The sequence below is a fragment of the Pleurodeles waltl genome, chromosome 9 (assembly GCF_031143425.1).
Source record: "Pleurodeles waltl isolate 20211129_DDA chromosome 9, aPleWal1.hap1.20221129, whole genome shotgun sequence".
NCBI lineage: Eukaryota > Metazoa > Chordata > Amphibia > Caudata > Salamandridae > Pleurodeles > Pleurodeles waltl.
This window is the reverse complement of record NC_090448.1, coordinates 931,480,132-931,624,310: the sequence shown is the minus strand read 5'-3', so window position 1 is coordinate 931,624,310 and position 144,179 is coordinate 931,480,132.

Below are 144,179 nucleotides of genomic sequence, written 5' to 3'. Positions count from 1 at the left end.
GAAGATTTTCAATCACTGCTCATGTCACTTTCCACATGTAATGAAAGAGATAGCTTGTTGGAGTTAAGACTTTCTTTATACTCTACAATGAAGATGTAATTTATGCTTTAGAACTTTAACTTATTGTTACAATCACTCAATGCTTATCTTTTTCCTATTTTACAGGATTTAGGATAGCAAGAGAGTAGTCTTTCTCTTTAGAGATCTCCTTGAAGAAAAAGGGCATACTTCATTTTTACGGATGCTATTGGTTAGGTATTCATAAACCTCAAGGATTCCCAAATTCTTGTTTTTGTTTTCTTAATATTTGACCTCAATTAATCTTAATTCTGTTGGTGCCAGTGTGTTCTGTTACTAGTTATTCAGTGCACTTAAGCTGTGATTTATACTTTTTCACGCAAAACTGTAGTAATGCAGTTTTGCGTGAAAAAGTGTACCGCTGGCTAGCGCCATCCCAAGACGCTGGCCGGGCATCATATCTATGGTATGACAGTAGCCAGCGGTAAGGCCTGGTTTGCGCCATAAAAAAGGATGCTAGCCCGGTGGGGGAGGCATAGGGGGAACAGGAGGTTGTGCGTCAAAGGATGACCCTAGTATGGGCAGAGGCATAAGTAATGCCTTTAACCAGACTAGCATCATACTTTGATGCACAACCCACATGGACATGACTCATGTCTTGGAAAAGACAGGAATAATGCCCACCACCCCAGTGGCCATGCCCAGGGGACATAAGTGTCCCAGTGGCATATAGGGGGGCCCAAGTTAGGCCCCCCTATGTCACTTCTTAAAAAATATATATACTTACCAGTACTCACCTTACACTGGTGTCGCTCTGGTGTGGGTGGGGGTGTCCCTGGGGCTAGGGAAGGGCACCTGTTTGCCCATTCCATGGTCTCTGACCATAGAAATCGGCCCACAGGTCCCCTAACGCCTGCCCGGACCCATGAGTTAAATAATGGAGCTAAGCAAGCTTAGCGCCTTTATTGAAGGTCCCCCTGCCCCGTGCTTGATTTTAGCACGGGAGGATAGATATGGCGCTAAGGCCATTTCGTCATTTTTTGCCCGGGAATGCCTACCTTGCATCTCATTGATGCAAGGTAGTTGCCTGCAGGCAAAAAATTACTTTAACTCCAAAACTTTGGCGCTAGACGGGTCTAGTGCCAAAGTTTAAATGTGGAGTGAGGTTTGCGCCGAATTTGCGTAAAGAAAAATGATGCAAATGGGGTATAAATATGCCCCTTAAAGTGTTTTAAGTAGTTAATACAAGTCTCAGCATCTTGAAATATTGAGTAAGTCATTCAGTAGTGTTCATCAATGCTGGTGGCTCATCTGGAAATATGATTAACTCAAATTAATCTGCATAAAATCAGTACTTAGTTTTAAAAAGAAAGAGAGCCAGTGCCCAAAGCTATGCTCGGAAGTTGGCGTTGGTGCAATTAAATGTTGGAGTGCTGAGTACCAAGGCTGGTAGTCTTAATTCCACATCATACCTTTTTAATCCACTACCAGGCAGTCCTTGCCCACTTATGTTACTCTTGCAGGTTCCTGCTTCTCCCTTTAATATGGATTACGTTTTCCTCTTCCTCCTTCTTCTCTATCTGTGTGCCTCATTACGTGCAGTCTGTTTATATTTAATTTGAACAAATAAGCGCTGGTCCTCCAAAATAAGTGCTGGTGAACCCCACCAGAAACAACCAGCTCAAATTAAGCACTCCATCTTACATTCCCCCAGTGTTTTTCGCTTCTTATCTGCCTGGAACCTAGACCAACTCAGAAAGAATCCTGAAATAAAGCTATATTGTTCATTTCCCTTGTAGGGATGCGCCAGGCCTGGTGACTTCTCTTAATATTTAGAAGGTGTATGCATCAAAAAATGTTTTGTACAGATCATACTGAGTATATTTGGTTCATATGTTCCTACTAAATCCTATGACAACGCGGTAAAGAAAGAAACACTCTTAGTGGCTTTATGTGGTCCTTTAAAGATGTCTTCCGCAAACGGTAGCCATTGCCCTTGGCACATTAACAGAGGCCGTTGCCTTTTAGGAGAGGCAATGGAGTACATCACAATAATGCCGCTTGCAATGAAAAACATTTTAAACATTGAATAATTCACTTTTGTCTTCAGCTCTTTTATCAGTATAGAAAAACTGTTTATGGCTTAGGATGAAGAATCTCAAATAAATACAACTGCAGGTTTTTTTCTTAGCCTGGAGCATAGTTAATGAACCAAATTGTTTCCTTTCAAGTGTTGAAGCCTTTCAGAAAAACACGATCATTAGATGTCATGTAGCCTCAAAGATTTCAGTGAAGGAAAATCTGTTATAATTGAAAAAGTGAATAATAACAAAACATTTCCATTTGTCCTTCTCATGATAAATTAGAAGAGGCTGGATAGCGGCTGAAACATCTTTTTTCTCCCTGTGTAACGAATGACCAAGCCTGGAGCAGGTATGTGGCGTTTGAAGCACAATAACATTTTGACTAGTGTGAGAGAAATTTAAATGATTAAAATTTCCATTAGAATATGTGAAAGTGTGATAAGACAATGCATACATTCTTATCTACATTTCTCTGAGCAAGGTGCGTGAAACTCACAGAAAATTCAAAATTAAAGAAATGGCTATTGACTAGTGTTATATATAGCATACACTGTAAACATCCATACCAATGAATGGTTGCCATTTCATTGTCCAATGTTCAGCGCTCAGCATATCCTGGACCGATGCGTGATACTTTATTATACTTGATCAAGACTTATTCTGAACTGGTGCATTTTTTTGCTACTTCATGTCATGCATTGTGTGTTCATATTGTATTCTATGCCCACAAAAAATTGTTTCATCAAAATATCATTTTGCTGTAAAAAGATATAAATCCTCATGTTTCCGAATGTTTAAATATCGAAACCCACAAATCGAAAAATAGGGTTTACTCTAAAAACCGACTCAAACATCATTTAGTTTTCTTTTTTTGCAATATTAATCTCATACATCAAAAAATATGAATACCAATGAAAACCATGGAATAAAATGGTAGGAGAGCCTCTGAAAATGTCTGCAAAAATGATCCTTGTTTCTTGATCCCAATCATGACATTGCATAATTCTCGCATATTGAAACGATGACTAAGAAATGACACCACACAGGCAAAATATCATGTTAGATGCTGTATTTTTTTTAAGTCTTAGCTACAGACAGCTTTAGCTGTCTGTTGGTAAAATCTCTTGTTCATAATATATATAGGATGGCTTTAGGTCAGCCCCTGCTAATGCTGGGATGACTTTGTGGCCTTTATCAAGTTCCTGTTCCAAATTCATGATTTCTTTGCTTATTCCTGTGGTTGTCCTATCGAGGAGCATTTCGGTCTAACACTGTTTTGATTGTGTGAGTTGTATCCTTCCACTGCTCAATTGAGGGGGCTTGTTTTTTAGGTCGCGCGCACAAGCGCTCTGGCCTGTTGTAATGTTTCTGTGGGCTTTTAACCACGCCCACTGCATGCCTATCACTATCGCTTGCCTTTCAAACATCCTTTGTTATCATTGGTAAATGTTTTATGTTTGTCCCTCCTTGGGGAAGTTTTGTTACTGCCTTGGCCATTGACCCTCTTACATGGATAATAGCACGTTGCAAATACGTTTGATTGCGGTCAAACTTCTTTTTCCTTTTTGTTTCTCATCCTTCACGTTCATGGCAGCCGTGGCGCTTTGAATCGCTTGCTTACATCAACTGTTTCACTTTTCATTTTCAATTTGTATGGCAAGAAAAGTTCAGTTAGGAATTTACAACAATACTCTAACTCGAGCACAAGTGTGACCTGTTGCATTGCAAATGCTTGTTATATTTTACTTTTAGAATTCCTGAGAGGTCATGCATTTTCTTCCCCTTTTCCTAGATGTTGCATTCTTAAAACGCACATTCATTCACAAAGATGGGTGTCTGCCATCTTGGAATGCTAATTTGAAAAATGCATATGCTTTCGTCATGATTATGTTAACACATGCCTCACGATACACCCTTGCACACATGTGCAGTATGACACTTAACAGGCAACTGTTCAGCTCTTTCACACTTGGACACTTCATAAGCTTTTAGCTTATGAAATGTCCATCAGGGGCAGAAGTTGGAAGTGTGCTATTCTCACATCATTTTTAATTCCCAATTTTGAAGGAAACATATTTTTGACCAAATTGAGAAATACACTGTTCTTATATAGCTAAAAGGGTGTTTGGTGTTTTGAAAAATTGTAAAACGCTAGGCTCAAGTCTGAAGCTCTTTGTATGGTATTAAAAAGATTAACAAACAGAGAAGATCAGTAGGGGATTAACCGAAATTTTTCACTTCCTAAAGTACAGAATGTAAAGTGTTTCCTTGCTTGAAGAATGCACCTCCGTTCTGTGTAAATACCAACCAAATATGTTATGATGAGTCGTCGATCAAGGCTCTTTTCTCAAACATCAACCAATGAAAACCAAAGAATGCAGGAGAAAGAAGTTTCTTGCCACGATTTTCACTGCTGCTCTTTGAGTTCTTAGTCGTCTGGTTATTACTTTCTTTGTGCATGCCAAATATATGAAAATGCAATAATGTATGCAGGGGCAAAAGGTAGCTTGAGCTGTCATCATTCCCTTTTCCCCGTCCAAAAAATACTGCATCTTACACAGGAGGCAAACGTAGTAATAGCTTGTTTTGTAATCTGACAAAGATCAATCTTATACTCTTGAGGAAGCAAGTGATGGTATATTTTGTGCTCGCTGTCATAATTTCATCCTTACTTATAGTTATAGTCAACCAATTCATGTCGATCTGTTTTTAATAGCTGCAAAGTGACCATTTTGGGTTAGTCAGTCTGCTTTAGGATCTACTGTTGTTTGGAAAACATTTCTTAGTCATCTGTAAAGTTCTGCAATACTACTCCTCTATCCACCAACATATTTTAAGCCTTCTTAGATATAGTTTAATTAAGTGCAGAGAAAGAAGCGAGCCTTCTGGGGAACCACATTCAGAAGTGCAGAAAGCTAATGCTAGGAAAGATAAAAACTTTATATATCCTTTTAGCTAAGAATGGTAGAGATTTCTTTGTTGTGTCATTGGGTGCAATTAATATTTTAGAGTGAGATAATATGTGCTGTCGTTTTATATAGATGGCAGAAAGGTCAAACATCACCAAAAGCGGAGATGTAGTTCTGTCTACCTCTTTTACTAGGCTGACCGGTGTTATCTTGCGTCTACTAGGGAAGATTCTGTTCCCCACCCTCCCCTTCCAATGTTGACTTCAGCTGTTATGGCTTTCTTCAAACGCTTAGCTAAAATGTTGCTTTAGAAAACACTTTAAAAAAGTTGACCTCGGCTTTTGGGGCTATATCAGATGTCTTTGGAGTGAGATAGCCATGAAAACGTAAGGACTTGTTTAACAGTTCATTGGCAGAAAAGGGCAGTCAAATACGTAATAGCTGTGGCTAAGATGTCAACATGAACTAAAGTGCTGTACTTTTCTGGTGAGGGATCAGCTTAATACTTTGTCATTGTGTTAATCAAGTGCTTACACTGCTTAGACTGGATTCTTTGCTGGCAGCTATCTTGTGTATAATGATATTAATGTATGTACTGAAAAAAGTATTGACTACTTTGAAGCATGCGAGGAGGACGGTGAGCGGAAATCACCTTTATTTTACTTGGGTAAAATACAATCAACTCGACAGTCTCCAAACGCCCCCAATACCGCTGCTCCGTCCAACCATCATCTCCTTCCGACTTCTCCCAGCGTTTCCCTCGCGCCGCCGTCAAAACGCCTAGCAACCCCTTCACCATCGGGGTTCTAGTCGCGAGGCCGTGCGCGAGGGTACGCACGCAAATACAACATTGATTATTTTTTTTTTTTTAACAAATATTAACAAACCTCCCGTTAAAACAAAAACAAAAGAACTAAGACATTAAAAAAAAACATTAACATTGATGCAGTTTGCAGAAAAGTCATGCAGTTTGCAGAGTAATAACTCATTCCTTCAATGACACAGTTTCCAAGGTAACTTTCGTACTCTATCACTCCTGCGTAACACAAGACCCTCATCTCCACTCTTATTCATGTCCGATCTTAACACTAACTCTCGCCTGGTGACACCCTGAGGATCCCAGTTCCCCTTCAGTTTAACCACCTTGGATTTGTTCCACCACTTGTTGCCTTGCACCCTCACTGCATTGCCCAAAACACGTTCAACACAAACAGGTTCGGAAAATTTTGCTTTACCTTTCTTAACAAATGTTGGCCGTTTTATCACTACCCAATCACCTTCCACCAAAAATGACTCTTTACCCCCTTTCTTATTGTCAAAGTATCTCTTTTGTGTAAACTGCTTGTTTTCCACATTGGCCTTGATAACATCAGCACGCTCTCCAACGAGCATTTGTTCAACAAACTTAGACATCCACCCAGGTTTGATTTGGGTATTGGGCTTTCTCCCTTTCAGAGCTTCAAAAGGAGATACCCCCGTGGTAGAATGAGGAGTTGTTCTATAAAACTAAAGCATAGCCTGTACAGATGCCAACACATCACACCCATTCTTCAGAGCCCACCTGATACAGTCCCCCACCACACGGTTGAATCTCTCCACCGAACCGTTTGTTTGAGGTTGATAGAGGGAACATCTCAGGTGTTTTACTGAACCTTGGTTCAGAAATGCTTTAAACTCATCAGACACGAACTGAACACCATTGTCCGAAATAATTTCTTCTGGAAAGCCCTCATTCATAAACACTTCTCTTAAGAAGGTCATTAAAGATCTAGCATTAGGCTCCTGTACAAATTTGACATAAGGCCACTTCGAGAAATAATCCACTACTACATATGCATACCGTAGTCTGGAATTAAGTAAGTGAAAGGGTCCCACCATATCCACCCCCAACTTCCGCCACGGACCTCCCGGACACGCAATAGGCATAAGGGGTGGTGTCACAGTTTTCAGACTCTTGTCAGAATTAGAACATATAGCACAATTTTTTACCAAATGCTCTATATCACTGTTCAGACGTGGCCACCAAAAGTTGTCACGTATTCGTCTTTTGGTCATAGTGGTGCCCAAATGACCTTCATGCGCCTTCTTCACTATTAAACTCCTCAATTCCTCCGGAGGAATGAGATTATCATTTCTCAAGAGAATGCCCTCCTCAATTGTAAGTTCATCTGAAATTTTCCAGAATGGCTGGCTCGCCAACGTCAAGTCTTTCTCATAAGGCCATCCTTCAGCAATGAACCTCATTACAGCACACAACTCATTGTCTCCAGCCAACTTTTCCTTCCACTCTGTCTCAGAGCAAACACAGACATGGTCAACCACAACCGTTGCAATCATACAACATTCATCGTCCACCATCTCATCAGTCGTCGAGCTCAACTGACTGGGAAATCTCGACAAATAGTCTGCTCTTACATTCCTTCCGCCAGGAATATGCATGACCTCAAAATCGTATTGCATGAGCCTAGCTACTAATCTAGCAATTCTAGGTGTGCCTGTCTTATCATTTGTTCCTTTTAAGATTGAAACCAAAGGCTTGTGATCTGTCTTTAATACAAAATGCCTCCCCCACACATAGCTTCTGAATTTTTCAATGGCCCAGACACAGGCCAGCAACTCCTTTTCGGGGACGGAGTAATGCACCTCTGGCGCCCTTAAAACTCTGGACGCGAAGCCAATGGTGTTTTCATCACTCCCAACAATTTGAGTCAACACAGCCCCCAATCCAATATTGCTGGCATCAACTGTTAGGCAACATTGGAACCTTTGGTCATATGGTTTTAACACTTTGGCTTGAGTTAAGTGGACTTTGATATTGTTCACACTCAGCACTCCAATCAAAACAAGTCTTATCCTTCAATAAATTTGACAAGACTCTAACCCGACTAGCATACTCCGGTATGAACCGGGAGTAAAACTCACACATGCCTAAAAACGCTTTCACCCCAGCTTTGTCAGAAGGCGGAGGTGCTGCCTTAATAGCATCAATCAAACCAGGTTTCGGGCTAACACCCTCCTGACTAATCACATGACCCAAATATTCCACAGAGGATTTCATGAAATGGCACTTTTCCCTTCTAAGAACAATGCCATGGTCCTTGAATTTCTGCAACACCTGTCTGAGGATCTTGTTATGCGCCTGTAGATGAGGGGCGTGAATTAAAACATCGTCCTGAAACACCAGTACATTGGAAATACCTTTCAACAATGTGCACATAATCCTTTGAAACACTGAGGCTGCAGACGCCCACCTGAAAGGCATGCGGCAAAACTGGAAAACACCAAAAGGCGATACAAATGCTGTCAAATACCTGGAATCGGGATCCAGCTCCACCTGATGATATGCACTGGCCAAATCTAACTTCGTAAACACCTTTGCGCCTTTAATGGTAGACAACATTTCAGTTATATTAGGTAAGGGATGTGAATCCACCCATATCTCTCTGTTGAGCGCTCTCAAGTCCACACAAATTCTCAACTCTCCATTCTTTTTCTTCGCTACCACCAGTGGAGAAAGCCACAAAGAGGACTCAATGGGTTCTATAATCCCCTTGTTCTGTAAACTTTCTAATTCTCTTTCCAGATCTTCTCTCACACTGAAAGGCACAGACCTAATCTTATGCTTGACAGGGGCAGCATGCAATTTTACTTTTATCTTATGTTTAAAACCTTTCAGCTTTCCCAGCTCACCTGAAAAACCTTTGGGAAACTCGTTGAGTAGACCTTCAATCACATCCGTTTCTCTAATCACTGCAACCTGTTCTAATGTACCTGGTCGCAACACCATACCAAACAAACCCTGATGGAACCAACCTAAAATGTTCAAACCTTTAGCCGCTACATAAACTTTCCCATGTATACGTCTCCCCCTAAACTCAAGTATATCCTCAAAAAAACCTTGAAGCTCAATTTTCCTGCCTTCATAAGACACTGGAGCCCTGTCTGGTGGCTCAAGAGCACGCTCTTTCCAATTCTGCTTGAACAAGTCGAGAGTAATCATGGTGATCCTAGCCCCTGAGTCCACCAGCAAACGCAAGGACTTGTTTTCAACTCTAACACACACATACGGATCCACACAGTTATCGGGATCACCAGACTTAACCACTCCACTATCAACAACTAAAACCATATCCTGAACCTCTCCCATGAGGTGCTCAACTGCTTCTTCATTCTCATCCATCACTGTCACGACAGATTCACGTTTGCCACCTTGTCACACTTTAGCAAAATGCCCAACCTTGCCACAATTCCTGCATTGGATATTCCATGCAGGACAACTCTTAAACCCTTTTAGATGAGGCATATTTCCACATCTAAAGCAAACATTTTTGTGTTTAAAAAAAACATTAGAATTAGCAAACTTAATGTTCTTCTGTCCGCTTGTTTTAATTACTGTTCTTTTATCTGGTAGCTGCTGTCTGTTCAATTTCTCTGGACGACTTGATCGAAGATTCGATGCTCTTTGCAATTTTTATGGTTTCAGTCAATGTTGGATTGTCCAACGATAACAATTTCTGTCTGATAGACTTGTCTGTCCGTTGGCAAATAAATTGGTCTCTAATGAGTTGATCACCCAGCGCTTCAAACTGACATTCCGCAGCCAGAAGACGCAACGCCGAAATGTAAGTGTCAACATCTTCGCCAGAACGTTGTTCTCTCTTAAAAAACTTATGCCTGGCCACCACTAAGCTGGGAGGAGCATCAAACCTGACGCTCATTTTCTTCACAGCTATTTGGTACTGATCCATTTCACCATCTTCCAATTGTGAGTCCGGTAGGCACTTGAAAATAGCCCTCCCTTCGAAACCAATGGAATGCAGGAAAAGACACTTTTTGCGTTCAGGTCTGTACCGTGATGCCCCTATCGCCCCTAAGTACGTCTCGAAGGCATCGTACCACTGCTTCCATACTATAAGTGGTTCGCCAGGGCTCTCTAGAAATGGTGGTGGAGGGAGAACAGATTGCATGGTGGACCCAAAAATAAAATAAAAACAAATATTCCTAGAAACAGGAACAGAAATTGTAACGCCCTTTCTTGTAAAAGTTTTTGTATGTTGAATATAAATAAATAATCCAACCAGCCCTTATTGCTTCCTAGCTAGTTGTATCAAGAATAAATAACTCCTCAAATGCATTGTAAATGACCATTCTGCGTTTACAGAGGGTATAGGTGTTCCTTTCCTTTTTTAAATTTTTAGCAAACTTGTTTCTGAATGTACAGTGGAGGCGCTGGAGAACCAATCCCTTCTTCATCAATGGTTCATCTTCACTTATGTAACCTCTCCACAACAAGACACAAAAAGGCAATTTCTATAGCTGGTTGGCGTAATACAGGAGGAAGAAACTCCTCCCATCGGGGTGGAGTAAGCCAGTACAAAAAAATAAGCCTGCTGTCTTCGTGTAGATCCTCACTGATCGTGCTGGCACACAAATAAGGCGCTGGGGGCAAAGTTGTGAATAGCTGTTAAACAGCTGATGCGTGGGCCCGCTGTGCTTGGAGACGGGACCACCTCGTCGCCAAAATTAAGCATGCGAGGAGGACGGTGAGCGGAAATCACCTTTATTTTACTTGGGTAAAATACAATCAACTCGACAGTCTCCAAGCGCCCCCAATACCGCTGCTCCGTCCAACAGTCATCTCCTTCCGACTTCTCCCGGCGTTTCCCTCGCGCCGCCGTCAAAACGCCTAGCAACCCCTTCACCATCGGGGTTCTAGTCGTGAGGCCGTGCGCGAGGGTACGCACGCAAATACAACATTCTTTTACAATGCTCAGCTGACAGTGGGTTAGGCTTGATATGGTTTACAGGCCTTCAGAGAAATAATCTGCTTTCTGACTTATTTTTCTTGCTTTTATTATCTCCACCTGACATTTGCATTTTAATTCTCTTATTTAAAAGTTAACACTTATATTATGTTTTTTATTAGCAATTTTCAATTTTTTAAGATAAGATGTGAACTCCTGCTTCTCTGGTATATAGCAGTTTTGAAGCAACTGACTATTGTCTTTTAGTCTGATGTAACCAGTGCAACATAGTCCAGAAGTTGTTTGTCCACAGGCTTATACAAAGATCAATGATTTAAAGAAGATATGTAGAAGGGAGAATGTCCTCCTAAAGATTGAGGGCCAGATGTCCGATTCGGTTTACCGGTCGCAAATGGCCTAATGGGCAGTTTGTGACCGGTAAAATGCTTTTTGGCATGTCCCAACCCTATTTTGTGAGTTGATAACCTATTACTGATTCACAAAATAAGGTTTGTGAGTCGCTATTAGGAAGGGTGGTTTTAAGGGCATCCCTTCCTAATAGTGAGTTGCACTGGTATGTAGAAATGTTTTGCGACTGGGAATGTGATCGCAAAATGTTGGCAGATTACCACCAACTTCAAATTGGTGGTAAGCCACTGGCACACAGGAAGGGGTCCCCATGGGACCCTTCCCCTTCGTTAAAGTGGGTGAAAACATTTTTTAAGAGCAGGCAGTGGTTCCACAGGCCACTGCCTACTTTTGAAAATATGAAAAGAAAACTTCTCAGTTTTCTTACTGTAATGCATCCTGTTTTCCTTTAAATAAAACGGGTTGCATTACAAAAAAAAAGATTGCTTATTTAAAAAGCAATGACATACATGGTAGTCTGCTGACCGCAGCAGGCCACCATCTCGGTCATTGTGGTCATTCCCTAATGGGTCGCAAATTGCACCCTGCCTCATGATTATTAATGAGGCAGGTCTCTTGTGACCCATTTTGAATTAGCAAACAGTGTTAAATAAGCTGCTGTACATAGCTGTTTGCAAGTTCCTAATTGCGAATCGCAAAACGTTGCTATTAGGAAATCACAAACGTCAAGCTACATACATGTGGCCCTGAGTTATCCAGACAAGCTTCGACAGAAGCACCAAAATGGTGCTAGTGAGTGAGTAATGTTAGACAGGTGCATGTCCCACAGATGATTCTAACTGTTCTACACAACTTTCCTGACCTTAGATCTGCAGTACTATATAAACCACTCAAATAAATTAATATTGCCTGCTATTAGTTTTTTAAGTTTCTAAAAATAACTCTGTTATTTCCTTGCTTTAATTTTGCCAAAGTCTTGCTTAAAGATATGTCACATTGGCTCGCAGCATCATCTGGTCAGTCCAATTTTGTTGTCCCAATCATTTTATCTCCTCCCTGGTGGCAGACAGTCCAATACACGTTCACCGCTAGTGGTAACCATTGTCACCACTTGGGGAAAATAAATGTATCTATGTGTAGCGATGGAAACTTTAATCTGTCCCACCAATCGGTCGTTATCCCAGCAGTAAAACTGTTGTCACTGGATTATTGTACTAGACTAACAAGAATCTAACAGTTCATTCTTGTCCTTCGGGATTAAAGTTGACTTAATAATATATACTGGTGGTATCTGACATTATCGTCTTGCATATTATAACAACCATATACATAAGAAATTGGTGATTAGTTTTTTATCCTCTTCCTGTTTGCTTAAATTAAGCAACTATAACTCGTCTAGTAACATTAGAGTAATGCTAAAGCCTGAAAAAGCTTGAAATCAGAAATTTGTGTTAGCTCATCTGCCTAATAACACACTGATTGTCTGCTTCTGGCACAGCCATTGGGGCAATACTCCATCGCCATAAGAAGGAGCCACCCCTGGCTCTAACTTGAGAAAACGCGAGACCCATTGCATTGCAAATACTTGTTTTACTTTAAGAGGTAGAACTAGTGAATTGATGTCTACATAAAGACTGTCAGCATTGTTTACATAGAGGCTAAAATGTCGACTATTTCTAAAATATGTGAAATACTACGTAACTAGTCTGCTCTGCATTTTGAAAGTTTGTTTAATCATTTTTTGGTCTCTTGATTTATATTGTTGTATTTAACTCATTCAGCATTTTGATTAAGAATGTGGATGTGATCTACCTTCTACCCACTTTCTTTTTAAATTTTCTTCTGACCTTTTGGGCATCTTTATAGATTTCATTTTAAGTACAAATGTGGGTTGGTTTACATGCCAAAGAGTCCAATTTGCATTTTCTGTATTTCAAACACAAACAAGGTTTATCTGACATATTAAAAAGCAATAGCTAATAATCTTTGCTATATGGGTCTACCATACCCCCTGTTCTAAACTGGGCGGGCTGTCCAAAAGGTGCAAGCAACAACCCTATGCTGGATTAGCCACTGTCTACAAGTTTCGGACACGGGGCCCTGTGACACCGACCAATCGAAATTAGATGTTCACCCAATTCAAAATGAAGTGGGACAACTGCCGTTTTGGCGACTGGGGTATCTTTCCATATTTGAGGTATGCCCTGCCTGATGATTACTTTCTTCATTTTACAGAAGCTGAATAATGACATAAACATCTAATGGAACCCTGCTGTTTTTTCATGTAGGAAGGACCATACCATTGTCATTATATTTGTTTGAAATGAGGTTATGAAAAGTTTCAAACCTGTGACTGGGTAAAACTCTGCAGATGCATTAGGGACTTTTCTCTCCTTTCGCAAGAGATAAATGTGGTAAATGATGATTGCAAAGAAAAAAGTGCTATTGGGTTTTGGAGGCAATACTAAGTTTTTGATTTTCGATTCACGTATTTTTTTTATTTTGAAGTTGAATGTCTCCAGAAGAACTGCTGTGCTGTAGTGTCAAGCAGTGATCTTTTTCAGTCTTACAGGTGGGCCAGAATCTTGCATATGTTTATGATCTATCATCGGTTTTGGGGCATCACTTATATATTTTGGAAGTTATTCCTTTTCTTAACTCCTAAGGAATTTGTTGTAATCTCTCCGTTGTTTGTCATAGCGTATTTTGTCTTCTTCAGTTATTGAATGAAGCCACTGGTATTCCAAGTTGCAACTAGTATGGTTCAGCTTGGCTATATCTGTGTTGTATTAGCTGTTGGTGGATTTGAGGCCAAGCTCTGGTTTTCTTGTTTTTGATAGTGCTACCTTGTCTAGTGTAATGTCTGTGTTGAAAGACGGTTTACCAGCCAAGACTTGTTGAAATTGTTGTTTAGGTTGCTTCAAGCTCGCTAACCCTAATAAAGGGACTCACATGGATCATTTATAGAGACTTTTTAATGTTAGGGTGATTGGCATTGCAGGATTGAGAGGATGGCAGAGTTAAAGTTCTGGTCAAATATGGCGTTGCACCAATTCAACTGAGTTGAATAGGAGAAAATATTAGCACTAGTTTAGTTGTTAGCTGATCTGTATTTGTTGAATTCTTATTGAATTCCAAACCAGGGGTTGGTTAAAAAGAATATTGTATCTGTTTTTGAGTTTTGAGGTACCCATAATTTAAAATTCCTCAGGATCATCTTGTCGCGGATTGCAAATAATTGGCCATTTAAAGGAATTTGTCAAAGAATATAGGATTGTATCCTCCTTAGGATGTAGCCCTTCACAGTGACAACAGCGATGTCAGGATTGATTGTGCAATGAACAGCAACACACTCAAATGATGGTTACTTTGTGGTAGGTAGTTCTGTGCAGATTAGGCCTGCCATATGACGTAGTGCCACCTCCCTTAATGTTTGTGTTTTTGTAACCAGGAGAAAGAGAGTAGTTGGCGAATGAGTTGTTTCTATACCATGTATCTGTTAGAACAACCTGTGAGTTATCAAAGTGCTTTCGAGTGAGTGAAGGTTGATGACTCATATTTTATGTCTAGACTGCTATTTGAAGTAGGGTTGAGCCTGAGTAGAACCTTACTGGGGACATTCCTGCATTTTAGCAAAGCTGTATCAGTGACACAAATCAAGAAATAGGTTCAGATAGACTGAGGGTTTTGGGATGTTGGAAATTAGCTTACTGATTGAGGGAGGTGAAAGCCTACTGAGCAGCAATCACAATCTCTCTTGGGGTGAAACCCAGGTAAACCACAAATTAACTGATGCATAAGTGATAGCTTAACTTAGAGGCAATGTGTAAACTATTTCTGCATCATTTCAAACAGTAATAAAGTGAAAACATAACACAATAAAAATCCAACAGCAATTTAACAAAATGTTAAAAAAAGAAATAAATTATTTGAGACCAAAACAACAAAAATCCAATCAATATAACCGGAGATGTACAATTTTAAAGATTTAAGTCAAAATAGCACCAAACAGCCCAAAGTGCCTACTGTGGGTATGTGGTTGCCCTAGACCTGGATAAAGTTGCAAGTTCAGGCTAATCATGAAGGAGCATGGGCTCACTACAGGGATCCAGTTAGGCCAGCTGAACTAGAGCACTTTAAATGCTTGTTATACATTGTTGCCAGATACTGTGTTGAAGTTGCGTTATGCAGCTGAGGCGAAGCGAGGTCCTGGTGTGGAGATGCGTTGAGCAACATCGGTTCCAGGGATGCTGCGAGGCTGCAGTGCAAGGTCCTGCATCATCATTGAGGAAGCTGTTAACTAGGGATTTGTGATGAGAAGTTCTGTGTCAAAGATGTGTCGCACACTGACTGGTTCTCAAGACGTTGTGGGGCTTATGATGTAGACTCCTATTTCATCATAGAGGATGCTGTAGATGAAGGACTAGCAATGCGAAGACCTGCATCGAGGATGTGTACAGGATGGTTTCAAAGAGGCTGCAGGCCGTAATATGAAGTGTGGTCTCTAGGATGCGTTGTGCAGCGGTTCAGATGCAGAGTATTATGAGGTGATATGTTGCACTGCTGTACCGATGTATCATGCTGCATTGGTTCTGCTGGGACCACAGCTTGGCTGACAGAATACCATCAGACCCACTCCAGACCCACTTCCAAGGGTCCAGGACTGAGTCAGCACCACTTGGGAGGACAGGACTCACAGCTGGCAGAGTCCTGGTGCTGGGTACAAGTTTGTGGAACCTTTTCTGTCCATTAGACTTTGATCATGAGGCCATCCAACTAATCCTTGGAGTCACTCTGGTGGCCCTTGGTTTAAACTTTAGGCCCAGTCCTTCTCACTCATGGAGGGGTGCAGGGCAGCAGGGCAGCACAGCAGAGCAGCAGAGTAGCACTCCTTCTTGCAGCAAAGCAGCTCAGCAGTCCTCATCCTAAGACTTCCACAGGTTCAGAGGTGAACTGAAAATTTGGGTATGAGGTTCCATTATTTATATCTGGTGTCCACTTTGAAGTAGGAGAAGGTTCTGGAGATTTCCGCCACTTCTCTCCCGAGGTGTCAGGCATTCCCTTCCTCCTTGCCCTGGCCATGCTTCTCTGGGGATACAAAAGAGTGGTGACAAACCCTTTGTGAGTATGTTCAGTCAGAGCCTTTGTGATGTGCAACTATGATAGGTGACAGATCCTTCCCCTTGTTAAGTCAGAGTGGCTCATCCTGACAGCAACTAGCCTTCCTTTGCCTCACTATCTGGGAGCATTACACAAAGACCAACCGTCAGCCTCACCTAGCCATGTGACCCAGGGACAGGCTGCAAGCACCATATGGGTAGGACAAGAAAATTCCAAACTTCCTAAAAGTAGCATTTTCAGAATTGTGACTTAAAATCTGACTTTACCATTAAATATGACTTTTATTTACAGTTCTTTAGACACCAAACTCGACTCATAGAATTGCTCCCAATGGAAAATTACCACTTATTAAATGTAATAAGGATACCCAATGTTAACCTATGGGAGTCGTAGGTCTTGCACTTCAAAATCATTAAAAAGATCTTCTATTGACTTGGTTTTCTATATAATCTGAAACAGTAATCATCCTGACCCATCAAGAACTGATGACATGCACACAGTTTGCAAAGGATTTCCTCTGTAGTAAACTAAAAAAATTCTCCAAAGTCTGCATGAGGCAGCAGTCTGTAGGCTGACTTTATGCCAAGTGTCAGAAGCATGCTTCCAGTTTTGGCAAGTGTGCTTTGGCTTCCAGTAGTTCCCGGAGCACATTTGAATGTGAAGTATGTAGTCCATAAGACTTTCCATAAAACAGACTGGCCTATCCAGCCAGCAATCTGTGCAGATTTTCAATTATGTAAACAATATAATATGGCAACACATTAATCCTTCATACTCTAGGTCAGTGGTTCTTAACCTTTTGACTTTTGAAGGACAACATTTAATCATTACTTGAACCCAAAGACCCCACTGAATCATTATTAGACTCCTGGGTACCTCCAATGAAGCATTACTGGAACCCAGGGCCTATGCTTTTTCGATGATTTGAACTGCAAAACAATATACAAAAATACACAGAAACAAGTATTCATCAAATAAATACACAAATTATTAAATATTTTAGTTAATTTACAAACAAATATTTTAAAAAAAACAATTTTAATTTTAATAGGAATGCTGGAGCATTTCTAAATTCAACTGAGGGCACCTATCATGCATACTGTATTCTGTTTGATGCACAATTTGAGGATGCTAAGTTAATTGCTTGGATCCATGTTCAAATTCCTTAGCATTTATTGAATGTTTTTAAATTTTCAACTGTACCTTTTGAGACTTCAATAGTCTGTTAATACTATTTAATTTTCTAAGAAGTCATGGGTTCCCTGAGCTGGCTACAAGGACCCCCAGGGTCCCCTGGACCACAGGTTAAGAACCACTGTCAACGTGACAAAGGTCAAGAACCAACAACTGCATATTCTTTGTCCAAGTCTCCATTCCACGCAACTAGCCTTCCATAAAGACCATGATGACACAGGATGGCATAAAATGTACATATTAACACAAAACATGCTTATTCAATCAATAAATGAAACCTGGGCAAATCTACACTTTGAGTGCCCTTTGATATGTGTCACAGAACCACTTTATGGTGTAGGTGTGGTCTATAAAAATTAGTTTGTCACACAATGCAGCACAGCACAACAAGTCACCTTGCTGCGCTGCACTTTGTGACAGGAAAAGGTCATGCATGCCCCATATTTAAGGTAATACGGTGAATTCCCGTCTTTTCCTCTGTGCTGACACCCTTTTGGCAGACAAGCACCAATGCAGGCACACTTGCACCATGGTGCAAGGGTGCCAGTGTTGCATGCAGGATGTTTTTGTGTAGGAAGGGGAACCAATCCTGAGGGGCATATTCCTCTTTCTGTGTGTGTTGCAGAAGGCAGCACACATAGAAAGAGGAAGTAATGAGTAGAAATAAAGATATGCCCTTGTTACGCCTCACCTCAGAAGGTGTATCTTTTTAGTGCGTCTCCAGGTCTAACAGTTCTGGTAAATCTGGGAATGTGTCAAAGACCATGGGAGTTCCATGGGAACACCCAAGCAATGCCTGTATAACACCTTCTTAAGGCAGAGTTAAGCATAACGGTGATCTGTGTTGTATTGGCTTACTCCAGATTTATGGAGCCACTCTGAGCCACGGAAAATGGCCTTGTGAGGCTTCATAAATCAAATGTAAGGTTTGCATTGCTCTTGCACCACGTAGCCTGGGACAAGAGCAGTGCAAAATGGCTCATAAATAGGCCCGCTATTTTATAACATAACAACAGAAAACAGCTTTTTCTAACGTACAAAAGTCAAAACGCGATTCAGTAACTTGTTACCAAATCGCATTTTCCATTTGCTATTCATTATTTGGAAGGGGCATGTTTAAAGTGTCCCTTCCAAATACCGAATCAGTATGGTACGCATTACTATTTTGCGAGTAAATTCAGGTAGCAAAACAGTAATAATGTGCTACCAATTAAAAACAGGTAACCCATGGACCACTACCTACTACTAAAAATCTGAAACACTTTTATTTAAAAAAAAACAAGATTGTTTTATCAAAAGGCAATCAGACATGGTGGCCTGCTGACCCAAGCAGGCCACCATCCCTGTGATAACTCTGACTCCTAATGGGTCGCAAATAGCAAACTACATCATTAATATGCATGAGGTAAGTCTATTTGTGGCCCACTAGGAAGGGCTAATGGAACTCAAAAGAGAAGAGTGCCAATTTCCTAATTGCGATTCGGGCAGAATCGCAATTAGGAGAGCAGTATTCCTAATGTTAGAACATCTTTCCTATTGTTACTTTGCCATTCTTATTCAAAAGTAAGTTAAGAGTTGTAATGCACACCTTTGCATAAACTGCATAGACCTTTTGAATGCAAGTACAAACCTCCAGTACATCTCATTTACTAGAACAAACAACATAACCCTTAATGAATCATAAGGGTCGATTTACTGCCAAGTCATTTTTTTTTCAATTAGCCAAAGTTTAAGAGCCCCATAAGAAATGGTTTGTGCAATCACTTGCTAAACATAGAGTGGGGTGGCTTCGGGCGTCAAGATGGCAGTCACACTCCAAGAGCTGCAGAAGCTTCCACCATCCTGGCTGTGAGCTCACCCGAGACGGTCAACGAGTGATGGGGGAGTCGGCGGGAGTGAAAACGGCCGGGCGGACGCGGCTCGGAGGCAGCAGCGGTGCCACGAGAGACCGGGTCGGTGCCGCGGCCCAGGCGGAGAAGACTGGAGGCCGGGGCCGCCCCTGGGTGCTACGCAGGGCCGGAGGCTTGGCTGTTGGAGTGGTGGTGGCCCTTGGGGGAAGGTGCAGCGGCAGAGTGAAGGCGTCCCGTGGACCGAGGCCCAATCCTGGGGCGCACCGGGCAGAGCTCTCCCCGTGTGGCGCCAGAGACAGGTGGTGATCCCGTGGGCTGGGCCCCACGGGAGGAGTGGTGCCGGCCTGCGGCCTGTTGAGTGGTGATGCAGAGGCGGCCGGCCGCAGGCAGAGGACCTCGGCGGCAGGAGGAAGTGCAGAGGAGCGGAGCCTTGAGGCCTGGTCGGCGGAAGTGCAGGGACAAACGGCTGGTCTCTTCGGGACTTGGTGGCAGGCCCCGCGGGCAGAAGCGCCTTTTGGGAGCCCGGCCTGTGTAACGGAGGAGTGAGAGGAGGCAGTGGCTGGGCCTGGGCCGCCCTGGTGGACGGTACAGGGCCGTGGCCCAGGCACAGACCAGTGAAGCCGAGAAGACGGTGGCCCACCTGACTGCCCCCCGGGGCTCCAGGATTCCCTGGAGGCCCCATGCACGTGGCTGGTGGATGGGAGACATTGGCGCGAGGGGTGGAGGGCCTGGTGTCTGCCCCAGTGGACGACGAGGGCCGGGCGCTGGAGTGACTAGCGGAGAGGCTGCTATAAGGCCTGCTTTCTCCCGGAGTCCATTACCTTCGTGCTGCTTGCTGGGTGGCGGTGGTCGAGGCTGCCCTGAGAGGAGTCCACAATGTAGAGGTGTCGGGTGCCGGCCCAGCTCGGTGAGACACCATGGAGAAAGACAGAGCCAGCAGGAAGCCCCCGACGACACAGCAGCGGATTGACCAGTTCACCACACAAGAGCCTGTCGGGACTCAGCACCTGGGTGATCTGCGTCGGACGGCACAAGTGCGATCCTCCAAGCTATTCAGTCCTCGCAGCTAGCAGTGGAAGATAAGATTGGCGAGGTGCGTGAGGACGTGGGTTTGTTGCGGCAAGACCTCTGGACTGCAGTAGGTCGAATCATGGAGGTGGAAGGTCGTGTCTCCCAGGCGGAGGATGAACTTGCGGACCTCAAGACTAAAGTAGCCCCGCTGTTGAGCCACATGGGTGAGATGCACCTCCGTGCTGAGGATGCGGAGAACCGCTCTAGACGCAACAACTTGCGCTTTGTTGGCTTTCCCGAGGGGGTGGAGGCAAATCAGGCACTTGAGTTCTTAGAAAACTGTATCAAGTCCTGGATGCCCGAGCAGCGCCTCTCCCTCTGGCTTGCAATAGAACGGGCGCATAGTGCTATTGTACCCCGCCCCCGCCCCCGCCTGGTGGGCCAAGGAGGCCAATGATCGCCCGCTTCTTGAATTTCAAGGACCGTGATATCATCCTTAAAGAGGCCAGACTCTGCCCAGACCTTCGATGGGAAAACCACAAGATTCTGGTGTTCCCAGACTACATCTCTGAAGTCCAGGCCAGGCGCTGCTCATATGAAGGTGTTAAGCAAAAACTCAGGGCGATGCAGCTCACATATATGCTCCTCTTCCCCGCTCGTCTCTAGGTCCTTACAGACGGGAAGTCCTTCTTCTTTGAGTCCCCTGAGGTGGCATGGGACTGGTTGACTGAGGAGGGCGTTTTGGCGCAGCTCGGCTGCCCCGGCAGGCACGCGGGTGGGACGCAGACACACCAGATCCCATTGCAGGAAGCGAAGTGGTGGGACAGCCCAGTGGGCAGAGATTCGAGGCCGGGACCTGGTCGCCTGACTGGAGAACACACCCTGGACCCATCTGGAATCCTGGATTCTGCTCAAGCGGGGAGGAGGATCGTCTCAGCCAGACTCCTGCACTAGACTGACGAGCAGCGGCATAGTCTCCGTCCGGTGATCCCACTCAAGGAGGCATTTTCCCTGGTAGAGGATGGTCCGGATGGGTGGAAGCTAGATTGCAGATAATCTGACTAAACGGAGGGGTCCACCACTCCACACCAATGACAGACATTTTGGTCCTTAATTCTTGGTTGGGTCTTTGGGCGACAGATGCTTCGGGGGTTGAAGTATGGGGTGGGGGTGGTTGGGGGCGGGAAGTTAATTAAGATGTTATGTTGTGATGTTTCAGTACGGTTTAAATGTCGTTACCTTACCTATTCCTTTTTCTCCACTGGCGGGCGCGCGACACATAGCCTATCAGGAGCACCCCACGCTCAGCCCTCTTTGACACAGGTCCATAAGTGGAATGTGAACGGGCTCCTGGACAAGATCAAGAGATCCGCTGTCTTCCACGCTCTTCGCAGATATGCACCATCTGTGGTTCTGCTCTAGGAGACCCATTTGTTAGGTACTAAATGCCCAATGCTCGCGCGGGGAGGATACGACAAAGTCTACCATGCAGGGTTCTCTAGGGGATCCCGGGGGGTGGTGGTCCTTCTGCACCGTTCCCACTCCATAGTGGTGACTGCCACGCAGTCAGACCCATATGGGTGCTACGTTGTGGTGTCCAGCATGCTCTGAGGGCAACCGGTGAACATTATAAGCGCCTACGCCCCTCCCAATGCACTGGATGGCTTTTTGCGAGCTCTTCGTGACGTGGTTTCAGGGCTCCCGCCGGACTGACTCTGCTGGGTGGAGACTTCAACTCTGTTCTGGACCCTGCATTGGATGTTTCTGGTCTGGTGTCCGCAGGTCGCGCTTGTCGGGCATCAGGGCTGAGTGGCAGGGCCCAGGGCCTTGGCCTGTGCGAGGTGTGGCGGGTGTGACACCCTAGAGACCAGCGGTACACTCACACTTCGGCGGCTCACCACACGCACGCTTGGATCGATCTTATTTTTATGCCAGCCCTGGACATTGCCAATGTCACTGGGGCAGAGATATTGCCGCACTGGGTTTCAGATCATGCATAGTAACAGGTCCGTTTGGGAGGTTCAGATCTGAACGCCTGGGTTCTCCAGGACAGAGAATACACTCAAGCAGTGAAGGACCACCTTGCACAGTACTTCAAGCACAATTTAGGGTCGGTGCGCTCACCAGGTATGATATGGGTGGCTTGTACGGCCACCCTCAGGGGGCATGCTAGGCACCTCCTACGCATCTAGAAACGGGCACCTGACCAGAGGGTCTCGGGCCTAGAGGCCAGGCCGCTACGACTTGAGCGTCAGCTCGATGTCTTGGCGTCCGCTTCTGCATCGAGACAGCTTATCTTGCAGGAAAGAGATCAGGCACTCTGCTCTTGAGACAGCAAAGCATATCTGGCGTGCCTCAGCGGCTCGGGTGTACGTCTGGGGGGACAAAAACGGGAAGCTCCTACACTTGCTGGCCACCCGACCGCTGAGATAATTGATAAGCTGGCGGCTATTTCTAAAATGCCTGGTGAAATTGTGCAGAGCTTAGCCAACTACTATGCGCGACTTTATGCAGAATGGCCCCGGCCACAACCAGAAAAAGAGGCCCCTCTGCTAGGGGATGTTGTCCTCCCTCGGCTTTCACCGACGTATAGAGGTAGGCTGGATGAGGCCATTAGCCTTGAGGAAGTTGGGGAGGCGATCGCGAAGCTATCTCCGGGTAAGACGCCAGGACCGGACGGTTTCCTGGCTGAACCCTATAGTAAGTGTGGTGACATCCTCGGCCCCCACTTGCTTGCTATGTATGAGGAGGCCGAGGCGACAGGCTGCTTTCCCTCAGACATCGACCAGGCCACGATAGTGGTGATTCCCAAGACTCGCCCCCGTCACGGTACTGCTCCGCAAACCGCCCTATCTCCCTTCTCAATGCAGAGATCAAAGTATTGTCCACGATTCTTGCGACCAGACTGAAGGGGATGCTCCCCTCGCTGATCCACCCGGACCAATGCGGATTTATGCCAACGAGAAGCACGAGGCACTGCATTGAGTGCCTGCATGTTGCGCTGGCCCATCGTGACGCCCTGGCCTCCCTGTTGGCGCTCGTCCTGTTGGACTTTGAGAAAGCCTTCGATACTGTAGTCTGGTCCTACTTGGACCAGGTACTACTGTGCAATGGGCTTGGGCCCAGGTTTCACAGCCTCGTGAAACTTCTTTATTCCAACCCAACCGCGCGAGTGCAGGTGAATGGAGTAACCTCAGACCCGTTCCCCATTTGTCGAGGCACTCCGCTTCTCTTCGTACTGGCGATTGAGCCCTTGTCGAAGATACTCAGAGAGGATCCCCTGATAGAGGGATGGGCTTGGCCCATAGGGCGGGAGGACCGGGTGGCTCTCTACGCAGACAACGTGCTGCTTTTTCTGGCTAACACCGTGAGTAGCGGTCCCCGGACACTGCAAATCCTGGGCCTGTTCTCCGAGGCCTCCGATTTGACTCTCAATCCCAGTAAGTCCCTGCTGGTACCTCTACACCCATCCAGAGATTGTGTGGACTGGCAGCGGGACATCCCTATCAGGCGAAACAGTTTCAAATATCTGGGTGTCCAGGTGGCCTTGCTACCAGAGCTGGCGTGGGCGCTTGATGTCTCCCCGCTTGCCCGACGAGTTAAGGAGGATCTCCAGCGCTGGCAGACCCTGCCCCTCAATCTACTGGGTAGAATAGCACTCTATAAAATGATGATCCTCCGCAGGTTTCTTAATCTGTTACAGAACTTCCCCTACCCCATACCTTGGAAATGGTTCAGAGACATGGAGGCGGTAGTGCGTCAGTTCTTGTGGTGCGGTACTCGACCCAGGCTGGCTCTCGGCACCTGCCAGAGGGATGTCTATGAGGGCGGAATGGGGATGTCTAACATCTATTATTACTATCTTGCTATGCACCTGCTGGTTATAAATGACTGGAAGGGAGGGGGCTGGTCATACCCAGCATACCAACTGGAGCTCCAGACGATGGGTTATCCTGCGGTGCTCTGGGAGCTCTATGGCCACCCTGTCCCCCCATACAATTCCGGAGGTGACAAGAGTGGTCTTAATGGGCTGGTGCAAGGTGTCATGACCACACAAACTTGCCAAATCAAATCAAAGAAATGCTTGAGAAAAGCAAAGAGATATCCTCAGTGGAGACAGCTAAGCCCAAACTGGAAGAAGATTTGCAGAGTAATCTTGCGCTTATTTCAAAGGAAGAATCAAGAAGAGAAGATTCAAGATGGCCGTCGTGTGTCCTGAAGGTTAGTTACAGTTCTAGTCTTGCAATCAGTTGGTTGCTAGTTTACGAGCTCACCAGCTGGAAGCTTGGCACTTCAACTGAGGTCTGACAGGAATCAGTTGTGTGGAGAGAGCGAGTGCTTCAGAGCAGAAACTCCTGTGAGGTAAAATTACACTTGAAGACTATTTTACAGAAAACTGGATAAATATTGTCCAGGTTTATTTGAGGAGTTTGATAGTAGACCGTTCCAGTGGAGGTTTGGCAAGGCTACAGAGTTTAATGTATGAATAAACCTTATGTTTACAAGGTTCCTGTTTAAGATACCAAAGTCAAAAGAAAAACGAACTTTAACAAGCAAGTATTTACAAATACCAAGGTTATAAACGAAGGCCGAGTTTAACGGAGAAATGAATGTTAACAAGTAAGCATTTACAAATGCAACGGTAATAAACCAAAGTAGAGTTTAAAAGAGAAATGAACTTTAATAAACAAGCATTTACAAATACAAGTTATCAACACATCTCGAAGTAAGAAAGAAGAAGCAAACTTTAATAAAAAAGCATTTACGAATACAAGTATTGACAGAAGTCAAAATAAGACAGGAGAAACAAACTTTCACAAGCAAGAATTACCAATGTAATAAACGTAATTGAACTCTCTAATGTAAAGTAGAAACCAACTAACATCAGCTGATTTGGAGAACGCATTATCACCAACTACATATATATATAGCAACATAAAACCAATCTCTAACAAAGGTTGAGAAGTTCTTCCAGAATCAGTAATAAGCATTTTTAAGAAGAGCTTATCATTTATAGAGAGAAGCAAGGCTACACAGAACTCAGGGTGAGTGAAGAAATAATAGAATTAAAGAGAATTAAGTGTTAAGAGTAGAAAGTGTAAAACTGATGTTGTTGCGACTGTGACTCTTGCAGGTGCTGCATCCAATCTTAGACGTGAAGAGGCAGACTGATTACTGACGTTCATCATCTCTGTGGCAGTCTCTCTACAATCCCATTCCCCTTTCCCCCTCCGGGGTACTCAGCACGAAGGATTAAAATTAGTTGTGAGTAGCTCGGGTCGGGACTGAGGAGTTATCTTCTGCTTCTGAGGAAATCGAAATGAAGTATCCTGACACGAGGCCCAGAACAGGTCGGGTGGTGAGGCCATCTCACCCAGCAGATTCGACTGTGGCACGGGGTGGTTGGCAGAGGTTTCAGCCCTGGAGGGCTTTCACAGATAGGACCTTATAAGAATCTCCCTACTGGGCGATGTCTGGAAAGGGTCGAACATGTGCTCCTTTGAAGAGCTCCAATGACACTTTTCACTTAATAAGACTCAGTTCCATAGATACTTGCAACTCTGACATGCTCTACAAGTACACGTTCTGGTGGGGGAGAGCCTTCCTGAGTTCAGTCCCATGGAGGCGAAGGTGCTGATGGGAGGCCTGGGTGGCGGGGGTGTCACAGATCTACAGCTCCCTTGTTATTAACACCGCTCGACCTCTGGACGAACTCCATCGGAGGTGGGAGGAGTGGCTGGGCCCAATGGATGACGAGGACTGGAGGGAGGCATTGATGGCCCCTCGGGCCATTACCATGGCCATCCACTTTCGAGTGTTGCAGAATACTATTTACACACAGCCTACCTCACACCTGTTAGACTACACAGGGTGGGTCTCAGTCCCCAAGCTGATAGTCCCCGTTGTTCCTGCCCAGATGCTGATTTCTATCATATGGTGTGGTCCTATCCGATCATTGCATCTTATTGGAGAAGGGTGGTGATGGAGATTTCCGGGGTCCTGCAGGAGGAGGTGGTCACAACCCCATTGCCGCTCTTGTTGGGGGTCCTGGAAGGGGTGGTGTCAAATAGAGCCGCACGCGTCTTCCTGGGTGTGGCATGTGTAGTGGCCAAAAGAGACATTGTGGCTGATTGGAAAGTGAGGGCGGCGCCACCGATAGCCAAGTGGCGCCGTGGAGTGGACTGGTGTGCACAGCGAGAGAAACTTGTATGTGAAGCTAGAGGCTGCCCGGACAAGTACAAGAGAGTGTGGGTAGGGTGGGAAGCCACCTGGGGTGCGGAGTCGGCGCTGGGGCCGTGAACGACCTGTTGTGGGGCACCAAGTTATGACAGATGTTACCAACAATTCCAAATGTATCCGTGTTGAATACCCTTGATGTTTGGCGCTATTCCAAAACTTGCTTGGGGGTACAGGAGGTGACCTGTTTTACAATCTGTGTTCATTGTTTTCCTTTTTGTGAAAAACAAATAGAGACCTTTATGAAAAAAAAAAAAAACAGAGGCCCTCATTATGACCCTGGCAGACTGGGGAGAAGTGGTGGTAATACCGCCAACAGGCCGGAAAAAAAATGGAATTATGACCATGGCTGTGAAGCACACATGCAAAGTTGAGAAACTTTGGAGAAAACAAATCTTTTCTCCTACTTTGCACATACCTCAAGGAGACATTTTTAGGCACAAAGCTCTGTCCACAAATGTTAGTAGATAGGACTGTGTGTCAAAAGCCATGGGTGCTAACGTTCCTGTCCCTTCCCATCGGATCCATTATGATTCCAAGTAACAGTGCAAAATTCTACTTTCAGTTACTTGTAGGCAACGTTTTAGCAAAAACAAGTTCGGCACTGGGAAGTAAATAACAAGCCAACACGTTGCACTGGTTCGCATCACCTTTGTTGACTTTGCACTGGCACGAAGTGTTTGTAAATCTGACCCCAGTGCAAAAATAGTTATGTAGCAATGGAGCATGGAATACTATTTGTATACTCATATGCGGACTTGTAAAGGTCACAAGTGCCATCTTGCAGTCACTTTGGCGTGTTCAAAGCATCGTAAGTTAAAGTTTATGAAAGCATATTTAGTAGACTTTGCAATAGGTAAAGTGTTTTTGAATGTGAAGCATATCTAACTCCGTATTCCTAAGAAATTACCATTTGTGTAGGAGCATCATTGAAGGCCTGCATGAATGGTTAATTTTTCAGTAGTTTTCTAGAGTGTAAGAGTTTGGATTTTGCCCTGAGGGGTGGATCGTATTGTTCCAGAGTTTGGAAAATTGTAGTCATGTGGACATTCTTCCATGTTTTAGCCATTTAGACCCTCTCTGTTGAGTCAGATTTGAAGTAGCTGATCTAGAGATATTAGAATATAGTGAGGGGTCAGGTTTTGTGAGAATTCCAGGCCTTTTACCCAATTGCACATGCATATGATTTGTAATGTATTTCTTGGAGCTACAGGGAGTCAGGGGAATGTTTTCAACCCCAGGTTCATATGATTTTGAATCCACAGATTGAGACATCTGGCCTGATTTAGAGTTTAGCGGATGGGGTTACTCCATCACAAATGTGAAGGATATCTTGTTCACCATATTACGATCCCATTAAATCCTATGGGAACTGTAATATGGCGGACGGAATATCCTTCGCATTTGTGATGGAGAAACGCATCCACCAAACTTTAAATAAGGCCCATAGCCTGATTGCAAATTCTGTAGATTTTGTGTTCATTTCTTAGGAAAACCCCGCCTTAGAACACCACCATACAAGAAAAAGACTATAGGTGGTACATCCTTCTCCGTCCAAGCAGCCAAACTATGAAATTCATTACCCCCAACTATAAGAGCCACAGATAACTTTCTTGTCTTCACTAAACTACTCAAGAGTCTGACTCTTTCCTTCATAACCACCTTTTTCAAAAAACTATGAACTGCATATGCCTATGTGGATAAATATTTTTTCAGACTATGGGGGTCATTCTGACCCTGGCGGCCACCGACCACGGGATCACCGCCAACAGGCTGGCGGTGCTCCCACGAGCATTCTGACCGCGGCGGTTCAGCCGCGGTCAGAAGCGGAAAGTCGGCGGTCTCCCGCCGACTTCCCGCTGCTCGGGGGAATCCTCCATGGCGGCGGAGCGCGCTCCGCCGCCATGGGGATTCTGACACCCCCTACCGCCATCCTGTTCCTGGTGGGTCTCCCGCCAGGAACAGAATGGCGGTAGGGGGTGCCGCGGGGCCCCTGGGGGCCCCTGCAGTGCCCATGCCAATGGCATGGGCACTGCAGTGGCCCCCGTAAGAGGGCCCCACTGTGTATTTCAGTGTCTGCAATGCAGACACTGAAATACGCGACGGGTGCAAACTGCACCCGTCGCACCCCTGCAACTACGCCGGCTCAATTCTGAGCCGGCGTCCTCGTTGCAGGGGCATTTCCTCTGGCCCGGCGGGCGCTCTTTTGGAGAGCGCCCGCCGGCCCAGAGGAAATGTCTGAATGGCCGCCGCGGTCTTTTGACCGCGGTGCGGTCATTTGGCGGCGGTACCTTGGCGGACGGCCTCCGCCGTCCGCCAAGGTCATAATCACCCCCTATATGTATATTTCTATTTATTTATAGCTTCTTTGGAAAATATGTATTGCTACTATGTCATAACAATAAAATACACACACACTCTTTAAACCTGTCTGACTAAGTATTTTTTACCCATGTTTCTAATTATGTATTGTATGTGCACATGTGTGTGTGTGTATATATATATATATATATATATATATACATATGTATATATATATATATATATGTGTATGTGTATATGTTGTTTCTGTGCTTGTCATGTTCGTGGATCATTGAATTCCTGCTCTCATCTTATCACACTTATCTACTCATCACTCTTATGTCATGTCTCCATCAAACTATCCTCCATTCTCACTCTGACTCATCCCAAATCTCTTCTACCACTTTCATCTCCTAAATATCTCCGCCTAAGCTCTTCCCTCCACATCTAACTCACCAAACCTCACTCTACCTCTGTGACCTCCCACACAACCCTACTAAATTCTCCTGCATTCATCTCACGCTGCTACTATGCTCTCCCTAACCCTTCCACATACTCTTCCCCCTCCACCCCCCTTTACTCATCCCAAGCCTTTGGGTTGAGTAAATCAAGGATATACTCCCAATTAACACCTCTGGATTTATTTCCTCCTCCACCCCTCCATTACTCCAGTCTAACTAACAAACTCTCACATCCGCGGCTCAAATTAACTCATAATAATACTAAAACTGTACTCATTATTTAACGATACTAATCCATCACTAATTCTTGTTGGGTTCCGGAGTAGCGTGCTACTCATTGAAAAGCGCTTCGACGCCTCGTCAGGGGTAGTAAGCGCTATATAAATACGATTATAATATTACGATCCCATTAAATCCTATGGGAACTGTAATATGGCGGACGGGATATCCTTCGCATTTGTGATGGAGAAACGCATCCACCAAACTTTAAATAAGGCCCGTAGCCTGATTGCAAATTCTGTAGATTTTGTGTTCATTTCTTCGGAAAACCAGTGTATATGTATTGTACCAGTCAAGGTGCACCATTAATAAGATTCAGGTAAGCTGCAATGTGTATTGGGTTTCAATGAGAGAGGATTTTCCACAATGTGGATAGTTCGAAGTTACAATTATATTGATCTAGGGACAAAAGAAAATTCAATGTCAAAGACAAATCTATTTTTTTTCTTTCCTGAGACCTGTTCTAAAGTGTTCCAAAACTAGTAGGAAATCAGCATCATGAGTATTGGAAAATGGTTCCACCTTCTGTTATGATTACAGTTTTCGGTTTGTTCAAAAAGGAGAAGCTCTCATTTATCCATCAGTGCATATTTTCAAAGCATTTGGTAATGTTTGTCTCACTGCTTGAGCCATTCTGCAAACTGATGAAAATGTTGCTATCTTCTGCATACTTTTCAAAATGGAGCTGCTAATGTCCATTCACTTGTAAAGGTGGAATCATGAGGATTTTGAGGAGAGGTGGTGAGAAAGAAGAACTGTGTGGTGTGCCACATTTCACATTGCATGTTGTTGGCACAAAGAAACCAATCCAAACATACAGATTATCACCTGTGAGAAAGAATGATCCATTTCAAAGTGGTCTTGGTCAACAATGCCTAGTACTTAAGTCTTTTGATAAAAAGGATGTGATCCTTCTTAGGCCATTGAGAGATCACGCTGTATGATGGTCATTTGACTGTACTATACAGCTAGTTATTATTTAATGCTGGCAAGCATGGTTTCAATTGTTCTCTTTGTATGTGTATTAATTTATATAGTGTGAACTTAGCCAAAAGGCAGTGGAGTGCTGTAAAGTGTCAAAGACATCCATTAAATCAACAGGTGATAGGAGAGGCAACTGGGCTATGGACAGTAAATACATTGTGAGTGAACTGTTCTTTAATGAGGTGAGTCTTCAACTCCTTCCTAAATTGAAGTAGGGTTGGGGCTGATTCCTGGGGTTACAAGGATTTTGTTCCAGTTCCTTGGTGTGTAGATGAAAAAGGTCTCTTACATTGTTTTACTTTTTTACTTTTCTTAGACTGCAGTCTGATGGTGTCATGGTTGCTGGTGTGCCGAGAACCACCAGAAATGGTGAGCTTGTCTGCTAAATAAGCAGGCCTGCTGGTCGTGATGACTTTGAAAATGCAGTGACTGGTTTTCAGCATGGAATGGTCTGGCAAGGGGAACCAATGGAGTTCCATCAGGATGACAGTGATGTGATCTTATTTCTTCAGTCCCTGGATGAGATGTGCTGTGACATGCAGGATGCCCTGAACGGGTGCAAGTGTGACGTTTGCAAGGCATTACCTCCATCTTTAAACTGAATCCAGCCTGCTAATCACAAGTGATAATGCATTCTTGTAGATGTCTTGTTATATCTTTACATTGAGGTATATTTGAGACAGTTTAGTAGTTTGACACAATTTGAGGGCCTAAGATAGGATTTTTAACGAGTGGAGTTATTGCTGAATGCTGCCATGTAGTTGGAACAACATCCAATCACCAATCAATCAATCAATCAGTCATTTGTAGAGTGCAGCACTATCACCCTGGGGATATCTGAGTGCTGGGGTGTGAGAGCTCCAGCAAAGAGCCAGGTATTTAGTTTTGTCTTGAAGTCTGTTAGGGTGGGTGCTGTGTCGAGGTGGAGGGGCAAGCCGTTCCAGTCCATAGCTGCGACATAGGAAAAGGAGCTGCGACTGCTACAGTTGCAACATATTGGGGGGGGTGCTGTTTAGTGGCTAGCGACGAGGAGTGTTGGTGCCTTGCAGGTTGACAGAAGTTCAGTCGGTGGTTGATGTAGGCTGGTTCTTGGTCATGTAGGGCTTTGTAGGTGTGCGTCAGGGTCTTGAACTGGAATCTCTCCTGGATTGAAAGCCAGTGGAGGTCTTGGAGATGGGGAGTGATGTGGGCACATTTGGGGAGGTCCAGGATGAGTCAGACTGCAGCGTTCTGTATGGTCTGGAGTCTTTCAAGAAGTTGGGTGGGGATACCAGAATAGAGTGAATTGCAGAACTTGAGGCAGTTAGTGACGATGGCCTGGGTGACAGTTTTCCTGGTGTTGACCATTAAGAAAGGTTTGATGCTTTGTTCTACTATTTTGTTATTTAGTAATGGATGTGATTTTTACATTCTTCTACCTGCAGATTCGAAGCTTTCAGTTTTTTAAAGGGAGGTTCAAGAAACCCCCAACTTCCACTGATTTGAAAGAATTATGCATGTTTACTTTTACTATTACTAGTTTTCAATTTTTATTACTATTTTTACTTTCATTTATTTTTAAAAATAAGAAAATCTTCACATTGTTGTTGAGTTGCAAATGAGTAGTTTCTAATTACCTTTGGGTAGATTAGTTCTTTGAAAATGTTAAAGATAAGGTGTTCTTCCTCTGATTCACATCCTTATTCAACATGAGGGAAGAGGAGCCAGGGAAATTTAGAGATGCAGTCAGCTATATCCTGAAACTGGGTGGGTTTATATTGTGATGACATATTGATTGAACAGTAGTGTTGACAACAGTGGAGGAGGGATGGTGTGTGCTGAAGTTTGATTAGGTTGGGTTCCAACACTTTGTAGGATAACAGCACTAGGCCAGAAACTTGAGTGACACAAACATCCATTTCCTAATATTTGGGACTTCAATGTGAAAAGACTGCTGCACAATTCTAATAGAAGAAAGGGTTTAAAGAGGAATGGTGACTGTTTCCTCCACTTTCTGTTGTTGAGTACAAAGGGCCTTGCAGAAGGCCACGCTTCCTTGTTATACTCTTTATGTATATACTAATTATACTGATCATGTTGTGTAACTGGTGAAATCAATGGCTGGCACAGATGATGTTCGGTAGATGTGAGTGGAGCACTCTTCCAAACAATCTGGAATTTAGAGATCATAATCGGAGTGGTCAAGGAATAACACGTACAATGCTGGGTAGATCTGATGAGAGAACTCCCAAAAACAATCTTGCCATGGAGCAATACCTTCCTATCACAACTCCACACACAACTTCAAGACCACCAACCACTATTTAATAAAAATAGAGAAGATCCAAAAGCAAATGTGCGACATAAGCCTACTCCTCCTCTAAAACCCATTTTTCCTCAGTACATCTGATAACTGTCATCCTTTGAACCCTTGTCTCACAAAGACCTGCTAACGTCCTAGACTTCCTCAAGCATGGCAACCAGTGAAAATGCTATTTTACCCCAATTCTTGATCAAAGCTTCTGGTGAAATTCTGTCATCACCACCAACCAATGGCAACATCTCCCTTAGGCAAGGTATCCTCCCTGTAGTTCTCAAGACAGGCCACATCCTCTAATTTCTGGAGAAACACACATTAGACCTTGACCACCTGGCCAGCTACCTGTTCATCTGCAAGATCATCAAAAAAAGTTAAGCTACAACTTCAAAATCACATCAACACCAACCATTTCCTGCGCAACTACCAAGCCACCTTCAGATCACCCTGCTGCATTGAGACAGTTATCTTACCTTCAAAGATAATGTCCTCCTAAACACAGAAAAAGACAACCCCTGTCTTGTAATATCACTTAATCTCTCAGCTGCTTTGTACACTGTTGACAGCCCCACTCTCATCATTGCCTGAAGTCTCGATTGAAAAATGTCCTTCACTGGCTCCCATCCAATCTATCCAGCTGACACAAATGTGTTTACATGGCCACCCCCAGTCCCCAATAGATCTCGATCACCTATGGAATTCCCCAGGGTTCCATCTTGTCCTGAGTCATCATCAAAGATAGCCCTTTCGGTCTCTATTAGGCCTGGATGAAATGTTATTTACTTCAGAGTAATTGGAGTAATTTTGGTAATTTCACGTAACTCTTGTGATGCAAAATGACTGAAATGACTGAAATTACATGATTACTACTGGTTGCACAATTTGGAGTTACTTTGGGAAATGCCTATCGGAAGAGCACAAGAAAACAGCACAGGTAGTTGCTATCTGCTGCTGTTCATGTTCTGTTGCATTCAACTCTACTTTTGTTGCAGAAAATGCATTCTCTGATTAATTTTGGATTTCAAAGTGCATTTTTCACTAAGAAAACATCTTTAAATGCAGGGTTATGTTCCTCCACTAATTCGGATTAATTGGGCATAATGGTGCTATGACTATGCATTAGCAAATTTATGGGCCACATGTACGAAAGTTTTACGAGTCGCAAATTGGTCGAAGCGCTATTTCCGACCGTGTAAAAAGGGAAATGATATGTTCCAATGCCATTTTGGAGTCCCAAATAGCGATGCGACCAATTACCAACTTACAAAAATTGAGACTTGAAATTGCGACTCACAATTAAGAAATTGCAAATTGTGAGTCGCAAACCGAATGTACAATGCAGTCGCAAATTGTGAGTAGTCGCAAAAAGCCCGTTTTGCACACTCAGATTAGCACTGATTCAAAACAGGTGGTAACCAGAACCAAAGTATAAAAGGCGACCCAGAAAGCATCAGGGTTTCTCAAAATGGCTGCATTATACGTGATTGCATGGAGGATGCGAGTCCAGGCTGCCCAGCAGAGGAGAAGGAGGCAGAGACAGGAGAGGATATACCGAACCAGGAAGACCCTATTTCAACAAACTGAGGACAAGATTTATGATAAATACAGACTGAGAAGCGCAGTTCTCTTAGAGATTATTGAACTGCTGAAACCTCTGCTAGAACGCCAGACAATGCACGGCTAGTCTATCCCCACACATGTGCAAGTGCTCTGCTCACTGCACCTCTTGACCTCGGGTAACTACCAGGGGGTGATTGCTGTTGCTGGTGGGGTGTCCCAAAGTGCCCTGTCATGATTCTTTAGATGGTTCTTAGATTCCATACTCACACACATGTCCAGATACATATACCTTCCCAGGAATGAGGAGGAAATTAACAACACAAAGTTGGACCTCTACAGAATTGCCAACTTCACACATGTAATAGGGTGCGTGGACGGGACACATATTGCAATTTGCCCACCAGCAAATCTGAAATATGTGTTCCGCAACATCAAATGTACCCACTCACTAAACATCCAGGTGGTATGTGATGCCCATTATGTCATTACTGACATAGTGGCTACATTTCCAGGGAGTACACATGATGTATACATATTCAGGCACAGTGGGATACACCGACGCCTAGAACGTGGGGAGTTTGGCGAAGGATATTTATTAGGTACTGTGTAGTACACTCTGATGTCTTAAATACATGTCACTGCATAACCATGTGAAGCCATGCTCATATCTGCTCTTTTGTCACACAGGTGACAATGCATATGCTCTGAGGACATGGTTACTCACCCCATACCTAACACCTGCCAATCTGAATCTCTACAACATAGGATATCAGTGAACCAAAACTATCAGTGAGAGGCCCTTTGGCTTGTTAAAGTCATGTTTACGATCCCTGCACAAAAGTGGAGGGGCACTCCAGTATGCCCCAGAGACTGCATGCAAGATCGTGGCAACATGTGCCATCCTCCACAACAATGCCACCAGACGTGGGCTACATCTCACCCTTGACGACACAGAGTCGGAGGATGAGGAGCAAGAGTTATCACACCAACAGCCTGGGGATGGTAGCATCGCATTGGAGGGCAGACAGAGACGGGACCACATTGCAACTCACTACTTTGACAGGTACGTGGCAGCCAGGTTGTGCAGTACAAAAAAGAATCCCTTTAATGTCAGGAGTGTAATAATGAACGGTTGACGTCTAAACAGCAAGAAAAAAGTAAAATGTAATGTCTGACACATTTACATCATGTGCCTCAGGCAAATCCCAGATCAGCAAAATCACACCCTCCTGCGACCACGGCCACCATGGCTCGATCCTGGTTGGTTCCCTGATCCTTGGCGGGCACTGCTACTCCGCAGGATGCGTGCTTCTGAGGCAGAAACGCTGCTCACGCTGGAGATGTCCTCACTATCCTGAGGGGCATCGCCAATGCCCCTTGCTGCCTGAGTGGTCGCTATTAGGTCCACTGCATGACTGATGCGCCCTAGTCCCCTTTCTACATCACCGGCAAAATGCCCAAGTTCCACCTGTAGCTTTACGGTGCGCCTTGGCAGGCAGGTAGTAGTGGTTGCAAGGTGGCCAAAAGACTGACTCAGCCAGTCCAAACGGGCAGCAGTGTTGCGCTCTCTGCACCTTGCAGGGGCTCTATCTGCCACCATTTTGCTGACCAGGTAATTGATGGAGGCAGTGAGGTTTGCCATGTTATTGTTCATGGTGGTGAATTGTGTGTCAAAATTGGCAAAACCCTGTGAGAGGGTCTGTGCAGGTTCCTGTTCATTAACCACATATGTTTATTTTGCAGGCGGTGACTGCTCAGTAAGGGTGCCTCCAATCCTAGAAATTGTTCACCTGTGACATCCTCCTCACCTTCTGACTGTGTTTGACGTCTCCGTCTCCGCCCAGACCCAGCTGACCTATGTGGCCGACTTACACTCATCTTTGGCCCCGGTGTTAGGTTGCCTGTCTCAGTGTCGATATCTGTCTCCTCGGTGGTCTCACATGCATGGTGGACAAGTGGTGTGGTCATGCACTCCCCTGCTGTTACACGGGCTTCCTCGTCTGCTGTGATGGTGGCAGATTCTTCTCCCTGCACAGTAGGGTCATTGGTGGGTACTAGTGGGAGACCTGTTGGACACAGGGGATACACTGTCAGTGCCTCTCATATGTGTGGTGTATCAAAATAAATATTCCTCAAAAGTTGGACTACTGTACTACATTGCCCATAATGCATTGTTCTGTAGGTTGCAATATAGGCATGGAGCAAATCTGGAGGATGCATACTTTTGTGTACTGTGGTTGTGTGCATGGTGCATTGAATGGTGTGAATAAGTGATTTTTGCTACTTACTTTTGGATGTTCCCGGTGCAGACCTGTCCAGGTCTTCAATTCCTACCACAGCCTCTGGCTCCACAGTGGTCTCCACCATGCTCTCAATGGCTGTTAGAGGTGGTACTGTAGATGGTCCTCCTCCAGTTCCGTGCACCTCCCTCATCCGCTCTGCCACCCTTTCTTTGGTCCTGGACCTAAGGTCGTACCACCTTTTGCGGACCTCATCAATGGCGCGATGGCTGACTCCAATCGCATTGATTTTACTCAGGATGTCCTGCCAGATCTTCTTCTTTTGTGTGTCAGGGACACTCATTGATGCCTTGCCGAACAAAACCTCATGGTGCAGGCAGCATTCCTCAGTCAGGACCTCCAGCTCCTTTTTTTCAAAACTTTAGTTTCCTCTTCCTCCCTGCAGTGGGTGTCTCCTTGTCCTGAGGTGACATAGCTGTAGTTGCTCCTCTCAGCTGGGTGTGCTTCTTCTGTCTGTGCTGGGTAGACTCCTCCCTGTTCCATGGGGGGTACTTCCTGGTTCTGATGTCATCATTCAGAACCAGGAAGTGTGTTTTCTCCTATTTTATTTGCACCTGCTCGCAAATTGTGACCCAGTCGCAATTTGCGACTCCGGACCACACCCTTGAGCAATTTGCGATATAGCAATTTGCAATTAGGCAAATTGCGGTGCGACTCTACACCGAATTGCAAAATGGTTTTGCGATTTCTACCTACATCCTGTTTTGCGAGTCAGAAATAGCGATTTGCAATGAGTCGCTATTTCCGACTCGCAATTCTTTAGCTTCGTACATGTGGCCCTATGTGAGTTCTGCCCACCCAAAATCTCTACCCGTAGAGAACAACCAATAATCCAGCCCTATCCAATTGTATTTGAATGTTACATCTGCTTTAAACATACTGTGGGTTACACACCAAGGCCCATATTTATACTTTTACACGCAAAACTGCATTAGCGCAGTTTTGCGTGTAAAAGTCGAGCACCGGCTAATGCTCTGTTAGCGTCCTTGTAAAGGACGCTAACTGGGTGGGGGAGGCCTAGGGGAAACTGGAGCTTGGTGGCAAATAATGGCGCTACACTGTTTAGAGGCAAAAAAATGCCTCTGAGCAGTGTAACGACATTTCCTGGCTCATAACCCCCATGGACATGGCTCCTGTCTAAGTAAAGACATGAGTCATGCCCACCACCCCAATGGCCATGCAGGGGGCCCCATGTCAGGGCCACTGAGCGGGTGAAAAAAATTATACTTACTAGGAGTTACCTGGGATGGGTCCCCCATCCTGTGGTGTCCCTCTGGTATGGGTGGGGGTGTCCCTGGGACCAGGGAAGGGCACCTGTGGGCTCTTTCCATGGCCTCTGACCATGGAAAAAGGCCCACAGGTCCCCTAACACCTGCCCTGACCCATGTGTTAAATAATGGCGCTAAGCAAGCTTAGCAGCATTATTTAAGGCCCCTATCCCCCCATGCTAGATTTTAGCACGGGGATAAAGATGGCACTACAGCCATATCGTAATTTTCTGGACGGGAACGCCTACCTTGCATCTCATTGACATGTCTACTGCCAAAGTATAAATATAGAGTTAGGTCTGCGCTGAATTAGCGTAAAAAAACTACGCTAATTCAGCACAAACCGAGTATAAATAAAGGCCCAAGGATTTACCTAGGACCCCAGATCATAATGGAATCCTCATGTAGAATGAATCTGATAAGTTGTTTAGTAAGCAAGTCAGTCAACACAGGAAAGTGAATTTGACAAGTCATAATTGACCCATTTTGGGATGACCTACATCTATCAAAAGTAAAACATTTTGTCAAAGGCAAAAAGAGCTCAAGAAAACAAACATTACGATTGATGTAGTTATATGATTGGGAGGTGTTCCTTTAAAGGTATGACAGTCCTACTGAGAGGTGCTGTCAGTATTATTATTACTGCCAGTACTGTTCCTTTCAAGATATATGGCATTACCACTGTTAAGTGTTGATAATGTGTTATTAACAGTGTAAAGCTCTGCTGAGAAGAGAAGATGCAGTGTAATTTGAAGTTGACAAAACAATGGTCTTGATAAAAAGTATTAACACTGCCTCATTAGAATAATGGCATTTCTGTTTTCCGGTACCTTACACTGTCTCATGAAATCCTAGGCAGCTATGTCTTATGATTCTGGTATTGGGCCATTAAAAGAACAGACACTCTGCTTAGCATTGCTCTTAACTTTCTTTATTCATTAAGGGCCAGGTGTATCTTCTGATCCAATAGCGATTACCTAATTGCGATTTTTTGCTAATCGCAATTAATTAATTGCTATTGGAATATATGAAACTCCAGGAGTTTCATACTGCGATTCGCAAGGGCTTGCAAATGGAACTACCTCATCAAAATTCATGAGGTAGGTCGCAATTTGCGAGCCATTGCGAATGGCTAAAATCACAGGGATGGTGGCCTGCTGGGTTCAGCAGACCACCATGTCTGTGATTGCTTTTCAATAAAGCAATCTTTTATTTTTAGAAAAATGCAAAAGGCAAAGAAGACTGTCAAAGAGTCCAGAAATTCTTTTACTTTATGCAGCTCTCCAGAATATCGAGGTGTTGAGGTGGACATAGGAGGTATATCCACAGGTTGAGAAGACAAGGCTTGCTGTAGTGCGGTATTCTCTGCCCACAGTTGTTGTAATTCTTGGGCTTGTTGTTGCACAGTATGAAGCATGGATTGTGCATTTTCTATGACCTCATCCTCTTGTCGCTCCATGAGCTTCACGCAATGCTGATTTTTTGGGCATTGGAATCTGTCACGGTCTGCACGTCTCTTACCACTGTAGGCTGAAGAACTAGGAGGTTCTGGACTGGCCGAGATAGGAGCAACCCTTTCTAGTAGCCATGGTGCTGCTGACTGTAAAAGACGCCAAGGCAGACCGTACCCTCCAGAAGGAGTCCCAGAGGAAAAACCCCAAAAATGGGAAAACACTTCTACCACAGGAACTTCTGAAAAAGAGGTAAAAAACTATGAAAAAAGGGAAAAATAGAATATAATTCTGCAGGAAGAAGCAGGAGCACTGAGAAAACTGGAAACAGGAGGGAGGATCACCACCAAGACAGAAGTGTTTGCAACGCAAGGAAGAAAGGAACTGCAGTGCGTATATACCATGAAACAGGAAGTGACACAACAGGAAGAAAGTACAACACCATCTTGAAATGGGAAAGACCACAGAGAAATGAATGAGAGAAAAGACCAAGTAGAAAAGGAAAAGGAAAAAAGGCATGCTGGGAAGAACTCCAAGGAAAAAGACAATTTGGAACGACAAAGAACAAAGAAGAAATGAAGACAGAAGAAAAATAAAAATAAAAAGGAAGAAAGAAGAGGAAAGACCCAAGGAGGTAATTACAAGAAAAATCATGGAGGCTGTCAGGGGCTGCGGCGCGATCCAGAGCACGAAATGTGCCTCCTGGGCTGCACTGCAGCAAAACGAGCACAGAAAAAACAGGCTGCTGCGGCTCCTGCGTAGTGAAATTCAGACCGCCGGCCCAGCCGTGGTCCAAAAGAAGGATGCCGTGGTAGTCTGCGGCGTCACACAATAAGCCCTTGGAGAACTTAGGTTGAAGGATGAAGAGAGCAGGTCCAGTCCTTGTCACTTCCAGGTAAGATGTAGTAGACAGCAGGCCAACACAGCAGAGCAGGTAGCAAAAAAGCAGTCCCTCCTACAGCACAGCAATCAGCAGGCAGTAGGCCAACACAGCAATGCAGATAGCAAAGTGGTAGTCCCTCCTGGCAGCACAGCAGTTCTTCCTTCTGACAGAATGTCCTTGTTTCCAGTAGAGTTCTGATTTGGTGGGGTTTGGGTTTCAGTACTTATACCCAAATGTGCCTTTGAAGTGGGAGAGACCTCCCTGATTCCCGACACTCTTTAAGGGGGTAATTAGCCCTTTGTGTGAGGAGAGGCACAAACGTATTCAATTGTAAGTGTCAACTCCTCCCTTCCATCTAGCCCAGGAAGACCCATCAGCCTGGTGATGGACCATCATGATGCAAATGTCATACCCCAACTCCTTTTGTGTGTGGCAGTCTAGAATGAATGCACAAAGCCCAGCTGTCATCTATTCCAGACATGTCTTCAAAGACAGAATAGTTGAATTATGAAAATATAAACTTTTTAAAAGTGTCATTTTCAGACCTACAATTTAAAATACGACTTCACCATAAGTTTAAATTGTGAGTCCAGAGATACCAAACTCCATATTTTAGGCTTCAAGGTAACCCCAATGCTAACCTATGGGAGAGATAGGCCTTGCAGTAGTGAAAAACAAAGTTAGCAGTTTTTCACTACCTGGACATGTTAAACTTAAACGCAGATGTCCAACTTTTTAAATGCACCGCACCCTGCCCTTGGGGCTAACCATGGCCTCCCTTAGGGTTGACATATGTAATAAAAAGGAAGGTTTTGGTCTGTCAAGTGGGTGCACTTGCCAGGTTAATAGGACTGCTACTGCTCAAACAGCCTTTCCTCGCATCCACAGAATGACTGCCGGTGGCAGATCGTTTTGCCACCTCGCCGCCAAGACGTGGAACACTCTTCTTATCCACCTGCAACAGACACAGGACCTGCTTACCTTCAGGAGATACCTCAAGACCTGGCTGTTCGAGCAGTAGCAGCACCCCCCTCAGCGCCTTGAGACCCTCACCGGAGAGTAGTGCGCTTGATTGATTGATTGGACAGTTTAAAACTGCACACACCGGCTCTGTAGTGACAGGCCTGAGACATTTTTGAAAGGCTATTATAGTGGGACGCACAATCAATGCTTTAGGCCCACTAGTACCATTTAAATTACAGTCCCTGTGCACATAGAGTGCACTTAACTAAGGACTTGCAAATAAATTATATATGCCACTTGTGGAGAAGTCAATGTTACTATGTTATAGAGTACAGAGCACCTGCACGTTAGCACTGGTCAGCAGTGGTAAAGTGCCCAGAATACTAAAAACCAGCAAAAAGTAGCCAGAAAAACAGGAGGACAGAGGTTAAAAAGTTTAGGAAACCACGCCAGGTCTAACACTATAAAAAATCCAGACCTATTAATATTGACAATACTTGTGATAAAGTATTTCAGAAACCTGATGTATGAAAGTGATAAAGGCAGGGTTTAACATAATCTGCAAACCACTGTATCCAACGTTCCCATCATTCATCACACCACCTGGGATCACCTTCTAGGTGTCCCTCCCTTTACCTTGTAGGAGCTCTCTTTTTAGCTGTTCTAAAGTTCCATGTATCTTTTACTATATGTATAGTTCACATTGAGCTCAAATCAAACGATGTACACCTAAAGGAAGTTAAAAGTGAGAGGAGGTAAAATTGTTTACACATGAAAGGTTTCCATCATTGTTTTCAACGTTGGCTAAACAATTGAAGGTGCTTCTTGTGGACAAAGTTTTGTTTAAAGTATATTTTCTCTCTCTTCCTGAAGTGGAAAAGTGATGTATTTTTTGGAACTCTGAATTGGAATAAATGGGACTCTTGGCCATTGCAAGAGAAAACCTGCCTTCCGGTTGTTCACTTCTTTCGTTTCAAACCCGTTGATGTTCGTGTTGCAAAGATTGCAAGGTGCTACATTTTTGCACCCCTATGGCTTAATGCTGCCATCATGGTCAGGCAGTCTGAAGTCAGCTGGGTGGTGTGGAAAGGTTGCAACATTTGCTATTTGGCCCACATGATCACAAAGTGTGCTGGTTAAATCGTTCTGGGACTTGCAAAGAGATTATGGCTTCCTGGCAGTGCACATCTGGAGGTATACACAACTGAAGGGTGCCTTACACGCGACACTGGTAAGGTGTGGGGAGTCTGGTGATGCTGAAGGGTCTCAACATGTTGCTCTTATCTTGAAAGCTGCTCGAATTCTCTGGAACAGACATGGTATACAACAGGTCATGGTTCATTGTGGAGACAAAACAGTCAGCTGAGGAGGAGACAGATTAGAGTTAGAGTCCATGGTCACCCGGATTTTCGAAAATGTATCCTTCACCTGCCCCCTTTTGTCTAGCCATGTTTTTCATTTCCCCACATTGCAAACCACCCCCAAAACATTAACCCTGCTGGTGAGGGCCTGCTCAATTGAGGTTGTGTGGAGTCAGATCATGTAATTGACCATGGTGGTCAACTTAATAGTTGACCACAGTTTCTATTCTCTCCTCACTGATGTTTCTCGTCATCTTAAGTGAAATGGTCTGCACAATGGTGCTGTACTGTTTCCTAGAGTCAGGACATCTCCCAGTACAAGAGGGAAAGGGTAGACTCCACAGTGTAACCTACATTTATGTGTTTCAAAGAGTGATGATTGCCAGGTGTGTTTCTTATTGTCAGCTGTGTGTGTTTTTGTCAGGTGTGTATGATTTTCTATGCGACATACTTTTCCCCTATGTATTTCAATTCCTTGTTCTAAATAACATAGGTGTAGTTTGTTCCTCACCAATTCTACAGAGAACTTTGCTTGGTGGATTTTTGCCTGCAGAGCACCCATACCGTTACTAGTATTAACTTTCGTAGTAACTTTACTAGCTTAGTTTTGAGTGACTTTATACATTTATGTCATAGGTTCTGGAAATGTGATTGTACTACGAGGAGTAAACCTCCACCAGAAATTGCTGAATTGCATTTAGGAGACGATTGACACCTAGGGCCTGATTCTAACTTTGGAGGACGGTGTTAAACCGTCCCAAAAGTGGCGGATATACCACCTACCGTATTACGAGTCCATTATATCCTATGGAACTCGTAATACGGTAGGTGGTATATCCGCCACTTTTGGGACGGTTTAACACCGTCCTCCAAAGTTAGAATCAGGCCCCTAGTCATAAACTTAAATTACAGGTGTGGAACTTTCCATCTACAGTTCTGCCTTTGTAATTTGAGGCCCAGAATTCTGAAAATGATATCCAAACTTGCCATTTATCCTAACCTAAGACTTAACCACCTTTTAGCTTTTGAAATGTCCACAAGGAGATGAGAATGTGGGATGCAGTATTCTCAGTCATTGTACTAAGCTTTTGGATCGAAAAATGCTTCTTGCCCACTGCGTAATTACACAGGCTTCATAATGAGGTGGGAAATGCTCAGGTTTGGTAACATTTTTGTGCTGGGTTTCTGCCACAACTACGATGCAAAGCTGGTGCAACAGGTTTTGGCTGAACTTACTTTTCAATACATTGGAAAGTGGTTCAACGAAACTCAAAGTAATGCTCCATACCACTTTGCACTTCTTTGTGTCATTGCATCAAGGAAATGTACTATGGGTAGGACAGGCACATTCCCATTCAACTACTCCATGGTTTTGATGCAAATCTCTATCTACAAACATATGTAGATAGATAGTTGTACCAAACAGTATGCCTCCTCAAGGCAAGATTAACAATAGAACAACTTTTAAAAGTCTCCAAATATTTCCAGCTTAGCATGTGTGCTGCACTCTACAGCATGCATATAAACTTGGAAAAGTATTAAAACATAGATTTTTGTGCTGGAAGGATCCCTGTCCAGTAAAAAACCTATATTCACAAATCGCAACATCCTCTCATTATGGTAGAAGACTAGTGCATTGCCGCTTCACTGCCAAAAGTGTGCCAGTGCAGAGAGAAAGGAAAACGGCTCAATATCTTAAATATGAGGCATTTCTGCTCTCCCTCTTTCATGAAACCTAGCACAACAACTTTGTTTGCTGTGCTGCGTAAAAAGTTTGCAACTCTGCCCCAAATGTCTGGAAGTTTGGCTGCACCGTCTGAAGCCGGTAGCACAGTGGCCCACACATTTGTACAAATTGCCTACACGTGCTGATGGAAGCATAATGGAAAGAGTATGGTGCACGAAAAGGTGCACAATTTTGCCAACCGTATTAAGATTTTTTTTCTGAAAAAGAAAATAAGATGAACTGGAGTTCATGTCAGGGTGGTCCTCATAGCCGGTCCAACTTGGCGCATGAACTGCAATAAAACATCAGCAGGAAAACGAGGTCATCTTTCCGCATATTAACGGTAGCCATGCGAAATATCTTGGATCGGAGGAAGGAAGGTCTGGAAAAGGTATTCCTTCACAGCTGGCCGAGTTTCAGTAGAAATTAACATTAGGCTCTTAGCTGTGGAGCAGGCGAAAGGGCTTCTTTGAAGTGCAATCGGATCCCATTCTGTCTGGGAAGCTGAAGCTGTTTGTTGAAAGAAATAAACCCCTATGGGAGAGAGGGCCAAATAAATTGGTCCAGGAGTGATGATTAAACAAGCCAGTTCTGCCTCTGCTGGGGACCAGGCGTAGGTTGTTTACTGAAGCACTCACAACTTGATTATCATAAACAACGCACAAGGGCTTGTTTTCTCTTGTAATCGTTTACATAAATGCCGCCATGTTCTTTTCTCTCTAGACCTCTGAATGCAAATGCCAATCGACAAAATGAACCTTTTTATGATACTGGCCTTTATCTTTACAGCCTAGTGATATTCCAATAACTTTTTGACAATACTACAATTGTATGCATTGCAGGATCAGGACTGGGATATGCTGCCAAAATCGCCCAAACTCGAGCTCAGCAACAGGCAGGGGCTTGTGAGTTTTAAATGCCTCCTCTCCGAACCTTTTTGAGTCCTTCTCTGCAAATTAAGTCATCTCAGTGAAAATGTTAGCATTTACTGTTGAGCTCGATGTTCTCATGTTAAAAAGCGCAGCATAAATAATTCTCTGAGAGAACGCAAGTGCGCATGTTACCTTAAAATTGCAAAGATCGTATGAGAGGTGTGTTGGTGTTGTTCAAGCAGGACTTTGGTGCATAATTTATTTGTACCAACCCAACAGACTTCCATACACTGAAGGCGAACATGAGTGAGTGCATCAGTTCTTCAGAAGAGCTGCCCTGAAGTCTTCTCTACTGGGGCACCTAGGCATCACTTGTGGAGATCTCATTTGTGGAGATCTCACTTATCTCGTACTAACTCAGAGCCTTTTCTTTTTGCTTTTCGTGGTTTGACCTCCTGAAGATGTTTGCATACAGTTTCACTTCAGTCCTTCTGTGCTTCTCGGTAGACGGACAAGCCCTGCATGCATGCGTAATTTATGTCGGTGGTTGCAAGTGGAGGGCACAGGCACACATTTTTGGGGTGGGACCTATTATTCATCAGCAAACTCTGATAGAGAGCATGGAGAGAAAGGCAGAAAGAAGAAAGACACAAAAGTGAGAAAGCAGAGGAAATGAGCATAGGAAAACAGAGACAAAAAGGAGAAAGCAGATATGAAAAGCAACCTGGAAGATGAAGTTAAAGACAGAAACTGTAGGGTGGTGGAGGAGGAAGGAGGCCTGAAGTGATGTGAAGACTAGTCAGAATTGGGGGCATATTTTAGAGCCCCTGATGCCACTCTAATGCCACATTAGTGTAATTTTTGTATTCTGATGTGGCATTAGAAGGCCAAAAATGCCATGCCACATTTACAAAGTGGTGCAATGCATGCATTGCACTACTTTGTAACCTTTTGCCCTCTATTAAGCGTGCACTAGGCATAATGTATGCAAAGGGGGCATTCCCCCATTAGGGGGGCCAAAAAAATGTCGCACAGAAATCTTAAAGATTAACACCTTCTCAGAACATGTGTTAAAAGGAGGCTTCCCTTGGTTATAATGGACCTCAGGATGCTTTGCAGGATTTAGCTTCCAAATTTTTGTTGCTAATCCTGCAAGGCACCGGACTAGCGTAAAATGTTTTGACGCTAGTCCCTTAACTACCACCATGGTGTGCCGAATTTTTAAAACGGCGCACTCATGGTGGTGTTAGGGCGCACTAGGGGCCCTAGAAAAGTGCCGCTGCACTGTGTGCAGGGCCACTTTTCTTAAATATGCCCCTTGTTATTTGGCAACTGGAAATTCGGAGGCGCTGGTAGTGGGCTTCAAGGAAAAACAGGAAAACATTATGTCCCTGGGCTAACCTTTTTTTTAACGTTAAGCACAGCCTGCAAGTCTTTGCTGCTAACTGCTAACATAACTCTGATCTTCCTCAAGTTAGGCTCGCTTTTCTACAGAGAGGGTTCACCTTTTATTAAAAGTGAATGTAAAGAATGAGTTCTTCAAACCACTGTGCTACTTTCAAAGCAGCCCTGAAGCAGTAATCCCTGCCGAGGATCGAATCTGTTGCCTGGCGGTGAAAGGTACATCACTGCACAGGGCTTATTCACACTAAACTTTTTGGACAAAGGAGTATCATGTGGCTTCTAGTACATTGACGATTGACAGTTTATGAATCGTAAAATAATGAAGAAAGTTTGGGGTAAGAACATTTTGAAGTATAGTTGGTGGTAAAAGTACCTTATATAACACATTAAAGTAACTCTACATTGAAATGTCAAAGACCTTTCAAACATATTCCCTCAACATGGTTTCCCATGGTAAACGTCTTGTACAGACATCACACAAAGACCAGTCACCACACTTAACAATCTAGTCATCACCTGTGCCTGATTTATGGGTACAGTAAAAAGAAATATTTTATAATAACTGTTACAATTGTAGTACATTAGTTAATATTATGCTTCCATTCTTTTTCACTATATGTGACTTTTGATGGTGTAAACCACAACAAAGCCTTCTCACGAAAAGATTGCCTCACTACCATATCACCTGACAAGAATGTCACTTTCCCTGCATCTCCAGACTGTTACATCGCCTCCCTATATCAAGGGACATTGCATCATCTCCATTGGAGTTGTTCTACTGGTTTAGATTCACTACTTTTTATTGGATTGAGCTCCTTAGGTCATTGTTTTGAAAAACATTTTACCCATTTCCTCCCATTGTGGAGCGTGTTATTGTTTTTGCTCAATCGCTACACGCACCCCTTTGAATGTGGGGTCGTCACCCCTATATTGTGTCTCTGTAACTTTGATGGCTGATTTAGAAAAATGGCAGTAATTTTGCTGTTATGTCAAACTACATGAATATTCAGTTGTTGACAACAGACTGCATGCAGGCGGCAAACCATAGCATTTAGCTGTCAAATCGCATATTTAGTGATTCCCTTTGAATATTGTGCATTCTTAAAACACCTAAAATGCTATGGAGGGATCCTTTTATAAATATGAATACGATGACAACTTGAAAGGCGTGTTGTGGTTCGGGATGCTGCGAGCTCATCTCACACTCAAACAAATGTGACAAAACCTTGAAAAACAGGTATAACAGATCTTGGATCTTTGAGATTTCAATGGCAGAAAAAGCTTTAATTAGGCCTGTGATTTTTCTGTGGGCCTTTCTTCTTTTCTTCAAAAGCCCTGTGATAGTAAAAACACAGTTTCTGTATAAACCTTTGTATACATTTATGTCTTACTCTTTAGCTGGGTTGGCATAGATTAGATGCTCTTCAGTGCAGGGTTGTTAGGGCCCCTTTGTTTTTCAAAACATGAACCCCCTAGGAATTATATATTTGTTAGGTTTATCAGTAAAGACCTGCCAAATTGCATACATTTCTACGCTAGCACTAACACACCCAGCAGTCAGCACAATACTAGATTTTACAGTAACAGCAAAAACGAATTTTGCTACTGTCCCTCTCGACCAACATTTAACTTCTATATTAATCGATAGCGCAAACGATGCGCTTTTACAGTCCTATTGGTTCATTTCCTGGTGTAGAATTTGTCGGCATCCGTGGACATGGAAGACATATTGCCACAGTTATCTATAGTTGTTTAATAAATCTAGAAATGAAGCGTATACATTTTACTATCTTTTTTCTGTTTTCTACAATAGGAAAAGGGGTGCTCAGGGATTGCTCCAAATTATATATGGGGAAAGTGAGGCGTACAGTTAGCCAGTACTGAACAAAAGGCTGGATCACAAAATATTTTTCACTGGCACTATCACTTGCTGGAAAGTAAGGCAGTGGTTTTTGCAACCACTCTCTATCACATTATTATGAACGTAGATTGCAGAAGGTGGAAATGTGAGAAAAGAACATTTGCACCCATTTCTTGCATTGCATTTTTGTATTAGTTGCATTTTTTGTTCTCTTGTGTTTTTTGCTGCATTATTGCATTGTATTATTGCACTGTTATGCTGTGATTGTTCTGTTCTGTTTTGACTATTTTGCTGTGCCCCATTATGTTTTGGGATTTCATTCCTGTTGAGTAGGTGATGGCTGGTTTATTGACTGGTTGAGTAGTAGGTGATGGATGAGACCCGTAGTACATGTATCTTTTGTGAGTGTAGGAGGATTAAGCTGTAGTTGGCTTCTGACCATTGAGTATTATTGTATTATTATGGGCTAGAAGGGTTGCATGTGAATTAACATTACTGCATAATACCCTGGCTAACCATAAGTCACTGCTTCTTAGTTTACTAGGATATAGCAAGTAGTGCCTTGGTCCGGTTGTTTTAGATCTGTGAGTTGTAACTGTAGATTGAAGATTCGGTTACCTTTATTTCAAAAAGGTTCAATTCGAGGGCTGTGGGATGATGTAGGTATCTTAGCAATAACCATGTTTTTACCTGTCTTCGAACTAGTAGTTAAAATTCTGTCTATTAAGGCCATAATTTAATAAACAAAGACAATTGTTGAAACTGCATTAAAATCAAATAAAAACTCACATGAAATTACGTAATGAATTTTGCTATCCCAGCATAACCATTAAAAACCTCCCCACTGCAAAAGAAACATCAATTAATTGCTTATTATGAAGCAACTAAATTGCATCACTTCTTGCCCTTATCCCATTCTTAATAAACATTTTTTTTTTAAATTGATCACCTCACTGAAATAAAATTCCTAGAATGAAACAATATAAGTACAATAAAAGCATAATCACATCAATGAACCCATCGTCCTTTAAAAGATCATTTACTATGTCCCTACAGCAATAAAGAAGGTTTAAACCAATTCCGAGTTTTAATATAACCATTCACATTTGCGAACTGGATAAGTCTGATAGATACGGGTACATTGTCTTACCAGGATTCACGCAGATTGGTAGCCAAGTAACTAAGGTCTCCCAGCTGGACTCCCTAGAGTAAATTTGATTTAGTTCCTTCTTTATTAAAATATGGGATCCTCAACCTTAAATAAACAACTTTAATATTGTTAGTAATCCTGATAATTGGTGCTCTCATGTTTTTACCAACTTTAGTTGACCATAACATATTTTCTTAGTGCAACTGGGAGATACTTTCAGCTTAGGCATGGATAGCTATTCATACCTAAAGTGCAAGCTGAAATTCATAGCTTTTAGGTTAAAACATTCATGCTAGTTTCCACTTTCACTGTATCAGACATTGCACATGATGGGTGTCCTGATATCTATTTGATTCCTGATAAAGCCAATAGGCCTAATTTTAAAATGTTAGTGTTCTGACCGTTTGATGAAGCCAGTAGTCTGATTTACTTACAATGTGTTAGAAATGGGGTTTTTGGTTGGCAGTTAGGTTGCCCTCTGTCCAAGCAAGAACCCTCACTCTAGTCAGGGTAAGTCACACACAATCCAAAATCAGCCTGTGCTCACCCTCCGGTAGCTTGGCACGAGCAGTCAGGCTTAACTTAGAAGGCAATGTGTAAAGCATTTGTGCAATAAATCATACAACACCATAGCATAACACCACAAAAATACACCACACAGTATTTAGAAAAATATATAATATTTATCTGGGTATCTTCAGGTCAAAACGATCAAAGTTGCAATATGAATTTGTAAAGATATCACTGAAAAGTGATATAAAGTGTCTTAAGTCTTTAGAAAGTAAACAGAGTCTCTTTCAAACACAAAGTACCTGGTTTCTGGTGGAAAATCTCCTCAGAGGGCCACAAAGGAAGAGGTGCGTGGAAAAAGGGTGTGTGCGTTGATTTCTCCCCAGCACACACAGACTTGCGTCGTTATTTTCCACGCGGGGAAGTCGGGCGTCGTTTTCCGGAGCGCGGAAAGTCTCTTTCTGTGGGTCGCGGGGATTACCAGATGTCCCGGGTCTGTGCGTGGATTTTCCTGCTTGTTTTCCGGCTGCGCGTCGTTCTGCGGGGCTGCGCGTCGAAGTTTCGATCTCACGGCAGGCGTCGCGTCGATTTCTCCTGCGGAGTCGGGCGGCGTTGTCCTTGCGAGGCCGTGCGTCAAAGTTTTGATCTCACGGCAGGCGTCGCGTCGATTTCTCCTGCGGAGTCGGGCGGCATTGTCCTTGCGAGGCCGTGCGTCAAAGTTTTGATCTCACGGCAGGCGTCGCATCGATTTCTCCTGCGGAGTCGGGCGGCGTTGTCCTTGCGAGGCCGTGCGTCAAAGTTTTGATCTCACGGCAGGCGTCGCGTCGATTTCTCCCGGGAAGTCGGGCGGCGTTGTCCTTGCGAGGCCGTGCGTCAAAGTTTCGGTCGTCCCGAAGGCGTCGCGTTGATCAGCGTCGGTGTGCGGCGTTTTTCTTGCCGCGGAACAAGCTGTGCGTCGAAAAGTTCGGCGCACGGAGCGTCCAAGAGGAAGAGTGAAGTCTTTTTGGTCCTGAGACTTCAGGGAACATGAGGCAAGCTCTATCCAAGCCCTTGGAGAGCACTTTTACAGCCAGGCAAGAGTTTAGCAAGGCAGCAGGCCAACAGCAAGGCAGCAGTCCTTTGTAGAAAAGCAGACAGGTGAGTCCTTTGAGCAGCCAGGCAGTTCTTCTTGGCAGGATGTAGTTTCTGGTTCAGGTTTCTTCTCCAGCAAGTGTCTGATGAGGTAGGGCAGAGGCCCTGTTTTATACTAAGTTGTGCCTTTGAAGTGGGGGTGACTTCAAAGAGTCTCTAAGAAATGCACCAAGTTCCCTTTCAGCTCAATCCTGTCTGCCAGAGTCCCAGTAGGGGGTGTGGCAGTCCTTTGTGTGAGGGCAGGCCCTCCACCCTCCCAGCCCAGGAAGACCCATTCAAAATGCAGATGTATGCAAGTGAGGCTGAGTACCCTGTGTTTGGGGTGTGTCTGAGTGAATGCACAAGGAGCTGTCAACTAAACCTAGCCAGACGTGGATTGAAGGGCACAACAAGATTTTAGTGCAAAGAAATGCTCACTTTCTAAAAGTGGCATTTCTAGAATAGTAATATTAAATCCGACTTCACCAGTCAGCAGGATTTTGTATTACCATTCTGGCCATACTAAATATGACCTTCCTGCTCCTTTCAGATCAGCAGCTGCCACTTCAACAGTGTATGAGGGCAGCCCCAATGTTAGCCTATGAAAGGAGCAGGCCTCACAGTAGTGTAAAAACGAATTTAGGAGTTTCACACTACCAGGACATATAACTACACAGGTACATGTCCTGCCTTTTACCTACACAGCACCCTGCTCTAGGGGTTACCTAGGGCACACATTAGGGATGACTTATATGTAGTAAAAGGGGAGTTCTAGGCTTGGCAAGTACTTTTAAATGCCAAGTCGAAGTGGCAGTGAAACTGCACACACAGGCCTTGCAATGGCAGGCCTGAGACAGGGTTAAGGGGCTACTGAGGTGGGTGGCACAACCAGTGCTGCAGGCCCACTAGTAGCATTTAATCTACCTGCCCTAGGCACATGTAGTGCACTCTACCAGGGACTTACAAGTAAATTAAATAGTCAATCATGGATAAACCAATCAGTAGTACAATTTACCCAGAGAGCATATGCACTTTAGCACTGGTTAGCAGTGGTAAAGTGCCCAGAGGTCAAAAGCCAACAACAACAGGTCAGAAAAAATAGGAGGAAGGAGGCAAAAAGTTTGGGGATGTCCCTGTCAAAAAGCCAGGTCCAACATGACCCCCTACCAGCCTAAAGCCAGGGGAGAACAATCACTATCCTGATGTACTTCCCTGTTTGAGGCGACAGAACAAGGACCCAGGCCCACAACAGCAGGGGCATGCTCCAGTTCTTCGCCTTCCTGACTCCAATTGGATCACTCTGCCCATACTCTCAGGGCCCACTAAGCCAACCCATGGGGAACCTTTCTCCTTACCTGCGGATCCCATCTGTGCAGCACCTAACCTTACTTTGCTCACAGATGTATCCCAGGAGCAGGATAGTACCACCATGACCAACACAGTGGTGTTGCCCACTCTACCCCTGGGGTGTGACACTTGTCCCCTCCCCAGGGATAACTCTGTCCACCCGGACAGCAAGCCACAGTGATTACTGACAGCTGCCAGGGATGAGAGCCAGGCCCCAGGCCTCTCAAAGCTCTCCAACCACTGTGGCTGTGGAGAGTGGGGGGCGGTAGCCCCAGGTGCTGGGCACCCTTTAACCACTCTCCCTTCCACCAGGTCAGGGATGACAGCCTGAACCTGGTCCTCCCCTCTGGGGCTTTGTACCCTCCCTCCTGGAGCGGTACCCCCAGAGTCCAACATGGTCAGGGTGCTTACAGAAGTCACCCTGTACCATTCCTCCACCAGTGCAGGGCTGTTAACCTGCAACTGGCCCTCCAACCTGGGGCCTGTACCTTCAGGTTGGACTAGGGCCCGGGATGAGGCTTCCCTCCCCCTGCCCTCCCTTCTGGGGTCCAGCACCCTCCAACTAGGAGTGGCCTCCTCAGAAGACAACATGGTAGGGGCACTGTTATCAGTAGCCCCTCCCTCCAGGTCCGGGGGGACACCCTGAACCTGGTCTTCCAGCCCAGGGTCTGTACCCTCAGACTGGATCACTGCCTGGCAAACCAGGACCTCCTGGGAGGCACACCTACCCCCCACCAGGTCAGAGTTTAACCTCTGCACCTGACCATTCAACTCAGAGTCACCACCCTGAAGTTGAACAATTGCCTGGCACGCCAGGACTTCCTGGAGGGCACACTGACCCTCCACCAGGTCAGAGTTTAACCTCTGCACCTGACCATTCAACTCAGAGTCGCCACCCTGAAGTTGAACAATTGCCTGGCATGCCAGGACTTCCTGGAGGGCACACTGACCCTCCACCAGGTCAGAGTTTAACCTCTGAACTTGGCCATTCAACTCAGAGTCACCACCCTGAAGTTGAACAATTGCCTGGCACGCCAGGACTTCCGGGAGGGCACACTGACCCTCCACCAGGTCAGAGTTTAACCTCTGAACTGGGCCATTCAACTCAGAGTCACCACCCTGAAGTTGAACAATTGCCTGGCGCACCAGGACTTTCTGGGAGGCACACCTACCTCCCACCAGGTCAGAGTTTAACCTCTGAGCCTGGTTCCCCAACCCAGGGTCACCACCCTGAGGTTGGGCAATTGCCTGGCACGCCAGGACTTTCTGGGGGGCACACCTACCCCCCACCAGGTCAGAGTTTAACCTCTGAACCTGGTCATCCAACCCAGAGTCAACACCCTGAGGTTGGACAATTGCCTGGCACAGCAGGGCTTCTTGGGAGGCACACCTACCTCCCACCAGGTCAGAGTTTAACCTCTGAACCTGGGTATCCAACCCAGAGTCACCACCCTGAGGTTGAACAATTGCCTGGCACGCCAGGACTTTCTGGGGGGCACACCTACCCCCCACCAGGTCAGAGTTTAACCTCTGAACCCGGTTATCCAACCCAGAGTCAGCACTCTGAGGTTGGACCACTGCCTGGTACACCAGGACTTTCTGGGGGGCACGCCTACCCCCCAACAGGTCAGAGCTTATCCCCTGAACCTGGTTAGCCAACCCAGAGTCACCACCCTGAGGTTGAACCATTGCCTGGCAGGCCAGGACTTCCAGGGAGGCACACCTACCTCCCACCAGGTCAGAGTTTAACCTCTGAGCCTGGTTCCCCAACCCAGGGTCACCACCCTGAGGTTGGGCAATTGCCTGGCACGCCAGGACTTTCTGGGGGGCACACCTACCCCCCACCAGGTCAGAGTTTAACCTCTGAACCTGGTCATCCAACCCAGAGTCAACACCCTGAGGTTGGACAATTGCCTGGTACAGCAGGACTTCTTGGGAGGCACATCTACCTCCCACCAGGTCAGAGTTTAACCTCTGAACCTGGGTATCCAACCCAGAGTCACCACCCTGAGGTTGAATCTTTGCCTGGCATGCCAGGACTTCCTGGGGGGCACTCTCACCCCCCACAAGGGACACACCGTCCCCAAGGGCCACACAAGAGTCTGATTGGCGCAGGTCTCCCGACCTCTGCCCATCCGGCAGAGTCTGGGTTTCCCCCAAACCAGAAACTGTTTCACCTGGGTCATTCCTGGGGGGCTCTGCTCTCAGAGCTGTCCCCTGACTCTCAAGGTCCTCCACTGGGGTCTGCAACCCCCTCTCAACCCTATGTCTGGACTTCTGCACCCCCTCACTAGGAGGGGTACTGCCAGACACCAGAACTGTTGGGATGCTGGCTACAGTCACCCCCCCCAAGTTCTTCTGACACTGCGAGGCTTCCCTCAAAAGGTGGCCCTACGGTACAGGCTAGGCTTCCCTCCTGGTGTTCCCTCATGGAACCCTCTAGGACCTGGGACCTACCTGGGACACTACAATCCTTTCCCACCACACTCGGTTGGGAACCACCTAGACCACTCCCTTCAGGAGCACCCCCAAATGCCTCTTCAGACTCTCTGGTACTCACCCAGAAGTCTGCCTCCATTGTAAGTTCCCTGGGGTCAGAGAACTCACACTCCACCTGGTGTTGGCGTAGCTCTGGAAAATAAGGACCAGACATATGCTCTCCAGCAATTACATCACTCTGCCCTTCACATGTATTAACCACAGTACCCTTCACCCAACCACCCAGTAACTCAACCTTGGAAAAGCACTCTACTTCACCCTCCTGAGACTGGTGAGACAGTATCTGTCTGTCCCTGACACTCAACCCAAACTCTTCTGGGATGTCTCTACACTCTATATCCAGGACGTCCACCAGGGGGGAACCCTTTTCTCTGTCACTCTCTGCTAGAGTCAGTAAAGTGTCCCTCCCCCCAGTAGGAATATGACTCCCTGTGCCAGTTCCCCAATCCTTCTCAGGGACCCTGTGCATAACGGGAACTACCTCATACCCTTGAACCGCCTGGGGTGTGTCAACTCCCTTCTTCAAGTTGGGCACCACATCTCTGGGCTTGTGCCCTTCTTCAGCAGTACTAGATGCAAGATTTTTGCTGCCACCATCTGAACTGGACTCAGCCCTTCCGGCCTCCAGTTTCAGCTCTTTACAGCTCAGCTCTTGAGCTGCAATCTTTTCATCTTCCAGGGCTAAGAGTCTTTTTGCCTCAACCTCTGCAAGATACTCCTCTAATTGTTGCTCCTGTCGCCTTTGACCTCGGAGCCATTCATCTATTTCTGGGTCACTGTCCAACTCGGAGTAGTCTTCCTCCTCATGTGAGAGGTCTTCCTCCTCCTGTGCGTAGTCCTCCTCCTCATCTGAGGGGTACTTAGTCATTTGGTTTCTTGCTGCCTCTCTCTCTGCCCATCTTTCCTCCCCCCAGACTATGTAGTGATGGAGCATCTCCGCCTTAGTAGATCTCCTTGCTACAGGAAGGCCCCATTTTCTGCAAAGCTTCCTTAGGTCAGCCTTAGTGAGGTGGTCAGTACGAACAAAGAATGAGTAGGTACACAATCCCATTTTGATAAGATCTTATCAGCAAAAACCAAAATCCAAAGTCCAAAATATCAATAGTATATCCAGGAGGACATCAGAGAACCAAGAGCCAAAAAAGATGAAAAATCAAGTTGACCTTCAACTGTGGGTAGGTTGTGAAATACTTAGCTACTGTATGTCACTGCACAAACACAAGTCCTATCCTCACCGCTGATCACCAATGTTAGAAATTGTGTTTTTGGTTGGCAGTTAGGTTGCCCTCTGTCCAAGCAAGAACCCTCACTCTAGTCAGGGTAAGTCACACACAATCCAAAATCAGCCTGTGCTCACCCTCCGGTAGCTTGGCACGAGCAGTCAGGCTTAACTTAGAAGGCAATGTGTAAAGCATTTGTGCAATAAATCATACAACACCATAGCATAACACCACAAAAATACACCACACAGTATTTAGAAAAATATATAATATTTATCTGGGTATCTTCAGGTCAAAACGATCAAAGTTGCAATATGAATTTGTAAAGATATCACTGAAAAGTGATATAAAGTGTCTTAAGTCTTTAGAAAGTAAACAGAGTCTCTTTCAAACACAAAGTACCTGGTTTCTGGTGGAAAATCTCCTCAGAGGGCCACAAAGGAAGAGGTGCGTGGAAAAAGGGTGTGTGCGTTGATTTCTCCCCAGCACACACGGACTTGCGTCGTTATTTTCCACGCGGGGAAGTTGGGCGTCGTTTTCCGGCGCGCGGACAGTCTCTTTCTGTGGGTCGCGGGGATTACCAGATGTCCCGGGTCTGTGCGTGGATTTTCCTGCTTGTTTTCCGGCTGTGCGTCGTTCTGCGGGGCTGCGCGTCGAAGTTTCGATCTCACGGCAGGCTTCGCGTCGATTTCTCCTGCGGAGTCGGGCGGCGTTGTCCTTGCGAGGCCGTGCGTCAAAGTTTTGATCTCACGGCAGGCGTTGCGTCGATTTCTCCTGCGGAGTCGGGCGGCGTTGTCCTTGCGAGGCCGTGCGTCAAAGTTTTGATCTCACGGCAGGCGTCGCGTCGATTTCTCCTGCGGAGTCGGGCGGCGTTGTCCTTGCGAGGCCGTGCGTCAAAGTTTTGATCTCACGGCAGGCGTCGCATCGATTTCTCCCAGGAAGTCGGGCGGCGTTGTCCTTGCGAGGCCGTGCGTCAAAGTTTCGGTCGTCCCGAAGGCGTCGCGTTGATCAGCGTCGGTGTGCGGCGTTTTTCTTGCCGCGGAACAAGCTGTGCGTCGAAAAGTTCAGCGCACGGAGCGTCCAAGAGGAAGAGTGAAGTCTTTTTGGTCCTGAGACTTCAGGGAACAGGAGGCAAGCTCTATCCAAGCCCTTGGAGAGCACTTTTACAGCCAGGCAAGAGTTCAGCAAGGCAGCAGGCCAACAGCAAGGCAGCAGTCCTTTGTAGAAAAGCAGACAGGTGAGTCCTTTGAGCAGCCAGGCAGTTCTTGGCAGGATGTAGTTTCTGGTTCAGGTTTCTTCTCCAGCAAGTGTCTGATGAGGTAGGGCAGAGGCCCTGTTTTATACTAAGTTGTGCCTTTGAAGTGGGGGTGACTTCAAAGAGTCTCTAAGAAATGCACCAAGTTCCCTTTCAGCTCAATCCTGTCTGCCAGAGTCCCAGTAGGGGGTGTGGCAGTCCTTTGTGTGAGGGCAGGCCCTCCACCCTCCCAGCCCAGGAAGACCCATTCAAAATGCAGATGTATGCAAGTGAGGCTGAGTACCCTGTGTTTGGGGTGTGTCTGAGTGAATGCACAAGGAGCTGTCAACTAAACCTAGCCAGACGTGGATTGAAGGGCACAACAAGATTTTAGTGCAAAGAAATGCTCACTTTCTAAAAGTGGCATTTCTAGAATAGTAATATTAAATCCGACTTCACCAGTCAGCAGGATTTTGTATTACCATTCTGGCCATACTAAATATGACCTTCCTGCTCCTTTCAGATCAGCAGCTGCCACTTCAACAGTGTATGAGGGCAGCCCCAATGTTAGCCTATGAAAGGAGCAGGCCTCACAGTAGTGTAAAAACGAATTTAGGAGTTTCACACTACCAGGACATATAACTACACAGGTACATGTCCTGCCTTTTACCTACACAGCACCCTGCTCTAGGGGTTACCTAGGGCACACATTAGGGATGACTTATATGTAGTAAAAGGGGAGTTCTAGGCTTGGCAAGTACTTTTAAATGCCAAGTCGAAGTGGCAGTGAAACTGCACACACAGGCCTTGCAATGGCAGGCCTGAGACAGGGTTAAGGGGCTACTGAGGTGGGTGGCACAACCAGTGCTGCAGGCCCACTAGTAGCATTTAATCTACCTGCCCTAGGCACATGTAGTGCACTCTACCAGGGACTTACAAGTAAATTAAATAGTCAATCATGGATAAACCAATCAGTAGTACAATTTACCCAGAGAGCATATGCACTTTAGCACTGGTTAGCAGTGGTAAAGTGCCCAGAGGTCAAAAGCCAACAACAACAGGTCAGAAAAAATAGGAGGAAGGAGGCAAAAAGTTTGGGGATGTCCCTGTCAAAAAGCCAGGTCCAACACAATGAAACCCTTACATTGTTACATGACAGTCAGCTGTGTGTACTAAGTGGTTGGTGACAGAGTCTGGCTTTGTGCCCTAAAGTATTACTTGAATCCTCACCATGCACTGCTTGTACCCTCCACATATTATATCACTTAATACATTAATTATATTTGAAATGACATCATTGATAACAACACTGCACACAGCGGGGGCGCAAGCCATAGTTACATTATGGCACGAGTTAGAGTTACTTGAAATAACTAACTGGTGAAGTTCAGTGATTTTGTTCATTTAAAAACTTAACTGACATTTTCACCTAACTATGACATCACTTTAACCTTTGGTTTATTCAATTAATTTATTTTTATACATTGTCATTTTATTTACTCACGGATTAACTCAACCAGGTGTTTAATTATGGTGAGATTAACATATTTCTGAGCTGATATGTGTTCAACCATCCACTTGTTTGTTCTACAAATCAGCAGATCCATATGTAGTTCAAACTTTATGTTTACTACTGTGATACTTGTGAAATGTTAGTCCTTCAAATACTATGCATCTGTTTGTGTCTCAGCCATGTACTACACAGGTGCCATCTATTAATTCTCTGACAAATACCATGCAGTACCATATATTTATGATGACTGAACCACGGATTATCCAGTTTTCCAGTGACACAGACAAGCATATAAATTGAACACCTTATGCTTTGTCCTAACACTTGTGTTTCCAACTTTATGTTGTGCAATGCCTTGTGGAACCACTGAGAGCTTTGCGATGCTATACAAATACTCAGATGAATAAAATATATAAGCTGAACGTCTCCGTTCATAGTCTAAATAATGTAAAGGTGCATTTAGACGCCAGACACTGTAAGGGGTGGAATCATTCACAAATGTTTGTGCTTCTTTTCCAAGGGAAGTACGTGTGTATGCACATGCCTGTCTATTTATAAATTCTGAGTTTACTCTCCTTATTGGGCATAAAATCTTCAGAAATGCACACCAGGTAAGAAGTTCACAGATATAAGTGCATTGATGAACGTGTGTGCATGTGTGGCAACGCTCTGCCTAGCGCATATGTGGAACCAGAAGAGGCTTGGAGGGATTTTATGGGTGTTAGGAATTGTTATGGGGTTTGAAGGTTGATGTGCAAATGACCATAAAGTTTGTGATATTACCTCTAAAAGTTTTATGGGTGATGTTGATGTTAATGGGAGATGTTGTTTACAAGTTTGCAAGACTCTTTTTACTATTGAGGTTTGGCAAAGAAAACAAAAGTTAAGGTGGTCAGTCAATGAGTGTTAGCTTGCACAGGTCTTGAAATCTTTAAGTAATACTAATGGGTTAGAAATGGGGACTTTGGTTGGCAGTCAGGTTACCCCCCTGTCCAAGCAAGGACCCTCACTCTAGTCAGGGTAAGTCACACACAATCCAAACTATCCTGTGCCCACCCTTTGGTAGCTTGGCACTGAGCAGTCAGGCTTAACTTAGAAAGCAATGTGTAAAGTATTTGTACAATAAATCATGCACTAACACATTATACCAACACAAAAATACACCACACAGGTTTAGAAAAATACAGAATATTTATCTGAGTATATTAAGGTCAAAACAAGTAAGATTAGATAAATACTAGTTAAAATATCACTTTTGTAGTGATAGAGTCTTTAGTTCTTAAAAACAACAATGGTCTCTTGCGAGCGCAAAGTACCTGGTTTGTGTCTAAATTATCCACATGGGACTGCAGAGAAAGAGATTCGTGGAGAACGGGGAGGTGTGCGTCAGTTTCTCCGGGTGCACAAAAATGATGCATCAATGCTTTTCCATGCAGCAAGGGCTTTGCGTCGATTTCCAGCAAGCAGGCTTAGATCCTCTTTGGGTTGCGAGGTATTTGGATGACCCGGGGACGATGCAGAGAAATCCTGGGCGTGCAGGACGAAGTCATAGGAGCAGCGTCGATCTGGTGGGCGATGCGGGGAAATTTCTGTGCACGGCAGGAGCTGTGTCGAGACCTCTCACAGGAAGTCTGGCTGCATCTTTCCACATCGGCTATGCGTAGCTCTGGTGGGCTGTCCGTCGAAGTTCCGGTCGCAACACTGGTGCTGCGTCAAACTCCACTCGATAAGCCGGGCTGCATTGTTCCGGTTATGTGATGAGGTGATTTTCTCTGCAGGGCAGGCTGTGCGTTGATTGAGGCAGGCTGTTCATCGATTTTTGCTGCACAAGGAGTTCTTTGCAGGGATGAAGTCTTTTTGGTTCTGAGATTTCAGGAAACAGGAGGCAAGCTCAATCCAAGCCCTTGGAAAGCGCTTCTCAGCTGAGCCAGAGGGCAGCAAGGCAGCCGGGCAACAGCAAGGCAGCACTCCTTTACAGCAAAGCAGTCAAGTGCATCCTTTGGGCAGCCAGGCAGCTTCTTCTAGCAGGTTGCAGGTTCTGGTTCAGAGTTCCTTTCCCAGGAGGTATCTTGTCAAGAAGTGTCTGAGTTGGTCGGGTCAGAGACCCTGTTTAAATACCCAAATGTGCCTTTAAAGTGAGGGAAACTTTAAAGAGTGGCTTAGAAGTGCACAAGGTCCCCTTTCAGTTCCATCCCGTCTGCCAGGGTCCCAGTAGGGGGTTTGGCAGTCCATTGTGTGAGGGTAGGCCACTGTCCTTTGACATGTAAGTGTCAGGCCCTCCCATCCCAGGAAGACCTAGTCAGTATGCAGATGTGTGCGGGTGTGACTGAGCATCCTGTGTTTGATGTTGCCTGAGTGAAATGCACAAGGGACCCAACTAACCCAGCCAGACGTGAATTGTAAGGCACAGAAGGATTTAAGTGCAGAGAAAAGCTCACTTTCTAAAAGTGGCATTTCTAAACTAGTAATGTTAAAACCAACTTCACCAGTCAGCAGGATTTTGTATTACCCTTCTGGCCATACTAAATATGATCTTGTTACTCCTTTCAGATCAGAATATACCACTCAAACAGTATATAATGGTAGCCCTAATGTTAGCCTATGAAAGGAGCCGGCCTCACACCAGCGAAAAACAAATTTAGGTGTTTTTCACTACCAGGACATATAAACTACACAGGTATATGTCCTGCCTTTTATCTACATAGCACCCTGCCCTATGGGTTACCTAGGGCCTACCTAAGGGGCAACTTATATGTAGAAAAAGGGGGGTTTAAGGCTTGGCAAGTATTTTGAAATGCCAAGTCGAATTGGCAGTGGAACTGCACACACAGGCCTTGCAATGGCAGTCCTGGGAAATGGTTAGGGGTCTACTTATGTGGGTGGCACAATCAGTGCTGCAGGCCCACTAGTAGCATTTAATCTACAGGCCCTGGGGCCATGTAGTGCATTTTACTTAGGGACTTATAAGTAAATTAAATAAGTCAATTGGGTATGAGCCAATGTCACAACGTTTCAAGGGAGAGAGCATATGCACTTTAGCACTGGTTAGCAGTGGTAAAGTGTGCAGAGTCCTAATACAACAAAAACAGTGTCAAAAAATGGAGGGAGACAGGCAAACAATTGAGAGTGACCACTCTAAGGCTGGCAGGCCCAACAATAAGTAATTCACAAGATAAGCAATTGATTGGAAATTAATCATGAAAGCATGAGTGTTAGTGTACGTATAGGTGTGTATGGGTATTCGTCCATGTTCTACATGCATACACCTATAACTACACATGTGATTCTGTACAGCTGTGTCTCGATATAGATATACATTATTAAATATAGCCGCGGTGCATATTCCGATGATCCATTGATGTTTACAGGGAGTTCTCCTGAAGCATGTCCTGGGCCATAAATCATGTCTGACATCTGTCCCACAGGTCAGGCCCCACTGCTCTACGAGATCTGAATAGAATGGGTATAACTATGTCAGCCGCAGAGTGTCGAAACCAAAGCTGTGATGTTCAAGGCACAATGCTGTCATTTTAAAAGCAAGCTGTTGCTTTGAATTCAAGTATCTGGGTTTTTACTCATTATATGGAAACTATAGGACACACATATTCCTCTTTGAACTTCGACCCAGTCGAGCCGTGGGCCACACCACTTAAAGGTTGCTTTTATTTTTCAGGTGGCTACTGGACGTGTCAAAGTGTATTTATGTACAAACCGGTGTGCATGCAGGAGAGAAGGCAAGTCCTATGACTTAAGGCATAGGCGTGAAACGTGGAACTTGCTGCTGGACAGACTTCTGGGTTCCTGCACAAATAAATATATGTATACGCCTGTTTGTTGTGCTGGTCTGTTTTCACTTTTCTGACCGATTAGATGCCTCGCATTTATTAAAGCACTATTAGAAACCATGTATATGCACTGAGATGTCGATGCCTAGACGTAGGGAGATTCCTTGCAAAGAACACATTGTTTAAATATTGAGTGTTGTTTCTGAAGAGCGCATAATAAGGAGTATTTGCATATCTAAACGATGGCATTTACCATGTTGACTCAGGAGCAGTCTGAGTTTATCCTGACAAGATCTAAAATCATGACTTGTATGTAGAGCATATAAACACAAAACTGCACAAACATCTGGAGTGAGATTGGACGCACTGAGGGATAATTTGGGAGTTTTTTTGCAGGAATATTCCATGATGGTTACATCTAAGAACAATTATGAGCGGTCTGGTGTTACTAGACACGAAATTACTGGGTGTGGATCTTCCAGCCCTTCCATAACAGGGGGTGTGGGATCAGACAATGATCCCAATACATGCCTATGCTATGCAAGGCCCCAGATTGCCTACCTGTCCCATGCACCTCAGCAGCCAACCAGCATTTCTGTCATTTATCACCAGCTCTGAGCAGGGGGTAAATGCAAAGAGTAACTCCCCAGGATGAGCCAAAACCTGTGCATTATGGTTAAAAATGTCAACTCTGTTAGGTTATTCTACATTCTGGGGAGTGTAACTCAAGATCCCCATTGACTCTTGGGGGAATACTGACCTGAATATTAAATTTCGGTCCTGGTGTCACCGTCAAGGCATTAACCAGGGACCTCATAATGGGGATCTGAATGTCCCTTCCAACTAAGTTGTAGGTTCTGGGACCATGAGGTGAGATTTTTTTATATTTGTTTATGGGAGGAATACCTTTGGCCTAGGTTTATTTAAAACAGAAATTATTTGGGAATGGCTGCAAAAAACTCCTAATCATATAAATGAAAATAAAGATGTGCACAATTGATGTTACAAAGTTGTAACATTGACCAAAGATGTCTGGAGAAATTAATGTATTAAGTACTATTAGAAAAATTCAAAATTCAAGATCAGCGTAATTTTGTAGAAATTTCCTTCTGGAAAAACAAGCGATCCCTTAAAGTTTTGCACTTCTCTTTACGGTGTAACAGAATATCGTATTTACAATAAAAATACTTAACTAGCCATGCCTGTCAAAATATGCAGTAACCAAAGGAGTAAAATTTCGAAAATTAAAAGCTATATAAAGAGAAGAAATTAAATAACATTAACACAAAACTTGGTTTTCAGTAAATAGTGGAAGATGAAGACATTCCTAAAACTTACTATCTCTCTCAATGGAAGAACCAGGCACCATGTTAGAAGATCTAAGCTCCTGACACAAAACTGATTCTTGTACATTTGTACTACAGAGAGGGCAAATTGAAACAGGGAAAATATCTGCGCAGAACCACTTCTGTAACAATCAGTGCTCTTATGCTAATTTGACCCCTCACAATCGAAAGGCACAACCAATCAAATTAGAGTATAAACCATTCCCTACTCCCTTTAAAGAAGCATGCATAGAGGAACAGTTCCCCAAGGGTTGTGTTGAGTAGTTGCACCCATGCCTTAAAATATATTTTGAAAACCTTTTGGAGGAAATTGTTTGAGGAAAGTAAGAAAGGGCCCCAAAGTCGTGAGGCCTGACCCTCTAGACAGGAAAGAGAGAGAGTATAGTTTTGGACTACACTGCACCATGACTCCTTTCCTTCCAAAACGAGTCCCAGGGTGGCAATGGCAGCCACCTTTATGAAGGCATTTAAGTCTCCTACAAAGATCATGGAGGCCTTCAGCACAACATGACAAAGTTTTGGGGAACTCTGCCACACCATAACAGTATGGTGCCCTGTTATCTGATGAATGAAGCAGTGAATCCCTTCCAGCTGCAAACTCAAAATTTTCCGTCAAAATGGATTACAAGTTTATAGGTTTTAACGCAATGGTGGGGTACAACTGGGGCAGGGTTCCCCGCGCCAAATCTGGGTGAAGTTCACACTCTGTAAATCGCTCTGTTATAGGGAATACATGTAGAAACGCAGGCTATAATTACGCCTCGCTCATGTCATTCGCCATCCCTGGACCATGAATACAGAATGGCACGGTAATTGTGGGAGGATTCTGCTGAGAACTGTAATTCCAGGAGCAGAATTAATAAACTGCCATCTCCGTTTGACTGGTGCTTACCCCATGTGGCTGCAAATAAGAACAAGCGCATGGATTGCCTGTGGTGTGTTTTTTTTAAACATGACGCTGGTGGAGCAACTAAAAATGTCTCTAGCCCAGTCCTAAAAATGATGGCGCCGTCCTTGTCTCTGTCACAAAATGTGAAGCTTGTGGTAATCTCTTACACAAGATAAATTAAATTTACATTTCAGTTTGTGCACACTGCTCTTGGTGATCACTCAGGACCACTACATCTGTTTTATTTACCTATTGGTGATTTTCTACGCCCTACCTCCAACTTGTAGGGCGCTTTAAGCTACCGGTGGGACTGAGTTCTATGAATAAGAAAATGCAGACAATTGCTGAATAAGCCCATAACACAGACAGCGCTATGAGAACATCACTTTTCAATGTCAAGGTTTAATTATTAGAGTGATAGATTTCACTGGGCGAACTCTGTGGCACCGGGCATGTGAAAGGCGAGAACACATAACTCCCAGGGCTCTGATTTTATGGTGTGTTGAGCCAGTGCACGAGGTATGTTTTCTTGCTTGATCAGTGTCACCTCTTTTTTTTCTACGAAAAGCACATTTCTTTTTCATTTTAGTTTTGATTAGTGACCCTGTCTCCACAGAGTGGCCTGATTTACATTTGAGTGTTTGCACAAATTGCTATTTCCTGCTGACTCTGGAGAAAGGAAGAGATAGCTCACCTGGGACCTGGGAAATATTTCTATTATCAGTCATGGCTAGAAACGGAGCATCAGGAAAGGCCCCGTCTTTAAGATTCTGTGCATATTAAAAGGGGAGGTTCAGATGTGTCTGTGCACGTCTTTATTTGTAAAGAAAATCTCACTTGGAAATAGAGTTGGTTGGAGGACTCTCACTGTCTAATACACACTTCTATGAAATGCACTTTATTAATGAAAAAAACAGCCAAAGGCAATACACGTGCCAGGGTCGCTACTGTTGGATAGAAATGGGATTAGTAACAGTTTTGTTGTTCAATTTACGTTTACACGTATGATATATAAAGCCCATTACTTGGAATTTAAAAGTAATTTGGTGGATTACACAGTGACCAATACTTCTCCTTTCAATTGCATGCCAAATTATTTGCATCTGGTGTGTGGTATAACATACTGTTGGAGGAGGGAATGTTTTTCTTAGATGAGATGAGAAAGCTTGCTACACAGCTAGCAGTTAGCAGGTCACCGATGTGGGCTTTGCTAAGGAAAGTATATTTTCACCTGTGAGCCAAATACTAATGTCCCAGTACGGGGAGCCACCATAATACTGGCTGCAGTATTGATGATACCACACCGTATTCTCTCCCCTGCCCCTTCCCAGCTTTGCAGTTTGAATGGGGAATAACATTTGGGAATCATTACTGTGATGATACCTGCACATTTCTCATCATTATTGCCTATAATTTCACCTAGACATTTGCCAGCTTTCAGATGGTGAAATTCCTGAATGAAACACTCCACACTGAAGGCCATCCAGAAGGACTCGCAATCCCATTTTGGTCTGTAACTCGCATGTCTAACGAATCAGGATAAGTTGCCACATCATTATTAGACTCTTAGGGGTCAAATTTACTAACAAGTGGCATACCCAAGTGAAACATGCAAAGTTGCTGTGCTGAGTTGTATCACCTGGAGAGAACAGAACTGTGACATATTTTCTAATAAGAAGTAAGCTTTGCTTTTAACCACGAGATGACGCACATTAACACAAACCTTATGCAAAACCTTTGTAAATCTGAGACTGTATTTCTAGAAATGACACAATGGGTAGATAGAGACACTGCTCAAAAGGAACTGACTTGGAAAGAGTCTGAGAAACCAGAGGTAAATATGAAAGTTGTACCCCACCACCTATTAAACAACTACCTTAGATATCGAACTTCCTTACAACATATTGCTCCTGCATACTAATTTGAATAAAACTTCAGAATTCTTAAATCTCTAACAGTAAGTCTGATAAATACTATCAACACCTAATATTTATGCATAGATTGTATTAAAATACCCGTAATAACTACATAATTCTTAATTCATTTGTTAAATAAACTGTACAGTTCCATAAATATTACCTAATAAAACCATATACTTATCTGAAAGAGACTTCTAGTTGCAGATTCCTTACCTTAGAATTTCCCCCAGGTGTCAGACTGGATCTGGCGATTTTTCTTTAAGCAGTACCCTTGCCTGCCGTCAGGTGGTTTCAATCGACTCTGCGTCCATTGGTGGTGTCGTGGTTGCCGCAATGATGTCGTGGTCAAATATAGGTACCACCCTGGTGCATTGACATCAGTTCTTTTCTTTCCGCGCCAGCCTTATGCGCAGAGCTACCCTCAGTCACTTTTTGACGGACTTTTTCAACCCTTTTGTTGAACTTTCTTTACTTCTTGGTGCGTCGAGATGTCTTCCCATAAAACCGGATTTAAGCTGTGTCAGAGACGGATTCGCACTTTGTGTACTTGTGGTGTCTTGAGAGCCACCATGACCCGAAGTCGTGCTCTGTCTGCCGGGCCATGAACCTGAAGGCTTTGAGGGAGCAGTCCCTAACGCTCATGGTGGCCTGGTGGTTGACTCTGCGTCACTCCCACTCGAGAGAAAGGTCACAAGACCGTTAACAGAGACATCACCACTCGTCCTCGTCCCACTCCAAGTCCTTGGGACATTCGGGTCACAAGAAGAAGAAGTCGGAAAAAGAACATGCATTCTTTGACTTAAACCCCGTTTCTCAGTCGATGCAATGTGGAAAGAGCGTCGTCCTTCTAGTCCTCCATCCTCGGAGCCTGCTTCTTGGTAGGCTCTGTGCCTCCCTGGGTTTCTGGGAGCCGGAGCCACCCCTGCCCAGATCAGGGAGTTTTATGAGGCCATGCATCTCATATTTGGGCAGACCGACCCTCCTGTGTTGCCCTCAGGCCCAGTAGGATCAGCAGGGGCCCCCTCAGGTTCCAAGCCAGCGGCTTCAGCCTCGGGTCCGGAGGGGACCCCACGATCTGTTTCCAGATCTGAGCCGACACCGGTCATGCCATTGTGACCTTCCCCAGCACCGGTGCAGCACCGGTGCAGAAGTTGATACTCTCGACGTTGGTTAGGCCCATAATTGACATTGATCCCATACTCATTCCCAACTCTGACCCGGAGCAGAACCGACATCATCCGATGCCGATTCCAACAGGGACATATCTCCCCAGGTTAAGTCCTGACCCTTATTCCTATGGGTTTAGGTATGGTGAGAGTATGGAATGGTCGATGGACCATCTAGAATACCAGCTTGAAGACCTTTTTATAGGCTGGGCTCAGGAATTGGGTGAAGTGAGTGGGCTGGACACCTCCCCCGACTCTGGCATGCTTTCCCCCCTACTGTGGCTATGGAGGAGGGAGCCTCCTACTCGATGGTGGGCCTTGAGCTGCCTCCAGTGGTGGTCAGGACTAACTTCCTGAATAAGGTGCTTCAGCCCGCGGCTTCCACATCTGAACCCCTTTTACCCTTCAATGAGGCCCTCACTGAAGTCCTCCTGGGGACATGGTCTAAATCGAGCACAGAGGCTCTTGTCAACAGGACAATTCCCTGCCGCCATAGGCTTGTGCCAAATGACCCTCAATTCCTGACCCAACACCCCATGCCTGAGAACTTTGTCATTCAGGCTTCTTCCTATTCTGATGCATTCCCTTCCCCAGGGCACGTACAGGGAATCAAAAAGACTGGACCATCTTGGGAAGAAAAAGTTCTCTTCCTTCAGCCTGGCATTGCAGTCCGTGAGCACCACATACCTTTTGGGCATTACACACATACTTTATGAGAAACGGCCGTGCAAGTGCTGCCACAGTTCCCATTGGAGGCCTGGGTCATTCTCTCCGAAGCTGTTGCTAATGGGAGAGACACAACCAAGCTCACGATTCAATGTGGACTGGACACCACCGACTCAGTGGGCAGATCAGTTGCATCTATGGTGGGCCTTCAGCAACACACGCAGTTTGAGGATGCCTGGTTTTTTGGGGGATGTTCAGCAATCACTTATGGACATGCCCTTCAATGGCACCCATCTCTTCATTGACAAAGCGGACTCAGCGCTCAAGCGTTTAAGGAGTCCCAGGTCATGACTCAGTCCCTTGGCCTCACAGCTGCTCCTCGCCCTTCTCAGTCCGCTTTTCAGGGAGCAAGCAGTCGACCAAGTCCACCCCCGCTGCAGCCTCCAAGCATTCCTAGTCTGTTGTTTCATTACAGACCAGTTGGAGGCAGGATTCATGATCACCTGTCCCACTGAGAGTCCATCCTGACAGAGAGGTGAGTTTTGCAAATCATCTGAAGGGGCTACACCCTCCCTTAGAGACTACCCCTCCTGCCATGCCACCATCCTATGATCGGATGACAGAGGATCACTGGGTACTTCTCTTTGAGGACGTTAAGGCTCTCTCGACCAAGGGAGCTAAAGAGAAGGTCCCTGTGCCAGAAGTAGGTCATGGTTGTTATTCTTGCTGACTTCTCGTGGCCAAAAAGGACGAGGTCCTTCATTCTATCCTAGACCTCCTGGCCCTCAATCTCTTCCTCGGGAAGGAGAAGTTGAAAATGCTCACTCTGGCTCAGGTCCTTTCTGCCCTGGACAATGGAGACTTGATGGTAGTGTTGGACTTGCAGGATGTCTATTTTCATATTCCCTTCCAGGCGTTACTTGCAGTTCTTGGTAGGTCACAAGCACTTTTAGCACCCCGCGGGTGTTCACAAAAGTGATAGCAGTGGTCGCAACTCAACTGCACCAGGTTTCAGTCTTTCCCTACCATGACTACTGGCTGTTGAAGACAAGCTCACCCCAGACTGTTGCCTTCCACCTCCAGACTATGGCTGGACTATGGGATCACTATAAACATGCTGAAGTCACACCTGACTCCCTGTCAGACACTCCCTTTCATCGGAGCTGTTCTAGAAACAGTGCAGATTTGGGCCTATCCTCCAGAGTGGTGAGTCCAGGATATTCAGGCTATGATGCCAATATTTCAGCCTCTATCCTGGATTTCGGTGAGAATGACTCTGAGGCTGTGGGCTCTGCAGTGGGACCTGAAGTTCTAGTGGGTGCGACATCAGGGGACTCTCTCCCTCATGGTCCGGATCTCAGAAAAAAATGCACAATACCTGCAGTGATTAGGTAAGAGGCAGATCCCTCTCCCTTCGCCAACCAGATCAGACTCCTGATACGTCACTCCTGGGATAGGCTGGCCACATGGAGAGGCAAAGATCAGAGGCATCTGGTCACCAGCGGAGTCTGGGCTCCACATCAACCTTACCGAGCTTAGGGTGATCAGGCTTGCATTGAAGGCACTCCTTTCCTCTCTCACAGTGAAAGTGGTGCAGGTGTGCACAGACAGCACCGTCGCCATGTGTTACTGCAACAAGCAGGGATGGGTAGGGTCATGGACCCTTTGTCAAGTGGCCCTGTGTCTCTGGACATGGCTGGAACATCAGGACATATCCCTGGTTGTTCAACATCTGGTGGGCTCTCTGAACGCCAGAGCAGACAAACTCAGTCATCAATGCATGGTTGATCACAAATGGTGTCGCTATCCGGAGATGGCGCAAGGTCTCTTTCAGCAGTGGGGAGAGCCTTGGTTAGATTTGTTCGCCTCCACAGAAAACGCACAATATCAGCTGTTTTGCGCATTGGAGTTTCCAAGCCGACAATCACTCTGCAACACTTTTCGTCTCGAGTGGAACTCAGGCCTCCGGTATGCCTTTCCGAGAATACCACTTATGCCCAGAGTTCTTACGAAGATCAAGAACGACTGAGCCCAAGTAATTCTTGTGGCTCTGGACTGGGCATGGAGAGTATGGATCTCGAGCTTCTGAGCATGTCCATTGATCCTCCACTCAGACTGCCTCTTCGGGAGGGGAGGGTTCTCTACTGAAACCTGTCCGGTCTCCATCTTCTTGCTTGGAGATTGGGAGGCGGCAGTTGACAGCTTTCGTTCTTCCACCCAAAGTCTGTAATGTTATCTTGGCAGCCAGGCATCCCTCCACCAAAACAGTATATGCCTTTCATTGTCATAAATTTGTGGCATGGGGTACCACCAAAACTGATGATCCCCTTTCTCCACCTCTGTCTGAGGTTCCTTTGTTTATTCCCCTCTCTTGGCCAGCAGAGCTCTGCTTTGGGCACCCTTATGGGTTATATGTCTGCAATCTCTTCCTGCCTCAGACTTCCTGATCAACCCTCCTTGTTTAAAACCCCCATTGTTGTGAGATTCCCCAAAGGTCTTATACATATCTTTCCACCTACCCAATTCATAATGCCCCAATGGAATTTGAACCTGGTCCTTACCTTCCTCATGTGTGCTCCTTTTGAGCCTCTTCATAATTGTTCTATTTAGCTCCTCACCATAAAAACGGCCTTCCTTGTGGCCATCACTTCTGCATGGAGAGTGAGTGAGCTACAAGCTCTTCCTTCAAAACCACCATTCATCTCTGCCAATCCTGAAAAAGTGGTGCTTCGCAATAGGGCCTCTTTCCTCCCCAAAGTGTTCATGCCCTTTCACGTAAAACAATCCATCATCATGCCTACTTTTTACATTTCCCCACATCCTTCTCGTGTGGAGGAGAGACTCCACCATCTGGACCTAAAAAGAGCATTGGCATTCTACCTCAATCGTACCAAAGACTTCTGAGTGGACAATCAACTGTGAGTTATGTGGATGCGAAGAAAGGACGGTGGTGTAGAAGAAAAACAACTCTAGATGGGTTGTTCTCTGCATCAAAATGTGCTATGTTTTGGCTAAGGAGCAACCCCTTGCTCACTCCACCACAGCAAAACCTGCAACCACTGCATTTGCACGCGGAGTTCCAGTCCTGAACATCCGCCAGGCAGCAATGTGGGCATCCTTGCACATGTTCACCAAACACTACTGCCAGGACAGTCAGGTCCGCAGGTACGGCTATTTTGGCCTTTCGGCCCTGCAGGACTTCCTAGTATGATCTTGGTTCACCGACCTTCCTCCAGGGATGGTATTGCTTGGATATCTATACTAAGGCAAGGACTCTACAACTAGACGTCTCTATCAGATGAACAAGTTACTTACCTTTGGTATTGAATTACCTGGTAGAGACATATTCTAGCTGCAGATTCTTTACCGACCCGCCCATACTTCTTGCTCTGCAAACTGATTTCCAGGGACATGGACTCCCTCTCAGGGCCCTAGTTGTAGGGCACCAGTCTCAGTGTTCTTCATAGCTCAGCGCTTCTGACACAGAAAGTTGTGAAAAGAAACTGACGTCAGTGCGCCGTGATAGAGCCTATATACGACCATGATGTCATCACGGCGACAACGATGCCAATGATGGACTCGGAGTCAACTGATGCTACCTGATGGCGCGTAAGGGCAGTGCTTTAAAAAAAATCTCCTGATTCAGTCTGATGCCTGGGGAAATTCTAAGGTAAGGAATTTGCAGCTACATTATGTCTCTACCAGATAATTTGTTACCAAAGGTAAGTAACTTGTTCATCTGCTCAGAAGCAGCAATCAAAAGAGGAGGAAGGTGGCTGACAGGAGGCTTCTATTGGACTGTAGTGTTCTATTCCATTGTTTAGATGTTATAGTTCTATTTGAGTTTGTGTATAAATGCTGCTTGGAAGTGGGGAATAAAAGGTTTATTCATAATGCTAGCCTCCTGTCTTGCCATAAAATCCAGAGGTAAATCTGAAGGTTGTACCCTACCACTTATTAAAACATAACATCAGAGATCCATCTTCCTTACAACGTAATGCTGCTGTATACTAATTTTTCTTAGGAGGGGCCTGCTTTAGAAAAGATCTGGTTTACACTGAAAGTCCCTGCTCCTAGCACCCCACCACAGCATTGAACAGTTAGAAGCCAGTCACATTATGCCATTTTGATACTGACAGCAGTGCTGTTCACAGTAGATGTTATTATTAGCCAATTTACATCCATGAATTTGGATAACATGTGTAATGCTTCTGGATAACATATTTAGCTCTAGAAGTACCCCAGAAATAAATATGAATATATTTATGCTTTTAATAAATATATTAGACCATCATGGGTGGCGGTGATCCAAAGACAGCCCTGGCAGAAATACCCATATTAGTCCTGCTCCTGTCCTCTCATTGCTCTGTCTCTTTGCATCCAACCATTCTTGCGCTCTCCTCCTCTCCTCTCTCTTGGTCCACTCTGATCTCTTTCTCTCCACCTCTCTCCATTCCTCTTGTTCTCTGTGTCTTGTAGCCTCCCTGTGCCTGCTCCAATTAACCGTGGGGAAGTTGGAAAACTGACAGAGGCACTAGCAGCGGCCCTGTGCTTTCAGAAGCAGCCTCTGATGGCTCCAGTTCATTGGGGAAACACCAAATAAATAAAAGTCCTATCCCGACCCTGCATGGGTGTCCATTTTGAGAAACATACATAAGCGCTACTTTTTTCAGTAATTAAGTACAGTCAATCAATCAATCAATCAAATAATTTCTTAAGCGCACTACTCACCCGGTAGGGTCTCAAGGCGCTGGGGGGCGGTTACTGCTCAAAAAGCCATGTTTTTAGGTGCTTTCTGAAGGTTAGGAGGTCCTGGGTCTTGCGTAGGTTGGCGGGGAGGGAGTTCCAGGTCTTGGCGGCGAGGTGGGAGTAGGATCTGCCACCGTAGGTGGTGCGTTGGATGCGGGGGAGTGTAGCGAAGGCGAGGTTGGCAGAGCTGAGCTGTCGAGTTAGTATGTGGAAGCTTACTCGTTCGTTGAGGTAGGCCAGTCCAGTGTTGTGGAGGGCTTTGTGAGCGTGGATGAGGACTTTGAAAATTATCCTTTTGTTGATGGGCAACCAGTGTAGGGATCTGAGGTGGGTGGATATGTGTTTGTGACGAGGGAAGTTGAGGATGAGACGTGCGGCTGCGTTCTGGATTTGCTGGAGTTTTCTTTGAAGCTTGGCTGTGGTCCCTGCGTAGAGGGCCTTGCCGTAGTCCAGTCTGCTGCTAATGAGGGCGTGGGTGACTGTTCTTCTTGTTTCTAAAGGAATCCATTTGAAAGTCTTGCGTAGCATGCGAAGGGTTTTGAAGCAGGAGGATGATATGGTGTTGATTTGCTGGGTCACGGAGAGAGACGAGTCCAGTATGATGCCAAGGTTGCATGCGTGGGTGGTGGGTGTTGGGGGTGGTCCAAGGGTGGTGGGCCACCAGAAGTCCTTCCATGCTGTCTTGTTGGGGCCGAAAATTATGATCTCCATTTTGTTTGAGTTCAATTTGAGGTGGCTTGTTGTCATCCATTTGCCGATGTCGAGGAGTCCCGTGTGCAGGTTCATCTTGGCGGTGGCTGAGTTCCTGGTGAGGGAGATGATGAGCTGGGTGTCGTCAGCATATGAGATGATGGTGATGCTGTGGGGGTGGAGGATGTTGGCGAGAGGAGCCATGTAAATGTTGAAGAGGGTGGAGCTGAGGGAGGATCCTTGGGGGACCCCACAGATGATCTTGGTGGCTGTAGACCGGAAAGGAGGGAGGCGAACTCTTTGGGTTCTTTTGGAGAGGAAGGTGTCAAATTCCGGCATCGAAAAGGCATGCGCGGAGGGTTTGGTGGCATCCAGTGTCAAAAGCTGCAGAGAGGTCTAGGAGGATGAGGGCGATGGTCTCGCCCTTGTCCACTCTGGTCCTGATGTCGCCTGTGCAGGTGATGAGGGTGGTCTCAGTGCTGTGGTTCTTCCAGAATCCAGACTGGCAGGGGTCGAGTTTGTTGTTTTCTTCTAGGAAGCGAGACAGTTGTGCGTTTACTACCTTCTCAGTGACCTTTGCAGGGAAGGGAGAAGAGAAATGGGTCAGTACTTTGTGAGGTCTTCAGGGTCTGCTTTGGGTTTTTTGAGAAGTGCACTGACTTCGGCGTGCTTCCAAACACCTGGGAAAGTTGCGGTATCGAAGGAACTGTTAATGACGGCACGGAGCTGTGGAGCGATAATTTGGCTGGCCTTGTTGAAAATGTGGTGGGGGTAAGGGTCTGTTGGGGAGCCTGAGTGGATGGAGTTCATAGTTTTGTCAATCTCTTCATCGTTGGTGGGGGTCCAGGTGTTCAGTCAGTTAGTGCGTGGTGCGGGAGGGTGTTGTGGTGTTGGTTGTGTCCGTGGTGGTGATGGTGGGTGCTGATGATGTGAATCTGTCGTGTATGTCTGCGATTTTGCGGTAGAAGTAGTTGGAGAGGGAGTTGCAGAGGTCTTGGGAGTGTGGAGGGTTGATGGTGCAGGATTTGGGTTTGATGAGTTCTTTGATGTGGCAAAGAGTTCCTTGCTGTTGTGTGTGTTGTTGTCTATGTGTTCTTTGTAGAAGGACCCTTTGGTGGTCCGGATGAGTTGGTGGTGTTTGCGCATGGCTGTTTTGAGGGCGGAGAAGTTGCTCATTGAGGGTTCTTGGCGCCAGGCTTTCTCAATTTTTTGGCATTCTCGTTTGGAAGACTGGAGTTCTGTGGTGAACCAGGGGGCGGTCTTGATGGTGCAGGTGTTGTTGTTTGTTTTCAAAGGGGTGAGGGAGTCTGCGCAGATTTCTAGCCACCGTGATGGGAGGTGGAGCTCTGGCAAGGTTGGAGATAAGGTGTTCTTTGGAGATCTTGTTCCACTTGCAGTATGGTGTAGTGTGTTGTTGGTGGTGGGTTTCATGAAGGAGAAGTGGACGCAGTGGTGGTCAGTCCAGTGCAGTTCGGTGGTGTGAGTGAAGGTGATGTGGCTGCTGGAGGTGAAGATGGCGTCGAGCGTGTATCCCGCTGAGTGGGTGGGTGAGGTGACCAGTTGCTTGAGGCCAAGGTTCGTGAGGTTGTCCAGCAGGGCTGTGGAGTTGCAGTAGTGGGTGCTTTACAGGTGAAAGTTGAGGTCACCAAGGAGTATGTAGTCTGTGGAGGTGAGGGCGTGGGAGCTGATGGTATCGGCAATGGTGTCATAGAATGGGGGTCGGGGTCCTGGTGGTCTGTAGATGAGGGTTCCTCTAAGGGTGGTGTTGGGTTTGATGTTTATTTGAAAGTGTAGGTGTTCTGCGTTGTCTAGGGTGTCGTTGGTGTTGGTGGAAATTTTGATGGTGTTTTTGTGTATTATGCCGATACCTCGTCCTGGTTTGTTTGTGCGGTCTCTACGGGTGATTTTGTAACCTTCTGGGATGGCTATGGCGATGTTGGGTTCTGATGAGGAGTTCATCCATGTTTCAGTGAGGAAGGCGATGTCAGGAGAGCTTGTGGTGAGCAGGTCCCAAAGCTCAATGGCATGCTTGTGGATGGAGGGGGTGTTAAGGAGGATGCAGTTAAGGTGATTGTGGGGTTTGGTGTTGTTGCGGTGCTTGTTGGTGTTGCTGGTGTTGGTGTGAGTGCAGGAGAAATGGCATGAGTGGCATGTGAAGGTCCGTGTGTGTGTTTGGGGTTGGCCTGGGCGCAGGTAGGGTGCTGACCTGGGTTGAGCGCAAGGAGTTCTGCGGAGGAGTAGTGGTGTTTCGGGGGGTCAGAGAAGTGTGGACCAGGGGGACGGGTGCTGGGCGCGGTCCAGGAGCGGATGTGCGCAGACGGGGTTGCCTCTGGCGTGCCAGCGGTGTGTCTGCTGTGTGGCTGCACAGCAGCTGCCATTAACAAGGGAGGTGGGAGGGAGGAGCAGCTGGGAGGCGGGAGGGAGAGTCCAATGGGGGCACGAGGGGAGCGGGCCGCAGGGGATGCAGAGGCTAGGATTATAGAACCGTCGAGAGCCGGGAAAGAAAAATGGGCACAATTGAAGCGCGAATACGAAGCGGAGCAGAAAATGGGCACAGTTTAGGTAAAAACAGTTATCAAAACGAAAAGCTAAATACAGAAAACGAAATACAAGCTATGGAACAAAATACTAGATACGCCTACCACTAGGCACCAGGGATGAGGCGCAGGCGGGTGCCTGCGGGTGGTGGAGGGCCTCGAACTTCTCTTGCAGCAATCGGCGGGGTCAGGGGCACGGAGGCAGGCTGTTGAGTCCGAAGTGTACTCCTGGCCCAATGCAGGTCAGGGGATCACACTAGGCTCGGCGCAGCAGCCACCATTAAGAAGTGGAGGTGGGAGGGAGGAGCAGCTGGGAGGCGGGAAGTGGGAGTGAGAGTCCAATGGGGGCGCGAGGGGGGTGGGGCCGCAGGGGATGCAGCGGCTGGGATTAAGGAACCGGCGAGAGCCAGGAAAGAAAAATGGGCACAATTGAAGCGCAAATACGAAGCGGAGCACAAAGTGGGCACTGTTCAGGTAAAAAACAGTTCTGAAAACAAAAAACTAAATACAGAAAATGAAATACAAGCTATGGAACAAAATACTAGATACGCCTACCACTAGGCACCAGAGATGAGGCGCAGGCGGGTGCCTGCGGGTGGTGGAGGGCCTCGAACTTCTCTTGCAGCAATCGGCGGGGTCAGGGGCATGGAGGCAGGCTGGTGGAGCCGAAGTGTACTCCTGGCCCAAAGCAGGTCAGTGGGTCAAAGCAGTCACGTCTCGCAGCTCCTAAAAGGGGTGGGGCGGATGCGCCGAGACGGGGAGGCGAAGGGGGACAGGGGATGGTGGGAGCGGGGGGAATACATTAAATTATTTTTTTTAAATAAAAACTTACCTAATCTCGACGCACGCCGCGCCTCCATTGCAGGCTGCAGGCACAGGCTCCCAGCCTGCCCTGCGCCAACCTTGACGCTGCTCAGAGCAGCATCAGGATTGGCTGGGCCCAGCCAGGGCGCTCCCAAGCAGACTGGGAGCCTGTGCAGGTTCTCTCTAGCTCGGCAACACAGTTGCTGGGCTGGAGACAGCCTCCTGCACATGTGTGTTTGGCCGGCCCAAGATGGCCGGCCTGCTCCATAGGCAGTGATTCCAATTTTCCTAAAGTCAAGAGGCTGCAAATAGTAGAGAAGGTTACTAATTACCACAGAGAAACAGCAGAGAAATTACATCATAGACCATAGTGCACCAAAATTATTCCACCAGAACTTTAAAATGCGTTGATCTTCTCAGGGAGTTGAGTCTTCATTCTATCCAGACAATTTAGGTGGAAATGCAAACCAATGCACATCAATTCACAAAGGCAAAATGTTAAATTCTGCACAGAGAGGAAAATGGCACAGGCGATCTTCTTCACTGTTGGGTACACAGAGAACTTTAAGATTTCCCTGTAACTAATAGTGTGGTTGTATGACATAGTAAGAAGGGCAGAATATCAACCAGCCAAAATATGGAGACCGAAATATCATAAAATTACATATATAAAGTTGAGTATGTATTTATTATCAAGAAATCTTGACTCCACATCTACAATTGCAGATTATACTCTGCACACCTGCATTTATAATTAATCCCACAGCATGTGTGTGTGTGTTTTAAGCAAATATATTTAACTAAAAGAAGGTGGCTAGGGGTTACATTTGTGCAGCTGGTAAGATAACAGGCAAGCGATATTGTGACTATTAGGAGAGATGTATCCATGTCTAATTGTGTATGAAATCTGCGAGGTAGTAAGAAGTATTTTTCTCATGTGGCTTTTGCTGTACCTAAGTAATAAACTCAAATTTGACCTTTGCACCGTAGTAATAAATGTATGGATGTGTTTATTAGTATAATTGTCTTCATTATGTGCCTACAATTTTAGCTACATGTGAAGTGCGACGTAAACGCAATGTAGTAGTGCAATTTGCGCTATATAAATATCACTAAGAGCGTACAAACATTGATTTAAATGTATTTCCACTATCAACAAACTGATAAAAGCGCTGAGTGGCTCTGCTTTCTCGCATTCACTCACTGGCCATCTGTCTCCCTTTGCTGCCCAATCGTGGGTCCAGAAACATCGTAATTTGATTTTTACTTTTATGCAGCAAACCCACAGGCGCTGGGCGCTCGTCGGTGCAGTGACGTCACGGAGCAGCAACCGCACATTGGTCGCCGCACCCTTCCTTTCCTTGATCTGCAGGCGCGCGATAAGGCGATAACATTTCTGGTTTAATCATGCATATACTTCGTATTCCGATGCTCAGGATGAAGCTGTAGGAGCTAATGTATTCCGAGGCAGACCAACTGCTGCTCGCGAAGGGGAAAAGAGGCTTGCTTGAGTAACCGTAATAATTGGAAAATTATTTTGATAGCCTGAAACAATCTAATATATTACAGAATTTTATTAAAATAATATCAAATCAAATTAACTGCTATTCCATAATGAATTAGGTAACAAGGTAGGCAGATATTAATCGGCCTTGGCTCCCAGGCAAGGGAACCAAGAATTTATTAGCTCTCGAGGCTTGTGAGGGCGAAGACAGAAATCTGTAGCACAGGCTGCGAGGGAAGCCCCCGAGACAGCAGTGCTTTACATTTCTTCTCACTTTCACTTTATAATCTATCATTAAACACTTGTATTTCTTTTATGTTGGGCCTTATGATTTTTTTTTCGTTTTTTTAATTGCTTTGTGATTTTGTAATGAGACTTTTTGTCAAACAGGAAACTCTCCACTGACAGAGAAATCAGATTTTTTTCTACCCACGTGCCACTTATGGTTACTTTAGAACGTCTCTGTGAATGTTGATGCTATTTGGTAATGTTTTTCTTTCCTCTCCCTTTATAGTGTCTTTGTCTTTGAATGTTTTGCATATATCTAGGATTCTAGCCACAAAGGTGAAAGAAAAAATATTAGTGGGTAAAACCATTACAGGACATCTTAAACCCACAGTATTGATTACACATCCAACATTATATTAGTAAATTCAGTAACTATCATGTATGGGTGTGTATTGCTCTTTAATGCCAAAATACGATTATGAGGTTGTGTTTTCTTGTTTGAACTTGTTGCAGTTCAGTTTTAGCAGTGATTTTGAAATATATGCATGCACCTTTATCAAATTTCTAAAGTACACATATACGTTTTTTATATATCGCCACAAGTGCATTATTAGCCACGTTTATTTCCAAGTAGATATCTACACTAAATACACCAATAGGACACTTTTAATTCATGATTTCCTTTGCTTTACAGAGAAAGAGGAAAGCATTAGAGACTACTGAAAGTAGATTAACTTCCACTTCCTGTCATCCAAGTCTTCAAGCCTGCTCTAGGCCACATTCGTTTCTGGCAATTGTACTCGTTTATTCACAGGCCCTCTGTTCTTTCCGGGGATTCCAGGGACCTGCGGATGAGCCTATATTTTAGGACTTCTTTGGAACATTAGAGTTCAGTATCTGCACTGCATGGGTTAGGTGGTCGTGGTAGAGGTGTCTATAGGACGCTAGGCAGGCAGCCACTTTGCATTTGTTCTTCACACGTGCCCACCCCCCATTTTGTTCTGTCATTTTTTAAATTCGCTGAGGCCTTAGGGCCCACTTGGAGCACACAGATACATATCTTTATGTTTATTTTCCTGAGGTATTGGTTACATTTCATGTTATAGACTGTCAGTAGTCAGTAGACCGTGGATATTACTTCATTCCAATAATTTTTGTTCCAGTTTTAGTTGGAGTGTTGAGTGGGAATATGGACTTTGATATGATATGTGATATGTCTACTCTTATTGATTATTGTTGCTCCCTTCTGCTGCTGTTCTCTGGGTGCTTAGGCCCAGAGTTACAATTCGTGCCACATTTGGGGCATGTCAATGCAATCCTTGCGGTGGTGGGGGTCTAGAAGGCAGGCATGCATCTTGCGTTTGTTCTCCATGCTTGCTTTTTGATAGCCCACAAACCTGCTGTTTACTATTTTTCTTTTGAATCAATGTTTTGCAGTATTTGTGTTGCTTATCTGTGTGTTTATTAGGCTTTGTAGGGTTCACAGATGTATTTCTCAATTGTATACACTTTTCAGAAATCTCACATCTTCCCTCCCGGGGTAGCTAGAGGCCTCTGCACGGTCCTAGACCTCATTCCAAATTTAGGGCAGTTTTCTGCAATACGTGACCTCAATGTCTTTGGTGCGGGAGGCGGTATGTGTGAAGGCTGATTAATGTTCTTACATGGTCTGCCATGTAAGGAAAAGTAATTTTTTTTAAAGAACGAAAAGATCAGGAAAAGTTGTGAAAGCTTAACGAGCACTTGAGAATGGCATCTGTTTCTCTCTCTCCACACCCGAACACGAAGTATGGAGACTGGCAAAAATCAATTACCATTAAAAATAATCTCCATGGTTTACAGACTATCACCGGGTCCAAAACACAACAGCAGCAAACACCAGTAATGCCCCTAGAAGCAGTCTTTTGCTAGGGCATTAGTTAATTGTCCAGTCACCTGACTGCCAATCAGAACGTCCTGACTGGCCCTAGATATTATTTCAGATCTTTTTTATTTTTTTTTCCAGAAGTTACTGCATTTCTTTCTTGCCCGTAGGTCGATTAGGACAGCTAAAAGAGAGTTCAGCCCTTCTGTTATCATGAATTTCCAGACCTCACTCTTCAGCTAAACAACAAGGATTGAAGATTACACACAAAAAGCCAGATCCTAAGAGAGTAATAGGGGAGATGTTTGATCATTCTGAAAAGAATGGCAATACTTCGCAGTCTATCATTGTTTTTTTATGTTTTGGCCAAAGTGCTTACTGTGGTGTATCTGGTAATCCCTCCTCTGGCTCCAAAATACCAAGATCAAAATCATCGGACTGTCCACCAGAGAGGAAAGCTGCAGTGACTGCAGTCTTGCCTGAGTCTGCATAGGGCTAACCTGGCAAACATGACTAGAAACTTTACCTTCACCTGAGGTAGAAGCAGGCCAAAAGTTATTGCTTGAGGCTTCAGCAATGTTTTTTTCTCCTTCAGCATCTCTTCTAAGAAAAAGAAGGCCAAGAGCCTCAGTTTCCTAAAGTCCCCATTTTAATGAAGGTGATAAGGAGTGGACATCTCAACAGGTCATGGATAACACAGACAAGGCAAGCGTCCAGAATGCATAGTTGGGTGTGATTATGGTGACAAGTTTGAACTTGTCATTGTGCATGTTTTGAGTTGCATTAGGGAAGTGCAGGTCACGTATAATCAGATAAAAGCAGTATCTACCATTCATTCCATCTTCTTATAAACAAGACAGGGACAATCACCACCTAAGTCCCAGATTGCTATAAGCATACTAATTGTGGCTCCACAAAAACTGATGGGCTTAGTTCCATTTAAAATACCTCAACCCAGGAACACATTGCGGACTGTAAGCAAATTATTTACTTTTGCATCATCAAGCATCTTACAATTATTTAAAATTGTAGTTCAAAAATCGGCCAGTATACACAATAATAGGGTGCACAACTTTCACGTCTGAGATGTGCTTTGATAAGCTGGACACCAGTCTTGTCACCAGAATCCCTTTTGCCCATCTGAGAAGCAATTGTGCACTCAAATGGGTGGTACCCCAAAGGTAGGCCATTCATATTCTGCTTCAGATTTCAGAGTGGCTGAAAGAGTTGATGAGGATGATGGCAATGATGATGAAGATAGAGCACAATGCCACCCACTCCACATATAAATGTTAGTAAGACAATCTGTATCATCAAAATGTGAAGAGAATGACCATGATCAGAATGAGCAAGGATTTTATTCGTAATGATTTTGAGGTTATATCCAAGGACGTGCGGGTTAGTGGGGTTCCTTAGACATCTTCATTGAAAATACTTCAGAGGAAACGTCAGATGAAGAAGAAACTATGGCCACTGTAAAAAAAAAGTAGTTAAAAAGTACTATGCCAAGTATACTACTCCCACGGTGTTATATGGTGTGTGAACATTTTCCTTTTTTTTGATAAAATAGATCAGTATGTGTTGGACTTTTGCTTATGCAGGGTCATCCCCAGTCTTTTTGCCTCCTGCCTCCTATTTTTTTCTGACCTGTTCCTGTTGGCTTTTCAACTCTGAGCACTTTACCACTGCTAACCAGTGCTAAAGTGCCTATGCTCTCCGTGTAAAATGTGTACGTAATTGGTTCACCATGATTGGCATATTTGTTTTACTGTTAAGTCCCTAGTAAAGTGCACTAGAGGTGCCCAGGGCCTGTAAATCAAATGTTACTAGTGGACCTGCAGCACTGGTTGTGTCACCCACACAAGTAACCCTGTAATCATGTCTCAGACCTGCCACTGCAGTGTCTGTAAGTGTATTTTTACACTGTAAATTTGACTTGGCAAGTGTACCCACTTGCCAGGCCTAAACTTTCCCTTTTCTTACATGTAAGGCACCCCTAAGGTAGGCCCTAGGTAGCCCCAAGGACAGGGTGCAGTGTATGGATAAGGTGGGACATATAGTAATGTGGTTTATATGTCCTGACAGTGAAATACTGCCAATTTCGTTTTTCACTGTTGCAAGGCCTGTCTCTCTCATAGGATAACATGGGGGCTACCTTTAAATATGAGTAAAGTGTAGATTCCCCTAGAGAGCAGATGGACATGTGGAGTTTGGGGTCCCTGAACTCACAATTTAAAAATACATCTTTTAGTAAAGTTGATTTTAAGATTGTGCGTTTGAAAATGCCACTTTTAGAAAGTGAGCATTTTCTTGCTTAAACCATTCTGTGACTCTGCCTTGTTTGTGGATTCCCTGTCTGGGTCAGTTTGACAGTTGGGTTGTTTTTCACCTCGCACTAGACAGTGACACAAAGGGGGCTGGGGTGTAACCTGCATTTCCTGATTAGCCATCTCTGCTAGGAGGTCACTCTCATCTGAAAGGACTGTGCCTGCCTCTGACAATGCCGGCTCCAACCCCCTGATGTGTGTCTGAGGCCTTGCCTGGGCAAGGCAGGATTTCACAAGTAGGTGTGAGTCCCCTTTGAAGAAAGGTGACTTCAAAGACTAAAATGGGTATAAGAAGGGCACCCAAATCTACAGACTTTAGAAACACTTCTGGAACCAAGAGGAACCTCTGCCTGGAGAAGAGCTGATAGCTGAGGAAGAAGTGCTGCCCTGCCTGTGACTGTGGTTTGTGGAGCTTTCCTGCAGTGCTGCTTCTGCCAGAGTAAGAGGGCAAAGACTGGACTTTGTGTGCCTTCCATCTTGTGAAGAAATCTCCAAGGGCTTGATTTAGAGCTTGCCTCCTGTTGTTTGAAGTCTCAGGGACAGCAAAGACTTCTCTCTGCCAGCACCTGGAGTCTCTGGAGAGACTCCTGCTCTGACAAGTGGTGCCCTATCCAGTCCCTGGGCCCTTGAAAGGAAAACTGGTGGAAATCCAAGGAAATCGACTTCGGACGACTCCGTACCGACGCCGCTGCTGAATCCGGTAACGCCGCCTGCACCCGACGCCGTGACCTTCGCTGGAACGCGACGCTCTTTGCAGCCCTGACGCCGCAACAGCCCCGCTGAAGTCCGTGACTCCGTGGAAGTCGCCGCACCACGTTGTGACCGACGCCGCTCGAAGTGCACGGATTCAACGTTTCGCACAGACGCCGCAATCCCCGACTTCGCGCATCGGCTTGTTTTCACTCTTCACCAAAGGTACTGTACTTGGGGGTCTACACGACTCCGTGTCCGGCGCCGCTGGTGTTGGCTTGTTGGGAACGACTCAGTCACGACGCCGTGTTAACCTCTCATCAAAGCATTTTTGTTTCTAAGCGCTATTTTTGAGTTTAATCTCTAAAAATTAATGTCTTGTGTATGTTGGATTTTTGTCGTTTTGGTCTTGTTTTGTTTAGATAAATATTTCATATTTTTCTAAACTGGTGTTGTGTCATTTTGTAGTGTTTTCATTAAGTTACTGTGTGTGTTGGTACAAATACTTTACACCTAGCACTCTGAAGTTAAGCCTACTGCTCTGCCAAGCTACCAAGTGGGTAAGCAGGGGTTAGCTGAGGGTGATTCTCTTTTACCCTGACTAGAGTGAGGGTCCTTGCTTGAACAGGGGGTAACCTGACTGTCAACCAAAGACCCCATTTCTAACATTGGTGATCAGCGGTTGGGATTTGGACTTGTAGTTTTACTTGACATACAGTGATTAAGTGTACACTACTGTTTTGAGTTCAGACCACTACGTGACCACATACTACTTGTCTTGTGATTCTGCTTTTTGTTCTCTGATGTCCTCCTGGAAGTATTGCTAATATTTTTGAACTTTGGTTTTTGGTTGTGAAGCCTTTGCAGAATGGAAGTCAATTTCTGGCACCTATTTATGTATAAAAAGTGGCAGCTTAAAGCATTCTGCATGGAAAGGGGACTGGCTGTGAACAAGAAATCCAGAAGGGAGGATCTTGAGTCAGCCCTGTTTCAGTATGAATTGAAACGTTGTCAGGCAACACCACCAAATAAGTCTGAGGAGGATAACTACTCTGAGGAGTCGGACTACTCTGAGGAGGAGGGCAGTGGCCCTGAGGAGGGAACAGAAAGAGATGATTGGCTCCTATCTCGAATCCGGAGTCTGGAAGAGCTAGATGCAGAGCTTGAGAAGGCTGAGGAGAAGAGAGCCTTAGTCCTGGAAAAAGAAAGGATTACAGCTCAAGAGCTGAGCTGTGAAGAGCTGAAGCTGGAGGCCATGAGGGCTGAGTCCAGTTCAGATGGTGGCAGCAAAAATCTTGTATCCAGTACTGCTGAAGAAGTGCACATGCCCAGAGATGTGGTGCCCTACTTGAAGGAGGGAGTTAACACACGCCAGGAGGTTCAGGGGTATGAGGTAGCTCCAGTGATGCACAGGGTCCTTGAGGTGGATTGGGGAACTGGCATGGGGAGTCATATTCCTACTGGTGGGAGGGACACTCTACTGACTCTAGGTGAGAGTGACAGGGAGAGGGGTTCCCCCCAGGTAGAAGTCCTGGTTATGGAGTGTGAAGACATCCCAGAAGAGTGTGGGTTGAGTGTCAGGGACAGTCGGGTACTGTCTCACCAGTCTCAGGAGAGTGATGTGGGGTGCTTTTTCAAAGCAGATTCACTGGATGGTTGGGTGAAGAGTACTTTGGTTAATTCATGTAAGGGGCTGAGTGATGTAATTGCTGGAGAGCATATGTCTAGTCCTTATTTTCCAGAGCTACGCCAACACCAGGTGGAGTGTGAGCTCTCTGACCCCAGGGAGATTACAATGGAGGCAGACCTCTTGGTGAGTACGAGAGAGTCTGAAGAGGCATTTGGGGGGGCTCCTGAGAGGAGTGGTCTAGGTATTTCCCAACCAGGTGAGGTAGGGAAGGATTGTAGTGTCCCAGGTAGGTCCCAGTGTAGTGGGATGGGTGAGGGACCCCATGTCCAGTCTCTGAGGAGAGGGAATGGGGATGGGCTGAGGTCCAAGGTGCCCGAGATCCGGTCCCAGGTCCTGGAGGGTTCCATGAGGGAACACCAGGAGGGGAGCCTAGCCTGTACCATAGGACCATCTGTTGAGGGAGATCCCAGAGTGTCAGGAGAACTTGGGGGGGGGCGGCTGTAGCCAGCGTCCCACCAGTTCAGGTGTCTAGCAGTACCACTCCTAGTGAGGGGTGCAGAAGTCCAGACAGAGGGTTGAGAGGGGGTTGCGGACCCCAGTGGAGAACCTGGAGGGTCAGGGGTCAGCTCTGAGAGCAGAGCCCCCCAGGAATGACCTTGGTGAGACCATTTCTGGGTTGGGGGAACCCAGACTCTGTCAGATGGGCAGAGGTCAGGGGACCTGTGCCAGCCAGACTCTTGTGTGGCCCTTGGGGACAGTGTGTCCCTTGAGGGGGGTAAGTGTGCCCCCCTGGAAGTCCTGGTGTGCCAGGCAAAGGTTCAACCGCAGGGTGGTGACTCTGGGTTGAATGATCAGGTTCAGGGGGTAAACTCTGACCTGATGGGGGGTAAGTGTGCTCCCACGGAAGTCCTGGTATGCCAGGCAGTGGTTCAACCGCGGGGTGGTGACTCTGGGTTGGATGACCAGGTTCAGAGGGTAAACTCTGACGTGGTAGGGGGTAGGTATGCCCCCCAGGAAGTCCTGGGTTGCCAGGCAGTGGTCCAGTCTGTGGGTACAGACCCTGGACTGGAGGATCAGGTGCAGGGGATAAACCCTGACCTGAAGGGGGGGACGGTTTGCCCAATCACCCCCCCTGGTGTGATTTCAAGGGGTACTCTCCCTGAGGGGTGGGTGCAGAACCCTGAGAGTAGGGGAAGGGAGAGAAAGACTCACCCCTGACCCCAGAGCAATCTAAGGGTACAGACCCTGGATTGGAAGGCCAGGTTCAGGGTGTCCCCCCTGACCTGGAGGAAGGGGCTACTGCTAACAGTGCCCCTACCAAGTTGTCTTCTGGGGGGGCCACTCCTAGTTGGGTGGTTCAGGACCCCAGAAGAGAGGGCAGGGGGAGGGAAGCCTCACCCCTGGCCCTGGTCCAACCTGAAGGTACAAACCCCAGGTTGGAGGATCAGTTGCAGGTTAACATCCCTGCACTGGTGGAAGAATTGTGCAGCACTGCTTCTACAAGCACCCTGACAATTTTTTACTCTGGGGGTGCCGCTCCTGGAGGGAGGGTACAGAGCCCCAGAGGGGAGGACCAGGGTCAGGTTATCTTCTCTGACCTGGTGGAAGGGAGAGTGGTCAAAGGGTGTCAGGCACCTGGGGCTAATGCCCCCCACTCCCCGCAGTCACAGTGCTTGGAGAGGCCTGAGGTCGGGCTCTCATCCCTGACAGTTGTCCTGGTGGACAGAGTTGCCCCTGGGTGTGGGACGAGAGTCACACCCCAGGGGTGGAGTGGGCAACACCACTGTGTTGGCCCTGGTGGTACTATCTGCCCATTGCAATACATCTGTGAGCAAAGTAAAGTTAGGTGCTGCACAGATGGTGTCTGCAGATGTGGAGAAGGGTTCCCCATGGGTTAGCTTAGTGGGCCCTGAGAGTATGGACAGAGGGATCCAACTGGAGTCAGGAAGGCGTAGAACTGTAACATGCCCCTGCTGTTGTGGGCCTGGGTCCTTGTTTTATCGCCCCAATCAGGGAAGTACATCAAGGTATTGATTGTTCTCCCCTGGCTTTAGGCTGGTAGGGGGTCGTGTTGGACTTTTGCTTATGCAGGGTCATCCCCAGTCTTTTTGCCTCCTGCCTCCTATTTTTTTCTGACCTGTTGCTGTTGGCTTTTCAACTCTGAGCACTTTACCACTGCTAACCAGTGCTAAAGTGCCTATGCTCTCCGTGTAAAATGTGTACGTAATTGGTTCTCCATGAGTGGCATATTTGTTTTACTGTTAAGTCCCTAGTAAAGTGCACTAGAGGTGCCCAGGGCCTGTAAAGCAAATGTTACTAGTGGGCCTGCAGCACTGGTTGTGCCACCCACACAAGTAACCCTGTAATCATGTCTCAGACCTGCCACTGCAGTGTCTGTAAGTGTATTTTTACACTGTAAATTCGACTTGGCAAGTGTACCCACTTGCCAGGCCTAAACCTTCCCTTTTCTTACATGTAAGGCACCCCTAAGGTAGGCCCTAGGTAGCCCCAAGGGCAGGGTGCAGTGTATGGATAAGGTGGGACATATAGTAATGTGGTTTATATGTCCTGACAGTGAAATACTGCCAATTTCGTTTTTCACTGTTGCAAGGCCTGTCTCTCTCATAGGATAACATGGGGGCTACCTTTAAATATGATTAAAGTGTAGATTCCCCTAGAGAGTAGATGGACATGTGGAGTTTGGGGTCCCTGAACTCACAATTTAAAAATACATCTTTTAGTAAAGTTGATTTTAAGATTGTGCGTTTGAAAATGCCACTTTTAGAAAGTGAGCATTTTCTTGCTTAAACCATTCTGTGACTCTGCCTTGTTTGTGGATTCCCTGTCTGGGTCAGTTTGACAGTTGGGTTGTTTTTCACCTCGCACTAGACAGTGACACAAAGGGGGCTGGGGTGTAACCTGCATTTCCTGATTAGCCATCTCTGCTAGGAGGGAGGGTGGAGTGGTCACTATCATCTGAAAGGACTGTGCCTGCCTCTGACAATGCCGGCTCCAACCCCCTGATGTGTGTCTGAGGCCTTGCCTGGGCAAGGCAGGATTTCACAAGTAGGTGTGAGTCCCCTTTGAAGAAAGGTGACGTCAAAGACTAAAATGGGTATAAGAAGGGCACCCAAATCTACAGACTTTAGAAACACTTCTGGAACCAAGAGGAACCTCTGCCTGGAGAAGAGCTGATAGCTGAGGAAGAAGTGCTGCCCTGCCTGTGACTGTGGTTTGTGGAGCTTTCCTGCAGTGCTGCTTCTGCCAGAGTAAGAGGGCAAAGACTGGACGTTGTGTGCCTTCCATCTTGTGAAGAAATCTCCAAGGGCTTGATTTAGAGCTTGCCTCCTGTTGTTTGAAGTCTCAGGGACAGCAAAGACTTCTCTCTGCCAGCACCTGGAGTCTCTGGAGAGACTCCTGCTCTGAGAAGTGGTGCCCTATCCAGTCCCTGGGCCCTTTAAAGGAAAACTGGTGGAAATCCAAGGAAATCGACTTCGGACGACTCCGGACCGACGCCGCTGCTGAATCCGGTAACGCCGCCTGCACCCGACGCCGTGACCTTTGCTGGAACGTGACGCTCTTCGCAGCCCGACGCCGCAGCAGCCCCGCTGAAGTCCGCGACTCCGTGGAAGTCGCCGCACCACGTCGTGACCGACACCGGTTGAAGTGCACGGATTCAACGTTTCGCACAGACGCCGCGATCCCCAACTTCGCGCATCGGCTTGTTTTCACTCTTCACCAAAGGTACTGTACTTGGGGGTCTACACGACTCCGTGTCCGGCGCCGCTGGTGTCGGCTTGTTGGGAACGACTCAGTCACGACGCCGTGTTAACATCTCATCGAAGCATTTTTGTTTCTAAGCGCTATTTTGGAGTTTAATCTCTAAAAATTAATAACTTGACTTGTGTATGTCGGATTTTTGTTGTTTTGATCTTGTTTTGTTTAGATAAATATTTCCTATTTTTCTAAACCGGTGTTGTGTATTTTGTAGTGTTTTCATTAAGTTACTGTGTGTGTTGGTACAAATACTTTACACCTAGCGCTCTGAAGTTAAGCCTACTGCTCTGCCAAGCTACCAAGGGGGTAAGCAGGGGTTAGCTGAGGCTGATTCTCTTTTACCCTGACTAGAGTGAGGGTCCTTGCTTGAACAGGGGGTAACCTGACTGTCAACCAAAGACCCCATTTCTAACAGTATGCTTAGTGACCAAGGCAAAAATGTGAATAAGAAAGAAGTCATTATATTATTGCAATTCCATGCTTTGTACTACACCTCTTTTGTAATTACCATGGAAAAAGCCAGGCACTTCTCTCAGAAATAGAAATGTAATTTGAAATAATTTCTTGATACTTGCATTGTAAAATCGTAAATGTCGCTTAATGGGCTCTCCAAAGCAATGTGCAAAATGTCCTTTTGTAGTACATCAGTAATCAGGGCACATGCTGAATATCTATAATTAGAACATTGGAATGCTGGGGGCTCCATTGAAAACAATGGAGTGCTGCGGGCTTTTACAGGCCGGTAAAAGCCCGCAGCGCCAACATTCCAATGTTCGCTTTGTTCACAGCAACAGCTGTGAACAAAGCCTCACGGAGCCCGAGGGGATTTTAATCCCCTCGGGCTCCGTGAACATTTTTTTTTTTAATAGAACATTCTGCCCTGTGTGGCAGAATGTTCTAATAGCCTTAGAACCCGCCGTAACGGGCTCTACCGGCTATTAAAGTCCCTCACCCTTGTTTAATGCCCTCGCCTTCGGCTCGGGCATTTAACGCGGGGAGCGGGCCTTTAATAGCCGGTAGAGCCCGCTACGGCGGGTTCTAAGGCAATAGTGGCACATCATCGATCAGCTTTTGCCAAAGCTTATGCTCTTTTGATATGATCCATCTTTTACACTTTAATTGCTGACTGACTCTGATTCCTAAACACATACTTCTCAACAAACAGGTATTTTGAGAAACAAACTGCACATATTCACCCCTGCCTAGTCCGAACCCCAGCTGGCCACTGTCAGTTACCATGGAAAAAAGAAATACATGCCACTCATGAATGGAAACAAGTAATTTAAAATAAAGGCTTTTGCTTGTATGTTTGTATGTCTTAAACACAAGACAGAGGTTTCCTACCTGTTTGTGAAGTCTTTTGCAATATGTCTGTGATTTATTTTTTGGGAACCCTCTTTAAACTGTGTGCAGTGTGCCAGCCATTCTTTACTATGGGTTTTGATAGTTCCAAACAGTGAATGGTTTGCATTAGAGACAGGATATTCAAAGCATTAGCAGTTGTAGGTATATTGCAATGACTAAACATTAACCTTGGTAGAAAATGAAAGCTCTGTATTCAAGATTACCCCTGAACATTTAGCTTTTTGACATGAGAATGAATGAAGGAAGTGGAAGACTCTTAGGTGATTAAAAAGAACGTTTGGTTATGGTTTGGTCTACCAAGTACAGAATTTCTGTCATATTATTTAGTCATCTGTTGATTTTGGTTTTGGAGTTTTTACCCTTTTGGATTTGTCATCTGGAATTATTCTAGCACATTGTCTGAGATGTGTGCCAATTAAAGTATGGAAATGCATAAAAAAAATGGTGAGAGGGAGAGTGCCCATTAACCCCAGCATTCCACCTTTTATATACAGAGCATTGCTACAATCCAACTTGTAGCAATTGGTTTTGGTGATGGAAGAAGGCACAGATATAGAGTACAACTATTTCAGATATATCAGCCCAGTCTTTCCACAAGGATCTCATGATTCAAGCTACCATACACTGTTAAGACCTCAAATAGCATTACATCTTCTTGCTGCCCTCTTGCCTTTGCTTGCAAATGTGGTTTCTGTTCCCCAAATAGGTCTGAAACTAGATTGTAAATCATGAGTTGGTCAGATTGAAATAATTATTTTATCTAATTACTTATTTCTCCATGACGTTGCTGATAAAAGGTAAGTTGAAGATTGATTTCTAGTTTTAACGGGCTTCTGGATATGCTGTAGGTTTTTTGAGAAGAAAATAATGAACGTGTGTTCAAGTTGATTTGGAATGGACCCTCCAGAGAGGGATTACACTTGCGATGTCGGCTCCAGAATGAGAGAAGATTGCTTAAAGTTGGCTTCCTAGCACAGGAAAACTCCAGGTTAGAGGATCTTGGGCTTTGGGAATCAGTCATTTCATGGTCAATTTCCACCAGACACAAGAACGAAAGAGAGGCTTGGAGTGCTGCTGAAAGGATGAAGGGAGAGAATGGCGAGGAATTGAAATCTAGTTCTCCAAGAACCCAAGAAAGGTCTAGTAATACTGTTGAGAAGCAAAAAAGATTGACTTAAATACTTTAGGTTTAGTGCATTTTTAATAGATGTTGAAATTTGCATTGCTTGATTAGGTACTTTTTTGAAATGTTGGGAACTATAGGCTTTTTTGGCATATTGCATGGCATTGTGGAAACCTGCAGACCTTTCTTTATTTGTTTTTATAATGTTGTATGTGTCCAACTCACTGATGTATGTTAACTATAGTTTTTGCACACGGGGTGGATTTGAGAGTATGACATAAGTGCTAGGCCTAAGATTCAGGGTATCATTATCAGGGCCTACTTAGCATCTCATGCTAATAGTAATTGTATGTGCTAAATTGTTACATATTTACTGTTGCTCATGTTGCAACAACCATAGAATCTTTAATCCAGTCTCTGCCTTCTTTCAAGGTTTCATGGAATCTGCTTGTGAACTTACTTTGTGGGAAGTCCACGTTGTTGGAATTAAAAGGCAAAATACAGTAGCTTACTTCCAAACAAACTATTAATAACCTTGTTTTCAGGAGCATGGCGAAGCAAGATGGCCAGATAGATGCGCCCTGGTGCTGATCCCAGCTTAAAGGAAAATAGCCTCACTGATCCTGTACTACCCTAGTCCATCTGACCCCTCTTTGGACATGGGGTTATAGTTTACACGGGAAACAGGTGTTGGAAAGTGGATTATTGGTAAGGGCAGGCAGGTACCTAAATTAATCCTTGCCAACCCTTGGTAGCTTGTCCTGTGAGCAGATAGCTTAGGAGACAGGGTTGTAAAGCATTTGGGGGCATATTTATACTCTGTGTCGAAATTGCCTCAGTCTTGTCACGCAAATTCGGCACAAACTTAACTCCATTTTTATATTTTGACGCTAGACATGTCTAGCATCAAAATATTGGAGTTTGCACCATTTTTTGGGAGCGTGAACCTACCTTGCGTCAATGACATGCAAGGTAGGCATTCCCATCTAGAAAATGGTGCTAGTCTCATATTTATCCCCTGTGCTAAAATGCAAATGACTCACGGGTGGGAGGAGGGGCTCAATAACGGTGCAAAGCTTTCTCTGCACCATTATTTAACACCTGGGTCAGACCAGGCGTTAGGGGACCTGTGGACCCATTTCCATGGCTAAACGCCATGGAATGGACCCACAGGTGCCCACCTCAAGCCCCAGGAACACCCCCACCAGAGGAACACCGGAGGAAGGGGAACCCCATCCCAGGTAAGTAGGGTAAGTATTTTTCAATGTTTTTGTTATTTTGCCATCGGGGGCCCTAACTTGGGGCTCCCTGCATGGTACTGGGTGCCATGGCCAGGCCCAGGGGACACTTGTCCCCTGTGCTGGCTACTGAGGTGGGGGCATAACACCTGTCATTACTAATGCAGGAGTCATGTTTTTGGTGGTTGTGTGCCAGGAAATGGTGCTAGTCTGGTTAGAGGATTTTTTTTTGCCTCTACCAGGCTAGTGTCACTTTTTTGACGCACAACCCCCTCCTTACCTACCGCCCCCTCCATCCGGCTAGCGTCTTTTTTTGGATCCTAGCCCAAGTTTAGTGATGGCTTGCATCATTCCTTTAATATGGCACCCAGCTGGTGCTGTGGAATGGCGCAAGCCGGCGCTATACTTTGTGCCGCAAATCTGCATTTGCCGCAAAAAGTATATATCTGGCCCTAAATATCAACAAAACAGTAAACGAATACAACACACACAATAAAAGTACAACACCAATTTATAAAAATAGAAAATACCTTTATCTTTAAAACAACACCAAAATGACAAAAATCCAATGTAGGGAACCGGAGATACAAATCTTAAAATATTAAATGAAAAAATATTGCTTTCTAGCACCTAACAACCAAAAGCACCAACCAGGGACATCTGGTTGCACTCAACAGGGGCAAAGTAAAAATTTTAGGCCGACCGCAATTGAGCCCTGCTCCGATACAATGAGCGGGAGGCCTAGGTTAAAGTTTTACCTTCACACTTTCTTGGAGATTTTCTTCGACCAGGGCAAAGTCAAAAGTTGAGGCTGACTGCGATGGACCCCTACTCGGATACACTTTGTGGGAGGCCTCAATCAAACTATTACATTTGCATTTAGAAATGTTTCTGGAGCTTTTCTTCCCTGACGTCTGACGGGCTTCTTCAGCAAGCCGATTTTGATGGAATGTCACCGGATTGCCTTTCTGCCAGCCCCTGGTCAAATCCTGGATGTCAGGAACTCCAGAGCTTTTCAGCAGAACAAACTTGAAATTCATGCCGGGTCGCAGTTGATGGTGGCCGGCTTGACTCTTGATGTCAGGTTGACCCACTTATGGAGCTTTTTCTCAAAGTTGGCCCAAACGTCTCCAAACTTCTTGATCTTCTTCCAGAAGTAGTTTTTGGGTCGTCAAAATGTCCACAAACTTTCTCCACGGTTCCAGAAGCTCTGAGTTGCTCTTTGGAAGTTGAGACTTCAGTCCCGAGAATGCACCTAATCAGAATCCTTAAATGGCCACTGGACACGGGTCAGCTGGGCTATTCTTGCAGGACTTGATGCAGGGGTCTCTGGTTAGCTCCTTTATACCTGTAGCTTACAGAGAGCCCACTCCTAGAGTTGCAGAAGCAAGGCAAAGTCCTTTTTTTGGTGAAGCCCAAAGTGTGCAAGTGATGCAGTCCCTCTGAATACAGGGTCCGGGTGCAAGCAAGTGGCTTTCCCTCTTTTGAAGACCAGTTTGGCTACTCCTCCTCCATCCTGTTCTGCCATCTGCTGTAGCAGTTCTCCATCCACTAGATGCTTTCTTTGTTTCAGCCTAGGCCACTTCACATTTCATCAAGGCAGCCAAATTTAGGCTGCCAGAGACTGACCAATCAAACAGTTCTAAAACTCTTTCCCTGTGTTAGTTATGTTAAATTGAACATTCATAAGTTGTTCGATCTATTGTAATATTTATAATATTGGTACCAAACTTGCTATATTTAGCTTATTCCTATTAAAAATAAGACTATATTATTTTAAAATAATGTCTCTCCAGCCTATGATGCTCATTGACTACAATGGGGAAAATTTGACTGTAGACTGTTTTTTTCTTCATCAGGACTTATAAAACAACTTCTATAAAGTCCCTGCTTAAATTTACACTGCACCTAACCCTGGGGACACTTAGGGCAGACCTTAGGGGTGACATATATGTAAAAATAAGGTAGTTTAGGACTTTGGAAGTACTTTTAATTCCAATGTCGAATTGGAGGTAATCTTAACTTAGAAGCAGCCAGCAATGCAGGTCTGCATTTAAAATGATGCCGGGGACCACAGAAGTGTACCTATGGGTGCACTATCTATATTGGGGTCCCTAAACCTACATGCCCTATCATATACTAGGGACTTACAGGTGGGTTGTCAGAGCCAATTATATTTAGTTCTCCTTTGCATATACCATTTTACACAGAGCACAGGCCCTGGGGATGGTTAGCAGTGCCCAGGGCACAGTCAGAGTCAGTAAAGTGACTCCAAGGGCTTGCTGGCTTGCCTCCTGTTCTTCTGAAGTCCCAGGGATAAAAATGATTTCCAACACCACCTGCAACAGCACCTGAACATTGCTCGCTGCATGTTCTGCCCTGTCAAGTTGTGCCAATCCTGTCCTGGGCCCTTGGAATTGGGTATGAAGTGCTGCAACAACCAAAATCCACCATCACTGTCATTGCGCCGGTCAGAAGTGATGCATGTCCTTTGACACCAATGCATCACCGCTTCAGGAGACATTGCTATGTCTGCTGAGAGGCTTGATGACAATGCATCGCCTACAGCTAAGAAGTTCGGCAGTGACACATCCCCAATTGCTGTGTTATAACCACACATCACCTACATCACCAGGATCGACGACAACGCATCGACTCAGCTTCCCCTTGTATCACTCCTCGCATTTTTCCTCAATGCTGATGCAACCCCAAAACAAGGTACTCATTTCAGCGGGCCAAAGACCCGGTCTAACCCGGCCAAATAGCCACAATTTGCGCTTTTAAGCACAATATTTGCAGATATTCTTTAAAAGTTCGTATCTTGACTTCTACTTATTGGATTTTTTATTGTTTAGGTCTTGTTTTGTTCATTAAATTACACTTTTCTTTTCCAACCAGGTGTGGTATCTCTTTTCTGTGGTGTTTTCACAGTTTTACTGTTTTAAGTATTGCACAAATACTTCATACATCGCCTCCTAAGGTGTGCCAGCCTGCTCTGTGCCAAGGTACCAGAGGGTGATAACAGGTTAATTTATGGTGTGTTACTGACTTACCCTGACTCACATTGTGGTCCCTACTTGGACATGATGCATACCTCTGCCAACTATATACCCCATTTCTAATAGATGGTAAGATGACTATACCACTGACATGAAAGAATTGAAATCAAAGGCTAGGAATAATTGTTCAGGGTGATCATATTTAAGGCTTGATAATTGATTCAAGTGAGTAAATCCCCACTTGATTTGGGTTCAAAGCAGAGTTGTGGTTCTGTTGATCATTTGGAAGAGGATAGTCAGCATTTTTCCAGAATCCTTCAAAGATGCCCTTAACTGTATTGATTGTCCTCTTCACTTAACACAAAGTTGGGGATGCAGAGTACTTTTGTCACAGGCATTAGATCAATTTGCTAATTGAAAGGTCAGTGCAGCTTGTTTGAAAATCCAAATATTCAGTGTATTCTTCCAGATGCCGGCGGTAGTCGTCATTGGTCCCTGTATGCCATAGACATCAATGTTAACCAAAGAGGAGTTGCACGACGGTTCCGACGGTTCCGACGGTCTACCGCCATGACAGCATACGCGGGCGGAATGAGCTCACTGACATCTGTCCCCTCCATGCAGGACAGGCATCAGCAATTTTGCTTTACAACTGTAACAAACACATTAATTAATAAAGTCATTTCCAACATAGACATGTGATGGGTTACGTCTTGAGACAGTGTTAAGTACAATTGGGCAGCATGAACTTGGAGTGTGCACATATTCTGGTAATGACAACATGACATTGTGGGAATGATCTTTCATATTGATGGTGACTGTAGACTATCAATAACAGACAAGAATCTCACTATTGTCAACCATTGTAAATCCCAGATGTATGTGCAGCTGACATGGAAATTACAATGCCTCAGAACATTGAAGTCTGCTTTGCATGCAACAAGTGGCAGCATATGTGATATTGACTCACCATTTGTCACCCTGCAGTAGGATGCATGACTGGTAATCGTTGACATACTTGTGTTGTATGCCATGGGTAGATGCCAGCCACTGTGGATGGTGAGGCATGCACCTGTGTACCGGCCCCTGTTTTACTTGTCAATGATGGAAGAACACCACATTGTCTCCCACTATCGACTGAACTGTGCTGCAATAAGGAAGCTGTGTACCCAGTTGGAGTCTGATCTGCAACAAGACATTTGACAACCTACAGCCATACCTCCTAGTGTGCAGGTGGTATCAGACCTCCATTTCTTGGCCACTGGGTCTTTCCAGGGGATAGTGGGAATGGCAACAGGCATGTCTCAACCTATGTTCAGCAATGTGTTGAAGAATGTTGTGTCCGCCTTAGTCAAACATATGGACAGCTACATTCAATTTCCCAATCCTATAGATTTGCCCAGTGTGAAGGCTGATTTCTATGCATTGGCACATATCCCTCATGTGATTGGGGCCATAGATGGCACACACATTGCATTGATACTACCCAGGGCTGATGAGCAAGTGTACAGGCACCGTGAAAACTTTCACTCCATTAATGTGCAGATGGCCTAAAAGCTGACCAGTACATCTCCCATGTGACTGCAAGGTTTCCAAACTCAGTCCATGATTTGTACATGCTCAGGTATAGCAGTGTCCCATGGTTGATGGTGCCTCTACCGAAGAGTGAGGGCTTACCTCATCAGTGAGTATGATGAGTGCATATGTCATTACTGTTACCCCAGCCTTACTACTGAGTCTGTATGTGACCTTGTGGAATATAAATGTTGGTTTACCATATCCACAGGTGATTCGGGTTATCCCAATCTCTCCTAGTACAATGAGGCTCATGGGAGGACAAGAAGGGTGGTTGAAAGGACATTTGGTTTCTTGAAGGCAAGGTTCAGATGTCTGCACATCTCTGGTTGTTACCTGCAGTACTCACCACAGAAGGTGTGCTAGATTGCGGTGGCCTGCTGCATGCTCCACAATCTGGCACTAAGGAGGAACATCCCATTGCTGGAGGATGTAGGAGTAGGGGACAATCCGGTGGCAGAGGAGGGAGGAAACATGAGTGACAAAGATGGAGATGAGGAAGATGTAGGCACAAAGAGAGATCTCATCCAGCAGTACTTCAGCTAAGCTTCTGGAAAGTACTTCTCTACGTTTGACATGTCACATGTTGATGTACAGATTGGGTGTATGTCCATCCCTGATATCAGTAGGTGTTGACCTCATTTGCGTTTCACATGAGCATATACAGGAATGGTCTGACAAGTAGGTCCACAGTGCCACTGTGATGTTAGCTAGTCCATCTGTCTGGGTTACATGTAGTTCTGACATCCTATCTACTTCTTCACACATTTGTGACTTCTCCATTCTTGAATCACATTCTCATGGGCAGAGTTTGCAGGTTTTTTTTATACTTCAAATGCAGTCAATACTTGGCATCTAAGGGTGTGAGCTGTGTGGTACAACTACAATGAGTGTCCATTACTCAGGCCATTGCTGTTAGATGCAATGATTAACTTGTCTTATTGTACCTGAACAAGGTTGTGGTCATGTTTGCAATATCATTAGATTGTCTATCAGTGTGTTGCCTTACAGTGTGAATCGTTTAACCATCATGATGTGCAGTTACATACTGTTGGCAACAGTAAAAATAATGTGTGATGAACATTCTGTGCTATCACTTGTAGATGTACTATGAATGATGTTTCACCACTCTTCCCAGTCTGCTACCTGAGGACCCAGGGTTGTGTGGACACTGACTGTGCTGCAGGAAGCCGGCTGACAGCATGATACATACACATCTTTAATGTGTTAAGAACTCAATTTCTGTGACATGTCACATATTTGTTGCACTATTACAATGAGAAAACTTGTGTGTAAGTGCATTTATTGTGTATACTAAAGGATGGATAGGGTGCAAAGCAGAGGGGCCATGGTGATCGATTCCATCAGTCTGTAAGGACCAGCAGTTGGTAGCACAGGTCCAGTATCCATGTGGCATTTGGAAATGGGGCTCTGGCAGTAAGAAGTCAACAAGGTGTCTCAGTGGCACACAAGGGAGACAGTTCTTAAGAGGTTCATTGGGGTTGGTCTTGGCTTCCGTCCCTGCAGGATGTTTGGGTCTGCAACCATGTTTGCGTGGGGGTTCCTAAGAAACAGGGGGTGGTTCCGAAGTGGCTTGTGAGTTCTCAGGCATGACGATCTGCCACAGATGTAGAGAGCTGGTCAGTAGGTTGGATAGTGAAAGGGGCCTGGTGGTGGGTGGAGGACTCAAGCAGGACTATGATGAGCTCGGGTATCAAGCCTTTCAGGGCGGCCATGGTGGCACTGAGGGCATGCCACTCCTGAATGGCTTCTTTGGTGGTACTCCCTATGATGCCTGAGGTTTTACCCCAAACAGGTCTAATAACTGGCCCATCTTGTCCTGGGATTGGTTGTATGCTCCCAGGACTTGTGCTATAGCCTCATGGGCAGGTGGCTCTCTGGGTTGCCTCACCCTGTGACCCCAAGGTGCACTCCCATTGGCCCTAGCCCCCTGTACATGTGTCTCTGGCACAGTGTGCCCACTCCCAATTGCACTAGAACCTTCATCGTCTTGTGTGGTGGGTGCTGACTCAGATCCCTGTACAGGTGGGCACACTGTGGATTGACGTGGCCTTAAGACACTGGTGTGGGGTCGTTGGATGACAGGTGTTGTAGTGGCAGAGGTTGTAGGGGGCTCCATGGTGTCCTGGGTGAGGCTGGTGGAGGTGGACTGCCCAGAGAGCCGGATTGGCCAGGTAGGTCTTACAGTTCCAGACATCCTGTGCCGCTGTCATCACTGGGGTCTTCATCAGGTCGGGCACTGCCTATAAGTGGCACTGGTTGTCTGACGATATTCTGAGCGGCACCTGTGGATGACAGGGATTGTTCTTTGCATCTGCCTGATGTACTTTACAGGGACTGCAAGGTGAGTGCTATGCGTCATCCTTCAGGACTTAGGTGTAGTTGTGCTAGGGGAATGTGCATTGTTATGTGGCTACAGGGTGATGCATTGTGGGAGTCATGGTGCTTCATGCTGTACATGCATTGGGTACATTTGGGAGTGTGGACTTTGGGATTGGTGTTGGTGGGGTAGGGTGGGCATGCAGAGGATGGGGATGCATGCGTTACAGTATACTTCATACAAGGGGACTATAGGTGACTTACCAGTGTCCAGTCATCTGGGGATTCCACTGAGACCCTCAGGGTGCAGGATCACCAAAACGTTCTCCTCCCATGATGTGAGCTCCAGGGGAGGAGGTGGGGGCCCACCGCCAGTCTTCGTGAGATCGATTTGGTGTCTGGACGCCATGGAGTGGACCTTCCCCTCAAGTCGTTCCACCTCTTGCGTATGTAGTCCTTTGTGCTTGGGTGGCTTCCCACTCAGTTCACCTTGTCAATGGTCCGCCGCCATAACCCTATTTTCTTTGCATTGGTGTTTGCTGGACTTGTGCCCGAACCGCTGTGGCTCGACCCTGATGATTTTGTCCACCATGGTCCGTAATTTGCCATCGGTGAAACAGATTCTTTTGTCGGGACATGATGAGTGTGATGTGTGTGTGAGTGTTAAATATTTAAGTGTAGTGTGATGCGTGAGAGGTGTGGAGGCGCCTGTGATGTCTGTGTGCAGTGTGATCTTCAGTGTGGATGTGCAATGTATGTCAGTTGTTTGTCATGGCAAAGGGTTGTGGGTTGTGGTAGTGTGTTTTATAGGGGGGATGTGGTGTGTGTATGTGTTTCAGATGTGGGGTATTCACATTGGCCTATGTGGTGTTGTGTTGTAGTGGAGTTTCCATCTTAGCCAGGCGGTCCCGACTGCCAATGGATTACCGTCGCTCCATGACCGCTGTGCTGATTTGTTGGTCGTATTAGGGGGCGCGGTCTTGTTCTGCCGTGGCAGTGTGGGTGGTGGCTCCACATCTCTGCCGCCGTCGTTCGGCCTGATGGTGTCACTCTTGTGGAAGTGTTCTGGCGATTTTGTATTTGTGTGTCCTAATTGGGCAGGTGGATTGCCGCTGCCACTACAGTCTTTTGGCAGCTGCCAGCACGGCGGTCTTCGAAAAGACCGCCAATGTCATAATGAGGGCCTTAGTGTGTCATAAGGTCCACTGAAATGAGGGGGCAAGTCTTGTAATGCTAGCTTCTTTTATCATGTTATCATTGGGTTTCTATACATGCCAATATATCTTTTAACGTATTACTAAATTCTGGCAGAATTCTTTGTGACCACCTTGCCTCCCTAAATAGATAGCCGAAGGGTACCTAATATGTTAACATAGTCCTAGTTCCTTTTAAGATTTACAGGACTTTTTTTACCGGTTGAGATTTGTGTGAGTCTACTAATCAAATAATGTTCAAGCTCAGTATGAATTACTGTCCCACAAGACCTGTTTTACTTCCTTGACCACGGGTACCATGTAAGCAGTTATACTGATAATTAGTTGTGACCAACTGTAAACATAGGTAGATGAGCCTAGAGGGTAATTTTGAGAGCTAGAAAAGAGGAGATGGAGCAGGATTCAACTGGGGTCGGTTGTAATTGTTTCCATTAGCATGGCCCATGTAGCTGAAAAGAGAGAGACAACATGAGGCAACAAAGAAAGGTGTGGGGGTGAAAATTTAATTTTATGTGAACAAACGTTTTGAGAAGTCAAGTAGCTTGCAGCTGTTCGGGATATATAACTGGCTCTAGTTCATTTATATTTTATAAACCAGAATTAGTAGTTTGTAAGTTATCTTCTTTTTGCAGACAACCAATTGATTTGTTGATGGTAGAAGAATGTGGAAGTAGGCTTATCAAGGTTATAATAGTTTCTTATTGCAAAGTAGTTTGTCCAAGAGAAGAATTAGTGCTTATGAAGTCCAACTAGTAAGCTGTTGTAGTATTTCAACTTCATCGGAACAAGCAAACAGAGTAGTCCTTTGGTGATAAGTCGTTCCAGCAAAAAGTAGCTAGCCTACAGCTGGAGACATAAAAACCAATTATGAGTCTGTTAAGTGGTAGAAACATCATCACCTAGGTAACTCACCTGCCAAGGGCAGAAATAACTCCAATGGAAATGGAAGTGAATCTAGAGTGACAGATCTATCACCAATTCTAGCACAGTCATGGAAGGGTAAATATAAATTAACGATCATGCTGCCAAACAACTGTTCCACATAAAGCAGGCCAGATAAGCGGGCATTTTCAACACAGCCCTGCTGAGAACTACTTTTCCAGAACCTACTCATACTGACAAAAAATCCACCTGCAGAGGTGGCCTTCAGAAATTTGCGACGGATATGTCCTTTCTAGTCTGCTCCTCTGATGAATTCATCATATCTAAGACACTGGTATAGAACACTAGATATGGCAGAATTTCCTCTGCAGCCCTGGAAGAGGTAACAAGGTCAGCACAAATTCTAGATCAGTGCATCTATAAGGAAATAAAGCACTAGGGGCCAGATGTACAAAACTCTTTGCACTTCACTAACAGTGAATTTCGCTGTTTGCGACGTGCAAAAAGCACATTGCAATGCCCAATCCCCGTTTTGCGAGTCGGTAACCTGGTTACTGATTCGCAAAACGGGACTGCGAATCTCAATTAGGAAGGGGTGTTGCCCTTCCAAATTGCGAGAAACAGCGCGATGATGTATTGTTTTGTGACCGCGAACGCGGTCACAAAACAATCGCAGTTACCACCAGTGTCACACTGGTGTTAACCGATTAGCAAAAGGGAAGGGGTCCCCATGGGACCCCTTCCCCTTTGTGAATGGCATGGAAAAAAAAATTCAGAGAAGGCAGTGGTCCTATGGACCACTGCCTGCTCTGAAAAAATGAAACAGAAACGTTTCATTTTTTAGTTTTGTAATGCATCTCGTTTTCCTTTGAGGAAAACGGGCTGCATTACAAAAAAAAAACAGCTTTATTTAAAAGCAGTCACAGACATGGTGGTCTGCTGTCTCCAGCAGGCCACCATCCCTGTGAGTGCAGGGAGCCTCAAGGGGGTCCCAAATTGCAACCCACCTCATTAATTAATGAGGTGGGCCTTTGCGACCCCCTTGCGAGTCGCAGGTGGTGTCAGGGACACCATCCTACATTTAGAATTTCGACTCGCAAACTGCGAGTCGGTCTGACTCGCAATTTGCGAATGGCAATACATAATTTTACTACATCTGGCTCTAGATGTTTTAACCATAATGTGCTGACTTCTTCCTATTGCACTTTTATATTAGACCAGCACTGAACGCTTTCTAAGGTTTAATTTACTTTGGGACTGTGACAACAACTAATAGTTTTCAGAAGGGGTCTCTCTGCCCCATTTGTAGAAACTTGACAAATTATTGACTTTGCTCTTCCACAATGGATGGAGTTTATGCAACTCAGGCCCATATTCATACTTTTTGATGCAAAACTGCGCTAACGCAGTTTTGCGTCAAAAAAATTAGCGCCGGCTAACACCATTCTGAAGCGCCATGCGGGCGCCGTATTTATTGAATGACGTTAGCCGGCGTTAGCCGCCGGCGCCGTCTGGTGTGCGTTAAAAAAAATGACGTACACCAGGCAGCGCCGGCGTAGGGGGATATGGGGCTTGGGCGTCAAGAAATGGGGCAAGTCAGGTTGAGGCAATTTTTTCACCTCAACCCGATTTGCGCCATTTTTTTTCACTCCCAACCCCCATAGAAATGACTCCTGTCTTAGCAAAGACAGGAGTCATGCCCCCTTGCCCAATGGCCATGCCCAGGGGACTTCTGTCCCCTGGGCATGGTCATTGGGCATAGTGGCATGTAGGGGGGCACAAATCAGGCCCCCCTATGCCACAAAAAGAAAAAAAAAAAAACACTTACCTGAACTTACCTTAATGTCCCTGGGATGGGTCCCTCCAGCCTTGGGTGTCCTCCTGGGGTGGGCAAGGGTGACAGGGGGTGTCCCTGGGGGCATGGGAGGGCACCTCTGGGCTCCTTCAGAGCCCACAGGTCCCTTAACGCCTGCCTTTTGCAGGCGCTAAAAAACGGCGCAAAAGCGGCCGTACGTCATTTTTTTTGACCCGCCCACTCCCGGGCGTGAATTTTGCCCGGGAGTATAAATCCGACGCACATGCCTCGGAGTCGATTTTTTAGACGGGAACGCCTACCTTGCATATAATTAACGCAAAGTAGGTGTCCACGCTAAAAAATGACGCTAACTCCATGGACTTTGGCGCTAGACGCGCCTAACGCCAAAGTATAAATATGGAGTTAGTTTTGCGTCGAAATTGCGTCAAAAAAAACGACGCAATTCCGGTGCAAACGGAGTATAAATATGCCCCTCAGTAGCTTGGCAGTTTTTTTTAAATATCCTTGCTGTTTCATTCACCATATACAGCTTGTTTAATGCAGATTAGTTGTGGAATCCCATTAGGAGATCATGACAGAATATAGTTGTTGTGAATAAATCATATACAACAAAGGAAAAGGCAATAAAACCTTAAATTGAACACAGCCAGGTGAAACGTGATCCTCCAACTGGCAGCCACGGGTTAACTCATTAGAAAGAATCCAAAATTCTATAAGAACTCTGTTGGACCTGACCTTTTTACAGGGTCATCCCCAAACCTTTTGCCTTCTTCCTCCTATTGTTTCTGACCGGTTGTTGTTGGCTTTTGAACTCTGGGCACTTTACCACTGCTAACCAGGCCTAAAGTGCATATGCTCTCTGTGTAAATTGTACTGTTGATTGGTTTATCCATGATTGGATATTTAATTTACTTGTAAGACCCTAGTAGAGTGCACTATATGTGCCTATGGCCTGTAGATTAAATGCTACTAGTGGGCCTGCAGCACTGGTTGTGCCACCCACTTAAGTAGCCCCTTTACCTTGTCTCAGGCCTGCCATTGCAAGGCCTGTGTGTGCAGTTTCACTGCCACTTCGACCTGGCATTTAGAAATACTTGCCAAGCCTAAAACTCCCCTTTTTCTACATATAAGTCACCCCTAATGTGTGCCCTAGGTAACCCCTAGAGCAGGGTGCTGTGTGGGTAAAAGGCAGGACATGTACCTGTGTAGTTTATATGTCCTGGAAGTGTAAAACTCCTAAATTTGTTTTTACACTACTGCGAGACCTGCTCCCTTCATAGGCTAACATTGGGGCTGCCCTCATACATTGTTGAAGTGGTAGCTGCTGATCTGAAAGGAGTAGGAAGGTCATATTTAGTATGGCCAGAATAGTAATACAAAATCATGCTGACTGGTGAAGTTGGATTTAATATAACTATTTTAGAAATGCCACTTTTAGAAAGTGAGCATTTCTCTGCACTTAAATCTTTCTGTGCCTTACAATCCACGTCTTGCTAGGTTTAGTTGAAAGCTCCTTTTGCATTCACTCAGACACAACCCAAACACAGGGTACTCAGCCTCACTTGTATACATCTGCATTTTGAATGGGTCTTCCTGGGCTAGGAGGGTAGAGGGCCTGCCCTCACACAAAGGACTGCCACACCTCCTACTGGGACCCTGGCAGACAGGATTAAACTGAAAGAGGACCTGGTGCACTTCTAGGCCCCTCTTTGAAGTCTCCCCCACTTCAAAGGCACATTTTAGTATAACACAGGGCCTCTGCCCTACCACCTCAGACACTTGCTGGAGAAGAAACCTGAACCTGCATCCTGCCAAGAAGAACTGCCTGGCTGCTCAAAGGACTCACCTGACTGCTTTTTACAAAGGACTGCTGCCTTGCTGTTGGCCTGCTGCCTTGCTGAACTCTTGTCTTGCTACAGAAGTGCTCTCCAAGGGCTTGGATAGAGCTTGCCTCCTGTTCCCTGAAATCTCAGGACCAAAAAGACTTCTTTCATTCAACTGGACTCCTTGTGCGCCAAAAAGTTTGACGCACAGCTTGCTCCGCGGTGAAAAATTCACTGCACGCCTATCCGGAAAGACGTCGCTCGACCCCGCAAGGAAAAGATCGACGCAACGCCTGCGGTGCGACCGGAACTTCGACGCACGGCCCGCCTGGACAACGCCGCCCGACTTCCAGAGAGGAAATCGACGCAACGCTTGCAGTGAGGGAGAAAATTCCACGCACAGCCCACCGGAACGACGCGCAGCCGGACAACCAGTCCAGGAATCCACACACAGACCCCGGGACATCTGGGAATCCCGCGACCCACAGAGGAGACCGGTCCGCGTGCCGGAAAACGACGAAAGACTTCCCCGCGTTAAAAATAACTACGCAAGTCCGTGTGTGAAGGGGCGAAACCGACGCACACACCATTTTCCCTGGAAAACGACGCACTTCTTCCCCGCGTGGAAAATAATCAACGCAAGTCTGTGTGTGAAGGGGCGGAACGGACGCTACCACCATTTTTCCACGCATCTCCTCCTCTGCGGCCCTCTGCGGAGACTTTCCATTCCAAACCAGGTACTTTGTGCTTGAAAGAAACTTTGTTTGCTTTTTAAAGACCTAAGACACTTCATATCACTTTTCAGTGATATCTCTACAAATTCATATTGCATCTTTTATTGTTTTGACCTGCAAATATCCAGATAAATATTATATATTTTTCTAAACACTGTGTGGTGTATTTTTGTGGGGCTATATTGTGTTATTGTATGATTTGTTGCACAAATACTTTACACATTGCCTTCTAAGTTAAGTCTGACTGCTCAGTGCCAAGCTACCAGAGGGTGGGCACAGGATAATTTGGATTGTGTGTGACTTACCCTGACTAGAGTGAGGGTCCTTGCTTGGACCTGACTGCCAACCAAAGACCCCATTTCTAACATTGGTGATCAGCGGTGAGGATAGGACTTGTATTTGTGCAGTGACATACAGTAGCTAAGTATTTCACTACCTACCCACAGTTGAAAGTCAAGTTGATTTTTTCTTCTTTTTGCTTTTGGTTCTCTGATGTCCTCCTGGATATATTGTTGATGTTTTGGACTTTGTTTTTTGGTTTTGCCTGTGATACCTTGCCAGATTGGGAATGGATTCCAGCTTCTCAGAAGGCTACGATGAGTCAAACGTTGTTCCTGTTGAATCCTTCACCAAGGCTGAGCTGAGGGTGCTTTGCAGAGAAAAGGGACTTCTTATACCAAGGAGATCCACTAAGATGGAACTGCTAGATATCTTTGTAGCCTAGGGGAAGCACAATGGGCAGAGGAACAGGCAGCAAAGAACCAAAATAATCCTAGCCCTGAGAATGATTATGAGGAGGAGGACTGCTCAGATGAGGAGGAGGACTGCTCAGATGAGGAAAGAGAACCAGTGACAGATGAATGGCTTCTAGCTGCAGAACGGTGGATGGAGGAGCTAGATGAGTTTGTTGAGAGGGCTGAGGCAGCAAGAGCCTTAGCCCAGGAAAAAGAAAGGATTGCAGCTCAGGAGCTGAGTTGTGAAGAGCTGAAACTGGAAGCCGGAAGGGCTGAGTCCAGTTCAGATGGTGGCAGCAAAAATCTTGCATCCAGTGCTGCTGAATAAGTGCACAGGCCCAGAGATGTGGTGCCCGACTTGAAGAAAGGAGTCGACACACACCAGGCGGTTCAGGATTATGAGGTAGTTCCCGTTATGCACAGGGTCCCTGAGGAGGATTGGGGAACTGGCACAGGGAATCATATTCCTACTGGGGGAAGGGACACTTTACTGGCTCTAGAAGAGAGTGACAGGTAAAAGGGTTTCCCCCTGGTGGACGTCCTGGATATAGAGTGTGGAGACATCCCAGAAGAGTATAGGTTGAGTGCCAGGGACAGTCAGATACTGTCTCATCAGTCTCAGGCGGGTGATGTAGAGTGCTTTTTCAAGGCTGAGTCACTGGATGGATGGGTGAAGGGTACTTTGGTTAATACATGTGAGGGGCAGAGTGATGTAATTGCTGGACAGCATATGTCTGGTCCTTATTTTACAGAGCTACGCCAACACCAGGTGGAGTGTGAGTTCTCTGACCCCAGGGAGCTTACAATGGAGGCAGACTTTTGGGTGAGTACCAGAAAGTCTGAAGAGACATTTGGGGGTGCTCCTGAAGGGAGTGGTCTAGGTGTTTCCCAACCAAGTGAGGTGGGAGAGGATTGTAGTGTCCCAGGTAGGTCCCAGGTCCTAGAGGGTTCCATGAGGGAATGCCAGGAGGGAAGCCTAGCCTGTACCATAGGGCCACTTGTTGAGGGAGACCCCGCAGTGTCAGAAGAACTTGGGAGGGTGACTGTAGCCAGCATCCCACCAGTTCTGGTGTCTGGCAGTACCACTCCTAGTGAGGGGGTGCATAAGTCCAGACAGAGGGTTGAGAGGGGGGCTGCGGACCCCAGTGGAGGTCCTGGAGAGTCAGGGGTCAGCTCTGAGAGCAGAGCCCCCCAGGAATGACCCAGGTGAAACCGTTTCTGGTTTGGGGGAGATACAGACTCTGCCAGATGGGCAGAGGTCAGGAGACCTGCACCAGCCAGACTCTTTTGTGGCCCTTGGGGACGGTGTGTCCCTTGTGGGGGGTGACTGTGCCCCCCAGGAAGTCCTGGCGTGCCAGGCAATTGTTCAACCTCAGGGTCGTGACTCTGGGTTGGATGACCAGGTTCAGGGGTTAAACTCTGGCCTGGTGGGGGTTCAATGTGCCCCCCAAGAAGTCCTGGTGTGCCAGGCAATGGTTCAATCTCAGGGTGGTGACTCTGGGTTGAGGGACCAGGTTCAGAGGGTAAACTCTGACCTGGTGGGGGGTAGGTGTGCCCCCAAGAAAGTCCTGGTTTGCCAGGCAGTGATCCAGTCTGAGGGTACAGACCCTGGGCTGGAAGAACAGGTTCAGGGTGTCCCCCCTGACCTGGAGGAAGGGGCTACTGATAACAGTGCCCCTACCATGCTGTCTTCTGGGGAGGTCACTCCTAGTTGGGGGGTGCTGGACCCCAGAAGGGAGGGCAGGGGGAGGAAAGCCTCACCCTGGCCCTAGTCCTACCTGAGGGTACAGACCCCAGGTTGGAAGACCAGTTACAGGTTAACAGTCCTGCACTGGTGAAAGAATGGTGCAGGGCTGCTTCTATAAGCACCCTGACCATGTTGGACTCTGGGGGTGCCGCTCCAGGAGGGAGGGTACAGAGCCCCAGAGGGGAGGACCAGGTTCAGGCTGTCATCCCTGACCTGGTGGAAGGGAGAGTGGTCAAAGGGTGGGCAGCACCTGGGGCTACCGCCCCCCACTCTCCACAGTCACAGTGCTTGGAGAGCTTTCCCTGACAGCTGTCACTAGCCACTGTGGCTTGCTGTCCGGGTGGACAGAGTTACCCCTGGGGAGGGGACAAGAGTCACACCCAGGGGGTAGAGTGGACAACACCACTGTGTTGGCCCTGGTGGTACTATCCAGCCCCTGGGATACATCTGTGAGCAAAGTAAGGTTAGGTGCTGCACAGATGGTATCCGCAGGTGAGGAGAAAGGTTCCCCATGGGTTGGCTTAGTGGACCCTGAGAGTATGGACAGAGGGATCCAAGTGGAGTCAGGAAGGCGAAGAACTGGAACATGCCACTGCTGTTGTGGGCCTGGGTCCTTGTTCAATCGCCTCAAACAGGGAAGCACATCAGGATAGTGATTGTTCTCCCCTGGCTTTAGGCTGGTGGGGGGTCATGTTGGAATTGGCCTTTTTACAGGGTCATCCCCAAACTTTTTGCCTCCTTCCTCCTATTTTTTCTGACCGGTTGTTGTTGGCTTTTGAACTCTGGGCACTTTACCACTGCTAACCAGGCCTAAAGTGCATATGCTCTCTGTGTAAATTGTACTATTGATTGGTTTATCCATGATTGGCTATTTAATTTACTTGTAAGACCCTAGTAGAGTGCACTATATTTGCCTAGGGCCTGTAGATTAAATGCTACTAGTGGGCCTGCAGCACTGGTTTTGCCACCCACTTAAGTAGCCCCTTTACCTTGTCTCAGGCCTGCCATTGCAAGGCCTGTGTGTGCAGTTTCACTGCCACTTCGACTTGGCATTTAAAAGTACTTGCCAAGCCTAAAACTTCCTTTTTTCTACATATAAGTCACCCCTAATGTGTGCCCTAGGTAACCCCTAGAGCAGGGTGCTGTGTGGGTAAAACGCAGGACATGTACCTGGGTACTTTATATGTCCTGGTAGTGTAAAACTCATAAATTTGTTTTTACACTAGTGTGAGACCTGCTCCCTTCATAGCCTAGCATTGGGGCTGCCCTCATACATTGTTGAAGTGGTAGCTGCTGATCTGAAAGGAGTAGGAAGGTCATATTTAGTATGGCCAGAATAGTAATACAAAATCCTGCTGACTGGTGAAGTTGGATTTAATATTAATATTTTAGAAATGCCACTTTTAGAAAGTGAGCATTTCTCTGCACTTAAATCTTTCTGTGCCTTACAATCCACGTCTGGCTAGGTTTAGTTGACAGCTCCTTGTGCATTCACTCAGACACACCCCAAACACAGGGTACTCAGCCTCACTTGCATACATCTGCATTTTGAATGGGTCTTCCTGGGCTAGGAGGGTAGAGGGCCTGCCCTCACACAAAGGACTGCCACACCCCCTACTGGGACCCTGGCAGACAGGATTGAACTGAAAGGGGACCTGGTGCACTTCTAGGCCCCTCTTTGAAGTCTCACCCACTTCAAAGGCACATTTTAGTATAAAACAGGGCCTCTGCCCTACCACCTCAGACAATTGCTGGAGAAGAAACCTGAACCTGAACCTGCATCCTGCCAAGAAGAACTGCCTGGCTGCTCAAAGAACTCACCTGACTGCTTTCTACAAAGGTCTGCTGCCTTGCTGTTGGCCTGCTGCCTTGCTGAACTCTTGTCTTGCTACAGAAGTGCTCTCCAAGGGCTTGGATAGAGCTTGCCTCCTGTTCCCTGAAGTCTCAGGACCAAAAAGACTTATTTCTTTCAACTGGACTCCATGTGCGCAGAAAAATTCGACGCACAGCTTGCTCCGCGGTGAAAAATTCACTGCACGCCGATCCGGAAAGACGCCGCTTGACCCTGCAAGGAAAAGATCAACGCGACGCCTGCGGTGCGACCGGAACTTCGACGCATTGCCTGCCTGGACAACGCCTCCCGACTTCCAGAGAGGAAATCAACACGACGCCTGCCGTGAGGGAGAAAATTCCACGCACAGCCCACCGGAACGACGCGCAGCCGGGCAACCAGTCCAGGAATCCACGCACAGACCCTGAGACAGCTGGGAATCCCGCGACCCACAGAGGAGACCGGTCCGCGCACCCGAAAGCGACGCACGTCTTCCCCGCGTGAAAAATAACGACACAAGTCCGTGTGTGAAGGGGCTAAACTGACGCACACACCATTTTTCCCTGGAAAACGATGCACGTCTTCCCGCGTGGAAAATAAACAACGCAAGTCCGTGTGTGAAGGGGCGAAACCGACGCACCCACCATTTTTCCATGCATCTCCTCCTCTGCGGCCCTCTGCGGAGACTTTCCACTCCAAACCAGGTACTTTGTGCTTGAAAGAAACTTTGTTTGCTTTTAAAGACCTAAGACACTTCATATCACTTTTCAGTGATATCTCTACAAATTCATATTGCATCTTTTATCGTTTTAACCTGCAAATATCCAGATAAATATTATATATTTTTCTAAGCACTGTGTGGTGTATTTTTGTGGGGCTATATTGTGTTATTGTATGATTTATTGCACAAATACTTTACACATTGCCTTCTAAGTTAAGCCTGACTGCTCAGTGCCAAGCTACCAGAGGTTGGGCACAGGATAATTTGGATTGTGTGTGACTTACCCTGACTAGAGTGAGGGTCCTTGCTTGTACAGGGGGTTACCTGACTGGCAACCAAAGACCCCATTTCTAACAAACTCAAATAAGAGAACATTACAAAATTTAAAGGCATACATCAAAAAGGAACTACAGTTCTGCATCAAAACACTTACTAATTACCACAATAGTTATGCAACTCCTATATAATACAGGAGCACTGTTAGGTGCCTTAGTGAACTTAAGGGACTTTCACTGATTAAAAAACAATTTTATGATGGAACCACTCATGCATGAACAACGCATGTCTTAACAATGTGGTCAGAACCACAACCGCGTTGTTTCCACGCCTGCCTTTACCACGCATGCCTTTACAACTAATTTTGTTGTAAAGCATGCCTAGTAAAGGCATGTGTGGAAACAGCATGTAAAATGACGTGGCTCTATCCTATAAACTCAACACCCGCCCTATGGCCCAAAACAACCCCCACCCCTAATATCTAAACTACCCCGACCCCCTCCACCCACCCGGAGCCCTAAAAGAAAATACTATCCCAACCTCCACCCCCTTCCTTACAAACAAAAGTACCCCGCCCTGAACCCTAATAAAAATCCTACCCGGAGCCCTAAAACCTTCCCCCAAGTAAATCCCTTCTAATATAAACTACCCCATCCCCCACCTAAAGCCCTAAATAAAAATAACCAAACCCCTATCCCTGCTCCTAGCCCGACCACCTCACCCTAAGCCCTAAAAATCTAAATACCCAAACCCCCCACCCCACCCCTAAAAGAAAGCCTGACCCCCCCACCCTCTACAAGCCCTTAATCCACCCCACCCTAAAAACTACCCCCCACTTGCTGCTCCAGCCCCACCTACCTCACCGCATCCTCTCCCGATCCACTCTGCCTTTTTTCTCTGCCTTAATCATGCATATGCTTGGTTAAGGCACATGCATGGCTAAGGCACAGAAAAAGGCAATTGTTGCTCCGGCAAGCATGGTTACGCTTGCGTGGAAAATGTCTGCGTTGTTTACAACATGTTGTTCAGGGTGTTTCCCTTAAAAAACCGAGTAATACTTCAGATACCTTATCTACTAGAGTCCTTTTGTTGCTCACAGGTGCCCCTTTGCAAATTAGTTGTCCTTAAACTCACCTTAGCCTATAATGTGATACCTGCAAAGGAAGGCCAACCAATGCTGCTGCAAGTGCATAATTGTGATATGGGTTGATTATGCCATTCCCCAGAAGATAGCACTGCAGTATCTAAGTGAGGTACTTCTGGTTCTCCAGATTAATGCACATATAATAGGTAGATGAACAGGTGTTGTTGGCCAGATGTTTTCAACAAAAGCAGCAGGTCATTTCAAGTGGTACACTTGCAGATCACCCAAAAGTATTCTGGAAGTCCTCATTTCTAGAGAGGCATGTAAGGGTTAGGAGTTTGACAACTTTAATTCAGCTGGAGGGGGGGGATAATATGGCTGGTTTGCTAGCTAGACATCTTATGATATGTCATGTTAATGTTGGTTTCTTGTGTATCACATATGCCATCCAAAGCAATGAGGGGAAAATAGAGAGATGAAAGGTGAAGAGAAACGGAGGAATCCAAATAGAGGGAGTGAAAATGAGCTTTGTGCATATTCTGTAAAAAAAAAACCTTTGGCATCGGACTGGAAAATGGGTAGGAGAGGCAATGAAGTAGATGGAAGAACAGAGGACAGGAGGGAAGTGGTTGGATAAAAAGGGAGTAGGAAAGGTTAGGCGGACCACGAAGAGAGTGTGGTAAACATAATTTGACACTGTGAGGAATCAGTGCCTAACAGAGATATCATGATATACTGCTAGAGATCGACTGGATCAAGGCTGAGAATGCCCCAGGAATGAGGTTGGCCATCCACACATTGTCTGCAAATAAAGTGATGTTGATGTCACTTAATTCACACATTTACAAATTGTAGAAAGTAAGAGTAGGGGAAAAGAAGGGGCTACTAGATAAACCCACTTGATTTCCTAGGGCCATGGGTTTTTTGGGGGCCAGAGGAATCACTATTCACAAAAGCAGACGCCAAGAAAAATATTTCCCAATTACACCCACCCTAAGCCCACTACCTAGCCAGAACTCTATATTAGTGGGACAGTTCATAATTCCGAGGTAGAATCTGGGAGCCATTTTGCACCTGAAAAGAGCTCCTTCTTGTACTTGCCTTGTTTTGCCTATTAAGTCTAGTCTGATACTGTGGTCCTCGGAAACTGATGAGGCACACTATTTCTTAGCTTCTTCTCTGAAATGAGCCTCTAAGCCTTGAAGAACATCCCCACGGCCCCATATTTCCAAATTAACAACAAAGTGAAGATTGAAACTTTTGAATAAATCTCAGCCACTGACAATCGATTAGGGCTGGATGCTGGGTCAACATTTTTCACCAATTATAGCACTCCAAACAGAAGCCCACATTATGCAAATCAGTACTGATCCTGCTCAATATGGAAAGTCTATCCTGAACTGCCAGGGGCAGCCTGTGGTCTACACTCTACTTTGAACGTGACCAAAACCTTGTAGCATGTGATATGATATAAAATCTGTTGTATCCCAGCAAGATGCTGGTAATCTCCTCTCAAGCCAGATTCTGCAGGTAGGTCAACATGGCCATTGAATCTGCGTTGGGAGTGTGAGAGTGACATTCCTACTATCTTCAATAACTAATATCTGAAACAGCTGTACATTTGCTCAAGGTGCAACTCGTGGGTCCTGTCAACCATACAACATGCAAACCTTGTTCAGTCTCAACACATTGAGTGGCACCAGTTTTCATAGTAAACTCCAGAGGGTTTCCATGTTTCTCCTTTATCCACTACATTTGTCTGCTGAGGACATATTGATTGCTGTGCCTTTTTCGTCCCTGACACCACAGATGTTGACAACCCTAGATGAGAAGATTTGCTGAAGATATTGTTACATATTCATGATGCAGTATTGTGTTTTGTGGGTGGTCACATTACAACTAGATGGATAAATGCAGACGTAAGGATTAGTATAAAATACAATCAGCAGCTACCCATTACGTACTCTGATATTAAAGGTTTAACGCTTTAGCCAAGTACTGGTAAAATGTAGAGCAGAAAAATGTAGTACTACAATGGATGTAGCACAAATGAAGACTCAGGTTGTGCTACATTACACTTTTAACCATATGTCAGCATGCACTACCGTACTTTGTGTTATATGAGATCTCTGTAACACTTTTGCACGAATCAATGAGTAGGGGTAGTACAGCACACTATTACAAGCTTATAATTACCCACTCTGACACTAAAACTTTAACTCTTCACCAAAGCGTTCGTAAAATGTAGAGAAAATAAACTATAATGCTTAAAGTACAAACAGTGAAGGGGGCAGTGTTACATCACACATCTATCTTCCAAACACCATCCAACTATACAAACTGTAACACAATCACAAACTTGTAGTGAAATGTAGAGCGGACAAACGTGTACTTTATAGCACCTGGAGAACAAACCCAGAAACAGACTGTTACAACACATTCTCAAATACCTGTTAACAACCACCCTTTTCCACAAACTACAACACTTCCCCGACGTGTCGGTGAATAGTAGTGCACACAAATGTGATCACCATAGTACTTTCTTCATAAATTGAGATGCAGATGATGTTACGACAAACTATTATGAACCTGCCAACACCAGCACCTTCCTCAAACTGTAACGCTTGCTCACAGTGGATGTGAAATGCAGTGCATGCAAAATATCACCACTTTAGCTCTTTGAGTGCAAATAAACCAGCAGACAGGCATTCAACACCCTGCCACCACTCTCCCTCGTCACACACTGTAACACTTTTCCAAGCATCTTGTTATTAGTGCAATGCTAGAAATAAAAAATGCAAAAATCGAAAGACTTCCTTTACACACAATGTAGATAAAAGTTTACCTATATTATATTTCTTCTTTCTCTTTCAGTAAAAGCATTAACAATGCATGTGTTATGTGAACCCGGTCTAACGTTATTCCAGTAGAAATAGCCTTTGTTGTTTCATAAGTAAATAAAATCTAAAAAGCAAAAAAAGACACCAACCTCATTCTGCTCTGCAAACTTACCCAATACTTCTTAGAAGTTTATGTTTTAATTTTCTTTTTTATACAATGCAATTTAACCAAGATGGCGTAAGTGCATTGTACATATACCATATGGGGGAATTTAATGTTAGAGTGATGCAATTCTCCACCAGGCTCTGGCCTGTGCTTGCTTCGGCCCCAGATAGTATTTGTGCTTCTTCCTCTCCACCGATTCAGATGCGGAATGGACTAACATGCCTCAGCAGGTTTGCTAACTAATTTAGCCGGGCCTGCCTGCCAAGGCTGACTCCTCAAAGTGTGTAAATGGACTACGATTTAATTTTTACAACCTATGCTCCTGGACAGCCTTTGACTCAATGAACTACAACTCACACGCCAGATGAGTAAAATGAGGAAATCAATTATTTTAGTTGTAATACATTTTGGATGCAGTATTGACCTCAGTTTGACTCAGCTGCTCATTTGTTTCAGAATTCTTGTATTCTTCTCCTTTTAATAAAAATATCAATAATATCTATTTTAATAGTGTTCACAAAGTAGTGAATTATTTTAGGTACTTATGTAACAGCTGTTGTTACCAACCCAGTGGTACTCATTTCCTGAAAGTGCTGCCCACCTCCATTGAGGCTCCTTGGCCAATCCAACACAGCATAGGACCAACACCCCATCTCTTTTCAGGCACTGCGCTTAGATGATAGGTGAGGTATTTCCCCTGAAAGTAAGCATTTCACCCTCCGGAGGGGCATAGCTTCAGTGGATTGAACCACAATAGGCACGGATGTAAGTATACGACAATGGTAATAAACAACAAGTTATGTGGGTCTCAAAGGCCATAGGAATGACACAGCATACATAAGTAAAAAAGAGCTACAGGGGCCAGAGTACAAGGCTCGAAGGAGAGAGCAACGGGGAGAAAATAGGCCTGCATAAAGAGTACATAAGGGTGCAATTAGTTAAAAGGAAGGCACTTAAATGGGCCTTCCTTGCATTTGTAGTGCTATTCTACATCAAAGAGCTGAACACACTACTCCAGATATAGCTCCTGATCAGAACACAGTTTATCAGGTATTACCTCCAGGACCAGGCACAATGATATAGATGAAGTCTCCTAAATTGGATGACATCAGTAAGATGGCCTCCACCCCTTGCAGCACCTCGCCCTTACACAACACTTCTAGTGTACGGGACACCTTGATTAAGGTGGCACTGTTTAGAAATTATAGCTCAACCCATTTGCTTTTCGTCTCATTTGGATTTATTACAACAATACCACTTTGCTTGACATTGCTTCTTGGAAATATGGACACTTATGAAGTTGTAGGTTATGACTTAACCAATAAATAACTGTATTTGGGAAAATTTGAAATATTTGCCATGTTTTTCATAGGCTTAACCATTCCTCTGTCAGTTTGGTCGAAACAAAGAAATGCCATTGAAGTATTGTGAGAGTAGTGATGCGTTCAAGCCACACTTTATGCTATATGGAACATTTTTATTAAAGACTACTCTTTAATCGTTTCTTGTAGCTCACTGTTTAGAAATTCAAAATATTTAAAATGTGTGAAAAACATTACCTGGATTTACTTGAAGTTGAATTTCCAGAACATATATTTGCACTATGTTTTACTTGGTAGAGGGTGACACGGGTGGCATGGAAGTGGTGTCTAGATCACTGACTTCTGAATATCAACTACTTATTTGTCAAGTTATTTGAAAGTGTCATTAAACAAGATAATTAGAAGTAGGTAAACTGAAAAGAGAAGAATAGTGGGGCAGAGAAAGAGGGCATGGGCGGACAGAGTGATACTGTGATAAGAAACAAAGGTCAGTGAACAGGTAGACAGATTTGGGTAGCTTCAAGAGGCATTCCATGATGGATAGATGGCAATTGAGAAGAATGGTAAGGAAAATGGTGAAGGGTGAATAAAAGGTAGAGTATAGTGCCCAAAGGAGGTTGAGGGATGGACATGATGGTAAGGAGAGGACCGGGCATTGAAGAGGAGAAGGTGGTGATTAAAAGAAGGATCTCTCAAGCTGTTTGCTTAATTGACTTCCACTACCACACTGAAGCAGCTACAGAGTCATTTAAACATGTGTTCCGATTAAGTGAATGTAGAACTAATAACTTGTTTGTCAATAGCAGGGATACATCACCAATTATATTACAAGATGACCATTGTGCTGTCTGCATTTAGGGCCATGTGATGATGTAAGTCCTAAAGGAAGTTTAGTTTTGTGGCCAATAGAGAATGGGACTCTGCAAGAAATATTTTCTAGTGCAGTCCGCAAAATAAGAAATTAACGTGATCCTAATCTCTATTGGACCTGGCGAGTCAGTCATAAACACAAACAATTCCAAGGAAAAGCAGAGACAGAAAATGTAGACGTAACTGATGATTTCTACTATAGGATGGATAGATGTCAATGTGAAACTCACACCTTATTCTAAATACATATCATCAGTTATTTATATGTTTCTCTTCCACCCTAGTCCATTAGTGACGTGAGAAAAAATAAACAGGTCTGTCACACATAGGTAAACTGCCAGAGGAAAGCAACCCTATGGGGCAACCAATGTCACCACACCAAGAGAAGATGTAGAGAGATGGAAAAGTGCTGGTGGGTGTCAAGACGGAGGGACATGGGGTAGGGTTATGTTCTACCACTAAATGAATAGAATATCAAAATGGAGGTGTGCTGGGGGAAATGTGAAGCTCAATAGGAAGAGAGGAGCAAATAAAATTGAAATCTTTTAAATATAATGAGAGAAAGAAGGGTGTATCCCCCTCTGTAAAAAACAAAGCAAGAATGACTTACAAACAGAATGCATGTTGGAGCAAAATATAGGTCATTGAAGCACGTACAACCAATATTGCATAACAATTACATATGCGTATAGTATCTAATGCATACAGTGACCAAAATAAAGGCCCCCCCAAATTACAGCCCCCAAATAATGTAAGCAAATTTAACACAGGGAACCCATAACAATATTGTTTCAAAATGGCCTCGACATACATACGTACTTAAAGAGACCTAAAAATGACACCAACATTGAATTGTTTTTTAAGTGGAAAATATTTTATTAATTTGAAAGTGATGAAGACGATACACAAAATCGTGCAGAAAATGTACACAGAACCAGACTATGATGAAACACAAAATAGCCATATACCTGTGAAAAGAATAGCAAATATTCATATATTAGGTACAGGTAAGTAAGAGGACAAACCTAGCTACTTCCTATATGTAACCGTTGAGGGCAACTAGTATTAGCCCTTAAATAAAATAAGGATACATTTACATATGCTTATGCAAGGAAATATAATCATCAACAGGTTTCCAAAACATTTGGAAAGATGTGGTATAAATAGAAAAACTAGTAAGGGACGGATGAGCATCTCGTCTAGTAAAAGTGACCCAGGACCACCATGCATGTACTGATAAAAGGGTTTCATCTTTCCAATTTGATGTAATCGATTTAGTAGCACAAGGTAATAGGAAATTAAATAATTTGCTATGAATATCAGATAAATGTAATCTCAATTGAAATGTTTTACAAACAAGCAATTTCTAAGAGAATGAATCCAAGATGGAAAATATTTTACCTATAACATTCCAAACCTTCTTCCAAAATTTGTAAATATCAGTACAATCAAATAAAACATGTTTCAAGGAACCATCAACCACACTGCAATGCCAACTCAATGGAGTAGCTAAAGATTTATGGCCTCATTACGACTTCAGCAGTCCTTTTACAGGACCGCCGAAGCCGCTGCAGGCAAAAGACCGCCAGTTATGGAGGTCTTTTGCCTGCCCTATTATGAGTTTTCTGCTGGGCCAGTGGGCGAAACCAGCGTTTCCGCCCCCTGACCCAGCGGAAAACTCACCACAACATTGACACTGGCTTGGAATCGAGCTGGGGGCAATGTTGTGGTGCATCGGGTGCCATAGAAGCCGCCACGCATTTCACTGCCCCTAATTCGGGCAATGAAATGTGCGACAGGGCTGTCCATGGGGGCCCTGCACTGCCCCGGCACTTGGCATGGGCAGTGCAGGGGCCCCCATGGGGGCCTCAGACACCCTCTTTCCACCAGCCTTTGCATGGCCTTGAGACCGCTATGCAAAGGCTGGTGGAAAGGGGACTCGTAATCCCCAGGCAGATTATGACCGCCAAGACTGCCAGGCTGTCGACAGGTGGCAACCTGGCAGTGCCAGTGGTTGGACCATGGCACATCTGCCACGGTCATAATAGGGTGGTCAGACCGCCCTGTCTGCGATGGTCCGACCGCCATCACGAGTGAGTCTTGAGACTGCCACACTCGTAATGAGGGCCTTCGTGTTACATAATTTATGTGTAGTCCATAAATAGGTAAATAAAATACAATTATTTATTTGGTATTAAGCAATAGGGAGCCAACCAGAAATGTTTCATAACCAAATTTTCCCCCACATTTCTAAAGAAAAGGCTCAGGAAAATTCTCTATTCCAAAAAGTAATAATAAGCATTCATTTGCTATCTCCTGCATTATTTTGTTTTTTGTAAAACAGAGAAACTGTATGTAAGGAAATATTGAAAACATTCAAACACATTTCTGAATCAGAAAATGTAGTTGTGAGAATTGTGTTTGTAAAAGCAGTCTAATATTACATGAAAATTCTTACTTAGAGACAGTATGCTGTAAATCAAAAAAAGATAAAAAGGCATTCTCACTATAAATATAATTTTGATAAAAAAATACCAACCTCAATCTGAGATTTACATAATTTAATGTTGTGATCAAACATCACTAATCAGTTAGGCCACAGTTTAAATTTAACTTGTATTTGTATAGCGCTTATTACCCCTGACAAGGCATCGAAATGCTTTACAGCAAGTAGCAAGCTAGCGAGTAGCCTAAAGTTAGTGGTCAGTCCATTAGTTATTGTGGTTAGTTTTGCATGCTCATTCTATGCATTCAATCCAGTGTCTTTGCAGCACATGGCTGATAGAGATGTGATTATTAGAGGGGGTTCTGTGAGACACAATTGCTTGCTGGAATGAATAGATGTTGTTATAGTTTCCAAAAAGAGCTTTAAGGCAGATAGGCATGAGATTGTAGAGTAACCTGTATCTAGAAAAGGCACACAGAAGGTAGAAAGAAGCAGCAGTTGATTTAAAAAACACAAGTGTTAGAAGGTCAATTTTTCATGCAGGATTTTAAGGAATATAGTTGAGAATTTCTGCATGCAATTTGTGGATGTAAACCTGTTAAAAGAAACAGTTTCAAATTCTGCTCCAAATCATTGTAGCTTACACAGTCTTTTGAGAGGCACTCTTCAAGGGGTGACACAGATACTTCTCACAGTACAAAAAAGGAAGCACATTGCTTGTTGAGACCCCTTTACTTCAAGCAGTGCGACAAATATGAGCCTCTTTTTATATACCCACTGCATCAGATTTAATTCGATAAAGTATCGTTTACAGTTTATGCAAATTATATGCACCATAAACAATATATACATTATAAAACAATATGATATGTAAACACCCACCAACTTAAAAATATAACAAGGCAATTGATAGACACATTGCAGCAACCCTTAGTATATTCAGTGCATGTTTGTGACCCACACAAAGTCTGTTTTGGAAAGTGCTGTCCCCTGCATCCACCTGAAAAGCCCTACCACAGAACAGACACCATGTCCAGCAGAATGGATGTGTCTTGGGTCATATTCCCCTTCCAGGATCCACCTTGTCAGTGAATGTTTTTTGTTTGTAGAAATGGGATACTGAAATAAAGAATCCATGTTTTGCAGAAATATTTACTAGATTGGAATAGTTGGAGAATTTACACACAACTTTGAATTGCACATGGATTGTAATGCTGGTAAAGGTTAAGGCGAAACAGATTGCTGCTCAATTTGAAGCCATGTACGTGTACCAGGAGAATCATGTAGTCTGAGCCTTATTTAAATGAAAGCTTTATGGTATTTATAGATGTCTGGCAATCCAAGCCCACTACTAATTTTAGCAATTTTTAGTTTAGCATAACTAAGTCATGGTGGTTTATTATGTCAATTGAATTTTGAAATGATTTTGTCCAGTTTCTTATATAAAGTGAGCGATAGTTGTAAAACAAGCATGGATAGTATATAAAATATTTGAGGAGAAATGTTGAGAAATTAGTTTTTTCCCCACCAGCATAGATGTAGAAAGGACCACTGATGAAGTTTGTCTTTAATTTTTGAAAGTATGTAATCACAGTTTGTTTAACAGAGTGTGAGAATTGGATGTCTTAAGTATTGTATTTGTATTTCTTGCCAAACAATATCAACATTATGTAACATGCCATGGGTACAATAAACATTTAGAGGAAACAATTTTGTTTTATTAGTATTTAAAGTATAACCAGAAACAAAAGAAACAAAAGAGTTATCATGTGTATGAGTGAGAACATTGGGGTGTAATTATATCTGTATTGCAAATAAATAGAAATATTTTGTTTGCAAATGCAGATGGTACAACATTAATAATACTAATATTTAATAATTTAATCTCATTTGAATGTCGGATAATGGAGAGTAAGGGTTCTATGACTCATAATAGGTGCCAATGGACAATCTTGTCTGGTTTGTGGAATAAGGGATATAACATTTGAGAGGGCCAATTGCTAAAAAAACATTGCTGAAGGGTAGGAGTAGAGAGCCATATCCATTATAAATTAATGAATCGGACAAATTAAAGGAAGCTAAGGTGCAGAATGAAAATTGCCAATGGATCTTTTCAAAAGCCTTTTTAGCATCAGCAGTGAGGTGTTTAGACAGAATATCAGAACCAAAAATATTGTGGGACAAAATATTGTGTCAAGAATATTGAGGACAAAATGTTTGTGAAGGTAATTTTCTATAGGTAAGTAAAGTTTTAGTGTGTATCCACATATATGTACCTTGATGACAAATGTATATCTTTAAGGTACGTAGAAGTGGCATTAAGAATAGTAAATCTATACTTGAATATTTGCACTTACCTTTTTGATATTTTGGTCCTCAATATTTTTACTTGATATTTTGTCCATCTAATATTTTTGGTTCTAATAATCCGTCGGTGATACAAGAGTGAGAAGGCCAGAAGGAGAAGGTAAGAAAGGAATAGTTTCAAGAGCATGAGATAAAAGTTTGGTATTATTAACAGAGTGCCTGTTTTTCATAAAACCTGCTTTGTTGTTTCCACTAGGTAAGGAATTTCATTCATAGCGATGCTTCTGTAGGTTAAGTTTAAAAGATTATTAGAAGTAAAACAAATAGACGTTCATATTTAGCAATATCATTTTCTAATTTAGAGCATTTAGAATGAAATTATTCATTTTCATGAGCCATTAGAGAGATAGTTATACCTCTAATAAATGATTTAAAAGCATTCCAGTGTACAGTATCAGATGTGACACCATACTTGTTAAAAGAAAAATACTCATCAGTAGCAGACAACATTTTGGGCTCATTATTATTGTTAAGTGGAATGTCAGTATTCAACCGCTATCTCAAAATGGAAACAAAGGAATTAGCTAATTGTAAACACTTTGAAATCATAACATGGACTAAGATCTCAATATTTCAAATAACATGATTAGTGATGGCACTCACTAGATTTATTGATGTTAGTAGATAACCAATTGGGTAGCATGAGTATTGAGGACTGAAAATAAAGTAAACTGTTTGTGGGTTGGAAAATAAAGTCACCAAATATCAATACGTTTTGTATTTTCAAACAATTCTAAGTGATCAGAAAGACTGTGGGGGGTCTACATTTAGTAAAAGAAAGTCCATAAAGAAGAGTGTCACATATTAAGTTAAAATTTCCACTTACAATAAGGGGAACATGACCACGTTTGGGAATTTCAGAAGGGGAACATGACCAAGTTTGAGAATTTCAGAAGTAATATTTCCATCAAATCAGATCATCAGCCATAAGATCGCAAATATTAATTTAATGGAATGCAAAACAATTGTATGACTTTTAAACTTAACAAATATGTTCTGGCCATCCTTGTTAAAGTATCTGTCTAAACTCTGTAGTTGGAGTCTCTTCAAAAATAGGATTGCAACTCATTTTTTATTCATATAAGATAATATTTTATCATCAACACAAGTTTCTTACAGCAAAACAAATATTTACTTTATGCCTAGCTAAATAATATAATTTTTTCTTACACTTATCCAGATGTCTTAAACCTCTGACCTTAAAAGAGACAATTTTAAGCTATTTTGAATAATCCCTGAAATAAGATAATAACCTGGAAGAGTTGGAAACCAAATATCAAGAAACATTGTAATGAATTAAATACATTGTAGTAGCTCTGGAAATGAAAAAGGAAAGAGAACAAAAGAGACAAAAGACAATATAGAAATATCAACAGAGAACATAAAGAACAGATGTTCAAGACACACACACATGTACACGACGGGCCAGCAAAACAAGCCTGTAACCAACATAGTTAACAGAGAGAGAGGACAAGCAAGTGATACCATAGCCACTGTTTACATTAGTTTATGAGTTGTTGTATATCAATGGAGAGACGGAAATGGTGGTCAATGAATGCCAAAGATCTTCTGGCTGATGTGAAGATTTGGAGATGCCATCTTTCCAGATAAAATTACCATATTTGAAGCAAAATCCTGATTGATAAAATGTTTTTGACCATTTGTCAGTAAAGAAGGAGTTTCTCTTGCAGCATTTCTTATAATGACCAGGTGGTTGTGTAGTAGAACTTTATGTATGACTTGTCTGGGTTTGGTTTGGCCTGTTTTGCAGTGAGATAGGATATGATGTGCCTTATCAGTCTCAAACTTTTCTGTAAATTTAACATTCAACAGGTTAGGCAATAGGTTCTCAAGATATCATCTGCAATCTATGCCTTCAATGTGTTAAGGCAGATTAAAAATTCTCAACTGCATTGTCTGTTTCGGTTTTCCAACTCCAGTAAACGTTTGTTCACAGGAAGACATGTTTGCTGTAATGGGGAGTCATTGAGAATAAAAGATTTATTTTCCCTCTTTTAATTTTGCTACCAGAGACTTTCTTGGAGAGACCAGTCATATCCTTGAGAATGCTTAAATCTCATTAACAATATTGTCTGTATAACACTGAACGACTTGTAGTTCTTCCAATACTGTGACAGGGGCAAGTTCAGAGGAGTCAATATTTTTTTATTTATTAGGTGGTAGAGATACGGTGGTTTGCGCTCATTAGCTTCAGGAGGCACAATTTTGCCTTCCATCTTGAAGAAAAACTGCAAACACTGACAGGATAAATGATGAAAAACAGTAAAATTCCAGTAGAATGTGAAGAAAATGGAGTATATGCTCAAACAAGAACATTACCAGAGGTGCAGCAGCTAACACCAGCGCATGGAGTATCCTAAGACCAAAGCCAAGCCCCTTCCTACAATAACTCTGCCTCCTCTGACAGGGATCTGGGGTGCAGGCAGTAGGAAGCCTCGGTGAACCCTCCAGTCATGCCTCATCTTCACAACAGCACAGATGCTTTAATGAAAGACGCCATGGAAAGCGGGGCACATAGCAGGAAAGCAGCAAGAAGAAGAAATGGTAGAAAATGCCCTCAAAATTAGCTAAGAGATCATTGTTTAGCCGAGTTCTCTGAGAATTATCGGAAGGTGGCCGTCTGGAACTGTGCAGATGTGCGTCTCCCCAACACTAACTTTATTTTAACCGGGTGTTAAAATCGCAGTTGCCAATGTTGCAACCCCTTTTTCCTACCACCACTTGCTCTGTGCCAGTGATACACAGAAACATACAGAAGTAACACAACAATGCCACAACACAAATGGTTTAAGGACATTCCCAGGGAACAATGAGCATTTTAGGCTTATTGGCCGAAACAACATTCATTAGATAACAGGACTCTGTACTATGTAGTTTAAATAGGTAGAACTCTTTTTACCTCACTCACTTTAAATTTAGTTTCATTATTATCTAAAACGATTAGTTTCATTTCAAGTCTCATACATTTATGTTTCTTCCGACTAAAATTCAACAGCTGAAATCGAACTTCACATTTATAAACTGATTATTAGACATTTTTAATGTATTCCAACTTTAACACTTTGCAGAGTGCCCCGAAGAAGATGCTGAAAGCACCAGTAACAAGCTTCAACCAACTGATTACTCCTAGGGGAAAAAAGAGAGACAAGGACACAAACCAAACAAAAAGTTGAAACCATACATCTGCAAGAAAAGATGAAAATCACTTTAACCACATTATAAGGCCCTTCGTTGTCGTATTACACCCTTACTCCCGTTATCTGCTCTTCCTTACTAATTAATTCCTGTTCCCAAAGTCACACGTTATCAAAGAACGCAAGTTCTTCTCTGCTCTTGCTTTCTGTCTCACTATAATCCTAAATTATGAGAAGAAGGTATGAGGTTTTGATCAACATGACTCTAATCTGTTACAAACTATGTAGTTTACGTGCACAGAGCTAGCCCTGACTGATAAGGAACATACACTCTTCTCGAGATACTGTATACTGGTCTTAAATGAGAGTCTGAACATACAAATGACTCAAGTGCTTTGCTATGGTGCAAAGACACTATCAGGAACTGCAAATGATAACACTTCTATACAGTGCAAAAATCAGACAAATTGAGCACTTAAAAAGTGATTAAAACATTTTAAAGCATCTGTATTCTTTTCGATGTTTAAGAAGTTTCCGGAGAAGGAGGGTTATAAGAGGCAATATTTGAGCAGGAATCAGTTTTGGTGTTCGGGCTCATATTAAACATAGCTCCATCTTGCTTACCAGAGCAGGCTCGCCCTGTAAAAAGAATGATTTCAACTGATCAATTTAATATCCCGCTCTCCTGTGGTATTGTGCTTCCCCACTTCCTCTGGAATATGACACACCCCTTCACCTCTTCTTCCTGTCTGCACTGGTGACTGACACTCAGTATCTAGTCGTTATCCTCAGTTTTCATTTTACCTTGAACTACTAGTTTCCAGCTTTATTACAATCTGTTTATTGTAGTGTGCTTAATCGACAAGCACCGCAACTATGCCTTGTCCATCAAGTACATGGTGCATGATCTAATCTCAAGACATGAAACTCATTCATTCTATAAGTCCTCACATATTAACTGGTAGCTATTGTGAGAAATTAGGTTGATGGCAGAGATGGTGTTAGTCCTTCTCAAGCAACAGTCCTTGTCGTGGTGAACCACAAAAGTCACTAAATTAACCTGAGCTTAACCCGCCAGAAGCTTGGCCCAAAAACAGTCAAGCTTAACTTAGGGACAATGTCTAAAGTATTTATGTAGCACATAAACAGTAATACAGTGAAAACACAATACAGGAAAAATACCGCACCAATTTAGAATAGAGAATGTTTTAATAAAGTATTTGACACAAAAATCCAATCAGTGGACCCGGAGATATGAAATTTCAAAGATTTAAGGTTAGACTAGCGCCTAAAAGCACAAAGCATCACTCACAGTTATCTGGTTGTGCGAGATCAGGTGAAAGTCACAAGTTCTGGCCCATCACTAAGGAGCACAGGCCAGATGCAGAGACCAGGTTAGTTCTGGTGAAAGATTTCCCTTCCAACATCCCACAGTAAGAGTTCAGTGGATGCAGCCGCGAGGAGCAGCGACAGCTGTAGCGGAAAGAGCAGGCCAGGCATCATGGACAGTCATTGCTATAGTGTGAAAATCCTATCAGACATCATGAATGGTTGTTACTGGAGCTTTGCATTGGCAGTCACAGTGAGCTGTCCATTCTGTAGCATGAAGCTTCAGATCTTGCAATACAGGTCTTCTCTGGCGGTCGCTATAGCACAAAGAGTCAGGTTCACCTGAGCTTTCCATTGGCAGTCAGTGCGGGCAGCAAGATCTTGGTGCAAACAAGCCTGTTAATGGTAACAGAAGAACCCAAACCTTCAGGATTTCTCCTTTTCTTTTCAATGGAGCTCAACTAATGCCATATACAGGGTCTGGGACCTGAGGGACACTTCTTGGGGATCAGGAGCTCCCTCTAGTAAAGGCAAGCAGGTTTCATCCAGGTCCAGTTCCAGTGTCCAGTGTAGCAGGTCAGCTGGGAAGTTGCAGGGAAACGTCTGGAGCTTTTAGTGTCCCAGTAGCTCAGAACAGGAAGTCAGTCTGCTGACCCTTGGAGTGTGACAGGTGACAGCTCCGCCTCATTCTTCAAGTAAGGATGGGCCATCCTGACAACACCCAGACCCTCAATCGTGTGTCTGTCTGGGAGGAATACATATGGAACTACTGCCAACCACACTAAGGGCCTGATTCCAACTTTGGAGGACGGTGTTAAACCGTCCCAAAAGTGGCGGATATACCACCTACCGTATTACGAGTCCATTATATCCTATGGAACTCGTAATACGGTAGGTGGTATATCCGCCACTTTTGGGACGGTTTAACACCGTCCTCCAAAGTTGGAATCAGGCCCTAAGTCATGTGACCCAGGAACAGCTGCAGGCATCAAATTGTTACAGCAAGAAAATGACAGCTTCCTAAAAGTGGCTTGTGACTTAAAATCCAACTTTACCATTTTAAATTACAATTATTACAATTATTCAGACATCAAACATGACATTCCTACTTGCTGCCAAACATATAATTAGGTAACACTGTGGTGTAGCCATTTTAGTCATAGCTCCATGCACGTTATTTTAACACACTAGGCGGCTGTGCACTTTAACCTAGATATATTTTATAAGCGTTGTCGTATTATTGTTAGAATAACCAGTTTTACGGTCTTGTTTTATTTCCGTCTATTTAACTGTTTTTGCCTAGGCCAGCACTCTGTTCTCAAACAGGACATTCTTGATCACTCTGTGCTTTTCCAAGGCTACAGCACGGTACATTGCCGGTGAACATGGTAGAAGTTTAGTCTCAAACATTCGTAGAAAATACACATCTTTATGTAGGGACACTTTCTCAGAATATCAGCTGGGTTATTATAAAAACACTTCCTTGTCCCTTACACATTAGAGGGAGTATCCAGCCCGGGAACCACTACTGTATGCTGATTGTCGAATGCTTCGCTGCAGATGCTAACGCAGACCGCAGGCCTTTGCTCAGGTATGGGGGTTGATGTCTTCCCAGGGGAACCTGAAGGGCAGACTTAGAGCTTAACATGCTGTGCTCTATCCTAGCCTAGGTAGGGATTAGTCCATTGACGATAGTGACAACATGATATTGTTGTTCTTATGCTTCACACTACTCCTCACAATTTTAATACGGTCATGTTGTGTCGTCCTGGTTATTGCAGCTCATGCCTTAATATCTAAGATGCAGTCGTTTTATTAAACTCATTATTGAAACATATACTGCTTCTGTTTGTCATTTATATATGAGACTGAATTGTAAGTGAGAGAACCAGATGAGACCTGAGTGACCACGACTTCCCTGAGAAGCCATGTATGTCATGCGCTCGGATGCCCAATCATCACTTTCCTTGGGTAGAGATGAGGCACTGCTAGTTGGCCGGAGCAAAACCCGTATTGGAGCGACAGGTGTCACCCGAAGTGGATAAAACGTAGTCTCCCACCCCGCGGGCGATTCTTCCACTCAAAATCCAGTAGTCTCATTAGAATAATGAGAGCCTACGCGACAACACCATTTTGTCATATGGAAGAGTTAGGCCTTGCAGTAGTTAAATACGAATTTGAAAGTTTTTCACTCTCAGGACATGTGAAACTTAAAAGCAGCAACTTTTTAAACACAGCACACCCTGCCCTATAGGATTTAGGGACTTCCCTAAGGATGCCTTATATGTGTCAGAAATGAAGATTTAGGCCTGGCAAAAGGTTTATTTTGCCACGTTAAATTCATAGTTTACAACTACACACACAGGCTGCAATGACAAGTCTGAGATATATTTTCAAGGGCTACTTCAGTGGACGGCACAACAAGTGCTGCAGGCCCACTGGTAGAATTTAAATGACAGGCCCTGGGTATATGTAGTACAACTTCACTACGGACCTATAAGTAATTTAAATGTGCCAATTGGGTGTAAGGCAAGTTTGGCATTTTAGAGGAGAGAGCGCAGGCACTTTAGCACTGGTTAGCAATGGTAAAGTGTTCAGAGTTATAAACCCCACAAAACGTGTTCAGAAAACAGGATGTGTGAAGACAAAAAGTTTGTGGGTAATCCTGCTGATAAGGCGAGGTCCAACAGCCATAAATCTTGACCCCCACACCCGAGGCAATTCAGGACATACAATCAACTCAACAGATGGTGCAGCCCTGTTTCAGGAGCTGTTCCTGTCTCTTTAGCACTGCCAACACCTACCAAGAAACACTGGTGAAGGCTTGCCTCATGTATGCATTCATTGGTAGTTGTTATATCTGCAAACCAAACAGCACATAAAGATTGAAGGGATTTTATATTGAAGCCAAAATGCTCTTCCATTATTCACTCTTGTTTATGTCCACTGCAAAGTAATATCAAGGAGTAAAATGCTCTTGGACATCCTTTGCCTAATGTGCCCCTTCAAATGTTTAAGGAAAAGAACCACAGTTCACCGGATAGGGCTAAAACTGATGTTACTGCAAGTTATTCCAGCCTACTACAGCAGATACTGGATTGTTGATTATTCTGCAGATTCTGATGGATCTGGAGCGCCTTTCTTCTAGCCTTCTGTCTCGGAGGAAAAATGCAGGTTTTTTCTTAAATACAATTTCTGATATTTACATATCTTTCACAGATAATCAAGGCAATGATGCCATAGAATGGACACAAGTGAGAAATTGGGGGAGGGTCCCTCTTTGTAAAATTTATCACTGCTTGACAAAAGTTATCTAGTTGCTTTGGCTTCTGTGAAATCAGGTTCTTCTCTGGACAGTCTCCTTTATGAGTGTTGATGCAGGCCAGTTTGGTGGTGTTTTTGACTTTAGTTGATTTATTGAATTTATTGATCACTATGGCAACAGTCCTGCAGCCCTGGAAGTACGCAATGGTTCTTCGTTTAATGAAGAAACCTATGCTAGATCCTTCCAAATTGAGAATTACTCCCCTATCTCTCTATTTCCTTTTACAATGAAAGTTCTGGGAAAACATATTAATTTCCAGCCTTCAAATTGCCTCAAGCAACATCATCTTTTTCAGCCCTCTCAATCAGGTTTTCGCTCAGGCCACAGAGAAAGTCTGTGTTCCTGATGGTGATCGAAGAACTTAAAGTCACCCTTGATGCACAAGGCACAACAGCCCGTATTTTACTTGATTTTAGTGTGGCATTTGATACAGTGTCCCATGAGGTAGTACTTGGGAGACTGGAAGAGTGTGAGGTCTCTGCCATAGCTTTGAACTGGTTTGGCTTATTTCTGAGTGATTGTTCTTTTTAGGTGCTATCTAAAGCTCCTACGTCATCAGTGAGCCAAATTCGGTATTGCGTGCCACAAGGTTCTTCTCTTAGCCCCACACTTTGCAATGCCTATCTGCACCTTCTAGAAGATATAGTGCATGTGTTTTGGCTTCACTATAATCTCCTCTTTAGACAATACACAGATAATTGTCAGAATTATGTCTGATGAGAATAAGGGCTCATCCAAATTTAAGTACTATCTTCACACGAAATGGATAGATCTTAATTGCCTAAAAATGCATGGCAATAAAAACAGATATTTTAGTTGTAGGCAATCAGCCCACTTTATGAGGGCCACAACGGCGGCCAACAGAATTAGATCTGTCCCGGCTCTAACATCCATAGTGAAAAAGCTGGGCATTTGGCTGAATAACCAGCTGAAGTATGACCAGCAGATTAACAAGGAGTCAACCTCTTGTTTTGGTTTTCTCAGATGCTTGAGAAAGTTTATTTGGTCTCTGCTGGATAAGACTCATATAACGGTTATTCAGGCTGTTACTAAATCCTGTCTGGACAATGGAAATTCGTTATAGTTGGGAGTAAATGAAGTCCTTCAGATCATCCAGAATGCAGTGGCCTGCCTTCTGGCTTATTTGCCCAAAACACATGTTTTTTTACCCTACTTAGGGACCTTCACTGGCTTCCTGTGGACAAAAGTATTCAGTTCAGGGCCCTCAGTTTTTTCTATAGAGCTTTGGCTGGCAGCAGCATAGTCTTTCCTCACCTTCTGATCTCTCGATAGTCTCCTGTGAAATGCCTGCACTACTCTAATCAGCATTTGGCCTAAATTCAGAGAGTTGAATGAAGCAAGGCAGGTGGAGGTTCATTCATTTACTTGGCTAGAACATGCTCCACCACAGAGATTGGCTTTTGCAAACTCCCCATAACTTGTTTTTTTCACAAAGAGGGTATAAAGAAAGTTTATCAAGAGCTTTTAGGGATGAGGCACCACTGGTCTGCTTTCTTGTAGCACTGGGAAACCCTTGGAAACCCTCGTTGAGTCACCATGCGCTCTATAAATGTCAAATTCCATCATTCATTCTGTTCCACCGACACTGATTTCTCTTTCTGGGAAGAAGCAGATTAGAGTTTGAACATAGATGAATATGTGGCATAGGAAAAATAATTTCAGGGCAAGCTTATGAAAGAACAGATTCGATGAATGCCCTACAACATTTAAAGTATAATCTCAATATGGTTCAGCCCTTAGAAATCCCAAATGACAAAAATGTGTTATATCATTGTCAATGGGTTGACCCAGGGGATTAACCATCCTCCAAATAGTGTATTATGTACTAACTAGAGAATAGAGCGATAGAAATGAACACCGCATCTCCAGACCCTTGAATTGCCAGTGTCCACTTAAGGCTCAAGGATTGGCCATTTCAGAAGGAACTTCAGATACTGACCTAGTAGATGTGAGGAAGAAAGTAGCTATCAAACAACCCTTTCTAGTCTTGAACATTTCATTGAAAAGCAAAATGCATATCCCTTTTGAAAGATTTTCAGAGGCGGGCAAAATCCCTGCAAAAAGAGGGTGATTGCTTGAAACATTTAAGCATGATGCAGCAGAAAGTCTTCTTTCTGTAGGATATCACATTTAACAGTCTGTGCACCTTAGTGTCAGCTTCGAGATCTCCCATTACAGCCTTTTGGCACATATGGATATGTTTGTAGAATGTGGGTCAAAGCTCAAAAGATCTTACTGCCGAAGCTCCCCTTTCCATACTTGAGTCAGTTTGGCTTCCAGTAGGAAAAGTGTTAAAGAAAACAACAGATGACACAATGTTAATTTGGAAGTCCAAAATTCTTGCTTTTTAGATGCCATGTCTTCTATTCCACATGTTTTGATGGACTTGCATCAGGTGCACAGTGCCCCAGGCACTCTTTAATGAGAAGGTGCCACATTTAAGGGATATTTGGGAACTTTAGCATTAAAACCAAAGCTCTCAATCTTCTATAGTCCCGCATTATTGGCAAATGATTAGTCAACAAAACAATTAAAACATTAATATAAGAGAAGTAGGATGTACTGCTTCTCTTCAAAGTTTTATCAGATACCTTTGCAGTAGAAAATTCAAATTTCTAATTGTCTCAGACTCAGATATATAGTAAACTAGTTTCACCGACTGCTGGGATTCCCATGATCCCATAATCATCCCACTCAGGAATCTGCAGATGTATTAGAGCAGATATCATAATCTGGATTTAAGCTTTGACTGAGTCCATTATTGCACAAACAAAAGGTTCATGAAAAGCAGATTTGAAGATAGATAGCCCATACTCACACTGATACCAATGGGCTGAACAGAAACAACCACAGATGAAATGCAAAATGTGATGTATGATGCTAACTCAAATCAAGCAACAGTACAGATAACAGAATAAACAAGGTAAAGGTCCAGACCATGCCTAATTAAAAGAATGCAATTTTAGTGAGTTAAAATGGCACAAAAAGGAAGAACAAAGGAAGTAGCAATCAAAAGCGGGAGAAAATCCATTTTTCCCTAGAGAGTCAGTTTAATGTATCTCTAAGTGGTACAATACGCTGAAAAATAAGGGCACCTTTAGGCTGACGTAATAGTGCACAAGGTCAGCCTGAACATGGTGGTTCGCCCTAGTTACAGGTTTACCTTAAAAATTGGACATTTTTCTGAAGGAAGTATATCCGCACTGAGGCAAACCTGAATACTACGTTTGATGAGGACTCTCTAGGATCAAACACTATAATGTTGCATTCCTGCAGCAGCCCAAACTTTCAGTCAAAAATCTTCGTGCAAGACATGGTGGGTTCTGGAAGTGAAGTCAACCAATACCTTTTCCACATTCATCTGCCAGTGATACAGAGATTAAATCTTCGAGAACATTTAGGAAATAAGGGAAAAGTGACACATGTGTCTGATGAAATCTTTATGGGACTGAATGGACTATACTACAGGAACCTAGATAGTGGTGCCTTAATATTCCAAGAGCAAAAACAGTAAAGTTGATCTTAACAATGTTGCATATTTGCCAGATAGGGCCTACATGGTGTTCCTAGTATTTTGATAGAAATTGTTTACAGGTTTGAAACATCCACGTTAGCCTCTGCTGAAGTAACTACTGATGGTAACTACTCAAATGTTCGGGGCTCATTCCATTGACTATAGTCCACCAATCTACTGAGAAACTGGGATTCAACCATGCAGGAAAATGATTCCTCTCTTCCAGACAATGTTTCACCCGTCAGTCAGCGTAGACATGTTCCACAGACTTCTCAGTAAAAGACTTAGGGGGTCATTCCGACCCCGGCGGTCAAGGACCGCCGGGGCCGGGGATGCGGGAGCACCGCCAACAGGCTAGCGGTGCCCCGCAGGGCATTCTGACCGCGGCGGTTTGGCCGCGGTCAGACAAGGAAAACCGGCAGTCTCCAGCCGGTTTTCCGCTGCCCTGGGAATCTCCCATGGTGGCGCAGCTTGCTGCGCCGCCATGGGGGATTCTGACCCCCTCACCGCCATCCTGTTCCTGGCGGCTCTGACTGCCAGGAACAGGATGGCGGTGAGGGGTGTCGTGGGGCCCCTGGGGCCCCCTGCAGTGCCCATGCCAATGGCATGGGCACTGCAGGGGCCCCCGTAAGAGGGCCCCACCTTGTATTTCAGTGTCTGCGTTGCAGACACTGAAATACGCAACGGGTGCCACTGCACCCGTCGCACATACCCACTCCGCCGGCTCCATTCGGAGCCGGCTTCCTCGTGGGGAGGGGTTTCCCGCTGGGCTGGCGGGCGGCATTCTGGCGGTCGCCCGCCAGCCCAGCGGGAAAGCCAGAATGGCCTCCGCAGTCTTTCGACCGCGGAGCGGCCATTTGGCGGCTCCCGCCGCCCGCCGGGGTCTGAATGACCCCCTTAGACTCTGAGACTGACACCACTAGGCCTTAGAATTTTTTGGGAGAACAGATTCAAGATGGAGGTTTCCCAAACGCCCTTAACATAGTGTCATGAATGTTGTTCAGCATAGCAGCCATTGATCCTTCTTCTTCCATTTCCATTACAGTTCTGGAGAAAGTTAGACTGTACCAAGGCTTACAAAGTGCACTAGCCTACACGTCATTGCCAGGTACTCTTGATCCAGCCCCTAGTCAATTCTCACACTTCCATTTCCCTCCCAGTGTGTCCAGAGGGTGGCATTACCCAAATCCAGTGGAATGTGGTTTCAGGTAATTGTGGTCTCAAGGGGAATTTTGAAAATTATTAAGATGTTTCTGCTGTATTTTAGACTGTATCTGGTACGGTTGGATGATGACTGTAAGACTGAGATCTATCTGCATTTTAAAATGTTGGCTCTATTTCAGATTGCCTCCAAGGTCCTAGAACTTTGCCTATTGAAATGATCACATTGGCTGGTCTGGCCAATAATAAGTCACAGGTACCAAAGCTGACTTGTATAAATCAAAAGACATGGTCAGGGTCCGAGCTTTCCCAAAATCATGGCTTCCCAGCAGATAAAACACAATGTTAACAGTGTTGCTAGTGTTTTTAGTTGCCAAAGACCGGTGCGGGTGCCATCATCACTCCTCAACTATAAAATACATTGTGTTGAATACCAATTGAATAATTATCATAGGATTCTAATTGAATGTCATTAGAACAAAACATTTGTCATCATACTTAAGAACCTTTTTATCACTATGTAACTCTTGATATGAGCATCGTAAGCTGAGATAGCTACTTTTCAGCAACACATTATCATGTTGTGTCTGAACCAATTCATACTTGATATATTTACATTCCTTATTGAACCAAGGATTAATTTCTACATTTTTGCAGAACAATTTTATTAGCCATATTTAGTCTAAGCCTGAAAACCTTTATTAACTATAATTTCATAATTATTCAGAAAACTAGAAGGTTCAAACATTTTTGTAGTAAAAATACAATTTTTTCTAAAACTTAGGGTGTAAAATCAAGAATTACTGATTTAAATACACTGCATCTCATTTTACAGACTGTCTCTTGCTGATTGCATTTGTTCTATTAGGAATAGCATCACAGTAATCTAGTGGGAAGGAGTCAAAATTCTTGAAATTCAGACGTAATGTTTTCATTTGTTAGTGCAATTGAGAAGTAATTTACCCAGAACCAATGACATTAGGAACTAAACACTGAGATGATTAGACTTTTCCAATGTTGGGTTTAAATGTTGGCTTTTCTGGAAGGTCATCAGGAAAATGCCCATTTAGAAAAGAAATGGTAAACAACGTTTCGTTGAACTGACATTTACTGAGAATTTTTTCACATTTTGGGAAACTCAACTTGGTGGTGGTGTTAATTGCCCCTTAATAAATGTAATGGTGCAATCTTGCAAAAAAATGTAATGGCACAACCTTGAACAAAACACAACAAAAACTCATAGAATGTAGTATTCTTCAAAAGGAAAACATTATATTGTGAATTATGGGCCAGCAAATAGACACTATCAGATCGAATAAGTGCTCAGTGGTAAAATTGCAATATATCTCTAGAACAAATGAGGCTTCAGGTTTTTTTTTTTAGGTCCAACAAAAATGGTTGATTGTTAAATGTCGAAGAGGGAGATTTCTGAATTGCATTATTGGCCAATGAGAAGGATTGGTAGGTTAAGGATAATTTTTGTGTCATGGGCTATTTTTGCTCCTTGAATTTCTTTACATCCTGTGAAGTGTTAGAAAGTATTGGTTTGTATGCTTGTTAGGATAGTTTGAAATGATCTGACCTAGTTCATACCATTCCTCCGATGTGAATTTAAAATAGCATATACTTGGGGTCTTGCCACTCACATCTACCACCCTCATTAGTACTCTTTCCAACCTCAAATGCATAAAATATACCTTATGTCCTGCCACCCCCCTCAACCAACCTCAAAAATACCCTCCACCATGCCAATACCTAAAACAAACAATAAAACCTAATACCGGGCCTCTTGTCACCATCCCTCTCAGGAACTCCTTCTCCAACCACTTCTACTGTTTAAAAAACGTCAAAATAACATCCTACAGCCCCCCACCACACTCTGCAAATTCCCTTTTCACCCTAAGTGGCGCCTTCCTCATAGCTTGTGCTGTGCTGTGCTGACTTATGTAGCGTGGCACCGAAGTGTAGTGTCAGCCACAAGTTTTTAGAGGCCCAATGCAGACAGAAGAGACTGTAGAGTGCCACTTGAAATTCCTTGCCTTACACAGGGGATACAAAGACCTAAGGGAGGCAGTGGATGAGCGTTTCTAGAGCATCAAGGTCTGATTGTTCATTGTCCTGACAACAGAGCAGTGACTAAACAAAACTTGTTTTTCCCCACTCTGACATCAGAGCTTTAAATAACCAGGTTTTTTACTGTATATTCTCATTAATGGCTTCCCAATCTCAATACATATTTAAACCTGTCTTTAATAGCTATATTTCTATAATTCTATCAGTTCTCTCCATTCAGTTTTCCATTCCTAACTGCAATGTTAACAACTTAGAGCCAAAATGCCTGATTCGCATAATCGAGCTGTTTGCGACCGCAAAAGGACTTTTTGTGTTACGTAAATACCAAATTGTTACTCCGTAACTTGTTACCAAATTGCAAATTGAGTTTGTGAAAAAAAAACAGAATCGCTCTTTGGAAGCAGCGCTTTCAGGACGTGTGTTCTAGACAGGAAATCTGAATGGTATGTACTAATGGTTTGGGACCGAAATGTGCTTGCAAGACATTCGCAATTTACCACCAACCAGTTGGTGGTAACCCATTTGCATTTGCAAATCTCATGAATATGGGGTTTCTGGTTGGCTAGGGTATGTACCTAAGCCAGGCAGAACCCACCTACTCTAGTCAGGGCAAGGAAGTTACACATCCAAGATAACCCCTGCTCACCCCCTTGGTAGCTTGGCAGGAGCAGTAAGGCCTAACCTGGAGTAAAGCATTTGCACAACACACACAACATACGTGATGCACTATCCCACCACAAAGGAAACACAACACCCAGTTGTGTAAAAATAAACTGTATTGCATATAACATCATTAGACCAAACACAACATGTCAGTAATATCCTGCTTCTCAAGCAGTTATCAGAACATTACACAGTACTGTTATGCTACAAAAACGAGCAGTAGTCACATAAACACTTGCACTTGTCATAAAAGCATCATAAATGCCCATAAAAGGAACATCAGAAAATACATGGCAAGTCAGCAAAATATATTACCATAAAGATGGGGTCTGCAGTGCCAAGACATTATCGTGATTGCACCTATCATAGCATGAAGAACCCATGCCTAAAGGAAAATCAATGCACATGTCAGCCTAATAATGCTACAACATAAGCACATCTCATATAAAAAAAATAACCTTTTCCTCTTGGAGGTTACCGTGTGTCTGCGCCAGTCACTGTCCTCACTCCGAACCTGCAGGACATCACGCTCCTGTGTTCTGGTTAGGCTCAGAGGGGAGTTTCCGGCCCACTCAGGTAGTTGAGGAGCTTCTGTGCTTCTAACGGGGTAATGAAGCCTAGTCGGGATGGCCAGGAATGGGGCCTCTGAGGAGGGTCCCCTCCCGCTCTGCCAGCCGTGGTAAGGATGCACCGGAGAGGGGAGTGATCAAAAGGCTGTAGGGCTCCAATCCGGTGGCACGACTACAGCAAGAGGATGTTGCCCAGCTCCATGTGGTTTTCTCTCAGGGTCTCTGCCATGCAGGGCATAGCTTTGCAGCATCCTTTCACCTCCGGGTGGGGGGAAGCAGCCGCCAGCGGGCCAGTGTGGTCCTCCCAGACCGAAGTACGAGCCCACTAAGGCTTCCAGATCACTCTCACTCAACTTCCTGGGCCACGGCGTTGATGCACCATAGGAGGTGCCTGCTTGTACCCCGGGGCACCTATTGATGGCCTCCTGCGCCCCGTGGACACAACCTTGCGTGCTATGGCTTCTACACCTCTTTCTCGTGCCCTGGAGGCACATTGGACAGTGTTCTTTCGATGCGCTTGTTGTTCTCAGAGGGCCTGGGTCGCAGCGTTGATTTTGGCACTCCAGAAACGCACTTCTCAAAGCGTGAAATTCTTGAAAAGAAAGCACTCCTCAGGTGCCATAGCAGAATAAATAAAAAGGCTCCTCAGGCCTTGTGTAATCAGGGCACAGCGCTCCTTTGTGCTGAAGAGCAAGTAGATGTAGGGGGCAGAGGCCACAGCACCCAGCCATTGGGGGACACACGGGGAGCACAGGGCGGTAGGGCCCAACAACAGGCCAGCACAAGGGGAATGGAGTCAGTGGCAGTTTATCCTAGTGACCAGCATGTCACAGGTCAGCACAACAGCAGCAGTCCAAGGCAGTTCCTGGTGAGTCCCTCCAGCAGCATTCTGTGTCCATTTCCATGTATGCTTCTTGTATGTCAGAATGGGAAAAATCCCCTGTACTTTTACTCAGTTTTGCAAAGCATTTTCAATGAGGGAGAGAGGAGGTTTCAACCAAATACAGCTGGTTCTGGGACTGCCCCTCTCTCCTCCAGCACATGCTCCAAACATCAGTTGGGGGTAAACAAGCCCTTTGTGTGAGGCCAGGGCGCAGTCTTTACAGATGCAAGTGTGCCCCACATCCCCTTCTATCAGCCCAGGAAGGCCATTCAATATGTAGATGCACCTCTGTGACACCTCCACCCTCCCTGTGTACAGGCTGTCTGAAAAGTATGCACAAATCCCAAATGTCAATCTGCCAAGCCATGGATTGGAGTCAAGCTGCAAAACACCAGAGTGATACGCACAAAAAAATGCTCACTTTCCAAACATGCCTACCCTACTCCTCATAAATCAGACATTACCCCCGAGACAGAAGGCAGGGCATTTCTAATGCAATCCTATGAGAAGGCAGCACTCACAGCAGTGAGAAACCAAACAGGCTGTTTGTCACTAACAGAACAGGCCACGCTACCAGGCACATGTCCGGCCTTCTACATACATAGCACCCTACCCATAGGGCTAGCTAGGACCTACGTTAGGGGTGACTTACATGTAGTAAACAGGGAGTTCCAGGCCTGGCAAGTGAATTTAAAGGCCCGGTCCTTGTAGCAGTAAGCTGCTCATATAGGTCCTATGTTAACAGGCCTGAGACAGGTTTGAAAGGCTAATTATGTGGTTGGCGCAAGCTGCGCTGCAGGCCCACTAGTAGCATTTAATTTACAGGCCCTGTGTAAAGGGATACCACTGTAGAAGGGACTTACCGGTAAATTAAATGTGCCAATCAGGGTATAAGCAAATCATACTGCCAAGATGTATTTCAGATATCTTTATTACATCAAAGCAACTTCAATAATCATATCGACATCCACCGGGAAAGTCCGTCGCACTTCACCTCTCCTTCTTCTCCTCCGACTTCTCCAACCGTCTCTCTCGGAATCCTCTCGTCATCGCATTCCACTCCATCTTGCTTCCCCAAAGAACCATATGACATCATAGTATACATGAAGCCATAACACATCTTCCCCCTTACAATTCACAAAATATAACAAAATAATATTGCATAAAACTATAATACAATCTAAATACATATCGGAATGTTAAAGACGATTAATTCAACATTGTATCAATTAAGGGAACAAAACATAACCCAAACAAAAAACAATTAATTAATTCTAATTATATACACAACAAAATATGACTTTCAAAATTTACTTCACAAAGTCTGATAGGTGCTTTGGAAAAATTCTGTTCCTCACACTCCTTCTTAGCTTCTCACTCATCTCTGAATCAGGTACTGTGTTACTCAATTCCTTCCCATTAGAACACTTGGCTAAGCGAGACATACTCCAAACTTCACCATCCTCAAGTACCACAACATTTTTCCTTATTTCAACAATTTTCTTTGGCCCTATAAATTTGGAAACACCTTTATTACACCATACTGGTTTTTTTATAAACACCAAATCCCCTTTAGACCAATCCCTCTGTTTTACACACTTCCTCTCATCAAACCTTTTCTTGTACCTATTTTGATTCTCAATTACTCTGGCACGAACAGATTTAGAAATAAGTGACTCTTTCAGATTTTGTAATCCAGAATGCAACCAAGAAGGATTCAATTTGGAACCCGCCAATCTACCCTTCAAAATTCGAAAAGGAGACATTCCTGTGATAACATTAGGTGCATTCCTATGAGCCCATAACTTCTCTCTCAGAACCACTTTCAAACTTATCCTATGTTCAAGGGCCACCTGAGCACTCGCTCTCACTAACTGATTCATCTTTTCCACTAAACCATTTGCTTGTGGAGCATATAACGCAGTTCGATGATGGGAAATTGCCAAATTATTAAGAAAATTCCTCATTTCCAAAGAAGTGAATTGTACACCATTATCCGTAATAACCACCTTGGGGATACCTTCACATGCAAATACATCAGTTAAAAACTCAATCACATTTCTTGTGGTGATGGAACTCACACAACTAGCAGTAACCCATTTGGAAGTGTAATCAACAAGAACAATTACAAATTTCTCACCAGGAGGTAATAGCTCAAAAGGTCCAACCAAGTCTAAACCTAACTTGACCCATGGCACATCTGGAACAGATATCGGAGACAAAGGAGCAGTTCGCACTATTTTAGATTTGTCATTACTGGCACATTGGAAACACTCCTTTACCACAGCTTCAACTTGTTTGTCCAATCCCGGCCACCAATAACGTTCCCTAATGCTAGATTTGGTAAGATTTCTACCCAAATGTCCATCATGAGCCAGGTTGATCAATTTTTTATACAATCCCGCAGGTGGAACTAATCTATCTCCTCTATACAGGTTACCTTCTATAATACTAAGTTCATCTTTAACACACCAGAACGCTCCAACATCAATTAAACATTCCTTCAAACACGGCCACCCATGCACCACAAAATTCATAACTGAACTGCGGACAATATCTTTATCACATTCTTCACTCCATTCTCCTACACCAAAAGCAGTTTCTTTAACCCACAAAATAGGAGGATGCTCAATCATGCCTGGATCCAAAACCGACAATCTAGAAAGGAAATCCGCAGGAATATTCTTCTTCCCCGGATAATATTCCAATGAAAAATTAAAATCCCACAAACTTTCAACCCAACGTTTAATCCTAGGTGTGGTGTTCTCATTATTTCTACATGCAAACAATTGTACCAAAGGTCTATGGTCACTTCTGAGAGTAAAAGGTAAACCCCACAAATAGAACTTGAAATGGGTTATTGCCCAAGTACAAGCCAATGCTTCACGCTCAATTACTGAATATCGTTCTTCTGCTCCTTTAAGTGAACGGGAAGCAAATGCTACCACTCTCTCCTCACCATCAACTAATTGAGAAAGTACGGCACCCAAACCCTTCAAACTAGCATCCGTAGACAAAATGGTCTTGCGTTTGACATCAAAGTGACCTAAAGTGGGCATTTTACCAATGTCATTTTTCACTGATTTAAATGCTTCATCACACTCTGAAGACCACTCAAAACGCACTCCTTTCTTTAAAATTACTCTTAAAGGTTGAATTACACTTGCAAAGTTTCTAACAAACTTCGAGTAGTATTCAGCAAGCCCAAGGAACGATCTTACTTGATCCTTATCAGTAGGTGTTGGCGCAACCAGAATTGATCTGGCCAATTCCAATTTGGGTTTTATGCCATCCCCAGAAATAGTGTGTCCAAGAAATGAGACAGAATTTACTCTAAATATGCACTTTTCCCTCTTCAACGTCAACCCATTATTTTTTAGTCTCTCTAATACAGATCTTAGAACCTCATCATGTTTTGCTGTGTCTTCACCATACACCAAAATATCATCTTGAAAAAACAAGATTGAATCGAAACCTTTAAGTACTTCTCTCATAACCCTCTGGAAACAAGCCGCAGCTGAGGCTAGTCCAAACGGCATCCTGAGAAATCTGAACGCACCCAAAGGAGTAACAAAAGAGGTAAGGTGTCTTGACTCCTCATGAAGCATGACTTGATGATATGCTGCTGATAAGTCCATAACACTGAATACTTTGGCATTAGTCAGCATGGTCAACGTCTCACTAATATTTGGTAAAGGTTGACGGTCTACCCATATAGACTGATTAAGGCCCCTGAGGTCAACACATAACCTTATTTTTTTTCCATTGTCCTTGGGGACCAAAACTATGGGGGCCAACCATTCAGATGCTTCAATTTCCTCTATGACCTTTAATTCCAACAGTCTATTAAGTTCCTCTTGCAATGGTTGTAACATCAAATGAGGAACTTTCCTAACTTTGTACACAATTGGTTTCGCACCTGCTTTCAAAATAATCTTATGTTTAAAATTCCTTAGTAAACCTAATTTGTCACTGAAAACTTCAGGAAACTCACTGGCAAATCCTGCATCATCACTCATACTGGTAACAGAAAGAACTTGGTCAGGGGCGTTTGGATTTAAAATTATTCCCAAATCTCTCTGATGACGCCACCCCAAAAGATTATTGCCACGTTTTGCTACATATATTTTACCCACAGTCTCTCTTCCTTTAAATTTAATTGACATTATGGAGTAGCCAAACAAATCAATTTTTTGCCCCCCATAACCAACCGGAGAAATATCAGGTGGAATCAATTTGATATTATCATCACCAAAAATTCTTTCCCAATTTTTATCACCAATCAATGTAAACGGGGATCCCGAATCAGCAA